The sequence below is a fragment of the Xenopus laevis genome, chromosome 1S (assembly GCF_017654675.1).
Source record: "Xenopus laevis strain J_2021 chromosome 1S, Xenopus_laevis_v10.1, whole genome shotgun sequence".
Lineage (NCBI taxonomy): Eukaryota > Metazoa > Chordata > Amphibia > Anura > Pipidae > Xenopus > Xenopus laevis.
Genome location: NC_054372.1, coordinates 5,190,640 through 5,323,733, shown reverse-complemented (window position 1 = coordinate 5,323,733; position 133,094 = coordinate 5,190,640). Strand labels below are relative to the sequence as shown.

The 133,094-nt window shown below is 40.4% G+C and overlaps 1 protein-coding gene across 1 annotated transcript; it reads left to right on the top strand.

Annotated features, from left to right (window-relative positions):
• Positions 1 to 25,325: 25,325 nt before the first annotated feature.
• dnaaf9.S (dynein axonemal assembly factor 9 S homeolog) lies at positions 25,326 to 109,896 on the top strand. The gene is made up of 37 exons (XM_018242969.2): positions 25,326 to 25,694; positions 50,367 to 50,446; positions 54,711 to 54,830; positions 54,941 to 55,065; positions 56,542 to 56,638; positions 59,036 to 59,142; positions 59,708 to 59,785; positions 62,566 to 62,664; positions 66,064 to 66,119; positions 71,410 to 71,545; positions 72,296 to 72,377; positions 72,918 to 72,954; positions 75,360 to 75,447; positions 76,486 to 76,562; positions 77,511 to 77,555; positions 79,030 to 79,069; positions 79,358 to 79,469; positions 84,998 to 85,068; positions 88,290 to 88,340; positions 90,585 to 90,672; positions 91,877 to 91,980; positions 92,095 to 92,241; positions 93,408 to 93,499; positions 94,525 to 94,626; positions 96,541 to 96,658; positions 96,943 to 97,031; positions 99,081 to 99,245; positions 99,760 to 99,885; positions 103,201 to 103,238; positions 104,660 to 104,795; positions 106,227 to 106,313; positions 106,496 to 106,602; positions 107,718 to 107,792; positions 107,898 to 108,097; positions 108,561 to 108,626; positions 108,708 to 108,801; positions 109,447 to 109,896. The coding sequence occupies exons 1-37, from the start codon at positions 25,627 to 25,629 to the stop codon at positions 109,557 to 109,559; spliced, it is 3,516 nt and encodes a 1,171-aa protein (XP_018098458.1). The 5' UTR covers positions 25,326 to 25,626; the 3' UTR covers positions 109,560 to 109,896.
• Positions 109,897 to 133,094: the final 23,198 nt, after the last annotated feature.

Sequence of the window (133,094 nt, the reverse complement as noted above, 5' to 3'; positions counted from 1 at the left end):
TGCTGCCAAGCAAGCGGATCTCTCCCCGATATGCCCACATTGAGGTGGAAGTTATCGGGCTAATCCGATCGTGGGCCCTAGGGCCCAACGATCGGATCACAATTCAGTCCATACGGGCGGTTGGATCGCGGGACCACATCAACTGACACCAAGTAACTACATTCACTTGGGGGTGCCTAACATTTGGCACAACTTACCTCCTCCTTTAATATGTTCCTTCCTAAAGGCACCTTGGATGCAGTAAACCCTTAATAAATGTAATTTCTGCTCTACTTGATTTAAGATGGCCATAGACGCAAAGATCCGATCGTACGAATCGAGGATTTGTATGATTTTCGGACCGTGTGTGGAGAGTCCCGATATTTTTTGTCCCACGGAGATCGGTCGTTTGGTCGATCAGACAGGTTAAAAGATTTCTGTCGGCTGCCGATAATATCTCTGCGTGTATTGCCGATCTGATGGTTTTCATTGGGAGACTGTCACCAGCTTTGGGATGGACTTCACAAACATTGGATACTTTTAGCAAACAATTAACCATCACTAGTAGGGAGGCTAATAAGAGCCACTTAGTTGCCGTGGGATACTACTCTGATGTCAAATGCACGAAAGTTGTGTCAACCCCCCACCTTGTTTTACACTCCCAGCCCCCTTGGTCCTACAAAGACCTCAACGCTCCCCTGGCAGCTGCTACTAGGATTAAGGTTTGTTACTAGCAGGGATGAGTTGCTAATCTTTGTGCAAAGATGAAGGAGGCCTGATCCAACTCATCCTCACAGCCTGGTGAAGAACGTTTCTCAGGCAATGCATTTCCAGTTTGTTGCAGAAGAAGAAATCCTGACATATACAAAGAACTGTTCCAAAGGTCTTTATTCTGCATCTGTCCACAGGACCATGAAGGTTATTTTTTTAGGCAAAGGTTTTGCAGCGTTTGGTTGCAGTCTATGTGATGTGTGTAGCCATGGGGATAGCCATTCAAGCACAGGGTACACAGTAGATAACAGATAAGTACTACTATAGTTTATATAAACAAGCTGCTGTGTAGCCATGGGGGCAGCCATTCAAGCACAGGGTACACAGTAGATAACAGATAAGTACTACTATAGTTTATATAAACAAGCTGCTGTGTAGCCATGTGGACAGCCATTCAAGCACAGGATACACAGTAGATAACAGATAAGTACTACTATAGTTTATATAAACAAGCTGCTGTGTAGCCATGGGGGCAGCCATTCAAGCACAGGATACACAGTAGATAACAGATAAGTACTACTATAGTTTATATAAACAAGCTGCTGTGTAGCCATGGGGGCAGCCATTCAAGCACAGGATACACAGTAGATAACAGATAAGTACTACTATAGTTTATATAAACAAGCTGCTGTGTAGCCATGGGGGCAGCCATTCAAGCACAGGGTACACAGTAGATAACAGATAAGTACTACTATAGTTTATATAAACAAGCTGCTGTGTAGCCATGAGGATAGCCATTCAAGCACAGGGTACACAGTAGATAACAGATAAGTACTACTATAGTTTATATAAACAAGCTGCTGTGTAGCCATGTGGACAGCCATTCAAGCACAGGATACACAGTAGATAACAGATAAGTACTACTATAGTTTATATAAACAAGCTGCTGTGTAGCCATGGGGGCAGCCATTCAAGCACAGGATACACAGTAGATAACAGATAAGTACTACTATAGTTTATATAAACAAGCTGCTGTGTAGCCATGGGGGCAGCCATTCAAGCACAGGATACACAGTAGATAACAGATAAGTACTACTATAGTTTATATAAACAAGCTGCTGTGTAGCCATGGGGGCAGCCATTCAAGCACAGGGTACACAGTAGATAACAGATAAGTACTACTATAGTTTATATAAACAAGCTGCTGTGTAGCCATGTGGACAGCCATTCAAGCACAGGATACACAGTAGATAACCAATAGGCTCTGTAATATACAATGGGATTCTACAGAACTTATCTGTTATCTCCTGTGTATCCTGTGCTTGACCAATATGAGTAAGCTGAAGTTGAAGTGACTTTCCTTCTTTAGTCTGGTACTGGTTTCATGCATGGTTACCTTTTCCACATCTCCTCAGTTTGATCAGGCACCAAATAAACTGACATTATAGTTTTAGAGGGTTGAGTGAAGCCAAAAGAAACACACACAAGGGGGGAACATACATGACAGCTAGTTGGAATCAAAGAGTGGACTTATTACAGCTCCACTGATGTGCCCCAAAAATCAGAAACCAGCCAGCGACACCTCTTTGTCACAGAAGCACATGCTAATAATGTTTCACTTAAAATAAAGATATTATTTTCTCACAGACTTGTTGGCTGAATAATCAAAAGATGCACAAACTGGTATCTCGTTGTTTGGCTTTACCTAAAAAGCTGCCATGACACCCCACATTCAGCTGCCCTGGGCTCATTAAAACAGCAAAGCAGAAGTGATTTTCTTTGTCCATCTAAGACTTTGTCTTCTTCTTTGTCTCCTCAAAGCCAGCAGTTTAACACAACTAAAAAGAACAAGAGACAAACCCCTCAGCCTGGCAGTCTAGAATGAATTATCTGAAATGCTTCTTTCATTCCCAGCAAAGCTTTCACACCCAAGATCATTCCTCTTGACCCTCCGTCTGCACTGAATGGAGCAAAGAAATGTGTAAATTTCATAAAATGTAGTTCACTTCATAGCAAGATTCTGTAAGCACTGATATATATATATATATATAAATGTATAACTCAGCCTGCAGCCTTGTGCCTTTATATGGTCACATAACAACCCCTCAATGACTTCTAATATCCTTATCATTTACAGTAGGGGGTACATTATCCCTTATAATACATGAGTGATACTCAGAGTTCCCTGTATAACTCAGCCTGCAGCCTTGTGTCTTTATATGGTCACAGAACAACCCCTCAGTGACTTCTAATATCCTTATCATTTACAGTAGGGGGTACATTATCCCTTATAATACATGAGTGATACTCAGAGTTCCCTGTATAACTCAGCCTGCAGCCTTGTGCCTTTATATGGTCACAGAACAACCCCTCAGTGACTTCTAATATCCTTATCATTTACAGTAGGGGGTACTTATAATACATATTAAGTAATAGTAAGGAGCCCCATGATTTCTCATATATGCCCAAATTTACAACTAGGGTTACAATATTTCCAATGTAAGCTCTACCCACGTTAAAGTAAACAGACTTACTATTTTGTGCAACAGTTGTGAGATATATTAAGAATATATATATAAGAATGCCCAGCTATAGTGCATCTCTCATCATCCCACTGGTTGAATAGGCTTAATATATAGAGAATCCCCCACATTGGGCAGTGCTACTATTAGAAATGCTCAGTGGTACCATATATTGTTTGTATTAATGACAGTTCCACTAGATCTCCCATTGCTGATGCTGCTGGGCCAATGGGGAAGTCAGTAGATTTCTGATGCTAATGATGTAAATGATGAATAATATCTGTAAAGTGCCATATAACAAATCTATGTAAGTAAAGGATAATAATAATAATAATATCTGTATCACAACCTCAGACTGACTGGGGAGCATCATGTTTCTCGCAGCACGTGGCTGTCATGCACATATAATTAGCACGAGGATCTGATATTCATTAAAATGGATTTCGTTTTGGGCGGCATCTACTGACATTCGTTATGTCTATAGGAAAACAGGCGAAAAATAAACAACTGTATCTCTATAAATCCATGTGTAATCTATCCATCTATCTATTTTTCTATCCCTCTGTCTTTCAATCTATATATTTATTTCTCTCTCTCTATATCTATATATCTATCATCTATCTATCTATCTCTCCCTCTCTTCTGTCAGCTTTTAAAGGCATTAGAATATCACTGGCCTTCTCATACATAGGGGAACTTACAGTTTTTACTCAAATCTTTAAGTGCACAACCCAGAATACATATTCGTGTTCTGATCGCTAACAGATGGAGCAGATGAATGAAACAGATTGGGAAAAGCAGTTATTTTAGCCTGTTTGTCTACTAAAACATTTCTGCATTATTCAAGTTCCAACAAGTTCCAACAGCTTTATAGAAAATTAAGCGAAATTAAGCTTCCGAGAGCAAGGGGCTCAAATCCCTTGTCTGCTCCAATCCTTGATTAGGGGTCTTCTTCACCTTATAGCAAGGTGACAACCACAGGTGTATTAAAGAGAAATATTGTTGTAACAATCACATAGTTCCAGGGGTCCAAAATGCATCAGGCTGGGCCCCCTTAGCTCATAACAAGGTTACAGATATATAGAAATATTGGGGTAACAGTCACCCTGCTATAGTTCCAGGGGTACCCAGGGTACAAATAAGCACTCACCCCAAATCTCCCCCTAACTGGCCTTCAGACTGGGCCCCCTTAGCTCATAACAAGGTTACAGATATATAGAAACATTGGGGTAACAGTCACCCTGCTATAGTTCCAGGGGTACCCAGGGTACAAATAAACACTCACCCCAAATCTCCCCCTAACTGACCTTCAGACTGGGCCCCCTTAGCTCATAACAAGGTTACAGATATATAGAAACTTTGAGGTAACAGTCACCCTGCTATAGTTCCAGGGGTACCCAGGGTACAAATAAACACTCACCCCAAATCTCCCCCTAACTGACCTTCAGACTGGGCCCCCTTAGCTCATAACAAGGTTACAGATATATAGAAACATTGGGGTGTCACCCTGCTATAGTTCCAGGGGTACCCAGGGCACAAATAATAACTCACCCCAAATCTCCCCCTAACTGACCTTCAGACTGGGCCCCCTTAGCTCATAACAAGGTTACAGATATATAGAAACATTGGGGTGTCACCCTGCTATAGTTCCAGGGGTGCCCAGGGTACAAATAAGCACTCATCCAAAATCTCCCCCTAACTGACATTCAGACTGGGTCCCTTAGCTCATAACAAGGTTACAGATATATAGAAACATTGGGGTGTCACCCTGCTATAGTTCCAGGGGTGCCCAGGGTACAAATAAGCACTCATCCAAAATCTCCCCCTAACTGACATTCAGACTGGGTCCCTTAGCTCATAACAAGGTTACAGATATATAGAAACATTGGGGTGTCACCCTGCTATAGTTCCAGGGGTGCCCAGGGTACAAATAAGCACTCATCCAAAATCTCCCCCTAACTGACATTCAGACTGGGCCCCCTTAGCTCATAACAAGGTTACAGATCCATAGAAACATTGGGTGTCACCCTGCTGTAGTTCCAGGGGTACCCAGGGCACAAATAAACACTCACCCCAAATCTCCCCCTAACTGACCTTCAGACTGGGCCCCCTTAGCTCATAACAAGGTTACAGATATATAGAAACATTGGGGTGTCACCCTGCTATAGTCCCAGGGGTACCGAGGGCACAGATAAGCACTCACCCCAAATCTCCCCCTAACTGGCCTTCAGGTTGGGCCCCCTTATCTCAAATAAAGATATACTATATAGAGACCACAGGTCAAGATGAAGTAACTAACCTAATGATATAACAAACATTCTAAGAATTCCAAGAATTGTGGAACTGCAGTACAGACGGACCTATGAAAGCTCTGAATCATGGATGTCATGGGGTGGGAAGTATAAAAAATGTCTTGAGTTGTTAGGAATTACATTTAAAGACAATTTCGTGGAACTGGCTGGAAAAGTCAGGGTGGGGCAACTACCCCCTCCTGCAGACACCCATGTTGTCATTGTTTGTATGGGGAGATGATGTTGGTGACAGCTGTTATTTTGGCTCAGCTGTTCAACTTCCTGTAGGTTTGTTGTTCCTAAATGTTTGGCACAACCACAGACATCTGCATCCCTGGCAACCCCAGAACCAGACTGAAGAGTCGCATGCTCGGTGGCTATTAATAGGTTCTTGTGGAGTGCTCTCTTCTAGTGGCCTGTCTAGGGCACAGAGAACATGCCACCCTTTTTGTAGGCAGCAAGGAATCTATGTAACAATGTAGGAGCATTGTCTGCTCTGAAGCTTCTCTAAAAGACTGAAAAGAAAGTAGCCCTTCAATATAAATGGTGCCAAAACCAATTCTACTAATATAAAGAGCAAATATTCCTATTAAAGCATCACATAAACAGAGAAAAGACAAAGGAATGTGGCTGGTATCTGAAGGAGAGAAGAAAGCAGAGGGAAGGGCAGAAAGACAAAGGCAAGAGAAGAAGAAGAGGAGGAGAAGATAGAGAAAGTTGATAGAAATTCACTGTATCAGAATGAGAAGGAAAAAGCAAAAAGAGAGGAGGAGGAGAAACAAAGGAAAACGATGAAGGTGAGAGAACAGGAACAAATCAGAGAAAGGGGAAGAGAAGGGGAAATGGGAGATAAAGGTGGAACAAATAAGAGATATGTGAAAATGTACACAATATGGTACCTGGCAATGCCCCTGCAGAACTCCCACTGGAGTAAGTAGAAAGGATACAGAGATCATGTACTGGTCACAACTCAATGCAAGGCCATCACATTGGCACATATTACTGCTAACCTAGTGCCACCACTGAATCCCATCAGAGCTTCTGTCGGTACCCCCATTATTTGGGAACCTTCGTGTTAATGGTTTATTAACAGCTGCAGACCAGATCCGCAGCTTATTGGCCCATTTTTGACACCTTCAGGTGTTGATGTGGTCCTCTTCCAATGAGTCTCCCTAGGTGGGTGCAGCTAAGGAAAAGTAATAGAAGAAAAACTGCCACTTGTTCAAACTGCCAATGGCATGAACCAAATACTTGGCTACTCACATGGATACGACTTTCATTCTATAATGTTTAAAGCTTAGAGGATTTGGTATACTCCATGCTTATGTGACTGCAAGGTGTGTATAAATTACAACAAGTTTAAGGGCCAATCACTGATCGCCATGCCATTAAAGTCAATGTCCTGGTTGGATTTGCTAATCCAAAAACCAGGCTGCCCGGGAGAAAACCAGACAGGTGGCAACTCTATTCTCCAGGCTTCATGTAACCTGCTTTTTGTCAAGGATAGGGGGGCGTCTGTGTTTTTAGGAATCATTTCCTCTCACTGTAACAAATGTATTTGGGGCCAAAGTTCCCATGAACATTTACTGTAATTCATATATTTGTGGCTAAGGGTGCCACTGCCTCTAACTGTTTTTAAAATATTTAGGATCTGTCTTAGGATTTGAAGTCATTGTTTTTGGAAGTCACTTTACCATTATTTACAAGTGCATACCAATTTTCCCAAAGGGTAAGGGTATTTTAGCTGACAGAGAAACACCTGAAACAACCTACGTCACTTCCTAAATGTAAATTAAATCTGCCTGACACAGCTATTGCAGTTGGTTTTTGTACAAGCCACATGGCTGAGGGCACTTGGGAAAGTAAGAAAATGGCTGCCTCACATCAATTTTCAAAAAAAATAAAAGTCTATTTACTTTTTTGAAAAATGGATTTCAATGCCAGATTCTGCTGGAGGATTACTGTTAACTGATGTGTTTTGTAAAAAAAAAAAAATCCCTTTAAAAACTTATGACCTTTAAACTGATTTGGCAGTCTGTCCATGTATGGGGGCTTCAGACAGATCTCCCAGATCGATCTCTGGTCAAAAATCGGGCAGATATTAATCAGGGAGGTATGATTTTTCTATGTGATCGAGGACCTCATCGGCTAGTTGATGTGATCCTCGTTATAATCTGATCCTTTGGCCCTGTGACCCGATATCGCCCTGCCATTGGTTTGCATATTGGAAAAAGATCTGCTCATTTGGCGACCTCCCCAAATGAATCGGATTTTATCGTCTATGGCCACCCTGCCCCTTTTGAAGTCACAGTCCAGGAAAATGTTAACTTCTCTTTTAGGCCTCACATGACTAAAGGTGAACTCATGACAGTTATTGCAGGAAGAATATTTTAGGGCTGTGATGTAGTTTAGGCACCGCTTCAGATTCCCTTGCACGGCTTCAGAGCCATAATAAACTATTTCATCCCCATACATTTAATTGTGTTTAGAAAGCAGCATTTGAAATAAAGGACTTCAGGACCCTCAATTCAGGGTCAAATAAATAATTATAACAATTTGCTCTTCTGAGTCTTGGACTTTGTCCCTAGCTCTAAAGCTGGAGCACTGTCCATTCATACCATCCCTACCACAAAATTCAAGGAAACACTAATCAGGATTTCTGAACTACAGTTCAATATACACATGTATATTATCCCATATCTTTGAGTATTGTGGGTTTCATACCCAGTTGTGAATGGCTTGCGATTTCTCTGTTTTGCTGACCCTACATGTAAAGAATCTTGGCAATGGACAAAAAACTAAATTACATCCTGCAAAACTTGGGAGCATCCCTAGTGTTCATTATGAAATTTTTTACCATTAACCCCAAATATTGAGGTCCTGTTCCCGCTCTCATTACTTTGCATAGCCATTAAATTGGTTAAAGAAACTGTGGTCTTCAAGATGCAGGTCAATGCCAGTCAGCTGCACTAAGTAGCATTGTTTTGGTGGACAATTTGGTGGAGAATAACTTTCTAATACTGGTTATCTTTCTTTGGAGAATGTTCTTCAGTATCTAGTTACAAACTCAGACCCCAAATGTCATTCATACAATGTCTTTGCTAAGGAAATTGTGCTTCCTTACTTAGACCTCCTCTGGAATTTGATAGTTTGGGGCACAATTTGCTATCTGATGTCAAATCAAAACATATATTCTTATTTAGTTCCTTCTATACTGGGAAAGTATCTGGAAGGGTTTTATTCAGAAGGAAATCTGGCAGCAATCAAACAAGATTGATATTTGCCTTTGTTTTGTATCAGACACGGCAGCAACTGAAAACACATAAAAAGCAGATCGATGCCTTTATTCCTGGGATCTCTTTTTCCAATTATTTTCCTGGGGAAATGGACCAGAATCACGAGCAGAGCAGATGTTTGCTTGTATTCTGTGCCACGGAGCAGGGGGAGATGCAACACAAATATGAAATCAAGACTGATCTCCTTGAATACTAACTAACTCAGAATCCTCATCTACTGCTGAGCAGCACTTACAGGTCCAAAAGAACTTAATAACAGGGGAGCAGCATTCTCACAAGCCAATCCTGATTATGCTTTTGGGTTTGTTTGCAAGGAAATTAGAGCTTTGTTGGTGCCCGGAATAAAACCGAGTTTGTGATTAATCTGGCTCTTTGTTTCTGAAAAGAAATTGAGCTGCTTTATGCCTGGTGATGCACACTGGTATTTGGGATACAAGTATGATCCTGTTGAGATGGAACCAGAACATTCAGGATCCTCCCAAACCACTGACTGATAAAGACATTGCAAAAGTCTGTGGAAACCTCTACTGATATGACGTGTGCATGAACCAGCAGAAGTAATGTTGGGCTGTAAAATTCAGAAAAAATTCAGAAAAAAATCCCAAAAGCATGCATATTGTAGTAAATAAATAGTTTATTAATACATATTAAAAAGTATCAAAAAAGTCCCCACATGGCCTAAGGTGTTTCATGCTTACCTCGCACTCATAGGCAATTTACTGGTGTCTATTTCCCAGCAACTTTGATACTTAATGTTGGGCTGTAGCCTAGGGCTCACAGATCTAAGGGGGGTCCAGATATGTAATTGACCCATCCAATGACTACCATAACTTGCCTACTGTATATACTTGTAACCCTTTTGACACCCCTTTGTCTGTGTTATACGCCACGTGTGGCGCTTACCTGATGACACAGGACAAATCGGAGCAACTCCACAGTGGTATTAGGAGAGACTGGGTCCCTGGTAATTACTAGCGCAGTGCCTCCACCTAGTGGGATCCGGGAATGCACCTACGGGTGGCCCCACTAGGAATACAGTAATAACACACACACCTTATTGGTTAAACTGAATAACTGTTTATCTAAAATAAATGGGCACCTAATACATGCAGCACTCCTAACTGGTGGCAATAGGGCCTCACTAACTAACTTGCTAGTGTAATCTGTCTAGCTAACTAAAAGAAACAAAGTCCTTTAATGTCCTTTCAATAACAGTCTCTTTATCTTCAAGTGCTTCTTAAGGGAACTGTCCCTTTAACCAGGATACTCACTCCAAACCCTCTTTGGATACTTTAGAGCTCTCTTCAGGCAAGTCCAGCACAGTCAGACATACAGTGCGTCTAGCAGCCCCTTTGGATGCTCAGATAGGAATCTCCTGCTGGTTGTTCCTCCAGTCTGGATTCCTCTCACACTCTGTCTCTCCAGGCACAGTGTGTGGCTTCCCTGTGCCAGTCTGATCCAAATGAATAATTATGGTGCAGCCTCTCAGCTCTCTGGGCCGCCAGCAGCTCTATTGCTTCCTTCTCTGTCCACCATGTGGCTCTCTATGCCAGGCTTTCTTCTTTTGCCAGTCTCTGTGACTTCCTCTTCCTGCCTGCCACTCACTAGCTGCTGTGTCACTTCCTGTTGCACTGAGATCACTGAATAGCTGGTTGCTAGGTAACAGCTTACAGGACACACACAGGCTCTGGGCTTCTGCCCTTACAGGGATAAGAGCAAGGAGTTTGCCCAAATTCCCTACATTCTCCCCCTGCTTGAATGAGCAACATCCTCGCTTGCCCTTCCTGACCCTTCTTATTCTGCCTAACCTCTGGGGGAGAAGCACAGGGGAAAACTTTCTTACTAACTACCCTGACATGTCCCCTGCCTGAAGACTTGCACTTTCCCAGGCCCAGTCTCTCATGTTTATGGGGGGTGCCAGAGTGCTCAGAGACCATCCTCGTGCCACAGGACATCTTTTCAGGAATATCCACTTCACATGAGAAGGATGTCACATATCCATCATAAGATTCTTCATTCAATCACAGGAGAGGGAAGTATGACTGTACCAACCACAGGTGTAACACTTCATCTGACTACGTCTCTTCCGATATCTCTTTTTGGGGTAGCTTCTTCACATCACATCCAGATGAGGTCACTTCTGCAGCCACAACCTCTTCAAGTTGCTTATTGCAGTTTGTAGATATACTGTATGGCCCAACCGACCACTAGTTCTCTGCTAGCACCACTTACTTTAGGAGAGGGAGCCAGTCTAGACATAGTTGGCATCTCATCCCTTCCAGACACTTGAGCCTTGCCATCTCTTTTTTCAATTCCGTAATCTCTTCCTCCTTTAGGGAATCACTGGAAGTCTTTTCAGAACTACGATTTTTCTTCTCTCGACATAAAACATTAACTTCCTCCCTTCGGATCTCTTGGATTAACTTATAATAAGTGGGTTCTTTCTTTCTTCTGTAGAAAGATCTCAACACCACGGCAGTGGGGTCCATAGACAAAGCCTACAGGCAACTCTGTAGGCACTTTCCCCAAGAGTCCATATGAGTATATCATCTACCTATATTATATATCTATTATCTGTCATCTATCTATCTATCTCCTATCTATCTATCTATCTATCTATCTCTCTATCTATCATCTATCTATCAATCTATCTATCTATCTATCTATCTATCTATCTATCATCTATCTATCTATCTATCTATCATCTATCTATCTATCTATCTATCTATCTATCTATCTATCTATCTATCTATCTATCTATCTATCTCTCTATCTATCATCTATCTATCTATCTATCTATCTATCTATCTATCTATCTATCTATCTATCTATCTATCTCTCTCATGCTCATTTTTTATTAGCCATTGAAGCGCTAGGTACGATTAGCCATATGGCCTCTCAGGATGATCCTTTTCCACATCTGATACCTATAATTTTCTGCAGAATCTCTCCTGGCTTTTTGTGTGATCCCATACCTGAGATACACACCTCACTGCTTCCTGCTGATCCAACCATTGCACGGCTTGGAACTGAACAGGACATATTCATGGGGGAATTAATCTACTGGAAATCTGGCTTTTTATTTCAGACTGTGCATCTGACAGCTGCAGGCAGCCCCAAACTGCCGACAAGTGCCGACAGTTACTTTGTATTGTCTGGCTGGATGGTTTTTACAGAACAAAAGATAATTTTTTTGCTTTGCACCTTTGCCTTTTATATCTCTCTAAAACTTTAGGTACTGTATACAAAAGCCTTAAGGCTTCCACACCAGTAAAAAAAATTCCTCAAAAGAAACACAGTATTTCTTTCCTTCTATTGTGTACTCATGGGCTTCTGTATCAGACTTCCTGTTTTTAGCTTAAACCTCCAGGGATTGGGCTTGAGCATGCTCAGTTTGCTCCCCTCCCCCTCCTCCCCTCCCTGCTGTAATCTGAGCTATGAGTGAGCAGGGAGAGACCCAGGCAGGAAGTGATGTCACACCAAGCCAATATGGCAGCTGCTATCCTAAACAAACAAAGAACACTTCAAGTATGATCCATTGTGCGACGCTCAATTTCTCCAGGAAGGAGAAATCGAGCGCCGCACGATCAATCGTCGCCCTGTCGCCTTTTCTGAAGAGGATCGCAAGTGGAGTTTCTGTAAGTTATTTTCTAATAAAGACTTTGTGATTTTAAAGTTAAATATGTCTTGGTGGTTTTTTTTCTCATTATATACAAACGATTTTTTTTTAAAAAAAATGTTGATGTTTCTGGTCCTTTAAGTCCACATTCTTACATTATACCTCAGTATTCTGGAGAATTATATTTGTAAATTTAGAAATAGTCAGTTTGCCTTTTTTATACTGAGTAAAATAAAAGTCCAGCCCCTTTGCTAGGAGTTGCTTCCATCTAAAGACATTTGTAAAGCTAATGATTAATCATTCTTCCTTAAGTCATGATCATCAGGGCCGGATTTGAAGTAACGGCGCCCCGAGGCCACATGTCCCACGCCAGACACTTCGCGCACCCCCGCTCCCGTGCCCGCACGGCCCTAGCACCGGCCTTTAGGCGGTGAAAATTCCCTCTTGCGTGAGCGAGATCTCGAGCAGCGGACCACTGTGAAGCTTTGAATCCTCAGTGCTCCTTAGGGATGAGGCTGGAGCCATAGGCCCGGGCCACAAAGATATCCTTGAAGGAACGGCTGCCTCCAAGATTTTTGCTTTCAAGCAGGGGTGACCCCCAAAAGACAATGGAGGTGCAATTAATAGCAGCTAGACATGCTACCTTCTCCTTTATATGAGAATATATATCTTATGTCTTAGACCCAGCAGATCAGATGTCTACAACGAGTTCCAGAACTAGCAACCGTTTCAAAGCCCATGCCCTTTTCTTGAATCCCACTGTGAACCTTGCAGACATAATACTTGAATAATAAACAAGCAATCAGAATATCTAGAAATGGATAACGGGGCAAAATAAAGGAAAACAATCTAAAATCCCAAACCCCCCTATAGCCGTGAAGCTCACTGCTGTCTGACTGCATAATAACAATGTAAGGATCTCGGTTGCCAAGTTACCCTTGGAATAAATATCCATAAACCTATGCGTGTCGGTGATCAGCATAATAAATAACATGATATAAAAGGCACATAAAGAATTCATCTGCTTCTGTGATTTAAGATAAAACAAGCCATGAATAATAAATAATAATAAATAATAATAAATCAATGAATACATCCTCAGGCTCTAATTGTATAGTTAAAGGCAAATGTTCAAGGTTGATCTTGATCTAAGCACAGTGTGTGGGTCGCTGACTCCCCCATATGCCTGAAGGAGGAATCATGGTGCCAGTGTACTGGTGAGTAGGAGGTGAGAGTGGCAATGTGAGGTACTAAGGAGGAACAGTTAAGAATTTGGGTCTGGGTAAGGAGCAACATGAAAGCCAAGCCAATGGTTAAGAGGAGGCAGAGAGCACTAAGTCAACAAGGAAAGCTTGTTCACATTTGAAGATCAACAGTAACACACACTGAACACTGAGAAAAGATGAGGATAACCTGACCACCAATGTCCTGAAGAGCCGAAGTCCCGAAGAGTCAAAGTCCTGAAGAGTCAAAGTCCTGAAGAGTCAAAGTCCTGAAGAGTCAAAGTCCTGAAGAGTCAGGACCACCAATGTCCCGAAGAGCCGAAGTCAAGGCTCTTTGACTCTTTTTGACTTCGGCTCTTCTTGATTCGGCTCTTCTTGACTTCGACTCTTTGGGACAATGTTTTTTTTTTAAAAAAAACTTTTATCTGGAGCACAGGCACCAATGTATTTTTTACTTATACCTGACCACCAATATTTTTGTAAAAATTTTATGTGGGACCCTGGCCCCATAATTTCTGATGGCAGCCCTGAACATAGGCATCAGTTTAGATTTGGGCAGGGTGTTGTCGTTTCACATGCACAGAGCTTACAGTCTAAGAACATTGTATGTACACAGTGGGACAGACAGACATGTCAGTGAGTCAGGCCTTCCCACAGTATCCTGAGGAATGTGACTACTCACAGCCAGTGACTCTGCCTTTCATTATCTCTGGCCAGCCAAGGGCAGCAGAGGGGAGCTCAGCCGACTTTCAGAATGAGATTTCTAAGCAGATTATTCCCTCGGCAGCTTGAGAGCAGCAGCATTACAGCACCGTGCATCGGCATTAATAAACTCATTTGCAAAAAGCCTTAATTGCACCTGCCATGCTTCCTATGCAACTAAATCACATATAAACTACTGGGAAACTTTCTCCTGTTCTGCAGAGGAACAAGAAAATGATACCGCGCCGCTCTGTGCCGCTTGAGGCAAGATTCTCACCCTGCTTCATAGCCAGAGTGGCCCTGCCCTTTATATCAGCTTACAGGAACAGTAATGGCAACAAAAATAATTCAAAGTAATAAAAATAGAATGTCCTATTGCCCTGCACTGTTACAATTGGTGTGTTTGCTTCAGAAACTCTACTACTACAAGATACACAGTAGATAACAAATAAGTACTACTATAGTTTATATAAACAAGCTGCTGTGAAGCCATGGGGGCAGCCATTCAAGCACAGGATACACAGTAGATAACAGATAAGTACTACTATAGTTTATATAAACAAGTTGCTGTGTAGCCATGGGGGCAGCCATTCAAACACAGGATACACAGTAGATAACAGATAAGTTCTGAAGAATCCCATTGTATACTATCAAGCAGAAAATGAGGTTGGTCTGTAATATAAGCTGATGCTACAGGTTTGCTGATTATTCAATTCTGATGCTAATTGCACTGGTTTCTGTGCTGCCATGTAGTAATTATGTGTATTAATTACTAATCAGCCTTATATTGTGACATTTCTATTCTATGTGTACTGTATATTGTGAGTGGCTCCCTAAGCTCAGTAAGTGACAGCAGCACAGAGCATTGCAGTGAATCAGCAGAAAAGAAGATGGGGAGCTACTGGGGCATCTTTGGAGACACAGATCTTTAGAGGGGAATTGTGGAAGCACTCAAGGCTAAATCAAAATATATTCAAATATAATGGAAGTGCTACTTACAATGCACTTCCCTGGGCCCCTGTCTCATAAATAATTCAGTATAAATGCAAGTGCATATGTTTACAAAACAGGGGTTTTTAGTTACCAAAGTTATGATCAAAAAAATTAATGGTGGTCCTACGCTTTTAAATATGGGCGTTGGTTTGGGCAATCTCTCTCTCTTAAAAGCCTTTACTGGCGGGGGAGGATTCAGCCTTCAAATTGAAACCAATGCTCAACACACACTGAACACATGTAATGCTATTATGCAGAGAAGTATCTCTTTTTAAAGTAAGTAAGTTAGGGACCGCCATATGGGGTTTACCTTGACGTGGTATGGTGGCTTTTCAACTTTATGATCATAACTTTGGTAACTAAAAACCCCTGTTTTGTAAACATATGCACTTGCATTTATACTGAATTATTACTGAGACAGGGGCCCAGGGAAGTGCATTGTAAGTAGCACTTCCATTATATTTGAATATATTTTGATTTAGCCTTGAGTGCTTCCACAATTCCCCTCTAATATTGTATATTGACACAGATCTTTACTGCTAAAGGGCTGTGGTTGCCTTGGGCTGGTACGGAAGTCCAAAACATAATGTACAACATTTCTACCTTCTTCTTTAGTTAGGCTTTAGTTCTCCTTTAAAGTCCTTGTATTTATTATATGCAGCTAATCTCTGCTTGCTTGGAAAGCTCTCTCTGCATTTTCTTACTCCTTCCGACAGTTCACGTTCAAGTTAAAATCCTGTCTTGGGCTGTTTGCTGATTGGCAGAGCAATTACAATGCAAATACAGTACATTTTTAGGGAGAGAACATGAAAGAACATATGCAAATTAGGATACAGTTCAGTATTCGGCTGAATCTTTTGAGAAGGATTTGGGGGTTCAGCCGAATCCAAAATAATGGATTTGGTGCATCCCTAGTTACAGCCATTAATTGCCAGTTAGTAACCTTTATATGAAGCAGAGAACCTAGTCTGGTTAAGGAGAGCCAGGCTAAATGGAGCCAAAAAGCCTGCTGAAAACAGAATGAATTTGCTTGCCTCGTGCCATATACACAGCACTACCTTAATAACAAAAATTAAAGTTATAATGCATTATGAGACATACAAATCACTCCTTTATGTCCCTTTGGCCAACTATGCATCCAGAACCGCTCGTTTTATAGCACAGATACAGCCTAATGATTCAGAGTGTTATTTCCAAACTATCTTGTTAGATCTCATTTCCTCCTATAAGTGGGTAGTTTGGCAAAAGAGAGTCAGTAGGATTACATGCACATCAGCTGCCATCTTGTGGCCATATACTGTACTGCGTCTCTAGGCTAATTTTTTGGATAACAGTTCTTTCCGTAATTTGGATCTTCATACCTCAGGGCTACTAGAAAATCATGTAAACCTTTAAATGAAACCAAAAGCAGGTTTTGCTTCCAATAAGGATTAATTATGTCTTAGTTTGGATCCAGCACAAGCTACTGTTTTATTATTGCACAGAAAAAGAAAATTATTTTTAACATTTTGGATTATTTGAATAAAATGGAGTCTCTGGGAGATTGCATTTCAGTAATTCAGATAATGGATTCCATACCTGTAGTATTTAGATAGAAGTGCTTGTATAAGTAAAAAAATAAGTGCCTAGCCTACTGCTACCAATCCCTATTTCTGTAGGGAAATGAGAGAGAGCAGACAGTAACCCTTCCAACACTTTCCTCTTGTCTCTATATATTAGGTACCTATCTAGTACTACCAATCCCTATTTCTGTAGGGAAATGAGAGAGAGCAGACAGTAACCCTTCCAACACTTTCCTCTTGTCTCTATATATTAGGTACCTATCTAGTGTTACCAATCCCTATTTCTGTAGGGAAATGAGAGAGAGCAGACAGTAACCCTTCCAACACTTTCCTCTTGTCTCTATATATTAGGTACCTATCTAGTGTTACCAATCCCTATTTCTGTAGGGAAATGAGAGAGAGCAGACAGTAACCCTTCCAACACTTTCCTCTTGTCTCTATATATTAGGTACCTATCTAGTGCTACCAATCCCTATTTCTGTAGGTTAATGAGAGAGAGCAGACAGTAACCCTTCCAACACTTTCCTCTTGTCTCTATATATTAGGTACCTATCTAGTGTTACCAATCCCTATTTCTGTAGAGAAATGAGAGAGAGCAGACAGTAACCCTTCCAACACTTTCCTCTTGTCTCTATATATTAGGTACCTATCTAGTGCTACCAATCCCTATTTCTGTAGGTTAATGAGAGAGAGCAGACAGTAACCCTTCCAACACTTTCCTCTTGTCTCTATATATTAGGTACCTATCTAGTGCTACCAATCCCTATTTCTGTAGGGAAATGAGAGAGAGCAGACAGTAACCCTTCCAACACTTTCCTCTTGTCTCTATATATTAGGTACCTATCTAGTGTTACCAATCCCTATTTCTGTAGGGAAATGAGAGAGAGCAGACAGTAACCCTTCCAACACTTTCCTCTTGTCTCTATATATTAGGTACCTATCTAGTGTTACCAATCCCTATTTCTGTAGGGAAATGAGAGAGAGCAGACAGTAACCCTTCCAACACTTTCCTCTTGTCTCTATATATTAGGTACCTATCTAGTGTTACCAATCCCTATTTCTGTAGGGAAATGAGAGAGAGCAGACAGTAACCCTTCCAACACTTTCCTCTTGTCTCTATATATTAGGTACCTATCTAGTGCTACCAATCCCTATTTCTGTAGGTTAATGAGAGAGAGCAGACAGTAACCCTTCCAACACTTTCCTCTTGTCTCTATATATTAGGTACCTATCTAGTGTTACCAATCCCTATTTCTGTAGAGAAATGAGAGAGAGCAGACAGTAACCCTTCCAACACTTTCCTCTTGTCTCTATATATTAGGTACCTATCTAGTGCTACCAATCCCTATTTCTGTAGGTTAATGAGAGAGAGCAGACAGTAACCCTTCCAACACTTTCCTCTTGTCTCTATATATTAGGTACCTATCTAGTGCTACCAATCCCTATTTCTGTAGGTTAATGAGAGAGAGCAGACAGTAACCCTTCCAACACTTTCCTCTTGTCTCTATATATTAGGTACCTATCTAGTGCTACCAATCCCTATTTCTGTAGGGAAATGAGAGAGAGCAGACAGTAACCCTTCCAACACTTTCCTCTTGTCTCTATATATTAGGTACCTATCTAGTGTTACCAATCCCTATTTCTGTAGGGAAATGAGAGAGAGCAGACAGTAACCCTTCCAACACTTTCCTCTTGTCTCTATATATTAGGTACCTATCTAGTGTTACCAATCCCTATTTCTGTAGGTTAATGAGAGAGAGCAGACAGTAACCCTTCCAACACTTTCCTCTTGTCTCTATATATTAGGTACCTATCTAGTGTTACCAATCCCTATTTCTGTAGGTTAATGAGAGAGAGCAGACAGTAACCCTTCCAACACTTTCCTCTTGTCTCTATATATTAGGTACCTATCTAGTTGGGCCCATAGCAGTTCCCTTAGTTTATTTATTTTCCCCTAAGGTTTGGCCATTAAAGGAGCTCAAAGTCTATTGGAGGAAGTAATTCTCCCCTACCTGGGTCACAGGCTTTGCTGAGTTTGGCCTCTTGGTGGCACTGTGTAATAATATATTAGAATTAGCCATGCAGATTTTCTGACAGACTTCCCTAAGTGGAAACTGGTGTCACTTTTGGGAGCCATCGTTAGTGCAGAACTAGTAAGGGGCAGCTAGGAGAGCCAGCCAGGTTTAGGGTTACCTATAGGGTTGCCAACTGTCAACGGTTTTGACCCAGACATCCGTTTTTTTTTCTGAAGGGCTGCTCGGGTCAAAACAGCCTACCTGCTTTTCCAAATTAAGAAAATGGCAGGTTGAGCAACAAAATACTGTTTCTATTTTTGCAGATGAGACTAAATTGTGCAGAACTATAGGTTCCATGCAGGATGCTGCCACTTTGGTTCAATGTTGATAAATGCAGGTTATGCACTTTGGCAAAAATAATATAAATGCAAGTTATACACTAAATGGCAGTGTGTTGGGAGTTTCCTTAAATGAGAAGGATCTTGGGGTCTTTGTAGATAACAAGTTGTCTAATTCTGGGCAGTGTCATTCTGTGGCTACTAAAGCAAATAAAGTTCTGTCTTGCATAAAAAACATTAACTCAAGGGATGAAACATAATTGTGTCTCTTTATAGGTCCCTGGTGAGGCCTCATCTGGAGTATGGGGGCAGTTTTGGACTCCAGTCCTTAAGAGGGATATAAATGAGCTGGAGAGAGTGCAGAGACTAAGTGCAACTAAACTGGTTAGAGGGAGGGAAGAGTTAAATTATGAGGGGAGACTGACAAGGTTGGGGTTGTTTTCTCTGGGGGGAAAAAGGCGCTTGTGAGGGGACATGATTAGACTTTACAAGTACATTAGAGGACATTATAGACAAATAGCAGGGGACCTTTTTACCCATAAAGAGAATCACGTACCAGAGGCCTCCCCTTCAGACTAGAGGAAAAGAAGTTTCATTTAAAGGAACAGAGTAGGGGGTTCATCACAGTCAGGACAGTGAGGTTGGGGAATGCACTGCCGGGTGATGATTCAGTTAATGACTATAAGAGGGACTTGGAGGATTTCTTGGACAGACATAATACAAAGGCTATTGTGATACTAAACTCTATAGTTAGTATAGATATGGGTATATAGAATTTATGTGAAAGTAGGGAGGGGTGTGTGTATGGGGCTGGGTTTTCATTTGGAGGAGTTGAACTTGATGGACTTTGGTCTTTTTTCAATCCAAGTTAACTTTGTAAGAATATATGTGGGTGAGTTACCCAACTGGATATTTAATATAATCAGAATATTCCATCATTTTTTTCACGGAGGGCAGGAAAATCACACTGCTTGTGTAAGTGAAGCTAAGCCATGAGAAATATTATCTTGCACTCAAAGGTTGCCCAGAGCTGGATTTCCCTCTGCGGAGCCCCTTGGTCGCATGGTCCTAGCTCCCCATCCACCGTCACTCACACCCCCCCACACACAAATCCAGGCCTAAGTTTGCCCAACACATCCTAAGGCTCTGGAGTTAGAGAATAAAAAAATGTAGGAACTGTAGGCGGTTGGTGAATATTGTAGCCTGGTTGTATTGGTAGAAATTCCCAGTGGTAAAGTGCAGGTTTTCATGGGTCTTAAAAAAATAATTCTCTACCCAAGTTTGGTGCTTATGCTGGGCCAGGGGCTGAAGAACTGATTGAGATATCATATTGCAGTGGATCTTATTGAAGTATACTGGCAAACCACTGCAAAACCATTAAAGGAGTATGAGGTAGAGAGAGTTATTTTGAGACAATTTGCTATTGGTTTTTTATTATTTAAGGTTTTTGAGTTATTTAGCTTTTTATTCAGCAGCTCTCCAGTTTGCAATTTCAGCAATTTGGCAAGGGCTCAAATTACCCTAGCAACCATGTACTGATTTGAATAAGAGACTGGAATATGAATTTGAGAAACCTGAATGAAAATATAAATAAAAAAACTAGCAATAACAATAAAAGTGTAGACTTACAGAGCACTTGTTTCAGTGACCCCCCATTTGAAAGCTGGAAATGTCAGAAAGCAAATAATACTATAATAAAACGATATAAAAATACAGATTGAAAAGTTGCTTACAATTAGACATTCTATAACATACTAAAACTTGGCTTAAAGGTTAATCACCCTTTTACAACTATAACAATCAGCTATAGTCTACTTGGATCAATCAAGATACTCGTGGACAGAGTCATCTGTAAGAAGTAGCTTAACTTGACTGTACTGTCAGTTTCAGTAAGTACTGCAAGGCTAAAAGTAGTACCAAGATCATTAAGAGAATACTTATGGGTAGCAGAGAAAAAGTACAATGGCCACGTCACAGACTAAGTTCTAGGCAGTTGGATTGGGGGATTGGAGATGTGCAATTTATATCTTGATTATGCCAAGTCACCATTCATAACACTAAGACACAAGTCAACTCATATGTTGGGTTAGCAGGCTATTTACACAGATGTATATCCCAATATTCTACAATGCCTCCTCCCCAAACATTCTGCATCCCAAAAAGGTGACCTGGACAGATCCATGCCAAAGGTATTCAAGCAATAGTTGTTTTGTTGTACTGTGTATTTTCCTGTTTGACAAAACTCGCACACACACAATCTTGCCCCAGGCCTTGGTCCTTTGTATACACAAGTACAAGTAGAAGAAAGTTCCAACACATAACATGGGACACCTCCTTTTCTGTAACCCGTGAGGGTCTTGTGTCCTTGGGATGATCTACTAGTGGATAAAGACAGTGTCGGACTGGGATGCCAAGGGCCCACCAGAAAACCTTAGACAGTGGGCCCACTTTCCAAACTATTACTCCTCCTCTCCTTACTCAACTTCTTTATTCTCCTAGTCTTTTATATCTACTTATATTCTTCTTATATCTACTATATTCTTTCATTTACCGTTTTTCCCCCATAAAGAAATATGGAATGACCATGAAATAGGCCAAATGGTTAGAAACAAGAGACCCACTGACATCTGGGTCCACTGGGAGTTTTCCTGGTATCCCTGTGGGCCAGTCCGACACTGAATAAAGAAGCAGAAAGTTTATTTAATTATGTTAATTATATGTCTTATACATGGTGATCATATTTTCCTTTATACACCTCTACTCCGATGTCATTAATCACAGGTTTGCCAACCTGACTTTATAACCCTTCATTTAATTAGTTGCCTTTCTCTGTACTCTAAGGGGTATATTTATCAAAGAGTGAAGTTAATAGTGAAGTTCCGCCACTAGAGTGAAATTCCGCCACTTCCCATTCATTTCTATGGGGTTTTTAAAGGCGTATTTATCAAAGGGTGAAATTTCACTTTCACCCATTGATAAATACGTCTTTCAAAATCCCATAGAAATGAATGGAGAGCTGCGGAATTTCACTCTAGTGGCGGAACTTCACTCTTTGATAAATTTACCCCTAAAGCTGGCCATACAAATTCAGATATTATTCCTTGTACGCCGAAAAGATCGGCTATCGATCTTTCGCTTTTATGCAGTGGTCTAATGCGAATCATTCAGATTTAAATTGTAAGATTAAAATTGGAAAATAGCATAGTAACATAGTAAGTTAGTTTGAAAAAAGACACACGTCCATCAAGTTCAAACTGTTAAGTCTATTTATAATAGTGATATTCAGGCCGGCCCGATACCCGTGGGACCCGCGGGTTCAGGCCGACCTCGCACCCCCATTTGCGGGTGGTGGGCGGGTCTCCCCACCCGCCACCTTATACTGTCGGCTTCCGACTTCCGCTTTTATAGATGAGAGTTTGTTCGCCTCGCCCCTTTTGTGACGTCATTGGTGGGGCGGGCAGCGTGGGTCTATAAAGGAGAAGGAAAGTCTTCTTGCACTTGGGGATGCCAAATGTAAGGCACCTCCAAGTGATTGAATTTACTTACCTGAAACCCCGGCCAGTGCTCCTATCAGCAGAAAACTGCACCGGCCTAGGGTTTTATTACAGGGAGCACCACGGAGCGATCCTCTTCCGGCTTCTTTTTTTTTCAAATTTCCTGGGGCAGACACATGCGCAGTAGAACGAAATAGCCAACTTTTTAGTTAAAGTTCATCTTTTCGCTCTACTGCGCATGTGCAGCCACGCAAAGAAAGAGGAAGATGGAAGAGGGTCGCTCCGTGGTGCTCACTGGAAGAAATCTGAGCCTGTGCAGTTTTCTGCTGATAGGAGCACCAGCCCGGGGTTTCAGGTAAGTAAATACAATCACTTGGGGGTGCCTAACATTTGGCATCCCCAAGACGACTTTCCTTCTCCTTTAAAAGGAAGGAAGTCGGGCGTGGGTTCGGGATCATCACTTATAACCGGCCTAACTGCCAGTTGATTCAGAGGAAGGCAAAAATCCCTGTTTGAAGCCTCTCCAATTTGCCTCAGAGGGAGAAAATTCCTTCCTGACTCCAAAATGCAATGGGACCAGTCCCTGGATCAACTTGTACTATAAGCTATCTCCCATATCCCTGTATTCCCTCACTTGCTAAACACCATCCAACCCCTTCTTATACCTATCTAATCTATCAGCCTGTACCCCTGATTCACTTCCTAGCTCTCCCTGTAACACCCCTTTCCCTCCTCTAATCTCATTGGCTCCCTCCTGTCTGCTGGGAGGAGCTACTGGTGAATAAAGCATCCGACCCTTCCTTGTACCTATCTAATGTATCAGCCTGTACCACTGATTCACTTCCCAGCTCTCCCTGTAACACCCCTTTCCCTCCTCTAATCTCATTGGCTCCCTCCTGTCTGCTGGGAGGAGCTACTGGTGAATAAAGCATCCGACCCTTCCTTGTACCTATCTAATGTATCAGCCTGTACCACTGATTCACTTCCCAGCTCTCACTGTAACACCCCTTTCCCTCCTCTAATCTCATTGGCTCCCTCCTGTCTGCTGGGAGGAGCTACTGCTGAATAAAGCATCTGACCCTTCCTTGTACCTATCTAATGTATCAGCCTGTACCACTGATTCAGGGAGACAATTCCACATCTTCACAGCTCTCACTGTAACAAACCCCTTCCCAATATTTAGGCGGAACCTCTTTTCTGGTCATACAGTATAAGACCCACTCGATTGGTGACCTTGCCAAATAAGCGTATCTTTCTCCTGATATGTCACCCTAGGGAGAAAAGATCGGATTACAACGATGGTAATGGTGCCAAAAGGGCGCAGACCACATAGGCTATCATGGAGAAAATCAAAGCTGCTCTATCGATTTGTGACCTATTTTGGCCAAATATCAGTCAGGGAGGCCAAATACATGGGCAAAAAAGCTGCCGAATCGGTCTAAAGAACCCTAATCGACAGTTTTAACCTGTCCTGTCCACTAAATTGTTGGGAAGGATATTTGGAGCCCACACATGGTTCGAAAATAGTGCGTAACTTCATTTCATACGTTTAATATCTACGCAACTATGGCCAGCTTAAGCAGTCATCATTTTTATATAGGCCCTCAATGTGTGTGTGTGTGGGAGGATCACACTCTCCATTCATTTCTATGGGATTTTGAAAGGCGTTTTTATTAACAGATGAACTTTCACTTTCACCCATTGATAAATAGTCTTTTAAAAATCCCGTAGAAACGAATAGAGAGAGGCGGAATTTCACTCTAGAGTACTGTGGCAATCTTTAATTCACTCTTTGATAAATATACTCCATGTTGGAACAAAAAACCAAGATGCGGCCTAAACACATCCCCAGAAAACAGCTGCTAACTATTCCATGTTTTTACTTTTACTTCACAAAAGTCACAGAGGGAAAGAAAACAAATCACCATTTATAAAGGTTTCCATAGATCTGTGGCTCCCCAGTCTCCTCACTGGCGCCATTATTAGTGTGTAACACCAGGCCAGACATTACAAAGTAAAACAGATTTAATTGGAGTAAAGGACTGGATGTGGCAGAGTTGGATGGTCTCAGCCTCCACACGGAGCGATATTGGTTTTTAGTTTAGAATCTTACATTTCATTCAATAATCTCAGAAATATGTAACTTTTTCTGTCCATTTCTATCATTTCTGACAGGAAAATGCTGTTTATTTTTTTTGTTTTGTTTTCCTGGAGGAAAACTCTTGAAAGATTCTTTTGCACAAACACCAGTGACCTTTTTTGACATTTGTTTCAGAATAGTTCTCATTAAAGTGTGATGTATCACAAAATGCGCCCACTGTCATTCAATTCAGAGACTTAATCATTCGAACTAAAGATTTGACTAAAACAGATGGAGGCGCGCGCCGAGCTGTGAGATATAAAGAGGTGGCATGTACCATCTTTATCTGAAATAGGGGGGGTCACAGTTGCGTTCCTTTCTGAATCAATTGGGTTGTAGTAATGAACATAATCCGCCTTCTGTCGGTTGCGTATGGATTAACACGGGAGTAGGAAATGAGCTGCACCCTGTTGCCCTGAGTTGGTAGAGGCCGTTGCCCGGGCGCTTGTGTTTATAGCATCGCCTCAGCGGTTGGGGTGTGAGGGTAGGGCGCGCGCGCGCGGGAGTGAGAGCTGTCACTGGTTGTGAGTGAGACTGGGAGGAGGGGGAAGCAGCAGGGACAGCGAGTCTTCGGGGAGAATAGAAGCCAGTCGGGAGCGCGCGTGTGAGGGGAAAGAGAAGCGTGCACGCTGGACGGTCGCGGTGCGTGTGTAACGGGACTGACTGGAGAGGGAACCTTCGGAGAAGGGAGAGAAGACGTGTGTGTGGAGATAGCGGAGCAGGGGGAGACACCGGGACACCATGTCCTTCCTCCGTCCTCTGTCAGTCGGGAGAAGCCGCCGGTACCAGCACTGCTCTGTGACTGGAAGGTACTGGGGACGCGCAAGTCATGAGCGCGCACTGTCTGTCTGTAGCATTACTCCTTACGTAGCACTCATTTATTATTATTATTTATTATTCTCTCAGCTATAGGTGTCATTGTATATATCTAACCCTATCCACCTCTGTGTGTGTGTGTGTGTGTGTATTTATATATATGTGTGTGTGTGTGTGTGTTTCTATACAGTATGTGTGTATATATTTATCTATGTGTGTGTATATATGGGCTGTATATATATATATGTGTGTGTGTGTATATGGGCTGTATATATATATATATATATGTGTGTGTGTAGGGACAGTCAGTATGAGGGGGGAATATTGATATATGTGCATGTGTGTAAATAGGACAATGTGTGTAGGGGCAGCGGGTGTAGGGGCAGCGGTTGTAGGACAGTGGGTGTAGGACAGCGAGTGTAGGGGTAGTGGGTGTAGGGGCAGCGGGTGTAGGGGTAGTGGGTGTAGGACAGCGGGTGTAGGGGCAGCGGACAATGGGTGTAGGACAGCGGGTGTAGGACAGCGGGTGTACGGACAGCGGGTGTAGGGGCAGCAGACAGTGGGTGTAGGACAGCGGGTGTAGGGTCAGCGGGTGTACGGACAGCGGTTGTAGGACAGCGGGTGTAGGGGTAGCGGATGTGGGACAACGGGTGTAGGGACAGCGGTTGTAGGACAGCGGATGTGGGACAGCGGGTGTAGGGGCAACGGGTGTAGGGACAGCGGTTGTAGGACAGCGGATGTGGGACAGCGGGTGTAGGGGAAACGGGTGTAGGGACAGCGGGTGTAGGGGCAGCGGGTGTAGGGGCAGCGGGTGTAGGGGCAGCGGGTGTAGGGACAGCGGATGTGGGACAGCGGGTGTAGGGGCAGCGGGTGTAGGGGCAGCGGTGTAGGGACAACCAGTTGTGTGGGGGGGTGTATATATTTGCTCTTCGGTGCCCTACAATCATGTTGCCGGATTCACCTGAAACCCACAGTGTTTACCTGTTAATAGTATTTTTAGTTTGTTATACATGGAACTATTCAAATCAAATTTTCAAGGGTGTTTTTATTTTCAGATTTCCTTTTCTGCCTACTTTTAGCTTCCATATGATTTATGGGGTCACTCACCCGGACAATCAAAAATCAAATGAACTTTTTTTATTGTTTTTTTTTTGGCTGTTCTTTCTTTTCAGGCACTTTTCTTACTTCTTTCCAACCTTTAAACCGTTGGTCACTTGCTAGGGTAACTAAGCTCTAGCAATCAAGAACATTTTAAATGGAAACTCTTACTGCTGCAAAGCAATACATATGATTTACTTAAAAATCACAAAGACTAAGCCTTATTGCAAAGTGTCTTAGAGTAGTAATATCTATTATGCATGAAACGTTGATTATAAATTAGTTCAAGTAAAACAAATGAGCTGGTCCGATTCTCAGACTGCAAAGGCTTGCTGGGAAATGGGCAGGGCTTGGGAGGATCATGGGTTTGGTTGTTATGGGAGGGGCCTGAGATAGATCAGGGGTCTGCCCTGTTGTCCAGTGTGGATAGTTTGTATTTTTATCCTGACAACTGGTGCTTAGCTGCATTAAAGGACCAGTAACGCCAATTTTCTTTTTTAAAAAAAAAAAATAGTTTGTATAGAACGAAAAAAAGCCATATGTAACTTTAAAATCCCAAGTCTTTATTAAAAAATTAACTTGCCTAAACTTCGCTTGTGCTCCTCGTTCAGAAAAGGCAACAGGGCGACGATCCATTGTGCGGGGCTTGATTTCTCCCACCTGGCTATCTCCTATAGAAGGCAGGGAGGAGAAATCAAGCGCCGCACAATAGATCGTCGCCCTGTTGCCTTTTCTGAAGACGACCGCAAGCGGAGTTTCGGTAAGTTATTTCTTAATAAAGACTTGCCCATTTTAAAGTTACATATGTCTTGGTGTCTTTTTTTCGTTCTATACAAGCGAATTTTGTTTTTAAAAAAATTTAACATTACTGGTCCTTTAACACCAATAAGCAGTTATAAGGAGGGACTTAAGTACATCTGTGTTGTATTTGTATGGATTCCATATGTTTATGTTTTACTCCCAGCTGAGCAAAACAGAACAATATGTTCTTTCTGCAATTAGAAGTGTTATTACATGGATGATTTCTGCTCTCGAGTATGACTATGAAGATTTTCCTTCATCCAGGTCATGGTATATCTAATATAAGTAATTATAAAACAACTGGACTTGCTGAGTAATTGTTGAAGACGTTTCACTACTCATCCGAGCAGCTTCTTGCTCTCCCGTAACTTTTTATTATTTTTTATTTTCAATTGTGCTGACCAGGGCAATGATGGGAAGGTGTGCAACCACACCATTCACATAGATTTCAACTAATGACCTGCTCATTCAGGTAAAGCTGGCCATAGATGTTGAGATTTTTAAAAGATCAGATCCTGATCGTGAGACTACGATCTTCTCAGAACGATCGGACGAATTTACCATCAACTAAAAAGACCAATTTGCCAGGAAAACAAAGGGGAGCTGCCTGATTGGCCCAGCAAAGGATTTTTTGACCTGGCCGATCAATTTCCCGACAGATGTCGGCCGAAAAATCGTAAGATGTACGATCGTTCGAATACCACTAACCGCACGATAATTTTGAAGGATTGGTCGGGCTTCCCTAAATTTGGTCGTTCGGCAAGAAGAATCGTCGCATCTATGGGGAGCTTTAGTGTCCCAAACAAGCAGATATGTGGGGAATTAATAGAGGATATTGGCAACGTTTCAGATTGGGCAGATGTGGTCTGGCAGAACTTACTCCAAGAGGGGCCATCTGTGTCTAGAGAGTTAGACCACGCTTGTGGAAATCTGGGCATGTGTGGCCACCTTTAAAGTGGACATATAAACCTACATACATGAGCTCAGTCAGTTGGGATTATAGTATTTGATTCATTAGCCTACTACAAATATATATATGCTTTTGCTTCTTAAACGGATTGTTCACCTTTCAAACACTTTTTTCAGATTGTTCACCATAAACCAAGACTTTTCTAAATTGGTTTCCATATTTTATTCTATACCATTTCCCAAAATGATTGTTTAAAGTTTAATGTTCCAGTCTGGCAGCTCTGTGATCCAGGAGCATTGTGAACTGTTACAATTTGTTACATTTAGTTGATGCAATTAGTTGATTTCTCAGTATCTATGGAATATTAGCAACTGTTGTACCAAATCTAACCGCTTCTAAGAGTTCTTAGTGAGGCTCTGTGCTGTTGTGATAGAATGCTGTGTTCTAGAGATACAGTAGCTAGAATCTCAGTTGCCATAAAGCAGGACAGGACTGCTGCTTACAATGAGGATCAGATAGGATCTGTGCAGTCACTGGGACTAGGGTTGCCACCTTTTCTGCAAAAAAATACCGGCTTTCCTATATATTTATCCTTTTTCGCTATTAATAACATTGGGACCAGCCATCATTTTTACCGGCCAGGTGGCAACCCTAACTGGGACAGAATGCTCTGTGATACAGATAGCTAGAATCTCAGCCATAAAGCAGGACAGGACTGCTGCTTCCAATGGGGATCAGATAGGATCTGTGCAGCCACTGGGGCAGAATGCTCTGTTATACAGATAGCTAGAATCTCAGCTGCCATAAAGCAGGACAGGACTGCTGCTTACAATGGGGATCAGATAGGATCTGTGCAGCCACTGGGACAGAATGTTCTGTTATACAAATAGCTAGAATCTCAGCTGCCATAAAGCAGGACAGGACTGCTGCTTACAATGGGGATCAGATAGGATCTGTGCAGCCACTGGGACAGAATGTTCTGTTATACAAATAGCTAGAATCTCAGCTGCCATAAAGCAGGACAGGACTGCTGCTTACAATGGGGATCAGATAGGATCTGTGCAGCCACTGGGACAGAATGTTCTGTTATACAGATAGCTAGAATCTCAGCTGCCATAAAGCAGGACAGGACTGCTGCTTACAATGGGGATCAGATATTAGCTGTGCTTGGTGACAGACTATTTGGCAGATCGCAGGTCCTGGTCATATGCAAGATCATTTTCTGTCTATCAGTGTCAGTAACACTTTATTGATTTGTTAGTTGATGATAATTTTCTTTAACTATCACAGGTTTATATTCAGCTGGTTGTTTAGTGGATTTAAGGCTTTTTCCCTGATAGCAGATAAAAAAACATGATTATTTTCTCTGCACTGTTAGGGCCGTACTAAACGGTGCGTGTCCTTCTGATCCGACGAGATGAGAGGAATCGCAGGCGTCGCGTCGGATGTGCCAAATCTAATGTAAGTAATACAAATGTCACATCTACAAACTGATTCCATCCAACACAACACAACTGTCAGATGCAAACGCTGCCTGTTGCGTCTTCATCCGACAGTCATGTCGTATCGGTTTTAATCAGTTTGTAGATGCGACATTTGTATTATTTACTTTAGATTCGGCACATCCGACGCCTGCACTTCCTCTCATCTCGTCGGATTGGAAGGACACACGCCATGTAGTTCTGCCCTTAAAGGAGAAGGAAACCTAGTCGGCGCAAAACACGGGAGGGGGGGAGGGTTTTTGTGCCGACTAAGTTTCCTTCTCCTTTAAATGCTGCAATATGGGAATGTAAGCTTTGGCCCCAGTATATCCAGTAGAAGAGACAGTGCTTGGAGTGGGGGGAGGCAGGAGGGAAAGGAAGTGATCAATTAGCAGAATGTGAATGTATGTGGATGATCTCATGAGAGCTTTGCAATACTAGGAAATCCTCATCCTACTAAATACTCATTTGGTGACTCCTCCTCTTTGACTAAAACAATCAGTGTTTGGCACTATTAGTAGCCGAGCCTGGTGGTGCTTTCCTAGCTGAGAGTCCACTATTGTTCATATTATGACATTTGGAAAATGCTTCCCATATTTACCAGGGCACAGACAAATATTCTATTGTTGCAGTTTGTTAAATATTAACACATTTCTTCTTATAGAATATCTCCAGTTACTGCATTTATTATCATCACACAGAGATACAGCCCATTACAGTGTTCCTTAGGCTATTTTCATTGCAAAGTTACACAGACCTATTGTAGCCCCTGGTATCAGGATTTCTTTGAAATTCACTTGACTGCACGTGAATTTACCCTTTATCTGTTTTAAAAGGGTTGTTCACCTTCCAACACTTTTTTTCAGTTCAGTTGGTTTCAGATTGTTCACCCGAAATAAAGACTTTTTCCAATTACTTTCTATTTTCTATGTGTGGCTAATCTCCCCGAACTGCCTCCCGCCGGCTACAATGTAAATCGCTGGCAGGATGGCAGTTGGAGCGCTTTGTTTTCCGAAGTTGCCTCGTTTTCCGAAGTGCTCCGAGTGCCATCCCGCCGGCAATTTGCATTGTAGCCAGCGGGAGGCAGTTCGAGGAGATTAGCCAACCTGAAGAAGAGGATATTTGTTGCCGGGTGACTAATCTCCCCGAATCTGAGCGTGTGCCCTGACCCTAAAGTGTCATTTTTCACCTTCTAAACCAGCTTGGGGGGTCGCCGACCCTATAAACTGTTCTAAATTGATACATGTAGTTGATTAATTTCTTATCTTTGTCCCTGCTGAGCAGAAACCCTGAGTTTCATAACAGGCAGTTGTTATAATCGATACCATAGTTGCTTATACTCCAGAGATGCTGCTGAGAAATGGATCAACTAAATGTTGCAAATTGTAACAGTTCAGAATCTGCACCTGAATTACTGAGCTGTCAGACTCACGCCAAAGACTCAAACATTCAACTTAGATTTTGGAAAAACAGTAAAAAATAAATAATGAAAAGTAATTGAAAAAAGTCTTTATTTCTGGAGAACAATCTGAAAACAACTGAACTGAAAAAGTGTTTGGAAGACGAACCACCCCTTCACCTTTCAGTTAACTTTTAGTATGTTATAGAATGGCTAATTATAGACAACTTTTCAACTGGTCTTCATTATTTATTTCTTGTGTTTTTTGATTTATTTGCCTTCTTCTTCTGACTCTTTTCAGCTTGCAAATGGGGGTCACTGACCCCATATGAGAACAAATGCTCTGTAAGGCTACAAATGTATTGTTATTGTTACCTTTTATTACTCATATTTCTATTCAGGCCTCTCCTTTTCATATTCCAGTCTCTTCTTCATATCATTGCATGGTTGCTAGGGTAATTGGGACCCTAGCAACTGGATTGCTGAATTTGCAAACTGGAGAGCTGCTGAATAAAAAGCTAAATAACTCGAAAACCACAAATAATAAAAAAAGAAACCCGATTGCAAATTGTCTAAGAATAACACTCTCTACACCAGTGATCCCCAACCAGTAGCTCGTGAGCAACATGTTGCTCTCCAACCCCTTGGATGTTGCTCCCAGTGCCCTCAAAACTTATAAGCTTCAGGAGCTTATTTTTGAATTCCAGGCTTGAGGCAAGTTTTGGTTGCATAAAACCAGTTGTTCTGCCATACAGAGTCTCAATGGAGGTTGACAATCCATATTGCGGCTATCAAATGGCCAATCACAGCACTTATTTGGCACCCCAAGAACATTTTTCATGCAAGTGTTGCTCCCCAACTCCTTTTACTTCTGAATGTTGCTGATGGGTTCAAAAGGTTGGGGATCCCTGCTCTACACCATACAAAGTTATTTAAAGGTGAACAACTCCTTTAAAGGGATACTGTCATGGGAAAAATATTTTTTTTCTAAATGAATCAGTTAATAGTGCTGCTCCAGCAGAACTCTGCACTGAAATCCATTTCTCAAAAGAGCAAACAGATTTTTTTTATATTCAATTTTGAAATCTGACATGAGGCTAGACATATTGTCAGTTTCCCAGCTGCCCCCAGACATGTGACTTGTGCTGTGGTAAACGTCAATCACTCTTTACTGCTGTACTGCAAATTGGAGTGAAATCACCCCCTCCCTTTCCCCCCCCCAGCAGCCAAACAAAAGAACAATGGGAAGATAATCAGATATCAGCTCCCTAACACAAGATAACAGCTGCCTGGTAGATCTAAGAACAGCACTCAATAGTAAAATCCAGGTCCCCCTGAGACACATTCAGTTACATTGAGAAGGAAAAACAGCAGCCTGCCAGAAAGCATTTCTCTCCTAAAGTGCAGGTATGAGTCACATGACCAGGGGCAGCTGGGAAATTGACAAAATGTCTAGCCCCATGTCAGATTTCAAAATTGAATATAAAAAAATCTGTTTGCTCTTTTGAGAAATGGATTTCAGTGCAGAATTCTGCTGGAGCAGCACTATTAACTGATTCATTTTGAAAAATATTTTTTTTTCCCATGACAGTATCCCTTTAAGATGATCTTTGCTTATAGTTCTAGATGTTAAAAAGAGACAGTAGACATATGCTGTAATTATGGCCCCATTTAGAAGTATCCTTTGCATCTCTATGTGATTTGGGGATTATAGTGAAAACCATAGCCCTGATAGCCAGAACTGCATTCAGTAATGTTTTTACAGTATTATTGATTGAAGCTAGGTTCTCAATTTAAAAGGGGGATGAAAATGGCTTCCCGTGATATACAGTTTCCGGATTGTCTCTTGAGTTATAAGTAGTTTTGTTTAAAAGTTTTCTATTTGTGTAACAGCCCACGCATTCATTTTATTTTTTGGCTAACTGGCTAATCCTGAAAAAAAAGCTGAACAGTGTTATGAATGGAAGTGAATCATTTCTAATAGATTTGTTATATACTCGCTGCACATAATGTCATAGTTGCACATGATACAGGAGCTAGTTATTTCTGCAAGCAGCAAGCTTATCACACTAACAGACATGTGTAGGCTTGTCTTATTGATTGTGCGACATGAATGCTGCAGGCTTCTTATTGTACATCAGAATGAAGTTCTTGTTGTTTCTGTTGAAAGACGAGCCAAAATGACTGAAATCCTCTGTTGTGTTTTATCCACAAAACAGCCTGACTCAATTGACCATGGAATGGGGAAAGATGGTTTCTGACTTCTCGATTTCAACACCTTTCCCTTCCATTTTTACTCAAATTTTGGCTAGTCAACCCTGTCCTAGCAACCGTTTCTACAACTCATGGCTTTCCATTTATCTGCAGACATTGCTTTGGAATTCCAAGGCACATTATCTTAGATATGAAATATTGTTTGAAATCTATCAAGTGTAACACAGGCACTCTTATCTTTTATAACATTATTGCTCTGGGCAGACAGCAGAGCGCTGGCCTCTTCTATAATTGGTCCCTTACTTTTCTTCTGATAAGATATCTCCTGGCTCTGCGTTTATTATCATTATGCAGAAATTCAGCCCATTACAGTATTCCGTAGGCCATTATCATTGCAGTGTTACACAGCCCCTTTGGTATCTAGGTTTCATAAAAGGGCTTCAGTTCTGTCTGGACATTTTCAGTGTATAATTACTTGACTACAGAACTTTTTCATGCATCCCTCTTTAGTTCCAGGAGTCCATTGAGCAGGCATAACTGTCATTTAAAGGGATTCTGTCATTATTTTTATGGTGTAGTTTTTATTTCTAAATTACACTGTTTACCCTGCAAATAATTTACTCTACCATGTAACATTCCATTCCTGAACCAACAAGTGTATATTTTTAGTTGTAATATTGGTGTGTAGGCAGCCATCTCATGTCAGTTTGCCTGGTCATGTGCTTTCAAAAAAAAAAAAGAGCCAGCATTTTCGGATGGAACTTCCTTCAGGCAGGTTATTGTTTCTCCTACTTAATGTAACTGAAGGAGTCGCAGTGGGACATAGATTTTTACCATTGAATGCTGTTGTTATATCTAAAGGGAGCTGTTATCTGGTTAACTTCCCATCCTTCTGCTGATGGGCTGCTGGGAGGGGGGTGATATCACGTGATCCAACTTGCAGTGCAGCAGTAAAGCGTTTATCAGAGCACAAGTCACATGACTGGGGCACCTGGGAAACTGACAATATTTCTAGTCCCATGTCAGATTTTAAAATAAATATTAAAAAAACATCAGTTTGCTCTTTTGAAAAACGGATTTCAGTGCAGAATTCTGCTGCAACAGCACATTTTGGAAAAAAAAATGTTTTCCCATGACAGTATCCCTTTAAGATGAAGCCAGCCTGACTAATTCATTCTAAATTTTTGACTGCACCTGAACTTTCCTAACATCGGTTTTAAGAGAATATTTGCTCTAACTGACATAACAATCGTTCTAGTTGTTATAAAGAGACAGTAGAGATTAAGTGTTGTCTATGGTTCATTTGCATTTTGGTATCCCCGTGTTTGCCACATAAGTTTAATAAAATAACTAGTGCAGGGGGCATAATATTTACTAACCTTTATGTTGAGTGGTGCTGCTTAATACACTTGCCCCATGCTGCTTTCTTCTTATTTATATTGGCCTAGTTGTTGTGAGCTTCAAGCTTGTTTACTCTGGCATTTTTCCTACATTTCATACATGTATGACATAAAATCTGTGGTTTCTGGTTTCCTTCATGGGAAGCTTTACACAGCCAGGGAGTTGCACTGTTCAACCCAATGGGCTTGCAGCAGCATTCCTCCCGCAGGGTTGTTATTGACTTCAGATAAGCCCATGGAAATGAGCCTCTATGCTTTGTGTCAGCCAGATGGCAGTTAGCTGTCACCCTGACAGTTTGTGTGTGAATAAGTCCATGTTATCTGAGACACTCACGTGTGATCCAAGATGCTTGTGTTGCCCCCACACCTCCTAGTGGCATGTGAATTGTGCTCTCAAAGGTCCACAATGTAGCCACGGTCTTCTTTTTACTGCTAGAAAGTATGTGTGACGAATGAGTTATTCCCTTTCTTCACTCCTGACCCAGTCATGCCTGTGTTTATACTGTAACCTTTAACTCAATAACCACCTTTTATTATTATTATTATTATTATTAACATTTATTTATATAGCGCCAACATATTGCGTAGCACTATAAAGTAAATGTGATTATACATCTAAATCACATGAATTATATACATAGAACATATGGAGTTATATAATCATACACTCTAAAGGGAATGGAGTAATACACAAGGTGTGGGAGTGGGCAAGATTGAATTAAGTGGGTGAGAAATGTGGTACTGTATGTGTAAGTGCGTTTAAAGAGATTTCTTGAAAGTAGAAAGGTTGGGAGAAAGTTGGACAGACCGTGGGAGACAGTTCCAGAGGAGGTGGTGCAGCCCTTGCAAAGTCTTGAATGCGAGCATGTGAGGAGGTAATGAGAGAAGAGTTGAGGAGCAGGTCAGTAGAGGAGCATAGTAAGCGGTTGGGTGAGTAAGTAGAGATGAGTTCAGAGATGTAGGGTGGGGCAGAGTTATGAAGTGCTTTGAATGTCAGTGTCATTATTTTGAATTTGATTCTGAAAGGTAACGGAAGCCAGTGCAGGGATTGACAGAATGGCGAGGCAGAGGAGGAGCGGTTGCTGAGGTGTATGAGCCTCGCAGCAGTGTTCATTATGGACTGGAGAGGTGACAGTCTCTGGAGGGGGAGGCCAATTAAAAGAGAGTTACAGTACAGTACAGTACACCTTAGTGTATAATGTTTCAAATGATCTCTAAAATACTAACAAAAAAATAAATATTAAAATGAATGGTTTACATAATTATATATGTAAATGTAAGTGCTATAGAAAGTAGCGTCTGTCTTACAGGTTATGTTGTTTGCACTCTGGGCTGATTCCTGGAACAATGTTACAAACCAGCTTATGCCATTTTCATTCAAGAATATACAAAATGACTAACTTGATTGACATACCAGTTAGTCTTATTTGTTAATGTGTTTTCTTTGTGGCTAGTGCCCTAAATGTTAGTCGCGTTTGCATTGTATTAATAGCTCAGTGATATATTATTAGCTCAGTGATGGATTATTAGCTCAGTGATGGATTATTGATTACAGAACCTATAGGGTGACCTACGAAATCCATCCAGGCTTTACTGTGAAAGAGATATTATTTCTCCTGCTGAAGGGAAAGCTTTGTCAATGTTACTGAGTTGGTTTACACAAATGTGTAAATTAATTCAGAAACATTCCGATGTCTCAATGGGGCAGATTTACTAAAGGGCGGATTGGCTGTCAATAGATAAAATTCTCAGGGAATCTCCAATTTACTGACAGACGGAGAGGACAATTCGCTAGCAAAAGAGACTGTCACTAGCACAGTTTCACGCCCTTTCGCCAGGTGAATTTTCACTCAGGGGAACAATCGTTGCTCTGAAAAATTCACTAAAGTGCGGATTTTCCATGACATTACCCCTTTTGCCAGAGTTTCCGTCGTCAGCTTAGACCTGTCGAACTGTTAAGGGCATGAACACACATGCGGTTTTCAGCACGGAAACACAGCACGGTTTTTGAAAAAACTGACCACAGCATAAGTATGCTAACCTAGTGTGTCATTGCCTAAGCTTGAAACCACTTGGCGTATTTAGGTGGCAGTCTGCTTTTTTAAAAACGTTTCCGAACGGTAAAACTGCATGTGTGGTCACAGCCTAAAGGTGGCCATACACTGGCAGATAAAAGCTGCCGACAGACCGAGTCGGCATCTTATGTGTATGGGGCCCCCCGACGGGCTTCCCCGATCGAGATCTGGCCGAAGGTCGGCCAGATCTCGATCGGATGGGACTAAAAATCCCGTCGGATCGCGGCCGCATCTGTTCGTTGATGCGGTCCCACGATCCAACCGCCCGTTAGGCATCGTTAGGATCCGAAAGGTGGGCATATCGGAGGGAGATCCGCTAAAACGACCGGATCTCTCCATGCATGGCCACCTTAAGATGAAGCTACATCCTCCTCAATCTTATGTCAGTGACATCATATCCTGTACGCCAGAAAGTTATAAAAATTATAAAAAAAAGTGTTTTTTTTTTTTATATTTTAAAGTGGGATTGTATTTAAAAGTTGTAACGTTAAAAAATTTTCTTTTAACATTTTTCAACAATTTGAGGGGCATGCCACATTTGTCTAGGGCAATAGACGATCTCTTTTGCCTTTATTTTGCTTCCTTAGACATTTTTAATAACAAGTGTCAATTTCCGCAACATAACTAATAAAGACATATATACAACCTATATGTGCCCGCCCTATTCAAATTGACCTAAACGTAAGTGTACTAACGAAGTTTCGCTAGGCAGAAATGAACGTTAGTGAAAGTTCGCTATGAAATGCTCGCGCTGACAAATTTACGCTAGTGAAACTTCTCCAGGTGAAAATTTGCCTTAGGTGAATTTGCCCCTATGTCGTTGAGGTGAGTACTTTGTTCCACTGAGTAGTAGGGGATAGCAACACAGTCCTGTGCATCTCATAGCTACCCCTTACACATCCCATTCAATGCTCCCTAGAGTTGATGAGTTTATTCTTCTATTGACTTGTCCCGTTTGGCTGATTTTTCTTCAAGCGCTTACGTTTTGCTTAGCATAATCATGGTATTATTTGTACACATTCATGCAACTCCTATATCCTTCTTCTTGAAATAGAAACAAAGTCTTGCAAGTGTGATTGTCCTCTGTGCTGCATTGATTACATTCTAACAATGTGTGCAACATAAAGTAGTAGTACTGGGATGCTGTACCCTTGCTTGCGTTCTACTTAGTGCAGTCTGTGCCTTTACCTGTGCCTTTACCTGTGCCTTACCTTCACTAATCTCATGTCATCTAAAACACTATAGTGCCGCCCCCTACTTAAAGTCTGTCATGCTTTTTATGCTGTGTTTTTATTTCTAAATTACACTCTTTACACTGCAAATAATTTACTCTACCATGTTACATTTCATTCTGAACCCAACAAGTGTATTTAGTTGTAATATTGGTGTGTAGGTGCATCTCAGCTCATTTTGCCTGGTCATGTGATTTCAGAAAGAGTCAGTGCTACACTATGGAACTGCTTTGTGACAGGCTATTGTGTCTCCTACTCAATATAACTGAAGGAGTCACAGTGGGACTTGGATTTTTACTATTAAGTGCTGTTCTTAGATCTACCAGGCAGCTGTTATCTGGTTACCTTATCTGGAAAAGAAGGGGTGATATCACTCCAACTTGCAGTAAAGAGTGACTAAAGTTTATGGGGCAAATTCACTAAGCGCCGAAGCGCCTAATGCTAGTGTCGATTCGCTAGCGTTGGTCATTTTCGTTACTTCGCAAATTCACTAACAAACGCTGGCGTAAATTTGCTAGTGTTACTTCGCACCCTTACGCCTGGCGAATATGTGCAACGGACGTAACTACGCAAATTCACTAACGCGCGCATTGTACTAAACGCTACCTTTTACGCTAGACTTCCTTCGCCACATCAGACCAGGCGAAGCGCAATAGAGTAGATAGGGATTGCTTCAAAAAAAGTTCAAATTATTTCTAAGTCCCAAAAAACGCTGGCGTTTTTTCTATATTATGGGTGATAGGCTGAAAAAGATCGAAAAATTTTTTGGGGCTCCCCTCCTTCCCCCCTACATTTCCTAACTCATGGCAACTTAACTATACAGTGGGCACATGTGTAGGGCAAAAAAAAAAATTTATTTGATGTTTTGAAGGTTTCCCAGGCATTTGTAGTGATTGTACGTATTCCTCCATTGAAATTTGAATTTGGAGCTGTATGCAAATTAACAATCGCTAGCGTAGCTTCGCTTAGCGAATCAACGCTAGCACAACTTTGCAACCTTACGCTATCCCTGAGCGCAATTTCGGATTTTAGTGAATTTGCGGAGCGCTGGCGAAACGAAGTGTGGCGAAGTTACGCCTGGCGCAACTACGAATCTAAGTAAATTTGCCCCTATCAGAGCACAAGTCACATGACTGCGTGCACTTGGGAAATTGACAATATGTCTAGCCCCATGTCAGACTTCAAAATCAAATATAAAAAAATAAGTTTGCTCTTTTGAAAAAGGGATTTCAATGCAGAATTCTGCTGGAGCAGCACTATTAACTGATGTGTTTGAGAAAAAAAAAAATGTTTTCCTATGACAGTATCCCTTTAAAGGCTGTCTGGCCTGTATTATGTTTGAGTAAAACCTTTTTACATTAAGTAAGGTGGTGCCTCAGGCTTAGGTTACACCGACTAAAGAACAAAGGAAATCTAATCTGGTGTAATAATGTTTTCTATGGAAGAAGTGACACAAGCCGCTCTCATTAGTGTTGATAATATTCTCACTGGCACCTAAAAAAAACTTTATTTTTTGCATATTAACAGAAAATGTCATTCTAAGTAACTTTGCAATATACATTAATAAACGTTTTCAAAGATGATATATTTGTAAATGTGATTGCTGGTTCTATCAGCCACCCTCCTTCTCTTTCCTCAACTACTTATACCACTGCAGAGTTAGTAGTCCTCTCTCATATTCCCATGATGCCTTGCATGATTTAATGTTGTTGTGGGAACTGGGAAGTATTGGCTGGAGAAGAGATACTGGTACATTGTTTTTGGAAAACGTATTAGGGAATAGCATATGACGGAACGCTTACACTTGCAAAAATAACCATAAAGTCATAGACAATTTGAATTGTTGTGTATTCATTCATTATGCAAAGAACAACAACTCTGGATACGTGTGACATCCATCTATATTTGTTGCATGTTGAGCCATTGTTAGTTATTTGAGTGCTATTAGTTAGTTATTGAGTTATTTGAGTGAGCATGCTGATGGAATGATCTGGGGGGAAAAAAATCAGTATAAGATATCCATATTAAATATTATATTTAAAGGGGAACTATTGCGAGAATTCTTCATCATACTGAAATAAGAAACTTTCTATATACAGGTATGGGATCAGTTATCCGGAAACCCATTATCCAGAAAGTTCCGAATTACGAAAAAGGCTGTCTCCCATGGACTTCATTATAATCAAATAATCCAAATTTTAAAAAATGTCCTTTTTCTCTGTAATAATAAAACAGTTGCTTGTACTTGATCCCAACCAAGATATAATTAATCCTTATTGGAAGCAAAACCAGCCTATTGGGTTTATTTCATGTTTATATGATTTTCTAGTAGACTTAAGGTGTGAAGATCCAAATTATGAAAAGACCCATTATCCAGAAAGCCCCAGGTCCCGTGTATTCTGGATAATAGATCCCATACCTGTACAATCAATAAAATATTCTGCATCGTTTCTGAAATAATCAAGTTTATATTCACTATTCCTCTCTGTCTCTGTTTCTCTTCATTCTGTCTTCATGCAGCAGTTGGGTGTCAGATATTCACTGACAGTTAGATCCAATATATCTTATAGGGGGGCTCCTTTCCCAGCAGATGTATTAGAGCTCACTCAAATAACTGATTCCGGTAAAAACAAAATGTAACAAAATAACTTGCTTTTGCACAAATCCTGCATGTAGAGAGACATGATGTCTGGTGAGTTTAATAGAGTGAGCTCTAATACATCTTCTAGGCAAAAGGAGCCCCCCTATAAGATATACAGGTATGGGACCTGTTATCCAGAATGCTCGGGACCTGAGGTTTACCGGATAACGGATCTTTGCGTAATTTGGGTCTTCATGCCTTAAGTCTACTAGAAATTCATTTAAACATTAAATAAAGCCAATAGGCTGGTTTTGCTTCCAATAAGGATTAATTATATCTTTGTTGGGATCAAGTACAAGCTACTGTTTTATTATTACAGAGAAAAAGGAAATCATTTTTAAAAATTTGGATTATTTGGATAAAATGGAGTCTATGGGAGACGGCTATTCCGTAATTCGGATATCGGGTTTCCGGATACGGGATCCTATACCTGTATTGGATCTAGCTGTCAATGAATATCTGACACCCAACTCCTACATGCAGTGTCGGACTGGCCCGGCGGGACACCGGGAAAAAACCCGGTGGGCCCCGACCCTCGTGGGCCCCTGCCGTGCCAGACCCCCTCTAATAGTATAAAAATTTTGAAAAAGTTTCCTGTGATGCGCATCGCATTGCCGCTTGCGCATGCGCATCGCCGCGTGCGCACCGAGAAGCGTCGCTTGCGCATGGCGGCGTTCGAGTAGGGGGGCGGGGGGCCCTGGACCAGCAGTCCCGGTGGGCCCCGGGCCCCCCAGTCCGACCCTGCCTACATGAAGAGATAATGAAGAGAAACAGATGCTGGGAGGGCTCAGTGAAGATAAACTTGATTATTTTAATAGTACAGAATTTTTAATTGATTGTATTTATAAGGTTTATTATTTCAGTATGATGAAGCTTATATCACATTTTTGTGATAGTTCCCTTACGATGCACTTAGAAACATGCACAGGGAGCCTGCACATTCAGGACAGCACTCTAAGGGTAGAACTACACTGACGACTTCCATACGTTTTCAGCGGATCCGACATGCTGCACCAAAACGCAGGCGTCAAGTTGAATGCAATGGTAAATAAGGTAAAAAGCAATGTCGGATGATGTCGCAGCATTCATCCCACACAACATGACTGCAGATGTGCATGCTGCATCTTACAGACTTGTCCGATGAACGCTGCGAAAAGATCCGACATTTGTATTTACCTTATTTTTGAAGTCTGTGTTTTGGCGCAGCACGTCGGATCCACCAAAAACGTATGGAAGTCGTCCGTGTAGTTCTACCCTTAGAACGGTGGAAAAAAATTGTCCCTGGTTTTGATTATTCGGGAACTTGACAATTCAATGGATTTATGACTTCAGTGACCCTTTTTTTCTATTTATACATGCAAGTGGCCCAGTAGATGAAATGTTAGCCTTAGTGGCATGAAAGAGAACTTTTTCCTTGTCCTTTCTTATATGCAAATTACATTCTCCTCATGTCTTTCTAAGAATATAGGGTCTAATTTGTTTTATTTTTCTTACTAATCAATCTTGTCCCCAACTGATTGAAGCAGGTTGTTATAGTTCAGCATCAGCATTTGTAGGTTTCTACCAGCAGGTGCTATAAATGCTGCTGCATCATGCTGGAGAAAATGCCTATGAGCGCTTTGTGCTCACATTGATCTATGCTCTCTTATTAGTTTCAGGATTTGGATGTCACTAGACAATTACTCCTCAAGGGCTCCAAAGAATTTTGCGCATGAAATCCAATTTATCATTGAATATCGTGTCCATATTATTGAAAATGTGGAGAAGCACTCCTTATGGGATAAAGAATGGTCTGGCCAATTAGACGATAATAAAACGGCAAAAATAAAAGTCTAACCCCCAAATGTAATAAAATGCACTAAGTTTGCCCAAGAGTAGTAACCTATAGCAACCAATAAGATGGCTGCTTTTAAACAGGTGACCAATAAATGCTACCTGCTGTTTGGTTGCTATGAGTTACTGCCCATGGGCAAACTTAGTGCCTTTTACTACATAACCCCTTATGAATACATTTATTCATGTTAATCATATTTATGTTAAAAAAAATCATTTTGGTGTCAGTGTTTTTTTAATATCAAATTACAAGTTCGAATCTCCAGAGCGTTGTATTCCCAGGGTGTCACAAAAATCTTTTGTAAAATACTACACTATATTATGGGGCCGATTCACTAAGGGTCGAATATCGAGGTTTAATTAACCCTCGATATTCGACTAGGAACTAAAATCCTTCGACTTCGAATATCGAAGTCGAAGGATTTAGCGCAGATAGTACGATTGAACGATCGAAGGATAATTCCTTCGATCGAACGATAAAATCCTTCGAATCGAATGAAATGAAACAAAAGGAATATCCTTCGATCAAAAAAAGTTAGCCAAGCCTATGGGGACCTTCCCCATAGGCTAACATTGACTTCGGTAGCTTTTAGATGCCGAACTAGGGGGTCGAAGTTTTTTTTAAAGAGACAGTACTTCGACTATCGAATGGTCGAATAGTCGAACGATTTTTAGTTCGAATCCTTCGATTCAAAGTCGTAGTCGAAGTAGCCCATTCGATGGTCGAAGTAGCCCAAAAAAAACTTTGAAATTCGAAGTTTTTTACCTTCGAATCCTTCACTCGAAGTTAGTGAATCGGCCCCCTATATGTATTTTCTGTTTTTTTTCCCCTCAATAATCTGGTTTTTGAGGTATACAGCGATCCAATCTTGGATAGTGTTTTTTAATGGCATCGATTAGAGTTTAGTCCTGAGAATACAGCAGGTTATTTATAGTGTAGTGGAAAACACCATAAAGTACAGCAACTGACAAGAAATCACTTTATATATAGAAGGAAATGTTCTGTTTATGGAAACTTCTCCCTTACTTGGAAACATTTTGCCTTTTGTGCATCTCTTGCCAGAAGGGATATTAAAATCCTAATATTAGCAGTTAATGATGGTTTATAATAAGGCTGAAATGAGCTTCACAGCTCCAGCATGTACAGAGCAACCCCGTATAACACATGTTTTACCATCAGCAATATTTTGCTCTCAAGCTGGGATAACTACCCTGCTTCTCTACCCAGTGAGAGCTTTACAAAAGAGCAGCTTTAGGTAAGGGAAAACTTCACTTCTTGACTGTGCAGGCCGCACAGTGTATACTATATGGACAAAAGAGTCTGGAAATATTTTCTAATTAATTCTTGGAATTGGCGTTTTAAGCCACATCCAATATTACCAAAACAGGTGCAACTATATCACGTAATGGCATTTTTGAGGATTATATTCTCAATATACTTCGTTGATGGCCTTTTCCTGTTTTAGCACAATAATCCCCCCATGTACAAAGCCCGAACATGAACCCAACTGTGGGATACATTGGAATCTGACTAGATCTAGGCCTGGTCCTTAAAGGGGACCCGTCACCCAAAAAAATTATTCAAAATCCTATTTCATCACATTAGTCAAGCAAAATGAACTTTAATTACACTATATAAATGATTTGAATCTTGCTTCCTTCAGTCTGGGATTTCAAAATTATAACAAGCAGGCAGCAGCCATTTTGTGGACACTGTTATTAAGACAAGCCTTGTATCTTCTCAGAATCTTGTTTGTGCACCAGAATAGGGGACCTGATGTCCATCCCCATGTCCTGGTTACACAATTAAATGGTTAAGAGAACAGGGGAATGTGGGGAGAGCAGTGACATGTAGGAAGTGCTGAATGGAAAGTGAAAGTAATTGTCTGCCCCGCCTCTATGCCACGGGCATAGAGGAGTGGTAGACAATCTTTGATTGACAGCTGAGATGTTTAAATGAGCTTACAACAGCTATGAATGCTTTAATAAAAAATAGAAATTGGATTTCTTGTTTAGTTTGAAAAGGACTTTTATTATACAGATTTTTGTGTCTGGGTGACAGGTCCACTTTAACAGCAATGCAAATGTCTTCAATGGAAGCAAGTCCAACAAAGACTGTTCCAGCATCTAGTGGAAAGTCACCTAAAGGGTAATGGCGGTTTTAGCAAAGAGAGGAACATGTTTAACCAGTAACGTGACTACGCTGCGATGGACCTTTTAACTTAAATGTGCAGAGGTTCATATGAACATATAGTTAGGGGCACATTTACTTAGTTCGAGTGAAGGAATAGAAAAAAAAAAACGTCGAATTTCGAATGATTTTTTTGGCTACTTCGACCATCGAATTGGTTCCTTCGACTTCGAATCAAACGATTCGAACTAAAAATCGTTTGACTATTCAACCAGTCGATAGTCGAAGTACTGTTTCTTTAAAAAAAAACTTTGACCCCCTACTTCGGCAAGTAAAGGTGCAATGTTAGCCCATGGGGAAGGTCCCCATAGGCTTTCTAAGATTTTTTTGTTGTAGAAAAATCGTTCGATCGATGGATTAAAATCCTTCGAATCTATCAATTTGAAGGATTTAATCGTTCGATCGAACTGGTTACTTCGACCACGACTTCAAATCGAACGATTCAAACTAAAAATCGTTCGACTATTCGACCAGTCGATAGTCGAAGTACTGTTTGTTTAAAAAAAAAAACTTCGACCCCCTACTTCGGTAAGTAAAGGTGCAATGTTAGCCCATGGGGAAGGTCCCCATAGGCTTTCTAAGCTTTTTTTTGGTCGTAGAAAAATCGTTCGATCGATGGATTAAAATCCTTCGAATCGTTCAATTTGAAGGATTTAATCGTTCGATCGAACTGGTTACTTCGACCACGACTTCAAATCGAACGATTCAAACTAAAAATCGTTCGACTATTTGACCAGTCGATAGTCGAAGTACTGTTTGTTTAAAAAAAAAAACTTCGACCCCCTACTTCGGCAAGTAAAGGTGCAATGTTAGCCCATGGGGAAGGTCCCCATAGGCTTTCTAAGCTTTTTTTGGTCGTAGAAAAATCGTTTGATGGATTAAAATCCTTCGAATCGATCAATTTGAAGGATTTAATCGTTTGAACGAACGATTTTTCGTTCGATCAAACTAATTGCGGTAGATCCATCGACTTCGATATTCGAAGTTGAAGTTTTTATCTTCGGCAGTCGAATATCGAGTGTTAATTAACCCTCGATATTCGACTCTATGTAAATCTGCCCCTTAATGTGCAGTCAGAGAAGTTGCACAGGAGCCTGTCAGGCCCCCCTCCAACCTTAAAGGGATACCGTCATGGGGAAAAAAAAATTTTTTCAAAATGAATCAGTTAATAGTGCTGCTCCAGAATTCTGCACTGAAATCCATTTCTCAACAGATTTTTTTATATTCAATTCTGAAATCTGGCATGGGGCTAGACATTTTGTCAATTTCCCAGCTGCCCCTAGTCATGTGACTTGTGCCTGCACTTTAGGAGAGAAACGCTTTGTGGCAGGCTGCTGTTTTTAATTCTCAACTGATTCGTAACTGATTCGTAACTGAATGTGTCTCAGTGGGACATGGGTTTTTACTATTGAGTGTTGTTCTTAGATCTACCAGGCAACTGTTATCTTGTGTTAGAGAGCTGTTATCTGGTTACCTTCCCATTGTTCTGTTGTTTGGCTGCTGGGGGGGGGAAGGAAGGGGGGTGATATCACTCCAACTTGCAGTACAGCAGTAAAGAGTGATTGAAGTTTATCAGAGCACAGGTCACATGACTGGGGGAAGCTGGGAAATTGACAATATGTCTAGCCCCATGTCAGATTTCAAGACTGAATATAAAAAAATCTGTTTACTCTTTTGAGTAATGGATTTTAGTGCAGAATTCTGCTGGAGCAGCACTATTAACTGATTCATTTTGAAAAACATTTTTTTTCCCATGACCGTATCCCTTTAAACAGAGAATGGTGTCGTTTGCATTGCCAGTGCTCTGTGCCTTTTCCTGATTCTTTGTGGCAGCAGCAGACATTCAGAGCCAACGCAAAACATTAGGAAAATTATACATTTTGAAGTTGTGTTCGTGAGTAACCAAATAACATTTGTGTGCTTTTCATGGAGAAAATCACACGAGGATGTGAATGTTTATTGTCTGCACAAAAAAGCAGTTCTGCTACTGAATGTCTTCTGTGTATGTTTCAGGAGACAGTCACATTAGGTTGTGAATGTATATTCCATGCAGATAAGAGAAACTGCAGTTATTAATATCAGGGTTTTGTAGATGGACTTTTCATTTGGCGGTAGGATTTTTTTGATTGGCTTCTAGTAAATAAATTGCAAGAAGCTGATACGTGAGAGTATTACATGTGCACAAATCAATCAGTACCAAGATCCAATCATATGATCCATGTATTTGTGAAACTCATGGTATTTAGGTTTTATTTTATGTTATTAATGATTTACAGGCTACTATCTCACTTTTAACCGCAACATTCCCTTTTGCCTAAGGATATGTGTTACATTTATTAGTCACTCTGTTACACCCACAGCGATTACAGCTTTCGTCGAGATTCATCCTCTTTAGTAGCAAATGTCATTTCATGTGTTTCCAGTAGTCTTTTAATTAGTGTCTTCTATTTTTCTGGTCTGTGTAGTAAAAAAATCCGAAGCAGTGGCGGTCTATTTCCTCACTGCTGTTTTCTGTTTCCAAGATCAACTTGTACTTGTAGGTGTCACATTCCTGAAATTGCTAAAAGGCACTTATTATGCCCTCTGAAGCCACATTACAGAAGTGGAAAGTGATGGAGCATATCTTTCTTTAATTATATTTCTGATGATTTGTTCATTGGCACAAAAAGTGCTGATTGATAAATGTGGGCTGTGATCGGTTCACAATAGACTGTCAGATTGGAAACAGTTCTGAGGTTTAGAGGGACTTGGATGTGTGAGGTCCAGTGTACAAGGGAAAATGGTTTCCCATTAGGGTTTTCACCTCACCCCTTAAAAGGAGAAGGAAAGGCTTGGTGCAAATGTTAGGCACCCCCAAGTGAAGTATTGCGATAGCTGCGAAGCCGTCGATTGTGAACTTTGGCGGGTTAGGGAATTTGCCCCCATTTGTGTTAGTTTTTAAAGGAAAAGGAAAGGCTTGGTGCACTTGGATATGCCAAATGTTAGGCACCCCCAAGTGATTGCAGTTACTTACCTGAAACCCCAGGCTGGTGCTCCTATCAGCATAAAACTGCACCGGCCCGCGGTTATTCCAGCGAGCACCACGGAGCGATCCTCCGGCTTCTTCTTTCCATCGCGCGCTGCGTAGAACCAGAACCCGAACTTTAACTAAAAAGTCGCTATTTCTTTCTACTGCACATGTTTGCCCCGGGAAATTTGAAGAAAGAAGAAGCCAGAAGAGAATCGCTCTGTGGTGCTCACTGGTATAACCCAGGGCCGGAGCAGTTTTCTGCTGATAGAAGCACCGGCTTGGGGTTTCAGGTAAGTAAATACAATCACTTGGGGGTGCCTAACATTTGGCATATCCAAGTGCACCAAGCCTTTCCTTTTCCTTAAAAAACAAACACAAATGGGGTCAAATTACCTAACCCGCGAAAGTTCACAATCGACGGCTTCGCAACACTTTGTCAGGTGTAAATTCGCTATGACAATGCTAATTAACTGAAGTGCGAAGTTGCGCTCGCTAGGCGTTACTTCACAATCAAAGCAACGATGCACTAACGGCGGGAAATGATAAAGTTACATGGACGTATATGTTGCAGCAAATACATTACATTACACAAGCCCAGGGAACCTTAATAAATAAAATAAAGTTGTTAGCCCACTGTATAGTTTATGTTCCATATGTTAGAAAATGTAGGGGGGAACTCGGTTAACCAAAAACATTTTTAAGGACTTTTGCAGCCTATCACTCAGATAAAAAAAAAAGACACCAGCATTTTTTGGGACTTAGAAAAATTTTGCACTAAAAATTGAGGAAGATCTATTGCACTTCAACTGGTCTGAGCTGGCGAAGGCAAGTCTGGCGAAAGAGGTAACTTTCAGTAAAATCCGCATCTCGGCTGGAGTTACGTCCATGCGCCAGAGCGAAAAATTGCCTGGCGATATAGCGTGAATGGCTGCTATCGTCTGTCTCTTTCGCTAGCGAAGTTACGCCTGCCCCCGTTAGGAAATCTGCGAAGTGCATGAATGACGTCACGCTGGCCAATTTTCGCTAGCGTTAGTCACTTCTCCCTTTAGGAAATCTGCCCCATGGAATCCACAGCCTGCGTGGCTAATTAGCAATTCATTTAGATGCATGGTTGCACATAAATCAGTTCAGTCTGCAGCAGGATTCTATATGTGTTTGGTTTTCAATGTGTAACATTGTGTCAGAGATATATATTTGTACTGACATTTGGAAACATTCATGTAAGTATTTCCTTTTTAAGGCCACATGTATTTTCACTGTACTGCAGTGGTATCTTTGCTGACTTGCAGTGCTAGGGTTCGATTCCAACCAGGGTTATATCTTCCAGGAATTTGTATGTTCTGTCAGTTTCTTCCTGTCCTCCAAAACAATATGGGCAGGTTAATTGGCTCCTGATACAATTGATCCTAGTGTGTGCATGTGAAAGGGACTAGATTGTACCCCCCACTGGAGGGGCTGGTATGAATGATGTATAATCTCTGTAAAGTGCAGTGTATTATATTAGTACAGGTATGGGACCTGTTATTAAGAATGCTCGGGACCTGGGGTCTTTTGGAAAATGAATCTTTCTGTAATTTGGATCTTCATACCTTAAGTCTACTAGAAAATCATGTAAACATTAAATAAAGCCAATAGGCTGGTTTTGCTTCCAATAAGGATTAATTATATCTTAGTTGGGATCAAGTACAAGTTACTGTTTTATTATTACACAGAAAAAAGGAAATAATTTTTTAATATTTAGATTATTCCGATTAAATAGAGTATATGGGAGATGGCCATTCTGTAATTCTGAGCTTTCTGGATAACTGGTTTCCAGATAACGAATCCCATACCTGTACAGTGAGCAAGCTGATTAGTAAGGCAGGTCTCAGTATGAACAGATTCTCCTGCCAAACTTTCTGTTTATATTCATGTCAACAAGCTTTACAAGTGATTCACCCTATTTGTAGCATGCAAGTATTTGCGAAGTATAATGTAACATGATTTGAAGATTAAGGTTATCTTCCTGGCACCTGAAATTCATAAGTCTTGGATGCGTGCTGTACACCAGGGTTGCCCAAAAAGTCTGCATCTACCATTAGACCATTAGTTGGTGATCAGTAGATCTCAAGACTTGCATTCAGATATTTATTCTGTTATGGTTGCATAAGAAACAGTTGTTAAATATAGCAATATACATCTTCTCAAAAATCAATATAATATTTATCTAATATTTTCCATGGATCAGAAAGCTAACACTGCTTTTATGGGTGTAGATCATAATGGAACAACATCACTAAAAGAAGACCTCACATTAGTAAAGCATGGGCACTCCTGCTGTACGTTTACTGCATAGAATTTGTTTGGTGATTTATTCTTACCTTTCCCCCATCTGTTTTAGTTGCAGTCGTCTGAGAAATATACAAGAGCTCCTCAACAAAAAAAGCAAATCGACTCCAGATGGAATTCTCTGCATCTTAGGTCAGTATTTCTGGTGTCCTAAATCGGAAGAGAAAATATCAATCCACAATAAAAAATGCTGAAGCTTATGTTTCAGAAAAACAGCAAAAAGTAACACATAACAGACACATACTTGATCTTTGGAACATTGAAATGTTTAGGTCGGTCTTTGTAACTCTTTTTAAAAAACAATAAAATTTAAATGTACGTACAAAATAAGCCTGGATGCATGCTTCCTTCTAAAGCAGATCCTGCATCCCAAAGCATATTTTATTTGTACCCTATACACAAAAAAAAGTAAAGAAACGCAAGCAACAAGAATATAAGGGGTCACTGGGAAACTGTGAGCATGCAGCTATCAAATATGGAACCCAATGTACTTCTGTGATGGGTTTTATTCAGTGGCCAGATCTTGCTATTGATTTCCTTTATGGCCATTAGCTGGAGCTACATTAATTGTGCCCTGCAATTGTCCCTAAGATTTATCAAAATAAAAAGGGTATGCTGTAAAGGTTATTCAATCAGTTTGAATCTATGCATGAGTCTGTTTTCTATGGATCATTTTTACACTTTCCTTTATTGAGGCAAGCAATGTGTCAGCCATTACTTCAAGACATGCATATACATGTATGGGACCTGTTGTCCCGAATGCTCGGGGCCTCTGGTTTTCCAGAAAACAGATCTTTCCCTAATTTGGATCTCTATACCTTAAGTCTACTAGAGAATCATGTCAAGTACAAGCTACTTATTTATTATTACAGAGAAGGGAAATCATTTTTAAAAATTTGGATTATTTGATTATAATGGAGTCTATGGAAGACGACCTTTCCGTAATTCAGAGCTTCCTGGATAATGGGTGTAAATGCAGAAACTCCCACCCATATGTATAAATGCAAGGGCACATAAGCTATATCCTTATTCAGTGATATGTGATGGCATACCGTAATAATACAATAAAACTATGTATATAGGTATATGATTCATTATCCAGAAACCCATTATCCAGAAAGCTCCGAATTATGGAAAGACCGTCTCCCATAGACCCCATTATAATAAAATAATCTAAATTTCTAAAAATTATTTCCTCTTTCTGTGCAATAATAAAACAGTAACTTGTACGTGATCCCAACTAAGATATAATTAATCCTTATTGGAGGCAAAACCAGCCGATTGGGTTTATTTAATGTTTATACGATTTTCTAGTAGATTAAGGTATGAAGAGCTAAATTACGGAAAACTCTGTTATCCAGAAGGCTCCGGGTCCCAAGCATTCTGGATAACAGGTCCCATACCTGTATTTATATATATCATATGATCTGTAAACATTCAAGGCCTCAGTCTTCTATTAAGAAGAACATATGATTTGGGAGGTAAATTAAAATGACAACCTGAATTTTAAAGCAAATATCTTTTTCAGTAGTCCATGGCGCTTTAGCACTAAAAACCCAGTGCTGCAGCTTTAAACCAATACAGTTAATGAATACTGAGCAGCGGCATTCTGTTGAAACACATATTTATGTCTTCTGGTCATGCTAATTAGTGGTCTGTTCAGAGCAACAAGTGAGGTATTTGAGGAAAAGAACACGTCCCTCGGTTAAATGAGGCACCAGGGAGGTCTGTTTTGCTCTTTGTGCCCTTTTGTGAATTGAAATAGCAATGAAGTCAAGCAAGAATTGATTTGAATCTTTAATCTTGGGAATGCATGAATGGTCAGAAAGTGAGTGTTTACTCTGACAATTATGAAAGATTTGTTAAAGAGGCAGGTATCCCAAAAAAAGAATTCTGCCTAATGAAGGAACCTAAAGAAACTTTGTAATATACATTTGTTACAGATTGTTTGTGGTTTTAACATTATTTGTTGATAACTGCTATAGAAAACAGCACCTGATCCTGGTAATTTTAAATATTTGAACCATTATCTCTTAAAATACATGAGTGATACTCAGAGTTCCCTGTATAACTCAGCCTGCAGCCTTGTGTCTTTATATGGTCACAGAACAACCCCTCAGTGACTTCTAATATCCTTATCATTTACAGTAGGGGGTACATTATCCCTTATAATACATGAGTGATACTCAGAGTTCCCTGTATAACTCAGCCTGCAGCCATGTGCCTTTATATGGTCACAGAACAACCCCTCAGTGACTTCTAATATCCTTATCATTTACAGTAGGGGGTACATTATCCCTTATAATACATGAGTGATACTCAGAGTTCCCTGTATAACTCAGCCTGCAGCCTTGTGCCTTTATATGGTCACAGAACAACCCCTCAGTGACTTCTAATATCCTTATTTACAGTAGGGGGTACATTATCCCTTCTAATACATGAGTGATACTCGGAGTTCCCTGTATAACTCAGCCTGCAGTCTTGTGCCTTTATATGGTCACAGAACAACCCCTCAGTGACTTCTAATATCCTTATCATTTACAGTAGGGGGTACATTATCCCTTATAATACATGAGTGATACCCAGAGTTCCCTGTATAACTCAGCCTGCAGCCTTGTGCCTTTATATGGTCACAGAACAACCCCTCAGTGACTTCTAATATCCTTATCATTTACAGTAGGGGGTACATTGTCCCTTATAATACATGAGTGATACTCAGAGTTCCCTGTATAACTCAGCCTGCAGCCTTGTGTCTTTATATGGTCACAGAACAACCCCTCAGTGACTTCTAATATCCTTATCACTTACAGTAGGGGGTACATTATCCCTTATAATACATGAGTGATACTCAGAGTTCCCTGTATAACTCAGCCTGCAGCCTTGTGCCTTTATATGGTCACAGAACAACCCCTCAGTGACTTCTAATATCCTTATCATTTACAGTAGGGGGTACATTATCCCTTATAATACATGAGTGATACTCAGAGTTCCCTGTATAACTCAGCCTGCAGCCTTGTGCCTTTATATGGTCACAGAACAACCCCTCAGTGACTTCTAATATCCTTATCATTTACAGTAGGGGGTACATTATCCCTTATAATACATGAGTGATACTCAGAGTTCCCTGTATAACTCAGCCTGCAGCCTTGTGCCTTTATATGGTCACAGAACAACCCCTCAGTGACTTCTAATATCCTTATCATTTACAGTAGGGGGTACATTATCCCTTATAATACATGAGTGATACTCAGAGTTCCCTGTATAACTCAGCCTGCAGCCTTGTGCCTTTATATGGTCACAGAACAACCCCTCAGTGACTTCTAATATCCTTATCATTTACAGTAGGGGGTACATTATCCCTTATAATACATGAGTGATACTCAGAGTTCCCTGTATAACTCAGCCTGCAGCCTTGTGCCTTTATATGGTCACAGAACAACCCCTCAGTGACTTCTAATATCCTTATCATTTACAGTAGGGGGTACATTATCCCTTATAATACATGAGTGATACTCAGAGTTCCCTGTATAACTCAGCCTGCAGCCTTGTGCCTTTATATGGTCACAGAACAACCCCTCAGTGACTTCTAATATCCTTATCATTTACAGTAGGGGGTACATTATCCCTTATAATACATGAGTGATACTCAGAGTTCCCTGTATAACTCAGCCTGCAGCCTTGTGCCTTTATATGGTCACAGAACAACCCCTCAGTGACTTCTAATATCCTTATCATTTACAGTAGGGGGTACATTATCCCTTATAATACATGAGTGATACTCAGAGTTCCCTGTATAACTCAGCCTGCAGCCTTGTGCCTTTATATGGTCACAGAACAACCCCTCAGTGACTTCTAATATCCTTATCATTTACAGTAGGGGGTACATTATCCCTTATAATACATGAGTGATACTCAGAGTTCCCTGTATAACTCAGCCTGCAGCCTTGTGCCTTTATATGGTCACAGAACAACCCCTCAGTGACTTCTAATATCCTTATCATTTACAGTAGGGGGTACATTATCCCTTATAATACATGAGTGATACTCAGAGTTCCCTGTATAACTCAGCCTGCAGCCTTGTGCCTTTATATGGTCACAGAACAACCCCTCAGTGACTTCTAATATCCTTATCATTTACAGTAGGAGGTACATTATCCCTACTTCAACTATCCAAAGTGCTTATTTGTTGCAGCTTTCTGTATTATTTTTGTGCTGGTTTTCCCCATTGCAGGGAATATGGTTACAGACTGGAGAATCAGTGCAGAAGCATTCCAAACATTTATTTTTTATTTTTATTTGCAGAATTGCATTGATTTCATGTGTTCTCATCTGCAAATTCCGATATATATGTCAAGCTTTTACAGTAACTTGTTCCTTATTGCTTTTTAATGATCAGGAATTGACAGTCGGTACAATGAAGGGTGCAAGGATCTTGCAAATTACCTGCTGTTTGACTTGTATAACCAAAGAAACACAGACTTTGAAAGAACAGCATTTCCTGAAGAAGTCCTGGATGGTAAGATAATCTGAAGGTCTCTCTGTGAGTCGAGGAATTCAAGGGCTGTTCTATTTATTCATATGCTCTGCAGGCACTTCAGTGAATATTTCTCCTGTTCTTTTTTGCAGATGTGATAATACTTATAAAGTCAGATAGCGTTCATCTCTATTGTAATCCTGTGAATTACACTTACATACTGCCACTTGTGGGCTGTTGGAGAAACTTGCATATCCATTGCATGTCAGATGGGGAGGTGAGTATCTCTACACTAATGAGACTGTCAGGTTTGGATGCACTATGACAATTATATGTGCCGTACAGAACTGCGGGTGTCATTTCATTATATTTTTGGGACTGCCATGCTTGATATATATGCTGAACAGAAAGTGTTTTATCTCTTTCCCATTTATTAAAGGGGAACTATCGCGAAAATGAAAATTTTAATTTAGCTTCCTCATAGTGAAATAAGAGACTATCTAAATACAATCAATTAGAAATTCTGCATCGTTTCTGAAATAATCAAGTTTATTGTCACTATTCCTCTCTCAGCATCTGTTTGTCTTCATTCTGTCTTCATGCAGCAGTTGGGTGTCAGATATTCATTGACAGTTAGATCCAATATATCTTATAGGGGGGCTCCTTTCCAAGCATGTATTAGAGCTCACTCAAATAACTGATTCAAGTACAAACAAAATAACTGCCTTTTGCACAAATTCTGCATGTAGAGAGACATGATGTCTGGTGATTTTAATAGAGTGACCTCTAATACATCTTTTAGGCAAAAGGAGTCCCCCCCACTTACCTTATTCCTGCCACGTGCGATTTGACGCCGGTGTTTTGTCACAGCGCATTGGATCACACAAATGTCTGTGTGGTCCTACCCTCATGTGGCGAATAGTCGAATTCGAGTTCGTAAAGGACCAGGGTATGATAAATCTCGAAAATCAAATTACATTTTTTTATAAATCGAATTTGGATAATTCCCTAGTCGAATTTGACAGTTTTGACCATAAAAATAATTTGAATTCTAATTTTCAATTCGACCCATAAAGGGGTTGTTCACCTTCCAAACACTTTTTTTTCAAATTCAGTTGTTTTTAGATTGTTCTCCAGAAATAAAGCCTTTTTTTTTAATTACTTTCCATTATTTATTTTTTTCTGTTTTCCAAAATCTAAGTTTAATGTTGAATGTTCCTGTCTGTGATGTTTGAGTCTGGCAGATCAGTAATTCAGGTGTAGACTTTAAACTGTTACAATTTTGCAAAATTTAGTTGATCCATTTCTCAGCAGCATCTCTGGAATATTAGTAACTATTGTATCAAATCTAACAGCTGCCTGTAATGAAACCCAGGGATTCTGCTCAGCAGGGACAAATATAAGAAATGTATCAACTAAATGTATCAGTTTAGAACAGTTTACAGGGTCTGCGACCCCCCCTCCCAGGTGAAAAAGGTGAAAAATGACATGTTACACTTCAATATCAGAAAAACGGTCACACGTAGAGAATAGAAAGTCATTGGAAAAGGTTGTTATTTCTGGTGATCTATCTAAAAACAGCTAGTTGTTTGAAGGTGAACCACCCCTTTAATAAAGCTGTCCCTATGTCTTGTGCCTCAACATGCTGCTGCTGTTGGAAATGCTATATTAGGCCACACTCTCAGAACTAGACTTATATTATGACTCACGTCTCCCTCCTGTATTCATTTGTTTGGTTTCTTTTTATATTCAGTATGAAGATGAGGAGGCTGCAGAGGAATTCAAGATTGCCAGCTTTGTGAACATGGTCCGAGACTGTGGCCGAATAGGAATTCCTTATAGCTGCAGAGGTAAAGAGACTGGCTTTATCCTTTTTTTATGCATGAACCAGAGTATAGGAATTCTTCCTTGTGCTAAAAAGGTTTTTAAAGAAAACCAGCTCTAACCCCCCCCCCTCTCTCCAGCCCCCCAGAGTCTGATCTTTATAAAGCCTTAAACATAATGGGCTGAGAAAGCAGCCAGCACCAATGGTCCATTCACTCTGTTGCTAAGATGTCTGGAATTATTCCTCACACTCGGGTTATTTCTATTTAGCAGATACTCTGTTTTGTACTTTGCAAGTTTACAACGTTGGCTAATTTATGGCCAGTATTAATCCAATGTTAGAGAAAGGATTTAGACCTTACTTTGAAAAGTGAAAGGAGATGGATTTTAGAGAGAATTGGCTAAAATAAAAATAAAATAATGCTAAAGGGGATGCTCATGGCAATAAATGACAATAAACTCACTCTTGACTCACCTTTGTATTAACTTTTAGTATTATATAGAGTGATATTCTGAGACCATTTGCAATTGGTTTTCATTTTTTATTATTTGCATTTTTTTTAGCTATTTTTCTTTTTAATTAACAGCTCTCCAGTTTGCAAATTCAGCAATCTGATTGCTAGGGTCCAAATCCCCTAGCGACCATGCATTGATTTGAATAACAGACTGGAATGTGAATAGGAGAGGCCTGAATAGAAAGATGACTAATAAAAAGTATCAATAACAAAAAAAGAGGTGCCTTAGAGCAGAGACACACGGGCAGATTCGGGGAGATTAGTCGCCCAGCGACAAATCTCCTCTTTGGGGGCGACTAACCTCCCCGAACTGCCTTCCTGTTGGCTAGAATGAAAATCACCGGCGGGATAGCACTCGGATCTTTCGTTTTCCGAAGTCGTCCGAAGTTGCCTCACGAGGAAACTTTGGGTGACTTCGGAAAAAGAATCATCCGAGTGCTATCCCGCCGGTGATTTTCAATCTAGCCGGCAAGAAGGCAGTTTGGGGAGATTAGTCACCCCGAAGAAGAGGAGATTTGTCGCCGGGCAACTAATCTCCCCGAATCTGCATGTGTTTTTAGATGGGGTCGGTGACCCCCACTTGAAAGATGGAAAGAGTCAGAAGAAAAAGACAAATAATTAAAAAAAAACTATAAAAAATAAATAATGAAGACCACTTGAAAAGTTGCTTATAATTAACCATTCTATAACATACTAAAAGTTAATTTAAAGGGGAACCACTCCTTTAAATAATCAGTATGTCATCATTTCTCATGAATAAAGTGTTCAAGAGAACAAAGCCACTTTAAAATTTGCAGTGTACTGTACTTCTAGATACTGGATCCTAGATACTGAAAATCTGATCTCCAGCTGTTGCAAAAGTACATCTGCCATTATCAACTGCTTATCTGAAGAATTAGCGGCACACTAATCGTTGCAAAGCAGTGAACACATTTTATTTAGCCTTCCCAAATGTATGGCAGACAACGTTTCAATTATCATCTGCTTATGTCTGATGATAAATTGACGGGATTTCTCAGTCCAGAGATATGTGTCTTGACATATTGGAGCTAAAGGTTTAAGTTTTAAAGGAACAGTTCAGTGTAAAAATAAAAACTGGGTAAATAGATAGGCTGTGCAAAATAAAACAATATATTGGATAAAGGCTGGAGTGACTGGGTGTGTAACATAATAGCCAGAACACTACTTCCTGCTTTTCAGCTCTCCAACTCTGAGTTAGTCAGTGACTTTAAGGAGGGCCACATGGGACATAACTTCACAGTGAGTTTGTAATTGATCCTCAGCATTCAGCTCAGATTCAAAAGCAACAGTTATGACCCATGTGACCCCCCCTCAAGTCACTGATTGGTTACTGCCTTGTAACCAATCAGTGGAAAGCAAGAGAGCTGAAAAGCAGGAAGTAGTGTTCTGGCTATTATGTTACACATCCAGTCACTCCAGCCTTTATACATTACATTTAGTGGCTAACTAACTATATTAAATACATTTTTTTATTTTGCACAGCCTATTTACCCAGCTTTTATTTTTATACTGAATTGTTCCTTTAATGGTGTCCATACAAATGTCAGACCCGACCATGTGGCTCATGGGCCAAGTTGTTGTATACCATACAATGGACTGAACACGTTCATGACGCCAACCATCCCAACAATCAAAACAACAGAGAGTGAAAAGTCACCTCTTTTCCCCCCGACTGACATCAGGGCTCATTCAGAAATCTGAGCAAGTACGGCAGGACATATTGCACTGATACAGACACTTTGTGGGAGAACAGGTCACATGCAGTTCCAGGTCGACAGATGATCCCATCTATATAACAAACTCTGTGTGTGTGGGGCTTGATTTAAGGTGTATAAAGTGCCATAGTTCACCCAAAATATCCTATTTATGTTATTTTTTTTCCACCAGGTCACCTTCAAACATTTGACATGTTTATAGTGGAGAAGTGGCCCATTGTTCAAGCATTTGCCCTGGACGGCATAGGTGGTGGTGGATTCTTTACTATGAAACACGAGGTAAACATTAGGCAAAGCCCTTTGTTTCTCAGTTGTATAATTCGTTCCTCTACCCAAAGTCTCAGTAACAAGATAAAATCCCCTTGACCCCTCTCTTACAGCTTCCCTGCCAATTTGTTCAAGTCATGTTTGTGAAGGTTCCATCCTGGAGCGTTCTCACACCGTCTACCCTGTTTTTCTCTGTCTCTGATACTTTTTTCCCTTCTCTTTCTCTTCCTTTCTTTCCTTGTGTACTTCTTGTCTCATTGAATAAGTAGAAGGGTGGGGGCAACATGGACACTTGGTGGTTATAAGCCAGTGTTTGAAGGCTTCTGAAGATGGCTGGCCCTAGCCTGCTGATCTGCTGGGGCTTAATGTGCCTGGGTAAGAACCGGTGTGCGAGCTCATTGTGTGGTGTGTTGTGGCATGATGTTCACCTTAAAGGGAACCTTGCATGCAACACATGACCATATACCGGGAAACAAAAGGAGAGAAGTTGCAGATGGTAATCTCGTTAATAAATGTTTTGGTTTGTAACTGTGCATTCTTATGTGGTAACTGCAAAGATCTTTTTTTTATTTTACAGTTAATGGATGTCAGTGAGCTGCTTTGGAAGGTTTACAGTAACATGGACCCTTTTTCCCTAGAGGCCTTGCTAATGGAGGTACAGTAACGCCACACAGTTCTGTTTTTATTTCCAGCCATGTTGCAGTCAAATCTGTATGAAAGGTTCCAATAGGGATAATGATATGTTTTGAAACAAAAATAAAAGTGAGTTGGTTCCCTACTTTTAGTTGAGTACATTTGAATTGAGTAGAGAATTATACATAATGAAAACACTTTTCTTCTGTTATGCAGTGAGCCTTAAATGAGAATTAAAGCCTAACTAAAGAAGCAGCTAGAAATGTTGTACATGATGTTTTGTGCTTCTGTTCCAGCCCAAGGCAACCACAGCCCTTTAGCAGTAAAGATCTGTGTCTCCAAAGATGCCCCAGTAGCTCCCCATCTTCTTTTCTGCTGATTCACCGCACATGCTCTGTGCTGCTGTCACTTACTGAGCTTAGGGAGCCACTCACAATATACAGTACACATAGAATAGAAATGTCACAATATAAGGCTGATTAGTAATTAATACACATAATTACTACATGGCAGCACAGAAACCAGTGCAATTAGCATCAGAATTGAATAATCAGCAAACCTGTAGCATCAGCTTATATTACAGCCAGGGAAGCTCATTTTCTGCTGGATAATTAGTGACGAGCCCTAAGCTTAGCTTCTCAACAGCCAATCAGAGCCCACTGAGCATGTGAGTGTCACAGACACTTTCCAAGATGGTGACCCCTGTGACAAGTTTGAAGTCCTGGATCATTGCTGCTATTGACAAGCTGAAACTTTAGCCTTGTGCAATAAATTCATTATATAAAATATGCCATTTGTAGCCACATTCATCTTTAGGGTTTAGTTCTCCTTTAAAAATGCCATATTTCCAATAAGTATTGCTCTGGTCTCCTCTGCTGTACTGTTGCAGGATAGTGCAGAGATTAAACACCTCCCTGCAGATGCTCACTTTCAGGCACAGGAGTCTGCTGCCCTGTTTATTACTAATTATCTTGGCAAAATTAACAATCTATCTCCCTTTATATGTGTAGTCAGTATTGCAGATGCCATATAATTAGGCAGACTCCACTTGCTTTAATAAACCATAAACATGGAAGCCACATGCAATATCTTCTCTATTACAGCAGTATCAGGAGTCAGAGAGCACTGATAATAGATCTAAAATCAAAAGCTTGTTAGGGGTATACATATTTCAAATTGTTAACATAGAAATAGTACAAGTGTACTTGAATAGCGCATGCCTGGAAAATTAGCACTATAAATTGCTCTGTAGTGGAATGAAATGTAAAATAAAGTAAAATTCTGCAATAACCCAGGGCTTTTAAAATTCTTTTGTGTAGGGAGCCAATTATGTTCATAGATAATAACCTATTAAAATGACGCCATACCTACACTATATATGTCTGGAGCTCTTTCAGAGGCAAAATCTACCTGGAAAACCTTCATATGGCCAGCCTTGTGATAACAAATCCTAAAGGACCAGCAACACCAACAAAATGAAGTTTTTTTTTATTGTATCTAAATGTGTACAGTGTACTTACCTTTTACTGGTACAAACATGTATGTCTGAGGCTCATATATACCTTATATAAATAAGCAGCTGTATAGCCATGGGATCAGCCATTCATATTGAATTAGAGCTGCAGGACACACATTTACATAGCAAATAACAAATGAGCTCTGTAAAATGCAACATACTATGTTACCAGCTCTTTAAAGGAACAGTTCAGTGTAAAAATAAAAACTGGGTAAATAGATAGGCTGTGCAAAATAAAAAAAATGTTTCTAATATAGTTAATTAGCCAAAAATGTAATGTATAAAGGCTGGAGTGACTGGATGTATAAAATAATAGCCAGAACACTACTTTTCAGCTCTCTAACTCTGAGTTAGTCAGTGACTTTAAGGGGGGCCACATGGGACATAATTAATAGTTATGACCCATGTGGCCCCCCTCAAGTCTCTGATTTGTTACTGCTTGGTAACCAATCAGTGGAAGCCGAGAGAGCCTGCAAAGCAGGAAGAAGTGTTCTGGCTATTATGTTACACATCCAGTCACTCCAGCCTTTATACATTACATTTTTGCCTAACTAACTATATTAGAAACATTTTTTGTTTTGCACAGCCTATTTATTTACCCAGTTTTTATTTTTATACTGAACAATTCCTTTAAGAGTAAGTATGATATAAAATTGCATTAGCAAAGAAGACTGCAGTAATACTGTAAAGTCATTATCTCACATGCTATATTATATGCCCTGTATCTTACATCAGCTATCTTTAGTTTTGTTACACTGTTAAACTCAAGGTTCTTTCCAGAATCATAATGGTTGTTTAACAGTAAATCAGTAATGAAAGGGGAAGGTTCTCTTTATTATTAGGCTAATGTCAACAATCTGCAGCCTCACTTCTCTCTGCCTGCGTCTTGTCTGTGGCTGTAGAGAAGCTGATGTGCTCCTTTTTCTTGTGTGTCACCTTTTGGCTATAGGGCATATTCACTTAACCTGATGCAGTGAGCAAAATGCACTTTTGGATGCAATTGAGCGATGTTGTGCCAAATATTTTCAGTATGTCAGGCGTTACTTTGGCATACAAATGAGTTGCCCTCTGCGTCTATGAATGTGAAATGAGCCCTTGTGTCTGCACACCTTGCCTGTCCGTGAAAACATATGGTGGAGGGGAGCGCATCAACTTCTCTCTGCCAGTGTTTTCTCTGCAGGCAGAGAGCAGCCGGTGCTCTGCATCTCAGATGACAGAATTCACATTATTGAACAGAATTTGCATTTTATGTAGATTGTAATTGATGTATTTTTTCATTCCTATAGGATTTGATCACATTTGAACATCAGTGGACAAACTTGTTTTCACATTTTGAAACGGAAATCCCTTTTATGCTGGAGCTATCAGAGTGTCAAGCAGGAGAGGTATGTTAAATGAAGAGACAACAATTAATAAGATACTACCTGGAGCCAGTGTCGGACAGGCCCACAGGGATACCTGGAAAAGTACCGGTGGGCCCAGGTGTCAGTGGCCCCTCATGCTGCTAAATAATTGGCCTATTTCATGGCCATTCCCTATTTCTATTAGAACAAAGAGGCTAAATAGATGGAAAAATAGATTACAGTATGTAAAGAAAAGAGACTAGGAGAATAGAGTTTGAGTGAGGAGAGGAAGAATAATAGTACTGAGAGTGGGCCCCTGGTCTAAGATTAATTGGTGGGCCCCTGGTCAAAGGTTTTTGGGTGGGCCCTTGGTGTCCCAGTCCAACACTGCCTGAAGCTACCACTGATTACCTTGGGACTTGCTAATACAGGTATGGGACCTGTTATCCAGAATGCTTGGGACCTGGGGTTTTCTGGATAATAGATCTTTCTGTAATTTGGATCTCCATACCTTAAGTCTACTAGAAAATCAAGTAAACATTAAAGGAATTCTGTCATGATTTTTATGGTGTCATTTATATTTCTAAATTACACTGTTTACACTGCAAATAATTCATTCTACCATGTAAAATGTAATTCCTGAACCAGCAAGTGTATTTTTTAATTTATAATATTGACTTATAGGCAGCCATATCAGATAATTTTGCCTGGTCATGTGCTTTCAGAAAGAGCCAGCACTTTAGGATGGAACTGATTTCTGGCAGGCTGTTGTTTCTCCTACTCAATGTAACTGAATGTGTCTCAGTGGGACCTGGATTTTACTATTGAGTGTTGTTCTTATATCTACCAGGCAGCTGTTATATTGTGTTAGGGAGCTGCTATCTGGTTACCTTCCCATTGTTCTGTTGTTAAGCTGCTGGGGGGAAAGGGAGATGATAGCACTCAAAGAGCAAAGAGTGACTGAAGTTTATCAGAGCACAAGTCACATGACTGGGATCAGCTGAAAAACTGACAGCATGTATAACCCCATGTCAGATTTCTAAATTAAATATAAACATATCTATTTGTTCGTTTGAGAAACGGATTTCAGTGCGGAATGTTGCTGGAGTAGCACTATTAACTGATGTGTTTTGAAAAAAAATATGTTTTCCCATGACAGTTTCCATTTAAATTAGGGATGCACCGAATCCAGGATTCGGTTCTGGATTCGGCCTTTTTCAGCAGGATTTGGATTCAACCAAATCCTTCTGCCTGTCCGAACCGAATCTGAATCCTAATTTGCATATGCAAATTAGGGACAAGGAGGGAAATTGCTTGACTTTTTGTCACAAAACAAGGAAGTATAAAATGTTTCTCCTTCCCACCCCTAATTTACATATGCAAATTAGGATTCGGATTCAGTTTGGTATTTGGCCAAATCTTTCGCAAAGGATTCGGGGGTTCAGCTGAATCCAAAATAGTGGATTTGTTGCATCCCTACTTTATATAGCCCCAATAGTCTGGTTTTGCTTCCAATAAGGATTAGTTATATCTTAGTTGGGATCAAGTACAAGCGACTGTTTTATTATTACACAGAAAAAGGAAATCAATTTTTAAAAAATTTGGATTATTTGATTACAATGGAGTCTATGGGAGACGACCTTTCCGTGATTTGGAGCTTTCTGGATAATGGATACAGATCCCATACCTGTACTAGTCCACTGGCCGCAATTATAACAAAAAAAAGAGTATATCCTTTAATAAATAGTTTAGCACCCAAAGCTATAATAAACACTAGACTGAACAGTAGTTGAGTCAGGTCTCACCCATATTCAGCCATCTTACAAGTGATGTAAGTAGAAGTGAGCGAGCAACAAAGCAAAATAATGTTGGGCCCCTCTAAACTTTAAACGTTTTTTATTATTTTCAGTTAATGTTGCTGTAATTGGGATAGATCATTACTTCCCTGTGGCAGAGAAGAATAGCTACTGCAATTAATGTTACCGATTCCAAAACTGTGTGAAACACACGGTGTGGCAAAAGGCTGATCTCTGTTCAAAATCATTTGTACTGAGGTCTGACTGTCACTGCTCCGACTTTTTCACACATGGTGTGTCTAATTTACTACATTAGCAAGCAGAGGTGATGGACAGACAGAAAAGTTTTTTAAACAGGCTGTGGTTTGTACTACCACAGATAACTAAGGTAACTGGGATATTAGATATAACATATTTTCAACATTAACATTATAAAAGGCTTTGTTTGAATTCACTTCTATTTATTTCACATTACTGGCAAAATAAATTATACCCAAAGAGTACAGTTATTGTAAACATAGCAGTACTATGTGGAATATATCAAGATATTAAAGGGATACTGTCATGGGAAAAAATGTTTTTTTCAAAATGCACCCGTTAATAGAGCTGCTCCAGCAGAATTCTGCTCTGAAATCCGTTTCTCAAAAGAGCCAACTGATTTTTTTATATTTAATTTTGAAATCTGACATGGGACTAGACATATTTTCAGTTTCCCAGCTGCCCCCAGTCATGTGACTTGCGCTCTGATAAACTTCAGTCACTCTTTACTGCTGTACTGCAAGTTGGAGTGAAATCACCCCCTCCTCCCCAGCAGCCTAACAACAGAATAATGGGAAGGTAACCAGATAGCAGCTCCCTAACACAAGATACCTGCTCCCTGGTAGATACAGCACTCAATAGTAAAATCCAGGTCCTAATGAGACACATTCAGTTACATTGAGTAGGAGAAACAACAGCCTGCCAGAAAGCAGTTCCATCCTAAACTCTTGGCTCTTTCTGAAAGCACATGACCAGGCAAAATTACCTGATATGCACCTACAACTAAAGAATACACTTGCTGGTTCAGGAATGACATTTTATATTGTAGAGTGAATTATTTGCAGTGTAAACAGTGTCATTTAGAAGTAAAAACTACACCATAAAAATCATGACAGAGTCTCTTTAAGAGAATAACTATCCAGGACAGAAATAATATTTAAGGGCAAAGTTAGAAAATTGCAGAGTTCCACTCCACAAGTGATTTAATTTGTAACGCTGTTTATTAACCTACACCCTATGTGTCTTTCTCATGTGGGTTGGGGTGAGGCATTTACTGCTAAATATCACTTTTGTACAGAGGAATTCATATGATTGCATAGAGAACTATCTGCAGTTTCTGTGTTCATTTCAGCTGGTCTTACCAGGAGTGATGTTAGTCCTTACTACTTATTGTACCCCTACTAACTTCTTGTAAGGAAGTTATAACACTAAAGGTAGACTATAGGATTGCCCAGACAATTCGAGAAGATATAGTGAGTTGGGGCTCAGCTGCATCCTTCAGCACACTGCAGGGGCTTCCAGAAGGAGTATTAAGAAATGCTCATTATGCCAAAAGTGTCTTCTAGTTTGTCACACAAATGTAATGTTTGCTGTTTCTTCTCCTTAGCCATTCAGAAGTTATTTCAGTCATGGGATGCTGTCTAGCCATATTGCAGAACCCAGGTATGTATGGTAATCAGTTACTTGTTCTGTTAATAATTGGATAGCATTGAAAATTATTAATGTCTCCACTAAGGCAAGCAATAAAGCAGCTCCCATTTATATAGTATATGAAGTGTGAATCAGCAGTTAAAGGGATACTGTCATGGGAAAAAAAAAAAAATTCAAAATGAATCAGTTAATAGTGCTGCTCCAGCAGACTTCTGCACTGAAATCCATTTCTCAAAAGAGCAAACAGATTTTTTTATATTCAATTTTGAAATCTGACAAGGGGCTAGACATTTTGTCAATTTCCCAGCTGCCCCTGGTCATGTGACTTGTGCCTGCACTTCAGGAGAGAAATGCTTTTTGGCAGGTTGCTGTTTTTCCTTCTCAATGTACATGGGACATGGGACATGTCTCAGTGGGACATGGGTTTTTACTATTGAGTGTTGTTCTTAGATCTACCAGGCAGCTGTTATCTTGTGTTAGGGAGCTGCTATCTGGTTACCTTCCCATTGTTCTTTTGTTTGGCTGCTGCTGATGAAAGGGAGGAGGGTGATATCACTCCAACTTGCAGTACAGCAGTAAAGAGTGATTGAAGTTTATCACAGCACAAGTCACATGACTTGGGGCAGCTGGAAAATTGACAATATGTCTAGCCCCATGTCAGATTTCAAAATTGAATATAAAAAAATCTGTTTGCTCTTTTGAGAAATGGATTTCAGTGCAGAATTCTGCTGGAGCAGCACTATTAACTGATTCATTTTGAAAATTTTTTTTTTCCCATGACAGTATCCCTTTAAGGTGGCTATACATTGCAAGATCTGCTTGTTTGAAGAGGCCACCAAGCAAGCGAATCTCAGCCCCATTTGGCCACACACACCACTGTCCAATTACCAGATCACACCGAAGGATCTATGGACACCCATCATATAAGCACTGTATTAATGTGATTTTCAAACCTGCAATATTTCACCAGATATCAGTTGAGCATACAGATTGATAGGCCCCATACACAGTCCAATAAGCTGCCAACTCGGTCTGCAGAAAACAAGTTATCAGCTGTTATCAGCATGTGCTTATCAGTTTTAGCCTCTGGATTTTCCAGTCTGGTTAAAGTAAAACAGAAAGAAGATCATTTCTCTTTTAACATATAAGTCAGTTTACTAAAAAACAAATGGTAAATTGTACTAGTGCGGTTGGCTATAGCAATCCTTCAGATCTTTGCCTGCATTGCTTATGTCAACTGCACTGTGCTATGTTAGTAAATTTGTCCAACAGAATGTATTGCAGCCTTTATTCCTCCAATCATGTACACAGCACAAGGTTTCACGTTCATTGCAGTTCTTTGATTGTATTACCTCTAATACAGCAGTGCGTATATTATTAAAGGAATATGAATTTACTAAAGAAACAACTCTTAGCAGCATTATAAATAAAGTTCATGGCCCGTGCAATTTATCTAGGCGTGTTATAAATAACCAGAATTCCTGTGGCTGTTAGTAACAAAACAAATGCATTAAAAAACACATGTTGGACCTCATCTAGCACACAACTTGTCAACATTACTTTTCCCCTTCCCACAAGACCATCTGTTTGGATCCCTGAACTTATTTATTCACTGTAAGTCTTTTGAGTTGTATTTCCAGCTTTTGCTAATTTGGTAATATGTAGGAAAGAGTACAGTTATCACTTTTCCTGCCTCCCCTCCAGCCATTCATTCTCTTTAGTGTGTGGGCCACTGACTGTCTTTTTCATTTGATCAAATTTGACTGAATTGGAAATTGCTCACACACAGATATTTGATTTATCCTCGCAGTACAAATCTGCCCTCTTCCCTTGAGGCCCAGTTATCGTTTTCCTTTGAAAAGAATGTTTGAGTCTGTGTGTTTTAGTAGTCCAAATTTCTTGCCATAATTGTGCCTGATGGCATCACCAAGAAAACCTGACGTTAGCTTTCCTGTCAGTGAAAAAGTGGTAAAGGTTCAGTGATGATGTGATCTGACGTAGATAAAAGCAGAATTAAGAGAATGCATATACAGGGCACAGACTTTGTCTTTTGCACATGCTTGTGCCCAGAACATAAACTTTGGAGCAGTATAAGTTTTACTAAATCTTTTTTCAAAGCTACGAAGCAGTTTATTGCCAATAGATTAGCCACAATAGTACAAGCTATAACACTATATTTATTCTGCAGAATGCTTTACCATACCTGAGTAAACAGCTGTAGAAGCTCTCTATGTTTGTTTAGGATAGCTACTGCCATATTAGCTTGGTGTGACATCATTCCTGCCTAAGTCTCTATGTGCTCACTCCTAGATCTGGGCTCAGATTACAGTAGGGAGGGGGAGAGAAGCAAACTGAGCATGCTCAAGCCCAAGCCCCGGAGGTTTATGCTGAAAACAGGAAGCCCATGTAACATAGTGACATAGTAAGTTAGGTTGAAAAAAATACATCCATCAAGTTCAACCTTTAAACTTTTTTTAACCTGCCTAACTGCTAGTTGATCCAGAGGAAAGCAAAAAAAAAACCATCTGAATTCCTTCCTTCCAAAATGGCAATGGGTCCAGTCCCTGGATCAACGTGTTCTATGAGCTATCTCCCATATCCCTGTATTCCCTCACTTGCTAAACACCAAGTGTTACCTATCTAATGTATCAGCCTGTACCACTGATTCAGGGAGACAATTCCACATCTTCACAGCTCTCACTGTAACAAACCCCTTCCCAATATTTAGCTGGAACCTCTTTTCTTCTAATCCAGGGGTGACCTTGTGTCAGTCGGAAAGACCTACTGGTAAATAAAGCATTAGAGAGATTATTATATGATCCCCTTATGTATTTATACATAGTTATCATATCATCCCTTAAAGGAAAACTATACCCCCAAAATGAATATTTAAGCAACAGATAGTTTATATCAAACTGAATGACATATTAAAGAATCTTACCAAACTGGAATATATATTTACATAAATATTGCCCTTTTAAATCTCTTGCCTTGAACCACCATTTCGTGACTCTATCTGTGCTGCCTCAGAGATCACCTGACCAGAAATACTACAACACTAACTGTAACAGGAAGAAGTGAGGAAGCAAAAGGCTTCTTTTAGCTCATGTGACCTTACATGTGACCTTTTAGCTCATGTGACCTTACATGTGGTTTGTATGTGTGCACAGTGAATCATACGATCTCAGGGGGCGGCCCTTATTTTTTAAAATGGCAATTTTCTATTTATGATTACCCAATGGCACATACTACTAAAAAGTATATTATTATGATAATGGTTCATTTACATGAAGCAGGGTTTTACACATGAGCTGTTTTACTCAGTATCTTTTAATAGAGACCTACATTGTTTGGGGGGTATAGTTTTCCTTTAAGCGCCTCTTCTCCAACGTGAACATCCCCAATTTGGCCAGTCTTTCCTCATAGCTAAGATTTTCCCTTTACCAGCTTAGTTGCCCTTCTCTGTACCCTCTCTAATACAATAATGTCCTGTTTGAGTGATGGAGACCAAAACTGTACGCTATATTCTAGATGGGGCCTTACCAGTGCTCTATACAGTGGGACCCCCTCCTTCCCTTTTTGCCTAGTGCAGTCCCATTAAGGGTATAAGTGGATATTGTTACATCCCAGGTGCAGGAGATTGCCAGTTTGTCAAGATCCTGTTGCAAGTGCCACATCCTGGATGGAATTAATTGGGCTGATAGTTTTGTGTCATCTGCAAACACTGATACATTACTTACAACACCCTCCCCCAAGTCATTAATGAACAAGTTAAATAAAAGTGGACTCAATACTGAGCCCTGAGGGACCTCACTAAGAACCTTACTCCAAGTAGAGAATGTGCCATTAACAACCACCCTCTGTACCCGATCCTGTAGCCAGTTTCCTATCCATGTGCAAAGACTTATTTAAAGGGGAAGGAAACCTAGTCGGCGCTTGCCCACCCTCCCTCCTCCCCCTGGCCTACCCGTCCCACTGAGCAAATGCCCCTAACTTGTTACTTACCCTTCTGCGTAGGTCCAGTCCAGGGAGTTCACAGACAACATCTTCTTCCACGCGATCTTCTTCCTGCTTTGAACGGCGCATGCGCAGTAGGATCATTTCGCCGGTACGATCTACTGCGCATGCGCCAAAACACCGTTCACAGCAGGAAGAAGATTGCGTGGAAGAAGATGTCGTCTGTGAACTCCCTGGACTGGACCTGCGCAGAAGGGTAAGTAACAAGTTAGGGGCATTTGCCCAGCGGGACGGGTAGGCCAGGGGGGGAGGGAGGGTGGGCAACAAACGGGTGGGGGGTGGGGGTTTGCGCTGACTAGGTTTCCTTCCCCTTTAAGCCCAACAGACCTTAGTTTAGAAAGCAGTTGTTTGTGGGGCACGGTATCAAAAGCCTTGGCAAAATCCAAATAGATCTACTGCCCCCGCCCCCCCCACTGTCCAGCATCCTACTAACCTCATCATAAAAAGTAATCAAATTTGTCTGACATGACCTATTCCTTCATAAAGCCATGCTGATTGCTGCTCATAATGCCATTCACTAGGACAAAATGTTAAATGTGATCCCTTAACAAGCCTTCAAATAATTTGCCCACCACAGATGTCAAACTTACTGGCCTATAATTGCCAGGCTAGATCATAATCCCTTTTGTAAATATTGGAATGACATCAGCTTTTCTCTAATCCATAGGCACCATACCAGATGAAAGCGAATCTGAGAAAATCAGAAATAGGGGCTGGTCTAAAACTGAACTAAGCTCTCTTAGAACCCTTTATGCCATCAGGCCCTGGAGCCTTGTTTACATTAATTTTTATTAAAGCTTTATGAATCATATCCTGATTGATATGACTGACTAGATTGAGCTGAGCCATCAGTACAGCTATGAAGTGAGCCTGGGAACTCAGACTCCTCTATTGTATACACTGAAGAAAAGAACTGATTTAGCACATTTGCCTTTTCTGTATCTGTTACACAATAGAAGGAAAGAAATGTGTTTCCTTTGACAGAGGACTCAGCAGCATTACTTTGAGGGTTTACTGGTGTATTTATATAGACCTTTCTGATAAAGCTTACTTAATTTTAGTCTTTCCTTCTCCTTTGATGTGGAAGTGGACCTGATTAATAACTTTACTTGTATTTTAATGTCATGCCATACATAGACACTGGATCTATTACTTAACTGAGGAACAAACAAATATAATAAATTGTGGTTTTAAAGAGATGTGACAGAAATGTCTTATTATTTAGAAATAGTAAGTATTGTTTATATCAATGTGTAATTAACATTCATTTTTTTTGTCTATTTAGTCCCTACAGACAGCCTTTTGTTCTCTTCGGCACTCACTCCACTAGAGAAAATCTGAAGCCGGGCAACTTTATCTTTCCATCTGAAGGCCACCTGGTTAGAAACACTGGTCCTGGGGGCAATACTGCCAAGCACATGGTATGTATTAGTTTCTGTGTAGTGTAGTGTTCACAAGCAAACTTTTGTCTGCATGGCAACTGATCTAGTTTACACACTAGTTTGTTGGTCTTCTGTATATTTCCACCAATATAGAAAATTGAAGTTGAATGAAGTTGCATTGTCAGACCATTGAAAAGACATTTGATGATGCTTTTTAGATGCTGATTTTACATAGCAATACAGGTATGGGATTCCTAATTTAGAAAGCTCTAAATTATGATAAGGTTGTCTCCCATATTCTTCATTTTAAGCAAGTAGTTCTGATTTCTAAAGATAATTTTCTTTTTCGCTACAATAATAAAACGACACCTTGTTCGTATTCTAACAATGCTACATAAATCCATATTGGTGGCAAAATAATCCTGTTGGGTTTATTGAAGGTGTCATTGTTTCTTAATAGACTAACGGTATGGTTATCAGAATTACAAAAAAGGCCCCCTGATCCAAAAAAAACCCAGATCACAGGCATTCAAAATAATAGGTCTAATACCTGTTATAGTTATCACTATCCTTTCTGGGTTACAATTTAGAAAGTAATTTTAATTCAATTTTACCTGTTTATAAGTGGTACCCTGGATGCTGATATGTTATTTGTGGCCTAGTTTCAGTTCTGTATGCCCCAATGAGTGGGTGGGCACAAATTATCATAAAGAGCTTATTAGCTTATAGAAGGTTCCTATTTTTGGCTTGGTGATCCATGTCACTGATTTACTTGATCATGTTGTGCAGGTGGCTCAGTGTGTTTCCCCGAAAGGACCTTTGGCTTGTTCCAGGACTTACTTTTTTGGAAGCACTCATATCCCTTACTTAGGTGAGTATCGATTTAACTAAATGTCTCCTATTATGTTGTTAGTATAGTCCTACATGTGCAGCTAAACATACATGCCAACAACATGGCTGTGCACTGTGCCAATTTCAGCCTTCTCTATGGCCATCACTCAGGGAGCAAGGGCCTCTATGGAAGCCTTTTTGACAGACCTCATTCTGCTGTCTGTCTCCAGGAAAAAGGCTCTTTGGATTCCTCCCGTCAGCAGACTCATATATTACTTATTTTTTAGCTAATTGAACAAATAAATGAATGTCATTTGGCCTTTACATGTATGTTTATATATTGTATGTAAAAAATGAATTCTTTCCAATTCCTATGCAATTTGCTCATAAGTAGGTTGTATGGATGCTGAGAACTCACTATCTGTCTCTTGCCTTCTTCATTATTATGCTTTATTTAATGTGGTGCCAACATCATAGGCTTCTGGTAATGCTAAGGCATGCCATTTCTTTTGCCACTTCTCCTTCACACGTATACAAACTTTAGAAGTTCCTAAAATGTTTTTATTATTCCCTCTTCCAGGAAAGGATAACGATGCACAAAAGAAGAACGACCACATGTAAGGATAATTTCAATCCACACTGTTTTTTATAGTAGTAAAATACTAAAGTCTAAATGGAACCCGGATATGCACTAAACAGAAATAGTTTATTCTGGCTCCTTACTCTGGACTATAGTGATATTTGTGTGTCCACATACTAATAATGTGCTTTACCAGTTTGCTCAGTACACATTTGTGTTTGGGTATAGGTTCACATTCAGTGTAGCTGCCTTCACAATGTACTGCAATCCTAGATTGAAGGTCAAATTAAGAGGGTTTAGTGCAGGCTAAAAACAAGACCCTTTGTGCTGCAATTTGCATTTATTGTACTTTTTCTAACAGGGAACAATAAAAACGATTTTTAACTGCAGACCGTATTACTTTCTAAGTAAGATCTTATAGTGTACGTTTATGCTTTTCTGGAGCTCCTATTATTTCTTGTAGGTTGTCTCTGTATATCATCCATTCACATTATTGTCAAGGAAAATATTTACAATGCTAACAATAGAAGTAACATAGGACAGGAAACTACATGCAACACAAAGCACTTTCACAAATTCCTTTTTGACAGAATTGAAGAGGGCGATGCCATATCCTTCTTTGTCATAATAATAGCTCTTCCTGTTTGTAAATAACACAAATAGGGGTTAAGGGATAACAATTTCAAAGAGATGTTAACACAACAACATGAGCAGCAGCCTAACTTCCTTACGTGATTTTCAGGCTGAAAAAATGACAGTCCTGAGAATGACGAAGCAGAAATGGCAAAATAGCATCAGTATTATCTTTAGGCTTACGGCACACGTGGACTTTTCTCCACCAATGTCACCCTAGGGGTTTTCTTGTGTAGCTATACCACCCACTCCTAATTACCCATGGAAGTAGGCACTAACACAAATGGCATAAACTTGTCAGTGCACATTAAAGGCTCTTGAATGGTTGGATTTTTCACCAATGATTTTTCACTAGTGTAGAAATGTTAAGTGTACCATTAGCCCAGGGCCGCCATAGGGGGCACAGGGGGTACTCGATGAGCCAAAGAAGTCCAGAAGAGACAAAGTTAAACTCCTGAAGAGCCAAAGAGTCGAAGTTAAAGTCCCAAAGCCGCAAATAGACCCGAAGCCATGAAAGGAACCGAAGTTGAAATCCCGAAGCTGCAAATAGACCCAAAGCCATGAAAGGAACCGAAGTTGAAGTCCCGAAGCTGCAAATAGACCCGAAGCCATGAAAGGAACCGAAGTTAAAGTCTCGAAGCCGCAAATAGACTCGAAGCCATGAAAGGAGCTGAAGTTAGACCTGAAGTTGAAGTCACAAAGTCGTGAAAAGACCCAAAGTCATGAAAGGAGCCAAAGTTGAAGTCCCAAAGCAAAAAGACCTGAAGTCACCAAAGGAGCCGAAGTAAAAGTCCTGAAGCCACAAGTTCAGTTCTACTGAACACCAATATGTGTTTTTTTCTGTTATTAAACCCCTAGCCACCAATGTATTATTTTAATACTCTATAGGCCCCTGCCACCAATGTAAAATATTCTCTAGGGCCCCAATGTTTCTTTTTAACTTGTAAGGGGGGGCCCTGGTGCCAGTGTTTTTTAACTTGGGGGGGGGCTGGTCACCAATTATTAAAAAAAACTTTTATGGGGCGCCCTGGCGCCACAGTTTTTTTTAACTTATAAGGGGATCCTGAACAAAAATGTTGTTGTACTGGCCCTGTGATTTCTAATGGCGGCCCTGCATTAGCCTATGATCAACTAAATGCCCAGAGGGACTGTGTGTGCTGGATTCTATAACGGTAATGTACGTGTGAGGTGATAGTAGCCTGGAAAAGCATTGTGACCACTTTCCAAGCTATCACAACCTGACATAGGGTGATGCAGGCACTTGTGAGCTGATGTACATAGAAGCCCAGTGATCCCCAACCATTGGCTCACAAGCAACATATTACTTACCAACCCTATCGATGTTGCTCTCGGTGGCCTCAGAGCAGGTGCTTATTTTTCAATTTTTGGCTGTCCGGTTGTTTGCAGGGCCAAACAGGCAGCTAGCCACTGATGTCCTAGCTACAACTAGACAGTATTGCTTGAAATGGTCTTTTTAGTTGATGGACAAATTGTTTTATGATTTAAATGATCGTTTCAATATAATCTTGTTCTTACAATAACGAAAATATCCTTTAAAAATCTTTAAAGCTATGGCCTCTGTTAGACAAGTTTTGGTTGCATTAAAAACAGGTAAACAGTCAAACCGACCCTCCTATAGGCTGCCAGTCCACACAGAGGCTACCAAATAGCCAATCGCAGCCCTTATTTTTCATGCTTGTGTTGCTCCCCAACTCTTTTTACATTTGAATGTGCTTGCCCACCCTGTTGTTATTCTTTCTGAAAAGTTAAGGGTTTTTTAATCTTGTTTTTGTTCTTGCTTTTCTTTAGTACTCTGCTGTCACAGATATATGCTGCTGTGGTGGAAGCTGTGCTTGTTGGTATTGCCAGCTATGCTAAATCTTTAAGCCCATCAAAGGTATTGGATCTTTATCTGGAATTCTTGGGACTTGGGGTTTTCCAGATAAGGGGTTGTTTTCTGTACTTTGGTTCAATATACCTAGTAAAAAGAATTAAACAAATATGGATTTATAAGGCTGGGAGACAAGTTTTGGTTGCAGAAAAACCAGTGCACTGCCAAACAGAACCTCAATGTAGGTTGACAATCCACATAGGGGCTACCAAATGGCTAATCACAACCCAAGAACATTTTTCATGCTAGTGTTGTTCCCAAACTCCTTTTACTTCTGAATGTTGCTCACGGGTTCAAAAGGTTGGCGATCCCTGATGTAGAGAGGGATATTCTGAGACAATTTGCAATTGGTTTTCATTTTTTTATTATTTATGGTTTTTGAGTTATTTAGCTTTTTATTCAGCAGCTCTCTAGTTAAGAGGCTGGACTATGAATAGGAGAGGCCTGTCTAGAAAGATGATCAATAAAGTTAGCAATCACAACAAATTTGTAGCCTTACAGAGCATTTGTTTTTTAGATGGGGTCAGTGACCCCCATTTGAAAGCAGGAATGAGTCAGAAGAAGAAGGCAAATAATTAAAAACTATACAAAATAAATAATGAATACCAATTACAAAGTTGATAAAAACTGGCTACTTTATGGCTGGAACTACACAGTGTATGTTCTTCAGATCCAGCGCAATGAGAGCCAGGTGTTACATTGGATGCACCGAATATAATGTAAGTAGTACAAATGTCGCATCTACAAACTGCATCCGACACAACGCGACTGTCGGATGCGAACGCTGCACATTGCGTCTTCACCTGACAGTCGTGTCGTGTTCATCCCACGTGACTCCTGTGATTCCTCTCACGCGTCTGATCTGAAGAACACGCACCGTGTAGTTCCAGCCTATAAAATGCTAAAAGTTCACATAAAGGTGAACCACCCCTTTAAGAAAATTCAATTGCTCCTACTTTCTCTCTTTTTTCCAGAGAGAAATATTTAATAATATTTAAATGAATGGATGTTAATGATGGTCTCAATCTATTTCCCTTTATTCAGGCAAAGGAGGCAGCAGAGCAGACTCTCTGGGCCCAGTTGGACTCCATGAACCTGCTGCAAATAAAATCTTCATTAAGGTTTGTCTGAAAACGTATGAACTTTGCAAACTGTTGAAAAGTTGATTTGTTTACATGGGTGTATATTCTGAGCCATTCTGTACAAGCACCCTGTTTATGCACACACACATCTGCAGGACATTTGTGTATTCTTTTAGAAACACATTTATTAAAGGTCGAATTTCAAATTCATGTGAGTTTTTTTAAACTCCAATATACTTAAAATTCGACTGGGGGGGTTATTTGATAAAAAATCAAATATCTAAAATTTGTTGCGATTTTTACCGACTCAAAAACTCGAATTGAATTCGACTAAAATTTGATTTGTTTTTTCTCTGAAAAAAATTTGAATGTCAGGAAGGCTAGTGGCATGTCCAAATTGATGGTTGGACCTCTCCCATTGACTTATACATGAACTAGGCAGGTTTTAGGTGGCGAATATTCGAATTTGAGTTCTTAAAGGGAATATGAGGAAATTCGAATTAAAACTCGAATCGAGTTTGGATAATATACAATTCAAATTTGAGAGTTAAGACCATAAAGAAAATTTGAATTTTAAATGCGACCCTTAATAAATCTGTGTGTCTGTGTGGGTTTTCTCTGGGTGCTCTGATTTGCTCCCATACTGAAAAAACATGTAGGCTGGTTCATTGGCTGATCAAACTGACCTTTGTATACCTTTGTGACCTTTGTATACTGTACGTATGTTGTATCAGTATTATGTTATAAGTAACTTGTAATGTAAATACGGGGAGGGAGCAAGAATTCTTTTATTGCACTAAAGCAGGCATTTTATTATATCGCATACCAGACAAAAGAAACGTGTACTCCTAGTAGCTATGTAAAGGTTTCATTTTTATTATTATCACACAAGATAAGAGAATGGAACAAACACACGCAACGTAGGTCCCCTTAGTTATAATTCAGTATATGGTAACTTACATTTTTTATTTGTTTTTTCTTTTATAGGTCTAAAGTAACATTTCAAATTGATGCTGTGAATAGTCTTGGAAGGTATGTTTTATCCCTGATATGTATGTAATGAATTTCTGTGCTTCAAAAGCATAGACCTGAGAAAGCTTTCATGAACTCCCTACTTAGGTGTTTATTTCAGTACTGGGGTTCCTCGAGTTTCATACATCCGACTTACATACAACTCATACTTACAAACAGAGGCTATTACAGTATTGTACTGTGGTTTGCTTGGCCTTTATTAGTATTTGGCTTTAATAAACCACCTGCCCCAATCCCTTCTGGGTTGTGTTGTCTACTGCAGAGCACAGAAAGGTAAAAATAAATTCTATGTTAAGACAAACATCTGTCTAAATTGCATTTAATAAGTAATTGTACCTGTTTAAACTTACATACAAATTCAACTTAAAAACAAACCTACAGACCCTATCTCGTACATAACCCGTACGGACAGCACTACAAAATATGTTGGCGCTATATAAATACATGTTAATAATAAATATCCCGGGGACTGCCTGCATGGTAAGGGTAACTCTCCCCTTCTGAAGGCTACTAATCTCCTCCAAATGCTTTAGGGCAGAGACACACGCTCAGATTCGGGGAGATTTAGTCGCCTGGTAATAAATCTCCTCTTCTTCGGGGCAACTAATCTCCCTGAGCTGCTTCCCACCGGCTAGAATCTAAATCGATGACGGGATAGCACTCGGAGTGCTTCATTTTCTGAAGTCGCCCGAACTTTCTTCTTGAGGCAACTTCGGAAAACCTAGCGCACCGATTGCCATCCCGACTGTGATTTACATTCTAGCCGGCGGGAGGCAGTTTGGGGAGATTAGTCGCCCTGAAGAAAAGGGTATTTGTTGCTGGGCGACTAATCCCCGAATCTGAGCGCGTGTCTCTGCCCTTACTGCTAGTGATAAAGTCAATCTCTGGGGTAAAACATATGAGTTGCTTCAGATTTCTGAGGAAACCTCTGGAGACAGCAAAAAAGTCTACTTATTTGGTGACTATGCCCAACAAAGTGATCTTAAGTTTAATGACCATTTAAGACTATATAAAGTGTAATCTAAACTAGGGATGCACTGAATATTTTGGATTCCGCCGAACTCCCAAATCCTTTGCGAAAGATTCAGATGAATACCGAACCAAATCCTAATTTGCATATGCAAATTAGGGGTGGGAAGGGGAAAACATTTTTTACTTGGGATTTCCCCCAACCCTAATTTGCATATGCAAATTAGGATTAGAATTTGGTTCAGCCAGGCAGATGGATTCGGCCAAATCCGAATCCTAAAACAGTGATCTGAGAAAAAGAAAATGTCATTGAATTTAATTAATATATCTTGAAAAATGACCCAATAGCCTTGATCCAACCATTTGCACTTAATCTGTTGGATCACTATTTGGAAGCCCTTTCTCAGCCTTTAAAGGATTGCTCCTTAAAAAACAGTTTATGAATTGTTAGTTTCTACCTCTTCTGATTGCAGCTGATTGCTAAAATCGTTGTTTTACCTTCTAGGATTGTACCATTGGACGATGGGTTACATTTGGTTAATACAGTAAGTAGTATTGTTTATTTCTATATAAAAACATCTCCTAAACTGATTTTTTGCTCTATTTATCTACTTGACTGGTTTGGCTGATGTTTGTAAGATTTATGTGCAGCTGTGTCCTACCAAGCTGTAAACCCAGGCAAAAATACTGTTTACTAGCCATCTACAGAGATCTTAGTTGGGTAGAAACAACAAAAAAAACAGTTATGCAAAGTCACAAAGGCTTGGGTAGCTGGGCATTCCACCACTCTCACATGCTTGATATTCCAGCACATGCATCTCATTATATTGCAGGCCAGCATGTCAGTGTATGACATTCCAGACTTACAAAATGGAAGAGGATGTTTAGGATCTATTGTGTTCTCTGAATCATTTCTGAAATCCCAGATCAATGTGAAAGAGAAAGGTAAGCAACATTGTTTTTTTATATTGCTGCAATTCTGTAATCGAAATAATCCATGAGCCCTGCATATGTAAATTGCCTGGTTCTTTAATTCTGCATGAGGGGGATAAAAAGGCTGCCATGCGAGTTCCTTCAGAAACTTGCCAGTGTACCAAAGTTAATTGCTGTTGTGCTTGTGATAGAGCCAGACAACTGGTATAAGGGCGAGGAGAGACAGAGAGCTGGTCTAGGGATAGTGACTGTGGTGCTGACTAGCATAACCAATATGCTTAAAGGGATACTATCATGGGGAAAAAGGTTTTTTTTTTTTCAAAATGCATCAATTAATAGTGCTGCTCTAGCACTGCAATCCATTTCTCAAAAGAGATGCCCCCAGTCATGTGACTTGTGCTCTGATAAACTTCAGTCACTCTTTACTGCTGTACTGCAAGTTGGAGTGATATCACCCCCCCCAAGTTGGAGTGATATCGCCCCCTCCCTTTCCCCCCAGCAGCCTAACAACAGACCAATGGTAAGCTAATCAGATAGCAGCTCCCTAACACAAGATAACAGCTGCCTGGTAGATCTAAGAACAGCACTCAATAGTAAAATCCAGGTCCCACTGAGACACATTCAGTTACATTGAGTAGGAGAAACAACAGCCTGCCAGAAAGCAGTTCCATCCTAAAGTGCTGGCTCTTTCTGAAATCACATGACCAGGCAAAATGAGCTGAGATGCACCTACACACCAATATTACAACTAAATACACTTGTTGGTTCAGGAATGACATTTTATATTGTACAGTGAATTATTTGCAGTGTAAACAGTGTAATTTAGAAATAAGAACTAAATTAATGACAGAATCCCTTGAACTAGCTTCCCACACTGAATACACTCTATCAAGTCACCTTAGAAAACCACTCTGCTCTTGGCCCTTAATCTACCCACGCACGGGTTCGAATAGTTAATTTGAATTAGAATTTTCGGAAAAAAAAATTGTCAAAACTTCAAATTTTGAGATTAATCAAACCTATACCCTGGGAATAATTTGAATTCAACTATTCGCCACCTAAAACCTGCCGAGTTCATGTATAAGTCAGTGGGAGAGGTCCAGTGACCCATTTGAAGATGTTAAAGGAGAAGGAAAGCTCCAAGACAGTTTATTGCCAATAGATTAGCCACAATAGTGCAAGCTAGAACGCTATATTTATTCTGCAGAATGCTTTACCATACCTGAATAAACAGCTCTAGAAGTTCTCTCTGTTTGTTTAGGATAGCAGCTGCCATATTAGCTTGGTGTGACATCACTTCCTGCCTGAGTCTCTCCCTGCTCACTCATAGCTCTGAGCTCAGATTACAGCAGGGAGGGGAGGAGGGAGGGAGAGGGAGAGGAGCAAACTGAGCATGCTCAAGCCCTAGCCCTGGAGGTTTAAGATGAAAACAGTTAGTCTGATACAGAAGCCCATGAGTACACAATAGAAGGAAAGAAATGTGCTGTTTGACAGAGGACTCAGAGCAGCATTACTTTGAGGGTTTACTGGTGTATTTATATAGACCTTTCTGATAAAGCTTACTTACTTTTAACCTTTCCTTCTCCTTTAATAGCTTTTCTGGCATTCAAGTTTTTTTTTTTTTTGGAGAAAAAACTCAATTTGAGTTCAGTCGGGTTTGATTTGAATTCGATTTGAGTTTTCGGGTCGGTAATATTCTTTCATGTTTTAGATATTCGTTTTTTTTCTTAAATAACCTCCCAATCAAATTTTGAGTATATTCAAATTTATTGAAGTTGAAAAAAAACTCACATGAATTCGAAACTCGAGTCGAGTTTTTTAAATCCGATTCAAATTCGATTCGATTTTTCAGGTCGATTTAATTCATTCGAGTTTGAAAAATTTGATTTTTTTTAAATCAAATACAGTTGATCGAATTTATGGGGGTTTAGGGGAGTTTTTAAAAACTCACATGAATTCGAAAATTCGACCTTTGATAAGTGTGCCTGAAAGTGTGTATGTGGCTTCAGTTACTGCTATAAAATAGTACAGAGTGAAAGAAGCACAGAAGTGTTCACAAGTCTATTATTTACACTGTGTTTAACCCATAAAAGAAGCTGTCATTTTAGATTACACTGATCTTTTGTCATTGTGGAAAACTCCTGCAAACTATAGAGTTTAGTCCATTCATGTGTTACGTGTTAGCTGAGAAAATACTGTCACATCTCCCAACCCTTTAACCTTTGGGTGTTAAAGGGTTGTGTGCCTGGTAGGGGATCATGGGAGTTTCAGATCATAACAGCTGCATGCCCACAAATTTCATATCAAGTCTATTGCTTTAAAGGGGTTGTTCCCCTTTGAGTTAACTGTTAGTATCAAGTAGAGAGGGATATTCTGAGACAATTTGCAGTTGGTTTTCATTTTTTATTATTTATGGTTTTTGAGTTATTTAGCTTTTTATTCAGCGGCTCTCCAGTTCGCAATTTCAGCCATCTGGTTGCTAGCCTCCAAATTCCCCTAGCAACCATGCACTGATTTGAATAAGAGACTGGAATATGAGTAGGAAAGGCCCGAGTAGAAAGATGAGTAATACAAAGTAAAAATAACTACATTTGTAGCCTTACAGAGCTGGGAAGAGTCAGAAGAATAATGCAAATAATTCAAGAACTATTAAAGAAATAATAAAGACCGATTGAAAATTGATTAGAATTAGCCATTCTATAACATACTAAAAGTTAACTTCAGGAAGATTAGTCGCCCAATAACAAATCTTTTCTTCCAGGCGACTAATCTCCCTAAATTGCCTCCCGTTGGCTAGAATGTAAATTGCCGATGGGATGGCAATCAGTGCAATTCGTTTAATGAAGTTGCCTCACGAGCAAACTTCGGGCGACTTCGGAAAACTAAGCACTCCGAGTGCCATCCCATCAGTGGTTTAGATTCTCACCGGTGGGAGGCAGTTCAGGGAGATTAGTCGCCCAAAGAAGAGGCGATTTTTCGCTGTGCAACTAAATCTCCCCAAATCTAAGCGTGTGTCTCTGCCCTTTAAAGGGGAAAGAAACCTAGTCGGCGCAAAACCCCCACCCCCCTCCCGTTTGTTGCCCACCCTCCCTCCTCCCCCCTGGCCTACCCGTCCCGCTGGGCAAATGCCCCTAACTTGTTACTTACCCTTCTGCGCAGGTCCAGTCCAGGGAGTTCACTGACGACATCTTCTTCCACGCGATCTTCTTCCTGCTGTGAACGGCGTTTTGGCGCATGCGCAGTAGGAGCCTTTTGCCGGTACGGATCTACTGCGCATGCGCCAAAAGTCACGCGCATGCGCAGTAGATCGTACCGGCGAAATGATCCTACTGCGCATGCGCCGTTCACAGCAGGAAGAAGATCGCGTGGAAGAAGATGTCGTCTGTGAATTCCCTGGACTGGACCTGCGCAGAAGGGTAAGTAACAAGTTAGGGGCATTTGCCCAGGGGGGAGGAGGGATGGTGGGCAACAAACGGGAGGGGGGGGGTGGGGGGTTTGCCCCGACTAGGTTTCCTTCCCCTTTAATAAAGAAGATATTGTCTATTGTCCCTATACTTGTCATACGTTTTACTAATGTTTATTTTAACTGCTGTGATCACAAACTGAAAAAACCCAACTAAGCAAACAAATCCCGTTTGTTTGTAAAATAAGAATAATAAGTAGGTTGTGCCTGTCAACTCTGGGTGTAAGTTTTTCTTGCAGGCCGGGCCTAGATAGTGAGATTCCAGTAGGTGTATTGTAGCCTTTCAACTCATGGACACAAAACACAAAACAAAGTGTAGCTGTAAAATAATTGACATAATTACTTCCCTCGTGTGTTTATTTTCTTCTTGTCGTAACCTGAATTTGGCTTCAGTTTTTTTAGCCCTGTGTTCTGTTTATTTTTCCTGTGGGAATCCTAGCAAACATAATTAAACAGGTGGAAGAAGAACCTGTTTATCTTGTAGGCTGCCGCTCGAGTATAACGCAATTCTACCGTGGGCACGTGTTCAAAATTTTTACCTGAACTTGATTTAAGAATAAAATTGCAACACCAAGGGGGTTATTTACTAAACTCCAAATGCAAAAAACCACCAGAAATTCATGACTTTTAAAAAATCACAAATTTTTTATTAAAGAGGATGGAAACGTCTGAATCAGAAAATCCGGCATCTCAGACCTGTCGAGGTTGCATATAAATCAATGGGAGAAATCCCAATGATTTTTTGATGTGCGCTGGGTTTCGCGCAATACCCCGGTCAAAAAAACATAAGAAATATGAGTTTTCGGGTGAAAAATCCAAAAAAATCTAATGAAAAATTTGTGAAAATCCATTTTTTTCCCCCGCAAATTTTTGGGAAAATATAATGATAAATAAGAGTAAAAAACCCAAGCGGATGTGAACGGAATTTGTAGCAGAAAATATTGAGATAAATTCGGACTTTGATAAATAACCCCCTTAGGTTAATATGTTTAAATATTCAGTGTGATGGGTTACCTGTGAGTGCAAACACATTTTTAAAGAGGAACTGTCTTAAAATTGGTATAATGATATAAGCATCATCGTACTGAAATAAGACGTTTTCTAAATACAATCAATTAAAAATGATGCATTGTTTTTATTCACTATTCCTCTCTCAGCATCTGTTTCTCTTCATTCTGTCTTCATGCAGCAGTTGGGTGTCAGATATTCACTGACAGTTAGATCCAATATATCTTATAGGGGGGCTCCTTTTGCCTAGCAGATGTATTAGAGGTCACTCTATTAAACTCACCAGACATCATGTCTCTCTACATGCAGGATTTGTGCAAAAGGCAGTTATTTTGTTAGATCTTGTTTTTACCGGAATCAGTTATTTGAGTGAGCTCTAATACATCTGATAGGAAAGGAGCCCCCTATAAGATATATTGGATGTAACTGTCAATGAATATCTGACACCCAACTGCTGCATGAAGACAGAATGAAGTAGGGATGCACCGAATCCACTATTTCGGATTCGCCCGAATCGTTCGCGCAAGATTCTGCCGAATACCGAACCGAATCTGAATCCTAATTTGCATATGCAAATTTGGGGGAGGGGAAATTTTTTTTACTTCCTTGTTTTGTGACCAAAAAGTGATGTGATTTCCCTTCCTGACCCTAATTTGCATATGCAAATTCGGATTCAGAATCCTGAACCGAATCCTGAATTTGGTGCATCCCTAAAATGAAGAGAAACAGATGCTGAGAGAGGGATAGTGAACATAAATTTGATTATTTCAGAAATTATGCAGAATATTTAATTGATCGTATTTAGAAAGTATGATGAAGCTTATATTAAATTTTCATTTTAGCCATAGTTCCCCTTTAATAGTTTTTTTGTTGATATTGTTCTGCCTGTCTTTGTAAAGGTAGGGGTTAGAAAAATCATGTAGGCAGCTATAGCATCAATTTGTTTATAGGACTATTAACAAAAGTCAAAGCAGAACAATGTCACAGCCAAAAGCAGCAAATTATTTGTGAAAAATGTCTAAATCTGTAATGGAAATCATAAATTTGACTTGTTTTCTTTTGCCTTCAGATGGAACTGTATCTACAGACAATAGCTACACCATCCTCACTGCTTCTGTTCCACGCTTCCAATCATGGCTGGTTAGTATTCTATGCATGCTTCACTGTGTACATGCACATTTCAACCACAAAGTGCTGTCAAATGCATTTCTCTCATTCAGGAGTCAGAATAAAGGTTTTAACAGTTTTTTGCATGTGCTGTGAGAAAGACTGTAGTGAAGCTTGGCTGATGAACTCTCTGGGGCAAATTCACTATGCGCCTAACGCTAGCGTCAATTCGCTAGCGTTGGCCATTTTCGTTACTTCACAAATTCACTAACGGATGCTGGCGTAACTTCGCACCCTTACGCCTGGCGAATTTGTGCAACGGACGTAACTACGCAAATTCACTAACGCGCGCAGTGTACTGAACGCTACCTTTTACGCTTGACTAGAAGGGTGAATTTTTTTTTCAGGTATCCTCCTTCCCCCCTACATTTGATAACATATGGCACCTAAACTATACAGTGGGCACATGTGTAGGGCAATATAACAACTTTATATAAGTTTATTAAGGTTCCCTGGCCTTGTGTAGTGTAATGTATTTGCTGCAACATATACGTCCATTGTACTTTAACTGCACGCCGTATGCTTATTAGCCAACGCTAGCGTAACTTCGAACTGCTGAGCGTAATTTCGCTGGTGTAATTTCACCAGCATTCGGTATCCTGTGAATTAGCGTTGTCCAGGCGAATTTACGTCTGGCGAAGTGTTGAGATGTGCGCGAAGCCATCGCTAGAGAATTTTCGCCTGTCAGTGAATTTGCCCCTATATCTCCTATACTGGCAAAGTGCACTTGCATTTGCAGTAGAATGTCACAAATAAAACCACATAGTGAAATCCTCAGACAAGACTAGTTAAATTGCATCCCTCCAGCTGTTGCTTCTCTTCAGTTGTCTTCAGACTCTGCTTCCCAGCCCTAGGACAAACGCTGCGATGCATAATCACATAAAAGTGTTAGGAATAGTTTATTAACAAGCTAAAATCTTTTATTGTACAAACACTGGACAGAAAGATGAATGTTAGCGTTTGAGTGACACCTACAGGGTCCCAAAAATACTGCACTTCCACCAAAACTGATGCTTTAGTCCAGGGGTGTCCAAACTTTTGGCTTCCCTGGGCCCAATTGGAAAAAGAAGAATTGTCTGGGGCCACACATGAAATACACAAACACTTTTGTTTTGTAATAGTAAAGAAAATACACAGAAAAGAACTACGATACCAGTTTGATAACCAGATGGAGCTATACACTGGAATATGGGACACCTGGATATTAAATAGACTTATTATTATATTATTATGACGTTTACTCAGGAACTGAGCGTTTCAAGCTGGGCCGCATTCATATCCCTCCTGGGTCGCAGGTTGGACACCCCTGCTTTAGTCTGATCGGCCTTGAAAAGCAATGTTACAGGGCAACCCTTTTGAAATAAAAAAAATGACAAAAGGTGATCCCTTTATTGGCTAACTAATATAATCATAACAAGCTTTCAGAACATTTTACTTCCTTTTTCAAGCTGATTACCTGTGTTTTCAAGCTGTTAATCAGCTTGAAAAAGGAACTAAACTGTTCAGAAAGCTTGTTATAATTATACTAGTTAGCCGATAAAGGCATCACCTTTATACCACTTTTGTTATTATTTTTTTATTTCAAAAGGGTTGCCCTGTAACATTTTTACTGGCTAACACGGTACAGCAACTTTACCTGCAATTACCTTGAAAAGCAAATAATATCAAACCATGATTTTCCCGTTTAATGTATTTTGTACTAAATTCCCCTCCAGTTGTGGGGAGGTCTAAGTTAGTGGCAGCTTTAAACTACCTGGGCCAATTAGTATTACTATTTATTAAAGGAAAACTATACCCACCAATCAATGTAGGTCTCTATAAAAAGATATTGCAGAAAACTGCTCATGTGTAAAACCCTGCTTCATGTAAATAAACTATTTTCATAATAATATAAACTTTTCTAGTAGTATGTGCCATTGGGTAAGCATAACTAGAATACTGCATTTTTAAAAAAACAAGGGCCGCCCCCTGGGATCGTATGATTCACTGTGCACACAAACAAACCATACATGTTAGGTCACATGAGCCAATTAACAGACAGAGTTGTGTCTTTTGCTTCCACACTTCTTCCTGTTACAGTTAGAGCTGCAGTATTTCTGGTCAGGTGATCTCTTCCTGTTACAGTTAGAGCTGCAGTATTTCTGGTCAGGTGATCTCTTCCTGATACAGTTAGAGCTGCAGTATTTCTGGTCAGGTGATCTCTTCCTGTTACAGTTAGAGCTGCAGTATTTCTGGTCAGGTGATCTCTTCCTGTTACAGTTAGAGCTGCAGTATTTCTGGTCAGGTGATCTCTTCCTGTTACAGTTAGAGCTGCAGTATTTCTGGTCAGGTGGTCTCTTCCTGTTACAGTTAGAGCTGCAGTATTTCTGGTCAGGTGGTCTCTGAGGCAGCACACAGACCATCACAAAATGAGGGGGGGGCTTAAGGCAAGAGATGTAAAAGGGCAATATTTACTTAAATATATATTCCAGTTTGGTAAGATTCTTTAATATGCCACTTAATTTGATATAAACTATCTGTTGCTTAAGTATTCATTTGGGGGGTATAGTTTTCCTTTAACACATATTTATAACGCCAGTATATTCTGCAGTATTGTACATTTAGCGGCAGATTTATCAAGGGTCGACTTGAAAACTGTCAAATTCGTCTAGTGAATTGTTAATATTCAATTTAGAGTTTTTTTAAAAAATTAGAATTTGATTTTTGAGATTTATCATACTCTGGCCCTTTAAGAATTCTAATCCGACTATTTGCCACCTAAAACCTGCCAAATCGTTGTTTTAGTCAATGGGAGATGTCCAGGGATCAATTTGGAGTTGTTTGCAGCCTTCCAGACATTCGAGTTTTTTTCAGGGAAAAAATCCTAATCGATTTTTTAAAACTCAAATAAAATTTGTTTCGAATTCGAGTTGAGTTGTTGGGTCAATCCTATTCACATGAGTCTAATATATTCAGTCTTTGTAATAAATTTTGAGTTCATGGGAATCTTTAAAAACTCACATGAATTCGAAATTCACCCTTTGATAAATGTGCCTCTAAGTGTGTGTATTAAACATAATATAATATATGCAAACAACCAATACAAGAGGTAAAGAGAGCTTACAATCTAAAGTATCTCCGTCATATTTCATGTAGTGCCATCTATACAAACTTCATGTAATTGTGGTTATTTGACATATTTGTTTGCTTTGCAGGTAGAAGATAATGAAGTAAAACTGTCAGAGAAAGCTTTCAACACAGTGAAAGTAAGTAGATGTACAGACTGATGCTTCTACGGTTTATCAACCCACATACAAGCCTACAACCAATTATACACTGATCAATTATACACTGGCCAATTATACACTGGCCAATTATACACTGACCAATTATACACTGACCAATTATGCACTGACCAATTATACATGATGAAAGCCATAAGGGAGCACATAAGATTTAAATGGGTTGTTCATCTTCCAAACACTTTTTTCAGTTCAGTTGTTTTCAGATTGTTCCCCAGAAATAAATTCTTTTTTTCAATTACTTTCCATTATTTATTTATTTTACATTATTTATTTTTCCAAAAATCTAAGTTTAAAGTTTAATAATGACAGCTCAGCAATTCAGGTGCAGATTCTGAACTGTTACAATTTACAACATTTAGTTGATCCATTTCTCAGCAGCTGCAGTATTAGCAACTATTGTATCAAGTCTAACAGCTGCCTGTAACGAAACACGTAGATCTGCTCAGCAGGGACATACACAAGAAATGTATCAACTAAATGTATCAATTTAGAACAGTTTACAGGGTCGGCGACCCCCTCCTAGAGCTGCTTTAGAAGGTGAAACAAGACTTTACACTTGAATATTAGAAAAACGGTCACAAATAGAAAGTAATTGGAAAAGTCGTTATTTTGGGTGAACTGTCTGAAAGCAACTAGTTGTTTGAAGGTGAACAACCCCTTTAATAAGTTAATATGATATTTTGTTATACTTTGATACTGCTATGATTATTTCTGTAGACTACAACAAAACAATACTTCTAGTGGCCACATTTTTTTTTTTTTTTTAAAAATGGTACAATGCTTTATTGAGCTATCATTTGAAATGAATCATGTCTCATACATGAGACATGTACCCTTATTTATTTAGTATGCAGAATCTCACTCAACTAATAATAATTTCAGTCCTGGCTATAATTTCTATCTAAGGTACTATACGGGTGAAACGTCAGCATAGTAAGATGACTGCATTAAATGCACTACATTATCTGTACCTGTGAGAGGTAGTTTTGCAGATGCTGGGACTGTTATTCCCTGATAAACTGACTGCCCCCTTTTCACCTTTATTTGTCCTACAGATGATATTCAGCTAGATAAGCTTGGGCGAAACTGGGGAAACTCAAATAGGGCTGTTGTAAATTAGGAGGCCGATTTATCATAGTCTGAATTTATCTCATTATTTTCCAAAAACTAATCTGACCTAATCCGCACAGGTTTTTTTTCCCTTTATTAATCAATAAATTTTCCCGAAAATTTCCTGTGCGGGAAGCAGGGCCGGAACTAGGGGTAGGCAGAGTAGGTACGTGCCTAGGGCGCAAAGCTGGAGGGGTGCCAGGCACGCATCTTCTGCTATCCCCTAGTCCGGTCCCTGCTCTGGCCGACGTGAGCGTATCTTTGTTTTGCGCATGCGCACTTTCGTTCTTCACGCATGCGCACTTTCGTTCTTCACGCATGCGCACTTGTTTTTTTGCGCATGCGCACTTGTGTTTTTTTGCACATGTGCACTTGCGTATTGGACGCTTTGTCGGGCCAGGCTGCCTAGGGTGCCTGCCCGCGTTGGCCCGCCACTGGCGGGAAGAAACCCGAAAAAATCGTGAAAAAAAAATGATTTGTACAAATTTTTTAGATTTACCACCTGAAAACTGATTGTTGTCCGAAAACCACAACATCTTTGGATTATTGCACGGAACCCAGCGCAGATCAGGATATCTTTGGGACTTTTCCCATTGATTTATATACAACCTCGGCAGGTCTGAGATGCCATATTTTCAGATTCAGACTTTTTCCATCTTAGGGGTATAATAAATTCCCAAAAAAACATGTTTTTTTTCACAAAAAAAATCATATTTTTATAGTTAAAAAAAAAATTCAGGTTTTTGGCATTCGGAATTTAATAAATAACCCTCTAGATATTCTACATCTGGCTAGGGCTGTGTTACAAGTTTTCAGTGTAACTGCATGTGACGTGTGTTGTTGAACAAAAGGACTGTATTGCTGGACACAGCTGGAACTATTTTGTTTTCTGCCTCCTAAAAGATTATGAACTTTTATGTTTGTGTGTAAACTGTTGTGTAGAATAAAATCACATACAAAGATCAGCTGGAAACCTGCGTACTGTCTACTATCTGTGTGAAAGGAGTTGCTGCTGCTACTGCCTAAAGAGTGATTCCCCACAATAGTAAATATATTTATAAAATCTTATTCAAACAGCCTGAATTTGTGTTGCAGGAACAGAAATCTTTCCTTGGCAGATTTCTTGCTAGCGGCGATGGAACTTATATGTGCCCTGGAAGCTTGGAGATGGGTCCTGAAGAAGGTGAGGTTCTACCTTTCCTTGATGATAAACACTAAATACTCTGCTTACGGAACAAGTGATATTTAACTTATGCAGTATGATAAACTAAAATAGATGGTTGGACTGGGAAATTATGATGGCATTTTACAGGGATATAGGCAGGGATTGTTTAATAAGAGGGCTTGATTAACACATGTTGATGGCAACTTATGGAGGAGGGGCAGAGAGTCTGTGACTCAAGTGGTGGGTGGGACTAGAACACTCTAATGGAAGCTTATAAGGGGAGGGGCAGGTAGTCTGTAAATTAGACCGTGGGCTTGAACAGAACACTGATGGCTGCTCACAGAAGGAGGGGCAGGGAGTCTCCAGCTTCGGCAGTGAGTCTGTAAGAGGAAACTGTTGAACACACACAAGCTAGCTTTAACCGCCATCTTGTACACTCCAGATTATTGACCCATTAATGGGGCCAAAGCAAGCACCCAGCAATATCTAATTTAGTTTAGTAAAGGGATACTGTCATGGGAAAAAAATTTTTTTTCAAAATGAATCAGTTAATAGTGCTGCTCCAGCAGAATTCTGCACTGAAATCCATTTCTCAAAAGAGCAAACAGATTTTTTGATATTCAATTTTGAAATCTGACATGGGGCTAGACATATTGTCAGTTTCCCAGCTGCCCCATGTCATGTGACTTGTGCCTGCACTTCAGGAGAGAAATGCTTTCTGGCAGGCTGCTGTTTTTCCATCTCAATGTAACTGAATGTGTCTCAGTGGGACATGGGTTTTTACTATTGAGTGTTGTTCTTAGATCTACCAGGCAGCTGTTATCTTGTGTTAGGGAGCTGCTATCTGGTTACCTTCCCATTGTTCTTTTGTTTGGCTGCTGGGGGGAAAAGGGAGGGGGTGATATCACTCCAACTTGCAGTACAGCAGTAAAGAGTGATTGAAGTTTATCAGAGCAAAGTCACATGACATGGGGCAGCTGGGAAATTGACAATATGTCTAGCCCCATGTCAGATTTCAAAATTGAATATAAAAAAATCTGTTTGCTCTTTTGAGAAATGGATTTTAGTGCAGAATTCTGCTGGAGCAGCACTATTAACTGATTCATTTTGAAAAAAAAATTTTTTTCCCATGACAGTATCCCTTTAATTTTGTGATACTTACATATACTTACATATGTAAATAGAAAACATTTTAAGACCCAAATTATTTGTTTTCCTATAGGTAAACTGTGTTTCTTTTCTGACGGCATGCTGTTTCTTCATCCCTACCATGGCAGTATTACCATTTCAATGAATCATGTGAATTCTATTAAACTGTATGATGGGGTAAGTAAACCTGTTGCCTTTTAATACTGAATTGAATTTTATTGCTCTTTTTTTCGATCTCTGTGGGAATTGATTTAATTTTCCCTTACATTTTGTACTTATTTTTCTTTTCAGAATTCGACTACCTTTGCTGCTGCACTCATTGTTGAGTTTAAGAGCTCTCTGACTCCACATCTGCCTATTCATTTCAGTCTTCCTGCTGGCTTTCTCATGTTTGCACTAATGCCCAAGTCAAAGAGCTACCGGACTTTTTACTCACAGGTATTACTGAAAGTGCTGTTGTACACCTCCACCAATTCATTGTGCATTATGTACAAACTTGTGCCATTATTTTATGTCTCTATTTTTTTAGCGTTCCCTTCAGTTTTGATTTTGTCATTTATTTATTTGTGCTATAGTTGTAATCTAAAGTGTTCGAATTTTATTTAAAGGAGAAGGAAAGGCTAAAAGTAAGTAAGCTTTATCAGAAAGGTCTATATAAATACACCAGTAAACCCTCAAAGTAATGCTGCTCTGAGTCCTCTGTCAAAAGAAACAGCACATTTCTTTCCTTCTATTGTGTACTCATGGGCTTCTGTATCAGACTAACTGTTTTCAGCTTAAACCTCCAGGGCTAGGGCTTGAGCATGCTCAGTTTGCTCCTCTCTCCCTCTCCCCTACCTGCTGTAATCTGAGCTCAAAGCTATGAGTGAGCAGGGAGAGACTCAGGCAGGAAGTGATGTCATATCAAGCTAATATGACAGCTGCTATCCTAAACAAACAGAGAGTTTCTAGAGCTTTTTACTTAGGTATGGTAAAGTATTCTGCAGAATAAATATAGTGTTATAGCTTCCACTATTGTGGCTAATCTGTTGGCAATAAACTGGTTCTGTAGTGTTCCTTCTCCTTTTAAAGCAGAAACAACCCCTTAATAAAAAAAAACTACCCCCTACCCTACATATTCCCCTCTCCCCCAGGCAAATGCCCTTCATTTTTTAACTCTTTACTTACCCCTCCGTGCAGATTCTGTCCAGCAGAGTTCACAGGCGCCATCTTCAGCCGCTTCGGTAATTTTCGGAATGAGACAGATGCTTCGGCAATTTTCGTGAGTTTCGGTGCATGAGCAGTTGTCGCGAAACAGAAAATTGCTCCAACTGCACATGCGCCGCTTCACCGGTCTTATTCCAAAGATTATCGCAGAGAAGAAGATGGCACCCGTGAGCTCCACTGGACAGAATCTGCACGGAGGGGTAAGTAAAGAGTTAGGGGCATTTGCCCGGGGTGGGGGCAGCTAGGCTGGGGGGGGAGGACGGGGGTTCTATGTAGGGTAGGGGGTAGGGTTTTTTTTTTATTAAGGGTTTGTTTCTCCTTTAAACACTTTTTATATTCTGACTAGTAAAAAGTCTATTTTCTCCCTATTGTAAACCAGTTATTTAATTTGTCTTTAGGTCTTCCCTTTGTGGCAAAAGTGTACAGATAATTCTGGATTCCATTTACAAGTAGTTCAGGAAGATCAGCTGTCCGCAGAACAGAAACAAATGTAAGTCATATTGCTTCTGTTTGGAGGAGAATTGTGTTATGTAATGGTTTTTATATGAGAATTGTGCAATGAGCACATGTAACCCTTGTGGTGTTAAGTATTAAATTATAGATCTAGACAGCTAAGCAAAACATTCAATGATGAAATCCATTTATTTTGCCCTAATCTTATCTCACATTTATTCACCAAATCATATGTGTGTTTGGGCAAAATTCTGCTACTGACACATGCGTGCAGTCAAATAAAATCATTAAAGGAGAACTAAACCCTAAAAATGAACATAGTTAAAAATGGCATATTTTATATACTGAACTTATTGCACAAGGCTAAAGTTTGAGCTTGTCAATAGCAGCAATGATCCAGGACTTCAAACTTGTCACAGGGGGTCACCATCTTGGAAAGTGTCTGTGACACTCACATGCTCAGTGGGCTCTGATTGGCTGTTGAGAAGCTAAGCTTAGGGCTCGTCACTAATTATCCAGCAGAAAATGAGCTTCCCTGGCTGTAATATAAGCTGATGCTACAGGTTTGCTGATTATTCAATTCTGATGCTAATTGCACTGGTTTCTGTGCTGCCATGTAGTAATTATGTGTATTAATTACTAATCAGCCTTATATTGTGACATTTCTATTCTATGTGTACTGTATATTGTGAGTGGCTCCCTAAGCTCAGTAAGTGACAGCAGCACAGAGCATGTGAATCAGTGAATCAGAAGAAAAGAAGATGGGGAGCTACTGGGGCATCTTTGGAGACACAGATCTTTACTGCTAAAGGGCTGTGGTTGCCTTGGGCTGGTACAGAAGCATAAAACATCATGTACAACATTTCTAGCCTACTTTTTTAGTTAGGCTTTAGTTCTCCTTTAAAGCAAAACAAAGGCATAGGCATCTAAATGTAACATTTCTGGATGAATAAATGTTTTTGATATAATGACTAGACTACATCCCTGGAAGGAACTTTGAACTACCTAATGATTATAGCAGCACTAAACCAATGTAATATATGCCTGTTCTCTTTTGGCTAGTTTCTTGAGCATACAGAACTTGTATGAAGCATTATCCTACCCAACTTCAGAAAGATGGAGTCACCTCAAGATGGCGTCAGCAAGCCTTCCTGGGATAGAAAGGTGATTTCAATTTATATGTTTGTTCTAATCCCATTCCTGCAATACAACAGCGTCAATTTTTATCTCAATAAATATATTTCTAATGGGGCTATTGACATGAAATGTGCACCAGATGTCCGTAACAACTCACATACTCCACACATACAAAGAACTCAAAACAAATAAGTCCATACATAAAGTTATCTATAATAAAGTGGAATGACACAGGGAATAAGTATTGAACAAATGAACAAAGGGAGGTGCAAAAAGTCATGTAAAGCCACAATCACACCTGACCAAGGCTTGCGACTAGTTTCTCCATACAGGAGGAGTCTTAAAGCTGTCATTACTAACAGGATTTTCTATTAAGTATTAAATAAATTTCAATAAGCGAGTGTAGAGACCCTGGGGAAAATTCACTAAGATTCGTAGTTGCGCCAGGCGTAACTTCGCCGCACTTCGCCACACTTCGCCAGGCGTAGTTTCGCCAGCGCTTCGCAAATTCACTAAAACCCGAAGTTGCGCTCAGGGGTAGCGTAAGGTTGCGAAGTTGCGCTAGCGTTGATTCGCTAAGTAAGGCTAATTTGCATACGGCGCGAAATTCTAATTTCAATGGAGGAATACGTATCAGCACTACAAATGGCTAGAAAAGCTTCAAAACATCAAATAAAATTTTATTTTGCCCTACACATGTGCCCACTGTCTAGGTAAGTTGCCATGAGTCAGGAAATGTAGGGGGGAAGGAGGGGAGCCCCAAAAAATTTTTCGATCTTTTTCAGCCTATCACCCATAATGTAGAAAACACGCCAGCGTTTTTTGGGACTTAGAAAAATTTTTGACTTTTTTTGAAACAATCCCTATCTACTCTATTGCGCTTCGCCGGGTCTGAGGTGGCGAAGGAAGTCTAGCGTAAAAGGTAGCGTTCAGTACACTGCACGCGTTAGTGAATTTGCCTAGTTACGTCGCTAGCGAAACTTCGCCAGGTGTAAGGGTGCGAAGTAACATTAGCGAAACTACGCCAGCGTTCGTTAGTGAATTTGCGCAGTAACGAAAATGACAAACGCTAGCGAAGTAACGCTGGCGTTCGGCGCTTAGTGAATTTGCCCCCTGAGTGTTAGGTCAGTGTACCCTGTATTTTGGACACCTATAGTGGTCCTTTAATTTACCCAGGCAGCTATTTTCCTGGGTCCATGGTAGTTGGGTCCATGGTAGTTTATCCAGTGTTTAAAAGTTTTAAAGGGAGCGCACATATGTGCTCAGGCTTCTTCCTGGATCCCACCTTGTAGGGAGCTGGTACAGGACAGGGTCTGGGCAGTGCCCAAACCTGTTAGTTAAAGTTCAGTATAGTTAACATTGTTATAGTCGCACTAGGAGCAAAAGGCAGGGCTGGGTTGTTTATCTAGGGGTGCTGTATCCTTTATATGCTGGATGTACCAGTAGAGACATTAGTGTACTACCCAGCCAGAATGTCAATTTCAGTTACATTGAGATTCATTTACCACAACCAAGAGCAAATTTGGGTCTGTTTTCCCTGTATTCAAATGTAATTGTGTCTGCTGTTAGTTGCCAAAAATGTGCACCTCCCACACAGCACAAAGTAAATTACAAAATGGGTGCGAAATCTAAGCCTTTTTTGTAAATTTTTTAGCAATTTGTTCTTGAAGACTGTGCCATTAAACGAGTGAGGCATAGCATTATATACTGTATATTGTATATAAATATATACATACATACAGGCCCCTCAGATGCATGTGATCAGGTGCCGTGTAAAGTAAGTGACCAGTACTTAATTCCTGGCCAGTGTTTTGGATAAAGTAGAGGGGTCCCTTCAATGGTGCAAGGCACAAGGAGACTTAAATGTAAGAGCTTTGTGTGTGTGTGTTGTATTTTGGCATGAACAAGTTAGCACTTTATTTCAAACTGTTATTTCATCAGTTTCTTTCAGCACCTTGGAGTGAGCAGTGTGGGGAAGGAGCCAATTCCAAGGGTGCACCTGCCTCTTCTGCTTCAGCATTCGGAACCTGCTATTCCTAATAACCCAGAGAATGAAAAGGTAAGTGATTAGGTGTTCCTTTATGTTTAGTGAACATATATCTATACTAATGTACAGAGAAATGCCATATGCCAGCCCCCTGACAATTCTTCAGCAGTAGTCCACTGAGCCTGTACAGAGGAATACCTTGGGCTGTCCAGCTGGAGAGAGAGATTTATAGATATATATAGATATATGAGATAATACAACATGCACATAATGTATAGTTTATTTATAATTAATGTATAAGAACAAACATTTTCTTAATAGTATGGCTCTTACATTTACAAAATGCACTGTTTCAGATGACAATAACAATTGTGAGTGGACTGCCGGGGAGTTACTGCAATGAACTCTGCATTTCACTGATTTCTTTGCAAACGGAATGTGGAAGGTTTGTTTTTATTTTGTTTTTAATTTAAATGTAAAAATATTAAGTAATATAAATATTAATATTAATTAATATATAATATTAAGTAAAATAATACATGGGTCACATGATTGTTAGTTTGATGGTATTCTTATGAAGCATGAGCATTCAGCGACCTGCTACTATAATACACTAGCCGTAAGAATCCTTAGAATATTAGCTGCCATGCTTGCTAATGGGAATAGCCATTACAAAAATGCAGTCCAGATAACCAGATGTGCGGTGTTTTTTCCACTGGAAATGATCAGTTGCAAAAATCAGTGCTGCTGCCTCATTTAAAGCACTCACTATATTATTCCGGCTTTCCCATTTAAGTGACTGGAAAGCAACTGGTCGGTTTAGTTCACAGGAACTCTCTGTGTCATAGATCTGTCATGATTTTTATGATGTAGTTATTATTTCTAAATTACACTGTTTACACTGCAAACAATTCACTCTACAATATAAAATTTAATTCCTAAACCAGCAATTGTACTGGGGGCAGCTGCTAAACTGACAATATGTCTAGCCCCATGTCAGATTTCAAAATGAAATATAAAAAAAAATCTGTTTGCTCTTTTGATAAATGGATTTCAATGCAGAAGTCTGCTGGAGCAGCACTATTAACTGATGTGTTTTGAAAAAAAAGCAAGCATAAGGTCATTGATCAGAAACTGCAGTAGGAGCCAAATTACATAAATGGACCAAAAGCAAAAGAGATCATAACAGTATTCTGTAGAGCAGTGGTCCCCAACCAGTAGCTCGCGAGCAACATGTTGCTCCTCAACCCCTTGGATGTTGCTCCCAGTGGCCTCAAAGCCGGTGCTTATTTTTGAATTCCAGGCTTAGAGGCAAGTTTTAATTGCATAAAAACCAGATGTACTGCCAAACAGAGTCTCCTGTAGGCTGCCAGTCCACATAGGGGATACCAAATAGCCAACAACAGCCCCTATTTGACATCCCCATGGACTTTTTCATGCTTGTGTTGCTCCCCAACTCTTTTTTTTTTTTTTACATTTAAATGTGGCTCACGAGTAAAAAAGGTTGGGGACCCCTGCTGTAGAGCATCTGGGCCAGTGTGCTAGGATGGCAGGTTCGGGTAGTGGGATGCAGTGACCTTTGTACAAGGACAGATTGGAGGGGCAGTGCGAGACAATGAGCAACAATCAAAAACAGCAGGGAATGTTAAGCAGGTTCACCAGTGATGAATCCAAAACTAACCTAAGGCCTAGTTAACCTTTGAACCCGGGTTCTTATATCTATTCCATTCTGTATATGCTACATATAAATGTTCGAAACAGTAAACATGTTTTTCATCTAATATAGCTACGTGCAAATATGACAGTTATAAAAGCAGAACCTGATAGCCAACGCCTAGCTAGCTGGCTATTAAGAAATTGTTTGTGGTCAGATAAACAAACAACTGTACCAAGTATAACGTTTATGCCCATATAAGAATAGTTTGCTTAGCATCATTACGTATAATTTGCAAGTAATATTTTAGCCAATCATGTATAACACAATGCATTTGCATTATAACACGTAACCTAATAAATATATGTGCACGGGTCGAGACTGGCAGAACGTTCTCACCCGAGCTACTGAATGCTTGTATTCTGTATCTCAATAAACTTCCTTCTCTGATTGCAACATTGATAAGGGCGTTGGCTGTATCATTGGAAAGGTCTCTCACCGAGAAGCAGACCCAACACCAGTGTCACAGGTAGCATGGGGGACAATGAGGCAAGCAGTAAGCAACAAATATAATAATAAACTGGTAGAGGGAGGTAACTGCTTGTTTCATATCATAAGCAAATCTTCATGAAGTCAGTCATTTATACTACAATATCTGCTGTCCATTTGTTATTAGCACCTGATTCCTTTCTTCATAGCAATTGCTGAGGAAAGCAGGCATTCTCACCACCCAGCATGTAATATATTGCATATAATCTTCTGTTGGGTAGTTATAGTTCTGCTTGTCCCACTTCATCCTTATTGGTCCTCATAATTCTCATCCATCCTTTGCTACTCCAGCTTCAGATGGAACGTCTATCGCCAGCCTGCCGACAGCACCGAGGATTTTGCCACATCACATTTTCAGAAGCACCTCTCCAGTGTCCTGGAAGTAACAAGGAAACATGGCGTCCATAAGGCTGCTTACTTCCGCAGGCAAATCAGGATTCTTGTTGTGCTAGATGGGTAAGTAACATTCTTCCTTTCTATTTTTATTTGCTACATAAAAACTATACCTATAAGTTACTTGGATTGCTAGGGTTACTGTCCGGTGCAAATGCCAGTACTAGTAATGATGCCTAAATTGTAGTTTGTTATGTACATAGGCCGTGGCATTTCAAGTACACACAAGCCCAATAAAGTCTGTATAGTGTGCGAGACCCTCCACTTTTGTGATACTATTCAAGTATTATCCTGTTACCCATTGGTATGTTTCTTAGCCACATAATAACTGTGCATTTCTGAGGCAGCAGTAATTGGTTCTCTGCTACTTTGGCCAGCTGGATGCTCCTTTCTGCATGTAATTTAAATTCGTATGCAAACCTTTTACTTATGTTCCCTTGCAACGTATGTTTTTTGCCGTGGCAGCAGATAATAATAGCTTGTGCTGTCTGTTCTTGGAATCACGGAGCTTTGTGTATCTGCTGACAGCCGTCCTTACATGTGTGATTGTCACCTCATCTTTGTTCTGTCCTCACAGATACTCAGATGTGCTTGATGTAGTGCAGGCGCTGCAGACTCACTATGACCCCGGAGTCAGGTCCTCATTTGTGATTGGGGCAGTCGCCGCCTGTGTGAATCCCTTGAGCTGCTTCATGGAGCACAGGTTAAGTATTGCAATAACCCCAGTTATACTAAGAGAGTAATGATAAAGAAACTAATTAGAGAAATCTGTTCATACTTTCAATGCTGGCTTAACATTCAGTGGTTTTAGAATTATATGCAATATTTTTCTGTCACTTCCTTTTCACTGAACTGCCGGTTCTGGCTCTGGAAACACTGTAGCAGAAGCCACTGAAGCAGAATTGTAAGGGCAGTGGCACACGGCAAGATTTTTTTTTTCCAGACGCGGCTGCAGGCGACAAGTCTACTGAAAATGCCTCTTTATTGCCGGTAATAGGAATCTCTGGCGGTATGTCCAACTGATCTCTAAATCCCCCGAAGTTTCTTCTGGTGGCATCTTCCCATGTGCCACTGCCCTAAAGAAGCATGCATGACATTGTGGAAACTGAAATCAAGGCTGGAGTAGAGCTACACTGCAGTGCACAAAGGGGCAGGCAAATACTCGTTTCTAATCCAATTTGCATTTACTAATAACATCACAGTGCTGAAACTTTCAATTGCTTAGAATTGTGAAGAAACTTGTATGAGCCTCCCCTTTTAAAAGGGAGGTTTACCTTCTACATAAAAATGCATTTTTTGTCCGGTTGTGCAGTATCAATCTGAATACAAAACGTGAGAACTTTTGAAAACTTATGGCTACCACATTCTTTATAGATTAATCTGAAGGTGAACATCTGCTGGCCTATGTTTATAAAGAAAAATTGGCTTGCAACCTTAAGGTGGCCATACACGTGCAAATTAAAACTGCTGATATCGTACCTTTAGACCAATTCTGCAGCTTATCTACTTTTGTGTGGGGGCTTGCGATGGGTCTCCCCAATTGATCTCTGGCCAAAAATTGGGCAGATATCGATTGGGGAGGTTTGACTTTGCTATTTAATTGAGGACAGCATTGGCAAGTTGATGCAGTCCTCGTCCAGTCAGCACCCATTTCCTTCATTATAATCCGATCAGTTGGGCCTAGGGTTCAGATTAAAACTACCGTTGGTGGGCATATCAGGGAAAGATCCAACCTCACCATCTTATCATGTATGGGCACCTTTAGCTAACAGCCATGGTGTTTGTTCAGGTCTGAGTTAGTCCTGCAGCGGGTTGGGTACCCACAGGTTACCCGCAAAAACCTGCAGTACCCTGCGTGTTGCGGGTAGATGTTCCGGGTGCGGGTTGCGGGTCTTCTCAATATCGATTTTTACTCCTTTTTTCTGATCACGCTTACTTCCGATGATGTCACTTCCGGTTTACAATGACAGCACTTCCTGATTCTTGATGGTCAGTGGGTCGCAGGGCCGGGTTGCGGATAAGGTACTTGCGGGTCGTGTAGTGGGTCCAAGCAGGTAAGATGCAGGTAGGGGTCGGGTATGGGTTCCAAAAAATTAACCCGTGCAGGATTCTAGTCTGAGTAACCTGGATTTAACAATGCGATCACATTAAATTGCTGGCCAGTAGATGGAGCTCTGGCCTCATCCATGACCATGACAACTAAAAAATAAACCCTGCTTTTTATTTATTTGTTTGGGCTGATTTTAGAAGCATTATGTATGTATGTATAACTTTATTTGTAAAGCGCTGTTAAGGAGCTGCAGCGCTGTTAAGGAGCTGAAGCGCTGTACAGTGCATAAAAGTACAATATATAAATAAAAGTATACACGGGGAAGACAAATCACAAAATAAATATACGCAGAAATCATATCAGGTGCTATGTGCAATAGGCATAGTTGAAAGGAGGTCCCTGCCCCGTAGAGCTTACAGTCTAAGTGGATGGGAGGCTAACATACAGGCACAGATTGGAGATGAAAAAGTGCACAAGGTAAGGCATAGCCAGTAGGCACAAGACTAGGCTAAATATGTTCTAGTGCTCCAAAAGGTAGACTCTTAGTTTTTTTTTTCTTGAAGAGATTGAGAGAGGATTCTTATGGAGGAATTCAGAGATGGAATTCCAGAGGTAACAGCAGCAAGATAGAAGGGTTTGAGATGAGAGGTGGCAGTGGATGTGGATGGTGTGAAGAAAAGGTGGTAGAGGAGCAGAGAAGATGACCAGGAACATAAAGTGAGACAAGAGAAGAATTGTAGTGAAGGAAATGTTAGTAGAAGGATTTTATATACTATCCTTTGCTTACAGTCAGGCTAAGGATTTTAGTTGTGGTTGAGCAGGTTCCCTCTAAGGAGAGAGCAGAAGGATCCTGGTAGCAGAGCTTAAGAATGATTGGAGGGGAGAAAGATGGGAGTTGGGAAGACCGGTAAGGAGGAAATTGCAATAGTCTAAATGGGATAAGATAAGGGCATGGATTCGTGTTTTGGCTGTTTGTGAAAGAAATGGGCGTATCTTGGCTATATTGCAGAGGAAGAAGCAGCAGGTTTTGGCAGTAGTATTTATATGATAATATGAAGGAGAGAGACTGGACAAAGATGACCCCCAAGCAGCGTTCTGAGTTAACTGGGTTAATGGTCATGCCATCAATAGTAACGGTGAATGGAAGAAAAGCGCTTGTGTTGGGTGGAAAGACCATGAGCTCAGTCTTGGTCAAGTTGAGCTTAAGGTGGCGTTGCTTCATCCAGGAAGAGATAGTTACTAAGCAGTCTGTGATCTGAGTTTGAACGTCAGTTTTGTGAGGGGGTGTCTAAATATATCTGAATGTCATCAGCATAAAGGTGGTATGAATATATAAGGTCTTCTAAAGAGAGAGTGTACATATTCACCGGGATACTTGGAGTTGCACACAGTCCATACAAGCCTTTCTGCAAAGTCAGCAATTGTGTTACAGGGGCTCATATCAACTGCCCCCCCTTCAGGTTGAGCTCCTGGCACTGATCTAGCTGTAGATACTATTTGAGACATCCCAAGTAACCTAGTCATCTATGTGGCACCAGCCCAAGTACCTAAACCAATGTACTACGTACCAGCTATGGAAGGGTTATTTTGTGCTGGTGGTTTTGCATTATGATGAAATGGAGGTGATTTGGGAATGTAAAAGTGCAGTGCCTCTGGGCAAGGGGCCAATGTAGCAGCTGGTTTTCCCCTGAGAGAGGTTCTGGTTATCGGCTACAGTGCAACACTTCACAGTGAGCCAGACACAATGCAGCTTCACTACTGGACCTTATCTGAGCTACTTTGAAGTCACACCGCTTGCATTCTAGTGATTCAGTTCAGCAGGTTTATTTGTACTAGCCCTCTTACTATAGTCTCGTCTCACTGGGGCACACAGATATAAAATATTACCTGTCCCAGAATATATATGCATTTATAGATAGTGTCAGTCGATAATCACAGATCTAAACATGTTTTTTTTCCTATTTTTAGGTTCACTTTTCCAAAATTCCTGGAGCAGTGCTCACAAGGTATTGTCATTTACCTTCTGTGTAATATTTCTATATTCTAAGGGGAATTTTCCCTTTTAAGGAGATCATAGGTGTCTCTCTTCCTTCCATCACGGACATTTACACCACTCGCTGCATCCGTAAAGCCACCAGCATTGTTCACACTGTTCACACTGTTCACACTCCTGCCATCTTGAAAAAGGTACTGAAGCATTAGGGCCCTCACTACCAGACTGTGTAACAGTTTCTTCCCCCAAGCCATAAGGCTCCTGAATACTCAGGGACCGGACAGATCTCTCTCACACTCACACTCCATCTGACCTTACTGTATACCACAATGTTACACAGCCACTGTACGCCATTGTATAAATAAATAGCCATTGGATACAATTGTTCTCTATGAGCACATCTGCACTTTATCATGTTCTTTATCATGTTCTTACTACTGTCATATCATAATGATACTCCCATCATGTCTGATGTTTAGCATTATTTACTTAACATATTACATCTGCTGAGTGTTCACTGTCTTGTCCTGTCCCTGCACTGTGTTGTCCTGTCTTGCAGGAGTTGCATATTTTTGCACTTGCACTTTTTGTCTGTTGTCCGGTACATCTATGTTGTGTGTAGCACCATGGTCCTAGACCTAGAGGAAAGTTGATTTGTTTCACTGTGTACTGTACAAATGTATATAGATTAAATTACTTTTGACTAAAGCCTAACTAAAGAAGTAGGTAGAATCGTTGTGCTTCTGTTCCAGCCCAAGGCAACCACAGCCCTTTAGCAGTAAAGATCTGTGTCTCCAAAGATGCCCCAGTAGCTCCCCATCTTCTTTTCTGCTGATTCAATGATTCACATGCTCTGTGCTGCTGTCACTTACTGAGCTTAGGGACCCACTCACAATATACAGTACACATAGAATAGAAATGTCACAATATAAGGCTGATTAGTAATTAATACACATAATTACTACATGGCAGCACAGAAACCAGTGCAATTAGCATCAGAATTTAATAATCAGCAAACCTGTAGCATCAGCTTATATTACAGCCAGGGAAGGTCATTTTCTGCTGGATAATTAAGTGACGAGCCCTAAGCTTAGCTTCTCAACAGCCAATCAGAGCCCACTGAGCATGTGAGTGTCACAGACACTTTCCAAGATGGTGACCCCCTGTGACAAGTTTGAAGTCCTGGATCATTGCTGCTATTGACAAGCTCAAACTTTAGCCTCGTGCAATAAGTTCAGTGTATAAAATAGGACATTTTTAGCCATATTCATTGTTAGGGTTTAGTTCTCCTTGAATGCATGTTATGTGGGCATCAAGGAGAGCTAATAAGCAATTTTTCCAAACTTTAACCCTTTTGACTAACAGTCTTGCTTCCTAGACGAGTGGGGAAACCCTACAATAAGACTTATCATGCGTATTTATTGTGTTCCATAGGTATTGTGAGCAGCGTTGTCATCACCAGTCTTACTACTGAGCAGAGGCATCCTAGCTTTGTGCTGGTCCAAAAACTGATCAGAGCAGCCAATCCTGGGGCTGCGTTTATTCTAGCAGAAAAGGGAATAGTTACTAGGTAAGAGCACACTGTAAGAAGGAGAAAGATTGACAGCGCCCAGTTTGCTTTTAGAGTTCACTCAAATGACTGATTCCAGTACAAACAAAATCTATCTATCTAACAAAATAACTGCCTTTTGCACAAATCCTGCACACATGATGTCTGGTGATTTTAAAAGAGTGAGCTCTAATACATCTTGTAGGCAAAAGGAGCCCCCCTATAAGATATATTGGATGCAACTGCTGCATGAAGACAGAATGAAGAGAAACAGATGCTGAGAGAGGGATAGTGAATATAAACTTGTTTATTTTAGATACGGTATAGAATATTTAATTGATTATTTAATGATATTTAGAAAGTTTCTTATTTCAGTATGATCAAGCTTATACTACATTTTCATTTCTGCAATAGTTCCCCTTTAACATACACCTGTAAATAATTCTGTGTTTTGAAGGCTGAATTGCAGCTATAGGCATACCTCCCAACTGTCCCTTTTTCGGAGGGACAGTCCCTCTTTTGACAGCTCAGCCCGCAGTCCCTCATTTGTACTGGAAAGTCCCTCTTTTCTCTGCACTGAACAGCCAGAAAAAGAAACAAAGTTTCTCACTTAATTGGCTTTTAGCAGAGAGCCCAGAACAGCTAACAGGTGCAAATAAGATACTTTGTAACAATTTTGAGACACAAAAACACAGTTTAGATAAGGAGAAATATTTTCAAACTTTCATAACCTGCCAAATTTTGTAAAACAAACATGGTAATTAGGGGGTGTGGCCACAAAAAGGGGTGTGGTCAAAAATTGCTGCGCTACATGCGGGAAAAAAATTTTTTCCCCTCTTTTTACTTCCAAAATGTTGGGAGGTATGGCTATAGGCTCTATTTGGCTACAATTTGTGCTTTCTCCTTTTTGTATACAAATATTGGCTTTTTATCATTAAAGCTGCTGGTCAACTCCAGAACGTGGGTAAGACCGAGCGCTTGCCACAAGGGTGCTTTTAGCAGCTGGTCAACATCACAACATGGGTTAGACTGGCCATTTCTTTCTGTGTTTCAAGAACACACCATAGCTTAAAGGACCGGTAACATTAATTTTTTTTAAAATAAATATTGGTTAGTATAGATCGAAAAAAAAAGACACCAAGACAGTTTATATTTTAAAATCGCAAAGTCTTTATTAAGAAATAACTTACCAGAACTCCGCTTGCGCTCCTCTTCAGAAAGCGATCCGGCGATCCATCGCGCATCGCTCGATTTCTCCTCCCTGTATTCCTTATAGGAGATAGCCAGGGAGGAGAAATCGAGCACCGCACGATGTATCTTTGGGGTTTTTTTCTATGTATTCTAATGAATTTTTTTACAAATTTTTTTTTGTTGTTCCTGGTCTTCTAAGCTAGGCTGTGCATAGCTCTTGTGTGATACACACAAACCCTTTCTACTTTTGTTTCTTCATAGGAATGAGGATATTGAGCTGATCATGTCAGCCAGCAGCTTTTCTAACCCACAGATGCTGAGGGCTCGCTACCTGATGTACCCTGGATGGTAAGAAATGGATAATGCGCTGCCACCTCTTAATCCACACAGATCAAATCAGATAAAAAATAATTAGCAATATGGCTGATTTGTTCCCCCAGAGAAACCTAAAAAACAATATGCAGAAGTGCAGTTGTATCTGCCCGAGATAAGGCTAAGCAGTTTACTAAGTATTGTACTTTTATTTATAGGTTTGAAGGACAATTTTCATCTGGACCTGCTTTCCCAAAGATTGATCAGATCTGTGTGAGGTTCAGCCATCCCTTAGAAAAAGCACGCTTTATGACACGTTGCAAAGGTAAGTGGTCAAGCAATGTTGCTCGTTTCCAGGCCTAATCAGAACTGTTTGTCATAAGACTGAAAACTGGCAATTACATATTTTAAGGATTTTTTCCCTCTCAAATTTTAATTTGCAAATGAGGATTTGATAATCGACCAAATCTAAATTTTTAAAAATATTTTTCAATAATCATCTTTAAAGGGGTGGTTCATCTTTATGTTAAAGTTGGCTCATGTGACCTAACATGTGTGTGGTTTGTTTGTGTGCATAGTGAATCATACAATCCCAGGGGACGGCCCTTATTTTTTAAAATGGCAGGTTTTCTTTTTATGATTACCCAATGGCACATACTACTAGAGAAGTATATTATTATGAAAATGGTTTATTTACATGAAGCAGAGTTTTACATATGAACTGTTTTATGCAATATCTTTTTATAGAGACCTACATTGTTTGAGGGGTATAGTTTTCCTTTAACTTTTAGTATGTTATAGAATGGCCTTTTCAATTGATCCTCATTTATTTATATCGTTTTTAAATTACTTGCATTCTTCTTCTGACTCTTTCCAGCTTTGAAACAGGGGTCACTGACCCCATCTAAAACAAATGTTCTGTAAAGCTACAAATGAATTGTCATTACTACTTTTTATTACTCACTTTTCTAGTCAGTCTGTCTCCTGTTCATATTCCAGTCCCTTATTCAAATAAATGCATGGTTGCTAGGGTATTTTTTGGCCCTAGCAACCAGAGTGCTGAAATTGCAAACTGGAGAGCTGCTGAATAAAAAGCTAGATAATTAAAAAAAACACAAATAATACAAAATGAAAACCAATTGCAAATTGTCTCAGGATATCCCTCTCTACATCATACTAACAGGTAACTCAAAGGCGAACAACCCCTGTAATACTACTGAGAAGTCTGTGTAGGAAATGCGTGTAAAGCTGTTGTTTCAGAACTTAATATATTGGTTCATTTAGGGTTTTTCTTAAGTTATTTGATAAGGCCAGATTTCCATTACTTAGAAGCTAATGTAGGTACAGTATATATTGTATAGACCATTTAAGTTATGTGCCGACTGGTAGCTACTAAACTAAAATCTGTACTTGTGTTTTGTTTTGTTTATTGTTTAACAGCAATAAAAAGCTCCATAAAGACCTACCCGTTTTTTGGAAACCTATACCATATTATGGGAAGAGTGTTATTTTCAGGTAAATACAGTGGCAATGGTAAATCTCCCAAAACAAAGTATTTTCCTATGTGTTTTGTAAGCGCAGCAAGAAACAGACTCTCTAATAATTAATCTTCTGGTGTAGATGCAGAGCAGAGGATGGAAGTTTGCCATGACACGTTGGTCAACTCATTGCGTCTCGTCCCGGTGGAGGATGGTCCAAGCCCACCTCCCAATCCAAATCGCGATCAACGAGAGACCACTCAGCCGTGCATTCTGATTTTCACTGGTTGCTCCCTCAAAGAGGAAGACATAAAGGATTGGCTGAGACAGTGCGCCAAGCAGGTGACCCATGCCCTATTAAAATGTTATCCTATATCTTGGCCAAAATGGGCATTTCCATCGCCCTGGGGCATCATCTGCTCTTGTACATGAGTGTGTGTTGGGGGGTAATAGAATGGCACGGGTAGTAAGGTCACAATAATAGGGTATTTGATAACTGGCAAAGGTGACTATGGTAATCGCAAATGAACATCAAACTGTTTTTCGCTGGTGCTAGGGTTCAGCATGGGGTGAGGAAGTAGACAGATTGTTGGAGCAAAAGTCAGAATTTGTGATACATATTGGTACAAAGATAGAATGTCAGCAGTTTTCAAGAATTGTTCTAGAAAATAAGGTAAAAAATGCTTTCCCAGGGTATTAGCTGTGCCATGAGCCATAATGGGGAGGCAGCGAGTACTTGGGAAGATTAATGAGTGGCAAATAATTTGAAGTACTCTTCTAACCCTCTATTAATATCATTGTTCAGAAACCACAGAAGAAGCTTTTGAGAACAAGAGGAACGCTGACACTTCAGGAAATGCGCAGTATCCATGTAAGTTACCTTGTTTTTCCTTAGGGCCCTCAACTGTCTTCTTCAGTGGGTACTAACAATTCCCATACATTGTAACCCCAGGCAAAGCATCATTTGGATCCCCTCCCTCAAGGCTATTTCTATAATGGAACTCAGTTCATAAACTTCCTTGGAGAGAAAATGGACCATCATCCATGTATCCTTTGATGTGATCTACAACTATGATTGTCATTCTAGTTAAGTAACAGTGATAGTACCAGGGTGCTGTTGCATTTACATTATGTTAGCCCATAAATGTATTCCTTGGCCCCTCGATCTTAAAGGGGGTTGCTCACCTTTAAATTATCTTTTAGTATGATGTAGAGAGTGATATTCTGAGATAATTTGCAATTATCATTTGTGTTTTTTGAGCTTTTATTTAGGTTTTTATTCAGCAGCTCTCCAGTTTACAGTTAGTGCAGGATGGTTGCTAGGGCCCAAATTACCCTAACAACCGAGAATAAGAGACTGGAATATGAATAGGAGAGGGCCATACTAGAAAGATGAGAAATAACAATAATAATGTGGCTTTACAGAGCGTTTGTTTTTTAGATGGGGTCAGTGACCCCCATTTGAAAGCTGGAAAGAGTCAGAAGAAAAAGGGCAATTATTTGAAAACTATAAAAATAAATAATGAAGACCAATTGAAAAGTTGCTTAGAATTGTCCATTCTATAACATGGTAAAAGTTCATTTAAAGGTGAAAGCACCCCTTTAATGTGCTGCCTTCTCTAACTCGGAGTTTAACTGTGTTGTTCTGATTAAACGTGTGTCCGTAAATCTCCTTAACCTGTGCCAATCAGTAATGGATCAGTTCATATATGACTTTTTAAACGAGGCAAACCAAGAGATCGAAAAGTACAACAAAGAGTTGGAAGCACAGGAGTACGTCGACATTTTCGGGCAGAAGTTGTGAAACGAGCCATTGTGTCCTTGATCCTCCTTCACTCCATTGCCGCAATGACTTCTAAGCAAAATGTGGAAGATTCTGTTGTCCTGCTTCTGTTTGTTACAGGCACCCACCGTGCAGTGGTGCTTTCTTCTGCAGTCCTCGTTTATTTTATTTACCTTATCCCAGAAGAGCACGAGCGTGTGCCTAGTACACTCCAGTGATTACTATTAGCCACAGTGTCTATTAAGGTGGCCATAGACGTAACATTTTAGATCGTGTAGAGCTGAATGGTCAGATATACAGGATGAAACAATAGAATTCTACCTGTATCTGACAATTAAGCACTAAAGGTGGCCATAGATGTAACAATTATGATCTTTCTTAGAAAAGATGTTTCCAAGAAAGATTGTTCATTTCAATAGACACATGTAGAACTAAATGGTCAGATATACATATAGAAATTATAGAATTCTAACTGTGTCTGATGATTCAGCACTAACAATGGCCCATGTTTGGGTCCCTTCAAAGGCAGCCAATCAAAATTTTCCGTCCAGCCCGATCGACGAGAAGACGATATCGGCCGATATCGGTCAGCTCTTTTTCCATCATACACGCACCGAATATCGTACGAAAATTAGTTTTGTACGATATTATCGATGCGTCTATGGCCACTGTACTCCTATATTTGAGCAAACGGCTTAACTTAGGAACAGGTTTGTATTTGTCTCTTTGTACTACTTTCATTTTGGGAGCCCCATAACAAGGTGGTCGCTTTGATATTGTATTGTTTGCAAACCATTCCTTAGCCTGGTGTGTGTGTAAGACCTTCTGCTGTTTATATCACTGACACAATGCAGTGGATTTGTTGAGAGGAAGGGATGGTGAGCTTCAAGTCTTTTTATCAGTATAGCGAGAGTGTAGAAAGTAGATCAATTTGAATTGTAGCTTTAAGGCCAACTAGACACTTAGGCTAAGGGCACACTAGGCGATAGCGCCGCGATAGTCGCCGCGACTTTTAATCCGCAATCGATGTGGAAACTTTGGCGCTGGCGTCTATGGGGAATCGCGAGCGTAAAAACACACGCGGCGATCTTTTTTCTATTGTCGCTCGAAATCGCCTCGCTAGGCGATTTCGAGCGACAATAGAAAAAAGATCGCCGCGTGTGTTTTTACGCTGGCGATTTGACGCGATTCCCCATAGACGCCAGCGCCAAAGTTTCCACAGCGATTGCGGATTAAAAGTCGCGGCGAAAAGTCGCCGCGAGTCAAATCGCGGCGCTATCGCCTAGTGTGCCCTTAGCCTTACATTGTCTTGCTCAACTGTGCTTAGTACAGGGCAATACCAGTGGTAGCATAGCATTATGGTATTTCTCTGTACAGCCTAGGAGTAAATTTAAGGAGCTTTTGTTGCAGAATTGTGCTTAGTACAATAGTAGCACAGTTTTATGGCGCCTCTCTTTAAAGGGGTTATTTCTCCTATAGCCCGGCCTATGAAGATGTGTGTAATGACTGGTGAAATGATAAAAAAAAAAAAAACTTATCCAGTTAACCACATTCCAAAATTCTAAATATTTTATAGCTCTAAATGGGCAGCAATAACACACAAACGGGTAACATTTAATGTAGAGTTTAGGATTGTTGCACAAGTATAATTCTGAATGGTTCTCAAAGCACAACCCATAAGTGTAATACACAAGGAACATATGGACCAATAAGAAATTCTCATTAGCCCTCAGTCAAAGCTTGCTTTTCCTAAGGGAAAGAAATTGTAGCAGACGAGCATCAATAGCAGAGGGACCAAACTGCATTTATATCAAGCTGCGAAATTCATTTTTTTCCACATTTTTAATTTTTTTAAATCCAGTTCTCTGTTGGCAAGGGAATTTTTCTGAAAAACCCAGCTCTGTACATCTGTATAATAACTCTACTGCTATCTTGTCTAGTCTTACAAACCTGAGGGGAATATGATGAAAAGTGTGAGAACAGAAATAGTTCCACAGCTTGATATAAAATGCTGTATGTGTATTTTTTAGACAATAAATACATTTTCAGCTCTTTTAAGACATAAAGGGACTAGAAATGAGCAAAAATTTGCACGAGAAAAAAATTGTTGCCCATAGACCACTGCATTTGGTGAATTTGACGCTATTTTGTGAATTTTCGCCAAATTGAAAAGGGTCAGGTTTGCCCCTTAACTAAAAGGGACAATATTCTCCTACCACTGTTGTGTTGTGACATAAGGCAACACCAGAGATTTTGTCATGTTAATATTTGTTTGGATTTCTTTAGCCCATTGCCTGCTAGGGATGCTGGATCCAGATCCTACAAAAAGTACTCCCAAATTGGTGCATCCCTACTATGAAGGCAGTGGTTTGTGTAGGACAATCTCATTTAGATGTTCCGGATCAGTTCATGTGAGATAGTGCTAAGGTCATCATTATGGTCCGAACTAGCACGCGCTCCACTAGGATTCCATGATAGCATATATTCTAGCAGTCTGTCTATGCATGAAAGCAGTTTAAATATGTTTATATATATATATATAGAGTGCCTCTCAATATAACTAGGGATAAGCAGGGGTTGCACAAAATGTGGGAACACTGAAAGTTAATCTACCAATCTTGTAAGGAAAAACAACTGGCGGGATTTTTGTGTGATTAAAAGCAAAATGTATTGGGACATTTCCATGCAATTTCCTATGGTTTTGGTCAGATTGGTTTTTGTCATATTTAGTCCAAATATTCTAAAGTGCTAGGATTTAATATTAGTGCAGGGACATATAATTGATGGTTCCAAACATTTTTTGCAACATGTGCCTGTGGAACCTCTACTGTAGAGTGAAACAAGTGCGTGCTTTGGCACTGCTGGTCTCTAAGTTAAGGAGTGTTAATGAATAAGCCATATTGTAGTGATTTTACACAGGATAATAGAATAGGTTGTAACCAGCATGCTAGCTATCTAAATATTGATGGCAAAACCACATTCAGGGGGTATTTATTAAAGTCCGAATGCCAAAAACGTTAGTAATTCAAGTTGTTTTACTATAAAATCCCAATTTTTTGTGATTTATTATACTCGAGGCGGAAAAAGTCAGAATCAGAAAATCCGGCATCTCCGATCTGTTGAGGTTGAATATAAGTCAATGGGAGAAGTCCAGAAGATATCCTGATCTGCTTTTTGTGGTTTTCGGGCAAAAATCCGGAAAAAACATAAGTTTTCGGGCGGAAAAATTCGTATGATTCAAATTTTCGTACATTTTTTCCCTCTGCACTGGACTTTTTTGGGAAAATGTATTGATAAATAAGGTGAAACAAACCGTGCGGATTTGTTCTGAGTATATTTCAGAAAATAATGAGATAAATTCAGATTTCAATAAATAACCCCCTTAGAGTATTTGAGTCTGCACAACGTATTCATGGAATACAGCCATGCAGATTTCTGAGAAAGTTGCCTTTTTCTGATTATGCGAAGTATTTAAATCTGCAAAATTCACAAGCGCTGTCTCTCCACTGTGTTTTTTATCAGAAATGCACCGTTTCCCAGTCTGTACACTTCAGTGTTTAAAACTGAAAGGATCGAGGAAATCGGCAAATTGCGGCACGTTCTAGAATTGGCAGAATTTGGGTATATCCAGCGCACCTTGAATCGTACTGTAATCAGAAAACCTTTCACCAGACTGGTACTATTTCTACAAAAATTTGTAAAGAAAAAACAAAAAAAAGAATGAACTTTACCTCATTTTATAGCTGTGATTTTAAGACAGAAATTTAAAATTTATAGAAACTGTGACGTTGCTATTTTTTTTGAGATAGCAGTGCCTTGCCGATGGTGCCATTCATGGCTGCGCTAGGGGCCCAGAATAGGTGACCATTGATTGTAACGGCTTGCTCCCTGATTTGGTGGGAGAGATTTGGTGCTGGTGAAAGGATTCAAAGTTTACACAAGTTTTATTAGGTAGGGATTTGAGCACATTATATATCTATAGGGAAAACTCTTTGGGGACTAAAATTCAGATAGTCGTAGGGAGCACATGTGTGGGTAGCTAACCAGTACCTACGTCATCTCTGTAGACATAACTGAATTATATTGTTTTTGATTGTTGAAATTAATTTCTTTAAAATTGAATCGAAAAAGGGTTGTGGTCGACAGTTGTGGCATTAATCGAGTGTTTGTGTAATTTATGAAAGACTTTTACCTTCTTGACATTCGAGATTTATGATTTCAAACATCGATCAGTAATCTCCAGATCAGATCTACTGAGATACCACTGTAATCCATCAGTAATCTCCAGATCAGATCTACCGAGATACCACTGAATTCCATCAGTAATCTCCAGCTCAGATCTACCGAGATACCACTGTAATCCATCAGTAATCTCCAGCTCACATCTACTGAGATACCACTGAAATCCATCAGTAATCTCCAGCTCAGATCTACTGAGATACCACTGAAATCCATCAGTAATCTCCAGATCAGATCTACTGAGATACCACTGCAATCCATCAGTAATCTCCAGATCAGATCTACTGAGATACCACTGAAATCCATCAGTAATCTCCAGCTCAGATCTACTGAGATACCACTGAAATCCATCAGTAATCTCCAGATTAGATCTACTGAGATACCACTGAAATCCATCAGTAATCTCCAGCTCAGATCTACTGAGATACCACTGAAATCCATCAGTAATCTCCAGCTCGGATATACTGAGATACCACTGTAATCCATCAGTAATCTCCAGATCAGATCTACTGAGATACCACTGTAATCCATCAGTAATCTCCAGATCAGATCTACTGAGATACCACTGTAATCCATCAGTAATCTCCAGCTCAGATCTATCGAGATACCACTGAAATCCATCAGTAATCTCCAGATCAGATCTACCGAGATACCACTGAAATCCATCAGTAATCTCCAGATCAGATCTACCGAGATACCACTGTAATCCATCAGTAATCTCCAGGTCAGATCTACCGAGATACCACTGTTATCGATCAGTAATCTCCAACTCAGATCTACCGAGATACCACTGTTATCGATCAGTAATCTCCAACTCAGATCTACCGAGATACCACTGAAATCCATCAGGAACTTTATCGTGGAGTTTTTTTTTCCTCTTGAATACTCAAGTCATTGAACTCCTCAAATGGATATAGACAGCCTGGAATGCCGGGATTCAAGAAACATACCATGAATTTTAGCATATCCTCCAAACAAGGCTGAGGTCAACCTATTCTTTGTCTTCCTTAATTACAGTCAGATTTGAGGAAATTTGGGAGAGGGAGATGATTTGAGACTATTCAAGATAATTACACATGACCACATAATTTTGGGTATTTTCATTCCAGAAAGATTTAAGAGACTGCTTGGATTCAAGAAAATTACCACGAATGTTTGAATATAATTTCTATGAACTCAACCCATTCACATTCTTTTTTTATATGCAGTCAGATTTGAGGAAATTTATGATCACAAAGGAGATGTTTAAGATCATGCGGGATAATTATTGTGTGATATATTGAACTGATGGAGAAGTAGCTTTATCTCTCCTCCTCCGATCTTGTAATATACCACTAAAATCAACAGGAATTGGGTAATACGAGGTTTTTCCTATTCTTGAACATCCAAGTTTTTTTTTTAAAGATGTCAGCTGACTCCTCAAATGGGTGGAGATTGCTTGGAACACTGGTATTGGAGAAGATTACTGTGTTTTTTTTTTGTTTTTTTAATGGCATCAGATTTGAGAAAATTGAGGGTTTATCGATCATCTCAAGGGAGTTGATTTGAGATTATGCAAGGTAATTTCCCCATTTTTAATCATCCAGTACTATCATCTCTCCAGCAATATATCACTGAAATCAATGTAAATATTTGAGTGTTTTTTCGAGATACCCTCTACTCCAACTCAATCTAGATTTTAACTCAATCTTAAATGTGGTCAGATTTGAGTTGATTTTTTGGATTACTTTATCAATTTTCGCACTGGAGGGAGATGATTTCAGGTTATGTCAAACCATTAGAAACGACCACAAGATTTTTGATAAATTTTCCCCTTTATCGCTTGCCTTTCCAGGAGGAGCGACAGGGAGTTATCAGAGCACAGACAAATATTAACAGAGTCCTCAAGGAGTTTATAGGCTTTGCTGACCTACTTGATTGGCAGTTTTGTGTTTTTAATCACTGAGTGAGTGAGAGAGGCTTGCTGAAGTTATAGGGAAGGGAAAACAATGGGATTACATTAAAACAAGGGAACGTTTGCACAGGTGAAATTTCCTGTCCACTGCAAAAAAAATAAAAAAATTCACCTATAAAGCTGCTAATTTGAATTTTGTGAGAATCCAAATGTCAGGAAATTTTTTTCCCAAAATGCATACGTTCCCTCAATTTCTGTTTTTTATTTTGCACACATCCATCTTTTGGGTATTCTTAAAAAGGGAAACCTTCAAGTGAAACGTAGGAAATTAAATAGAAAAACTGTGACGTAGAAATCTATTTTTTTTTCCAAGATGTACCTCAAAATATTAGCGGGGAAAAGAGTCCATTTTACTCACTGTTTTGGAAATGCTAACAGGCCTCACTGAACTAGTGTGCCAAAATTTCACTTTATTATTTTGCTGGAATCCAGTAATTTGTTTTAAGTTTGTTTTTATATAGAAAACATTTTTTTCCACAAACACTACTGTAACTTCAGTAAAACTGAACCGTGTGATTGAAGCTTTTTTTTGTGCGAACTATTGTATTTATTACCACTTAGAATAGGACCTGTCGTATGAAATGACCTTTCCATTTATTTTTGTATTCATTTCAATGTTTTTACCTGCACTTGTGTAAACCTGATTTTTACACTTTTAACTCCAGTGTAATGCGAAATAACAATAAACTATTTTATGTCTCTTTCTAATGTGTGTTACATGCTAGCGGCAATTCGCTAGCGTTATCACCCGCAGGGACATTGCCAATTTACTAACGGGCGCAGGCACTAGCGGTCATTCGCACTCTATCGCCAGGTGACAATTCGGCCTGGCAAATGGACGTTACTCCGCAAATTGAGTAAAGTGCGGATTTTACTGAACGTTACCTCTTTCGCCAGAGTTGCCTTCGCCACCTCAGACCAGGTGAGGTGAATTAAAGTAGCCAGATCTTCTTCAGTCTTCTGTTACTTACATTAAAATATTCTGTGAGACGAAAATGCATCAAAGTCCAAAAAACACTGGTGACTTTTCCTTTTTTTAGCCTGATTGCCTGCAAAAGACCTAACAAACTTTTTTTTGGGTAACCGCTTTTCCCCATACATTTGCAAACATATTCACTTTACAGTGGCCACATGTGTAGAGCGTTAGAATAAATCTATTGTCCTTATTAAGGTTCCCTGGACTTGTGTTTTGATTAAAAAGTCTAATTTGTAAATATAGGCACCATCATTAAACATAAAGACGTCCATACAGCTTTAAATTTCCCGCCCTATGCAAATTGACCTGAGCGCAAGATCTCTTACGAAGTTTCGGTAGGCAGAAATAATCACTAGCGCATCTTCACTATCAAATGCTCGCATTGCCAAAGTAACGCTAGGGAAAAGTCGCCAGTAGGGATGGGCAAATTTTTTCACCTCGTTTCGCCGAAAAGATTACGCCGATAGACTTGTATGGCGGCGTGCGTCAAAAAAAAAAAAAAAAGACGCGCGTCAAAACAATTTCGCCGCGCGACAATTTTTTGGACGCCCATGGACATGGGCGTCTGCGACATTTTGCCGGCGGCGAATTTTTGACGAAGCGAAACGGGTCAAATTCGCCCATCCCTAGTCGCCAGTGTTCAGCGCCCACAACGAAACTCCGCATTTTACTTAATTAGCGGTATGTGAGCGAATTTTTGCCTGGCAAAGTGTTGCGCTGGGTGCAAAGTGGACTCTGGCGACTTTTCGCCGGTTATTAAACCTGCCCCCAAGGGTCCTATTTATTAAACCTCAAAGTTTTCCAGTCGAGTTTTTAAAGGGAAAAAACACATTTTTAGAGGGGGGAAAAAACCAAAAAAATTTCGAGATTTATTATACTCTGAAGCTGCTAATAATCTAAATCAGAAAATACTCCAGCTAAAACCTGTTGTGTAGAAGTCAATGGCAGATGGTCCCTCTAACTATTGGAACATTTTTTTCCCCCCCCAGGATTCCAGATCGTTTTGGGTTGTTTGCTCTGGTTTTCGTTAGAAAAATCCAATAAATTCTAAGTCGAGTTTTTGGAACGATAATTAAAAAAAGGCACATGATTATGTTGCACTGATTTTTTTCAACAATAATTATTGATCAGTTAAGGGGGTCTGGGAGTTTGGTCGAAAGAAGTTATGTTTTACCATATCTTAAAGGTAAGTTGGTGCCTGAGGATGAAACAATATCTGTGAGATAATGGGTATAGTTGAGTAACATGAGTCTTGGGTAGGAAATATTGTGTTGGAATTTGCCCCCACCCCCCCTCCCTGATTTAATTGAGCTTGGTCAAAGAATTGAGAAGAGTCCTTCTACAGAAGACAGAACTTTGAGCAGGTTGAGTTCATGAGCAGGGAAATGATACCCCATATAATACACAAAACACTGCACTTTGGGTGTGATGGTCAAAGTACAAGAAGCCTTGTCTCTTGGCTGGGTCACCCTTGCACCCTCTTTATCACAGAACACCATTTCAGTGCAGCCACTTTCTATAATCTGAAATATTAGTGCTGATGTATCTGAAAATACCGCTCAAGTGGGTCTGTGCCGCTTCTATATTCAGATTTCATTAACTCGGCATACATCCTTCAGTTCTTTGCCATCCAGCTGACCTTTGGCTCAATGTGCCGGCTGATTTAGTTAAGCTCTGAAGATATCGTTTAAACTGTCCGTCTATTTAATGAATGCTGAGAAAATATTACATTCTAATACTTTTCTGATACATTCTGGGGCCCATTTACTTAGCTCGAGTGAAGGAATAGAGGAAAAATAGTTCGAGTTTCGAATGTTTTTTTTTTTGGCTACTTCGACCATCGAATTGGCTACTACGACCTTCGACTTTGAATCAAACAATTCGAACTAAAAATCATTGACTATTCGATAGTCGAAGTACTAAAAAACTTCGACCCCCTAGTTCGCCACCTAAAACCTACCGAGGCCAATGTTAGCCTATGGTGAAGGTCCCCATAGGCTTTTCTGATCAAAGGATAATTGTTCGATCGATGGGTTAAAATCCTTTGAATCGTTCGATTTGAAGGATTTAATCGTTGAACGAACGATTATTCCTTCGATCGTTCGATCGAACGAATTGCACTAAATCCTTCGACTTCGATATTCGAAGTCAAAGGTTTTCAATTCGGCAGTCAAATATCGAGGGTTAATTAACCCTCGATATTCGACCCTAGGTACATGTGCCCCTCTGAGTCACCATACAGACAATGGCTGCTTGATCACGACTGAGACTGCACAAACAGTTATTTAAAAAATGAATAAAATCAATAAAAAGATATAAAGAAAAAAAAAATTAATAAAGCATTTACACTACGGGGCCGATTGTAGAAGGCTTGAGCCTTCAGCTACTAAAACCTTGCATGAGTTCCTTAACTCCATGGTTTCTTCATTCAAATAACTCGGTTTCCTGACCATCGTTTTTCTCCCCGACAAAGAAATAAAAAGCTTGGTTTTAGGAACCAAGCTTTGGGTGGGGGTGGGGGGGAGAAAAAAGATTGTGAAGAAGTCGAGGTATTCGAATGAAGAAGCCACACAAGACTTTAGGAACATGGACAAGGACAAAGTTTTAGTAGCTCAAGCATTCTTAAATGTTCTTTTATATTGGACAAATCCATAGGGAACTAAAGTAAATTCACCCTAAAAACCCAAATTTTGTTAACATTTTTATTATATTCAGACTCTAGTTATACTATCCCTTTTGCTCTGTCTTGTCTTTTTAAGCCCAATTCAGTCTCTTCTTTCTGCTCAGGTCTTTCTTCTCTTGTTCTTGGGAAGCTTTCATTCATCTTTACAAAGCCAATCCCATTGCCCTCCTGTACAGAGCTGACCACCCTCAACTCCAGTAGCCCGCATTGTGATTGGCCGGTGATGGTGGATGGAAAGGGCAAAACAATATTCTTGGCTTAGGCCATCAAAACTAAGATTGTCACTGCACTGGACACATTGTGGCTTCACCTTTGGTTGGAGGTCTAACACATACCCAAACAAGGTCCAACTTATGCACTACCTCAATGAGGGGCCAACTGCTCTTCCTTTTACCTAAGCTACCCAACCTATCCCTAGGCTAGGGCTTTTTTAAATCTGCTGCCATCAAGTGAAAACAGTGGAGGCAAGAATGCCATTTGGGCCAGTGGTTTTCAGCAGAAGTCAACCTGTGATGGAGTCCATCAACAAAGTGATAGTGGGAGCACTTACCGGTACACAGCCAAGCTTCTGCCTGCTGCAACGTCCAGACCGCTATCCCAAACGGCAATCCAGGGCAAAATCAATGGAGAGGAACGGAGCACCGCAGAGCCAGAATAATATGTTAAAAAAGTTGAAATGTATTATGAATCCATTAAAAATTACAGCAACATCTCTCCTGTGGGGCTTAACGCGTTTCTTGACCCACTGCCACTTCATCAGAAACCTGTGATGGACCTGATAGAGAGGGGAATTTAAACTTGATTTTTCACCTGATGACAGCAGCAGTAAAAATGCCCAGACCAACATTAGCCTAAAGCTAGCGATGTAAAGGACGATAAAAGCTGCCACCTCAGGCCCTCAAACTGCATTTTACATTAGTATTGCATTGACATAGGGTTCAAGGAGAAAGCTTATCCTGTGGTATTAAAGGGGAGCTACCGCGAAAATGAAAAGCTTCATCTCACTGATATAATCAATTAAAACTTCTGTGCAGTTTAAGAAATAATCAAGTTACTCTTCAGTATCTCATTCTTCGGAAACCTGACACTCTTCAAATCCGGGTCAAATTATGATTGACAGGTAGATCTAATACATCTTATAGGTGGACTCCCTTTTTGTAGGGCTAGCTGAAATAACCAACTCCAGCACAAACAAAATAACAAACAGCCTGAAACAGGATTTCCATCAGAGCCGGTTATTTTTAAAGTGAGCCCCTAGGCGAAGAGTGCAATCCCCCAAAGGATGTGTTAGACTTAACTGTCAATCAAAAACTGACTCCGCCTACTGCATGAAGATAGAATGAAGAGAGACAGGTTGCTTAGAAAGGGGAGAGTGAAGAAACTTGGTTATTTCATGAATGGTACATCATTTTAATCGATTATTTAGAAAGTTTCTTATCTCAGTGAGATGAAGCTAATAATAAATTAAAATGTTCGCAATCGATCCCGTTTAACGTCCTTAAATGTAGTCTTTCTGAGTTGAAACTATAGGAGGAGTCTTTCGTGGGTGAACTTTTGCCCCTTTAATGTTAGATTTTCTTGTATGATGTTCCAGCAGGATAGATGATATACTATCACAGAATTCCAAATTACAAGGTGATCTCAGTCTAGTTTTCTTTGACATATATATAGTATATCGGGGCCTGGAACCTAGAGGGCTCTTCCCAACCTATCACAGTTCTCATGGAGCACAAGAACGGGAATAAATTTCTTCAAGCTTGTGGGGCTCTCATTGTTTATTTCTCATCAGAATAGCTTTAAACCTTTATGGCTGACACTATCCAGCTCTATTCCTTCTAAACAACATGATGTCCCTCATTCCACCCCTATCATTCATGTCCAAACATTTTATTGCTTCTGTGGAGTTTTTCCTGAACTCTGGAATCTGATGCTTCTACTCTCATGGCTTGTCCTCCTGGAAGGTTCACCCAGAGTAATGTACCTTATTACTCTGAGGTCTCTGGTCACCAAAACTGATGAACCACCCAGTTATACTTTAAAGACCTTATTTGCTTCATGACATATCAGATTTTTCTTCTGTCTGTTCTACTTGTACCCAGCAGAAGATTCCTTGCACTTCACCTTGTGACTTGCTTCAGCCTCTGCCTGTCCCGATTACTCCTGAACTTAATTGATGAGTAGACTGTTATGGACTTTTTCCATCTTCCTCCTGTATAAAGAGTATTGTATGGTGAGTACTGAACTCCCAACAGACAGTGTTCCCTCTAAACTGTGTCCAATGGTAACTTCTGTGTTGAAGTACTTTAATATTAATTCAGATCCCACTCCCTGCAGCTTCCTCTAGTTTCCATTGTTTCCTTCTTACAGTAGGAAGACTTGATCTATAGAGGAGTGTAATAAACAACACCCCACATACCAAATACAACATCTTCTTCCTCTTGCACAAATGAAAGGCAGCAAACAATAAAGAATTCCCTATCAGAACCCATCCTCTTGGCATCTCTGTTTGTCATCACTAAATCATTTATACACCAAGAAGCACCTTCAGTAAATCCTGGGTTGGAATGGCTTTTCTGCATCTGTAAATACAAATTAAAGCCAGAGTTCAAATCAACTCTCATAGATCAAATGATTGCACTTAATTGGATTGATTGGAACATAAGGAGAGGCCTCGTGCCAAGTCTTTAGCTAATGAATTGATCAGACAATTGTGCTGATTCAGCTTTTCTACATGTTTTGCTTCTAGTTTAATAGTTTATTGTAATTACCACTGAGTTTATTTTATAGCCTTTGCCCATGTGAGTGAAAGGATTACATTCTACTCATATATTGCCCAAACTTGGTTTTATAATGGCCTTCAAGTAGAGGTGACAAACTACTGGTTTCATCATCACTCACTGTACTTGGTAAAGGGGGTGTAACCCCAGGACCTGAAATGTAGGAGCACCAAAGTATTGAGGGAAGCGTATCCATCAACAGCCTTTTGAAAACCCCAAATTCCTTAAGTCTTCAACTCTGTGTCTGGGAGTTCTGTGTCTGAAAATAACATTATGTCTCTTTTGTATTTTTTTTACCTGTTCAACAACCCAGGAGGCCCCTCGTTTGTCAGTAAATCTGCCGTATGTATGAGTTGTGCTGACGCTGATATTTGAGGGTTATCAGACTCTGTGCCTGCTCTCTAATCTCAGCTTTGACAGGTCCTGAAGGTGTCTGAATCTAAACCAGGGGCCGATAATGGGGGGGATGTGGGAAAGAGACAGACTGCCTATTCCCTAGAATCCGGACACATTCAATAAACAGACAACCTGGAATCATTTTATTCTATTATATTTTTCTTAAATACAGTATTTCATTTTCTGCAGCCATAACGATGATTGGATATTTGTGATAGTTTAGGTCTCCCCAACCAAACTCTAAAATAAATATACATCGTGAATAGTAACAGTGGATAATAGTCTCTGGGAAGGGAGTGTGACTGTGGGATAGCAGGTATAGTAGGGAGAGATGGTGTCTATAGTAACAGTGGATAATAGTCTCTGGGAAGGGAGTGTGACTGTGGGATAGCAGGTATAGTAGGGAGAGATGGTGTCTATAGTAACAGTGGGATAATAGTCTCTGGGAAGGGAGTGTGACTGTGGGATAGCAGGAATAGTAGGGAGAGATGGTGTCTATAGTAACAGTGGATAATAGTCTCTGGGAAGGGAGTGTGACTGTGGGATAGCAGGTATAGTAGAGAGAGATGGTGTCTATAGTAACAGTGGGTAATAGTCTCTGGGAAGGGAGTGTGACTGTGGAATATCAGGTATAGTAGGGAGAGATAGTGTCTATAGTAACAGTGGGTAATAGTCTCTGGGAAGGGAGTGTGACTGTGGAATAGCAGGTATAGTAGGGAGAGATGGTGTCTATAGTAACAGTGGGTAATAGTCTCTGGGAAGGGAGTGTGACTTTGGGATAGCAGGTATAGTAGGGAGAGATGGTGTCTATAGTAACAGTGGATAATAGTCTCTGGGAAGGGAGTGTGACTGTGGGATAGCAGGTATAGTAGGGAGAGATGGTGTCTATAGTAACAGTGGGATAATAGTCTCTGGGAAGGGAGTGTGACTGTGGGAAAGCAGGTATAGTAGGGAGAGATGGTGCCTATAGTAACAGTGGATAATAGTCTCTGGGAAGGGAGTGTGACTGTGGGATAGCAGGTATAGTAGGGAGAGATGGTGTCTATAGTAACAGTGGATAATAGTCTCTGGGAAGGGAGTGTGACTGTGGGATAGCAGGTATAGTAGGGAGAGATGGTGTCTATAGTAACAGTGGATAATAGTCTCTGGGAAGGGAGTGTGACTGTGGGATAGCAGGTATAGTAGGGAGAGATGGTGTCTATAGTAACAGTGGATAATAGTCTCTGGGAAGGGAGTGTGACTGTGGGATAGCAGGTATAGTAGGGAGAGATGGTGCCTATAGTAACAGTGGATAATAGTCTCTGGGAAGGGAGTGTGACTGTGGGATAGCAGTATAGTAGGGAGAGATGGTGTCTATAGTAACAGTGGGATAATAGTCTCTGGGAAGGGAGTGTGACTGTGGGATAGCAGGTATAGTAGGGAGAGATGGTGCCTATAGTAACAGTGGATAATAGTCTCTGGGAAGGGAGTGTGACTGTGGGATAGCAGGTATAGTAGGGAGAAGATGGTGTCTATAGTAACAGTGGATAATAGTCTCTGGGAAGGGAGTTGACTGTGGATAGCAGGTATAGTAGGGAGAGATGGTGTCTATAGTAACAGTGGATAATAGTCTCTGGGAAGGGAGTGTGACTGTGGGATAGCAGGTATAGTAGGGAGAGATGGTGCCTATAGTAACAGTGGGATAATAGTCTCTGGGAAGGGAGTGTGACTGTGGGATAGCAGGTATAGTAGGGAGAGATGGTGTCCTATAGTAACAGTGGATAATAGTCTCTGGGAAGGGAGTGTGACTGTGGGATAGCAGGTATAGTAGGGAGAGATGGTGCCTATAGTAACAGTGGATAATAGTCTCTGGGAAGGGAGTGTGACTGTGGGATAGCAGGTATAGTAGGGAGAGATGGTGCCTATAGTAACAGTGGATAATAGTCTCTGGGAAGGGAGTGTGACTGTGGGATAGCAGGTATAGTAGGGGAGAGATGGTGCCTATAGTAACAGTGGATAATAGTCTCTGGGAAGGGAGTGTGACTGTGGGATAGCAGGTATAGTAGGGAGAGATGGTGCCTATAGTAACAGTGGATAATAGTCTCTGGGAAGGGAGTGTGACTGTGGGATAGCAGGTATAGTAGGGAGAGATGGTGCCTATAGTAACAGTGGATAATAGTCTCTGGGAAGGGAGTGTGACTGTGGGATAGCAGGTATAGTAGGGAGAGATGGTGCCTATAGTAACAGTGGATAATAGTCTCTGGGAAGGGAGTGTGACTGTGGGATAGCAGGTATAGTAGGGAGAGATGGTGTCCTATAGTAACAGTGGATAATAGTCTCTGGGAAGGGAGTGTGACTGTGGGATAGCAGGTATAGTAGGGAGAGATGGTGCCTATAGTAAACAGTGGGATAATAGTCTCTGGGAAGGGAGTGTGACTGTGGGATAGCAGGTATAGTAGGGAGAGATGGTGTCTATAGTAACAGTGGATAATAGTCTCTGGAAGGAGTGTGACTGTGGGATAGCAGGTATATGTAGGGAGAGATGGTGTCTATAGTAACAGTGGATAATAGTCTCTGGGAAGGGAGTGTGACTGGGATAGCAGGTATAGTAGGGAGAGATGGTGCCTATAGTAACAGTGGATAATAGTCTCTGGGAAGGGAGTGTGACTGTGGGGATAGCAGGGTAGATAGGTAGGGAGAGATGGTCTGTCTATAGTAACAGTGGATAATAGTCTCTGGGAAGGGGAGTATGACTGTGGGATAGCAGGTATAGTAGGGAGAGATGGTGTCTATAGTAACAGTGGATAATAGTCTCTGGGAAGGGAGTGTGACTGTAGGATAGCAGGTATAGTAGGGAGAGATGGTGCCTATAAGTAACACGTGGATAATAGTCTCTGGGAAGGGAGTGGTGACTGTTGGGATAGCAGGTATAGTAGGGAGAGAGATGGTGCCTATAGTAACAGTGGGATAATAGTCTCTGGGAAGGGAGTGTGACTGTGGGATAGCAGGTATAGTAGGGAGAGATGGTGGGATAATATGTTTGTGCTACAGGTCCAGTAACTAGTTGCTATAAACTTACCAGTCTCAGCCCATGTCATACACTATATTCGACTAATTCTTTATGAATGTCCCTGGTGCCGGCAGGAGTCCATTCCAGTATCAGTAGTGTAAGTAAAACAAAACAAAATGTTTAGAAGTTCAGCTGGAGACTTTCAGAGAGGGAGTGTTAATCAAGGACCATATTTTGGTGAGTATTGTCTCATTTATCATGGCCGGGGCTGAGCAATAAACACTTGGGAAGGGGGAAGGTCTGTAGCCTAATTGGGAGACTCAGTTTAATTAGGAAGCGGAGAGCTGATGTGGCAGGAGATGATGGAAGGAATGAACATGACAGAGATAATGAAACAATTTTAAGATCCAATCTCACTGGTGCTGCTAATGGGTTATTGCTGGAATATAAATAGTGAGTGTATAAAAGGGACATATTTTAACAGTATGTCAGTGTTAATAACAGCAAATAACAACTGTCATTTTCACCAGTCAGTTGAAATGAAGAAGCTGCTCGGATGAGTAGTGAAATGTCTTCAATAATTTCCCAGCAAGTCCAGTAAAGTTGTTTTATTACTTATATTAGATATACCATGACCTGGATGATTGAAAATCTTCATAGTCATGTGTCATTTTTAGGGCTCTTACAGACGAGCGGTTGAAGCTGCGCTCCCCTGCGTTCCGTTTTTCAGCGTTCAGCCGCAGGGGAGCGCAGGAATAGGCGCATTACATTTTTTTCAATGGGGCTGTACTCACACAGGCGCGTGTAGGCGCCGAACGCAGGTTGAGACGTAACATGCTGCATTTTTCCTGCGTTCGGCGCCTACACGCGCCTGTGTGAGTACAGCCCCATTGGAAAAAACGTAATGCGTCTATTCCTGCGCTCCCCTGCGGCTGAATGTTGAAAAATGGAACGCAGGGGAGCGCAGCTTCAACCGCTCGTCAGTAAGAGCCCTTACTGTTTCCCCGGCATTTTGGTACTGCTGGCACTTGATTGGCTCTTTTGATTGTTTGCAGCAGGTTGGGGGGTAGAGTAAGGATTTGATAGACTGCAACAATTGTTCAGCCAATCAGATGTACAAATTGGCTTTTGTCTCAGCAGGCTGAATACTGAAGGGCACACGATTACTGGTGCAACATGAAAAACTCCCCCTCTCGTTTGCCCCATGCCCACAACACTCATCTGTTCCCCCAACACTCAGAATCAACAGCAAGAAGGGGAAAATTCACTTTAGAAATCTGGAGCAAAGCCTCATTACTCGTCCTATAATCAATCGTAATAAATGTCTCAGCCTTATCCCCATTACTGCCTGACTGTCAGCGTCTATCACTCACTGTCAGTCATACACCAATGCCCGATTAATAACTGCCATGTTTTACCAACGTAACATCACAGCTATCTGTTGTATAACAGAAACAAAGACTCAGATATGTATTATATATATATATATATTTAATCACACTGAAGGCACAGATCACTTGTGGGGATACAGTAGGTCTCAGTAGAAAACAGGCAGTTAGTGCTGCAGCCCAGGACTTGAGTCCGATTGGGTCCTGTCTCATCTGTTACATAGTAATGTTTGCAGGCCTCATATTCCCACTTGTAGCACCTGTGATCCTACATATGTTTCATATTCAACCTTTTCAGCAACCCATTAAAGGGCAACTGCACCCCCAAAAACAGTTTTATGTATAGTGAAAGTAGAAATGGAAAATTACAACAAAAAATCAGGTATCCAACTGCAGCCCCCACCGCTTCTTGTAGTTTAATATAAATGGAGGTTGGACACCCATGAGATACATTTCTAAAAAAAATTAGTTTTAATTTGGACAGGGCCCAGGTCAAATGCCGTTTAAGACTGTCCAACTGACCCTTGGTGACTTGTCCGGACATCAAAAAGCCAATTATAATCATAGAAGATAAAATTTTGTCTTGAGCTATATTATACACATAAAGATCATCATCATAAAGGTAGGTCAAATCCCAAAGCCACTTCTTCCTAAACTACAACTCCCAGCATGCAATATTGAATTCTTCAGCCATTCCGACACCTGGTGGCATGATGTCACCTTCTGCCAACTCCATGACGAAGCCCTAGAGGTGTCTATTGATGCTGTGAAATAGGGAGGGACCTTCCGTATCCCTCTACAGATACAGCCATTAGGTTGCTCCAATCAGCACCATTTCCGTGATGTCAGCCAGAAGACTCACGGTGAATATTAAGATTTGCCAGAACTTTGTATGACATCACTATGTCCATGGTAGTGGAATTCTGGTTAAACTTTACAGCCACTTTTAGAAGGGTCCCAGGAGAACCAGTAAAAACGTGGCCCTCCCAAATTTTATTCTTACTCAGCTGTAATTCCGTCTTCTCCGGTCCAATAACAACAACCTTTGAGGCTCCAGGGATTCTGATCCTAAACTCCTCCCAGATATCTGCTGCGAGAAGCCCAGAACGAGGCTGCAACAAGGTGCACCCCTGTCTCCATGCGCTGAAGATCTTTGGGAAAGGCAGTGATGGTCTGAGGCACATCTTATAACATAATCACAGGCATGGGCAAAGTCAGGGCTACCAGTGGCCCTTGAGAGAATGCTCAGTTTGTAGCAGCCAGACTCTGGAAGATGTACACTGATGGTGACCTTGTGGTCCAGGTGAGTAATCAGACAATACCTGTCCAATGAATGAACGTCTCCCCTCAATTTATTATTTTCCAGTACCGTATACACCTCAATGTCCGCCATTGTGCGGAACGTAATGTTGCATTTGCCGCTAGTTGTGTTGATGACCGGAGAAGTGTGACTTGGGTCAGTGAGACCATGGAGTTTGGAGTTGGTTCCTGGGCCACAGTTCATGCTTAGATTGGCCGGAAACAGTTCATTATGGTTTATTGGGTTATGGCACTGAAGGAGCAGATTGGCCGCAGTCTTGAACTGATCTCCACCGAGGTCTTTGACAAACAAAGAAAGTCTGTAGTATCCATGGAAAGGTAAAAGCAGCTGGCAAGCGAGTTGCCTTTCATCAATGTGAGACACAAAGCACTTTGTACTAAGCGCCTTGGAGAGTTGCACGTGGACCAGTTCATACATGACCAACAAAGACCTAGACGTCTGGAAGGTCAAATTCACAAAACCGCTATCAGCAACTATAAGATCTCCTGCAAAATTCAAGCTTAAGACTCCAAAGTCTACTGCTCTTTGGTGAAGACCCCAGAAGTGGAAAGGGTTATGAGGCAAACCTTGTGAGCACTTGGACTCCGGGCAGTCAATGTGGTATGAGCAGACCCATCTGTAGGAACCTGAAGAGTCCATGGGCTTTGCAAATATCATCAGCTCAAACAGACCGTCCATCGGTGGGACAACTCTAAGCGTCATGCCCGCAGGTTGCATAGTCATGATGCCGTGGGTCTTCTCCACGCAGTTCCTCTCATTGTTGAAGAGTTTGTAGATCTTATAACTGAACTCTGTTGGGTATAAGCAGCCAAGAGAGACCTTGACTTCACCCTCGTCTGCAGAGGAACAAAGGAGTGGTTAAAACCAGTTCACAATATTATATATGCCCCATATTAGGTACAGATCCGCTGGCACCATTATAATGCAATTGGCTATAATCCAGTAGCCTAGTCACATTGGCATCTTGCAACTTGCATCAAAAAAAGGGCTAAAGAGTCAACTTTTCCTCCCTAAGAACATGGACGCTGGTAATTTAGCAGAATTACTTCTGTTAGGGGCACCAGATCCCACATGAGACCCCACTCACTATCTCAAAAGACTTACCTGTAGAGGCTAATATGTAAGCGGAAGGTGATGGTCTAATATTAGGGACATGCAGAATACAGCATATTATTAGACATGCATTCCAAGTACAGGTATGGGACCTGTTATCCAGAATGCTCGGGACCTGGGGTTTTCTGGAAAACAGATCTTTCCATAATTTGGATCTTCATACCTTAAGTCTAATTGAAAATCATTTAAACATTAAATAAACCTAATTGGCTGGTTTTGCTTCTAATAAGGATTCATTTTATCTCATTTGGATTATTTGGATAAAATGGAGTCTATGGGAGACGACCATCCTGTAATTCTGAGCTTTCTGGATAACGGGTTTCTGGCTAATTGATCCCATACCTGTATAAGTACAGTGTATTTCAAGCACCATATTCCTTTAAAAGCTAACTGACTCTATATTAATTAATTCATACCTAACAACATTTCGGAAATAGATAGAGGGACAAAAAGATTTGCAGTGCGGAGTGAATCTAAATTTTTTTGACCATGCCTGGTTTTGTGGCCACACCCCCTAATTACCATGTCCATTTTACAATATTTGGCAGGTTACGAAAGTTTGAACACAATTCTGTGGTTTTTATCTGTTATTACAGTTTTGCTAATGAAGGTGAATTCTCCTTTAAACTATGAATCTAAGTTCTCCCAAGAGACCTGCTCATCATAAATTGTTACAAAAGTATCTAAGTATCTATTCTGGGCTCTCTGTCAAAAGTCAATTAAGTTAGAAATGTTGTATATTTTTCTGGCTGTTCAGTGTAGGTGATCAAAGAGAAAGTTGGGACATTTCAGTAAAAAACCCGCGACTGTGGGCTGAGCTATCAAAATCGGGACTGTCCCGCAAATTACGGCACAGTTGGGAGGTATGCTAATTGTTAGAAAAAGATGCACCAAAGGGAGATACAGGGGGTCATTTATTAAAGTCTGAATACCAAAAACTCAAAAAAAAATTTCTATAAAATCTGAATTTTTGGTGGAAAAAAATACTAGAATTTTTCGTGATTATATCCCGAGGATGGAAGAAGTCTGAATCCGAAAATCCGGCATCTCAGACCTGTCGACAAGTCAATGGGAGAGGTTCCTAAAATATCCTCATCTGCTCTGGGTTTCATGCAATAATCCCAAGATTTCATGTTTTTCAGGGAGAAATTCAAAAAATTTGTACATTTAGAATTTTCCTACAATTTCAGGGTACATTTTCCTTTTTTTGAAAACACATCTTGGGAAGTCTTTACTAGTTTTTGCCAATTAGGACCCAAACTTTGGATTTAAGTGGGTTTTATTTTCCACTAAAATATAAACATGAAGAGCAGATGCAGTGGTTCTGCCAACCTAAAGATGAAATGTTTTGTATTGTGGTACCCAATCCACCTCCACCATCAGTCAGCAGGTAAGTGGAGGGCAGAACCTCAACCTCAGACAGGTGGGGACTGCAGGGTCTCCCAGGAATAATACAGGTAAATGCATATTGTACCTAATCTTTGTACCACTCAATAACTTGTAAAGAAACCAACTCTCAGCATAAACCACAGCCTAGTGGAGCTGACATATTCCTTTAGATCTAAAGGCTGAGGTTATAGTTTATTGTGTGCCCAGAGCATTCCTTATTCATTATTCTAATCTCTTTTTCTTACCCGTTTGGAGACAGAAAACCTTTGGGGAAATGATGAACAGGTGAAGTCTGAAGAACTCTGAGGTCTTAAAGATCTTTTTCTCAAATTCCTGGAAGGGCACAACCGTCTCCAGGAGCTGCCACGTGGCATCATCCGGCCAGTGGGTTTCAATGAAATCTTCAGGGTCAGTGAGGAAGAAGAAATCATCATAACTGCAAAAAAAACCCCAGAAGGATTGGTTACAGCCAACACGATGAGACCACACCTGGTTTACAGTATGTGTCATAAGGAATTAAGGGCTGTTCCTCATAGTTTTATGGGATCTCTCTGTACAGACTATGAGCAAACTTAGGAGACTGTTCCTGCTGAATTGTGCTTAGTACAGAGGAATACCTATGCTGCCATAGTTTTATGGGATCTCTCTGTACAGACTGAGCCTTAGAATTGGATTTACAAGGAATCTTATAGATATAAGACTAAATACTATGAGACTCTTATAAAAATTCTAACCTGGGTATAAATGATTTCTCCTGCAAGTCGACAGTTCCAGCCCCCCAGCAGGCGTCCAGCAGATACCAGTCATTATCCAGCTCCACTGAGTTCCACATATGGTTGGATTTAGTCCTGTGGAAGTTGTGCCTGTCACTATACTCTGTGGCCCGGCTGTACCCGGCTATTTCTCTGCACCCGATTCCAAGTTCTCTAGCAGAAGAAAAACACTCTCCGTCTTCATTGTTTGTTATGGAATTGCAGAACAACAATGAAAAAAATAGAACATTCCTCCTAATCTGTACATTTATACACATGTAGGCTGGAGCTGCCATGTTGCCTCCCATAGTGGGCACAGTACAGTGTCAGACTGGGACACCAGGAGCCCACCCAAAAACCTTAGACCAGGGGCCGACCCAAAAACCTTAGACTAGGGTCCGACCCAAAAACCTTAGACCAGGGTCCCACCCAAAATCCTTAGACCAGGGACCCACCCAAAAACTTTAGACCAGGGGCCCACCCAAAAACCTTAGACCAGGGGCCAACCAAAAACCTTAGACCAGGGGCTCACCCAAAAACCTTAGACCAGGGGCCCACCCAAAAACCTTAGACCAGGGGCCCACCCAAAAACCCAAGACCAGGGGCCCACCCAAAAACCTTAGAACAGGGGTCCACCCAAAAACCTTAGACCAGGGGCCCACCCAAAAACCTTAGACCAGGGGCCCACCCAAAAACCTTAGACCAGGGGCCCACCCAAAAACCTTAGACCAGGGGCCCACCCAAAAACCCAAGAACAGGGGCCCACCCAAAAACCTTAGACCAGGGGCCCACCCAAAAACCTTAGACCAGGGGCCCACCCAAAAACCTTAGACCAGGGGCCCACTCAAAAACCTTAGACCAGGGGCCCATTCCAAAACCTTAGACCAGGGGCCCCTCCAAAAACCTTAGAACAGGGGCCCACCCAAAAACCTTAGACCAGGGGCCCACCCAAAAACGTTAGACCAGGGGCCCACCCAAAAACGTTAGACCAGGGGCCCCACCCAAAAACCTTAGACCAGGAGCCAACCCAAAAACCTTAGACCAGGGACCCATAGACCAGGGGCCCATCCAAAAACCTTAGACCAGGGTCTCACCCTATTGATTGTTGAGAATATTCTAGTCACAGATCATACAAGATTCAAACTACAAAGAAACATGGACATTTGTCCCCAAAAAAGTCAAAATACCTGCACATTTCTTTAAATAGGCCGGCATAACCAGAACACACACCCTTGCCCAATGCCAACACATCCTCTGGCTGGTAGATCTTCTGGGAGAGCCCAAGGTAGCCCTCAACATCGTAACCTGCAAATAGAAACAGATGCATTAAATGAAGAATAATTCTAAATTCGATTCTGAAATTAGAGAGAAGTCATGTGGGATTTAAAGAAAAGGGTAAATAAAACACTTACTGATGTTATGGCAAAGCCAGATCCAAATGGCTCGGATCTTTTCCAGGTCGTTTCTGGCCTCCTCTGTGATCCCACGTACGGTCTCTTGTATGGAAAGAGCTTGATGTTTGTTCTGAAAAGAGATTGGAATATAAAATATAAATAACTTAAAGTCACCAGTCTATATC

Excerpts from the sequence above, each read along its gene's own strand:
- dnaaf9.S (XM_018242969.2), top strand. The coding sequence starts at position 25,627 with ATGTCCTTCCTCCGTCCTCTGTCAGTCGGGAGAAGCCGCCGGTACCAG. Across the intron at positions 79,070-79,357 it reads GGTTACATTTGGTTAATACA|GCCAGCATGTCAGTGTATGA; the intron begins GTAAGTAGTATT and ends ATTATATTGCAG. Across the intron at positions 104,796-106,226 it reads GAAAAGGGAATAGTTACTAG|GAATGAGGATATTGAGCTGA; the intron begins GTAAGAGCACAC and ends GTTTCTTCATAG.